Below are 121,896 nucleotides of genomic sequence, written 5' to 3' on the forward strand. Positions count from 1 at the left end.
TAAGGGATAACCTCTTCTTGCCATATAATCCGGAAAATTTCAGTCAGCTTTTGTACCCCCTGCCTTCTAAAATCTCATCTGGAACAAAATCAGCCCCAGGTACCTTGTCACAAAAGGAGTCTAATGATAATCAAAATCTTTCTTCAGTTGGAAATTCAGCTAAGAAGGGATTGACTTAAACCTGACATATGTGGCCAATGGCTTCAGCATTGATAAATGATGATCTATTAAGAAGTGTTCAGCCCATCTTCTGGGATCATGTTCTTATCACTAATCAATTTGGCTCTATTAGCACCGAGTAGGTAAGATGTAGCATTGGTCTTTGACTTATAAATAGCCTTCAGGGTGTCATAAAAGCACTTTGGATTGCTATTGTCAACAAAAAAAAAAAAAAAGAATTTCATTTGCCTTTTTAGTGAGCCAAGAATACTGTGACCTTCTCTAAAATTTCACATGTGCTTTACTTTTTATGATGTTAAACATAACCTTCTTAAAATTGGATGAATTATCCTTCTGGTAAACCCTGTGAAGTTCTCATTTGTTGTTTAGTAACTTCTGAATTTCCCCACCATTTTTTTTAAATAAATCTTTATGTTTGCAAGAGTTCTAATGATATCCAGATGAATAAATGCAGCACTCTACACCAAATTTCTGAACAGAAATTTCTGTTTCACTGTTGCTAACCATGTGTTGGTTCAACTTTCCCTTCAAATTAGCAATGAACTGTTCCTACTCAGAGAAGTGCTCAAATCTGTTGACATTAAGTCTTCCGATAGTCATAATTCTTTGGGAACCCAGATTTTACTGACTGCAAATATTTAGCTTGGAGAGGATGCCTTTGATCATTCCAGTACTCTGTATCACATATCATCTTTGTCACTTTCATATTCTATCTCTTCTCTGTACAATGAAATAGTCTATTAAATGACAACGTTTTCTGTGAGAGTGGATCCCACAAAATTTTATTGCCTTTGGGCAGATGGAAGACAATATTAGTGAGGAGATCATGAGATGCACAAGTCTTAAGTAGCAAACAACCATTGCTGTTGCTGATAGCAATTCCATTCTTGCAAAGGTCTGCCTGCCTTATTGGTAGACTGTGACTAAGAGCACTAACAAGGCTAACCCATAAAGAATTATTGATCCTCTTCTCTCACTCCAGTGGGAGACATCCATCTAATTCAATACACCCTTCTATATAGAAAAGGGGGAGAAGAGAACAAGCATATCTATAGTGCCTACTGTGTGCCATGCACTTTACAAAAATTATTTCATTTGATCCTGGGAAATAAGTGTTTTTATTATCCCCACTTTACAATTAATGAAACTAAGGCAGACAGAGATTAAGTGTTCAGGGTCACACAGCTAATTAATATTTTCAAATGGATTTGAACTCAGGTCTCCCAGTACTTCATCCATTGTACTACCAGCTGTCTCCAGGAAGAGAAAGCTTGGAGACAAAGGAGAGTTTCACCTCCCTGAACCCAGTATTGTTAGTGAGTGTCCTTCCTTATACAATGGCTAAGCAAATCTCTTCTCATTAAATGTCGAATAGTCTAAAAGTATCTTATTTAGTTCTGATAGTGAAGCTGAATTGCCAGATGGATCTGAGTCAGGTCTAGCTATAATAATATCCTCAAAGCGACTCAATCCAAAAAGCAAAAGGCCACATTGTGATTCATTTCGGTGATAAAGCTTTCCTGTAACTTTATCAAGTCTGTGACATCTGGTTGTGATTTCTTAGTCTTTTTCCTCAGAAATGGCAAGTCACAAAACCTGGGATAATAGTCGACTGTCTTGGACATCTCTTCAGCCAATTCAAGGTTCAAAGCCATAATCACATGCAGGTAATAGTAGTAAAGTTTATAGATAAGGAAGCTGAACCTCAGAAAAGATAAAGAGACATATGGGGAATTTGGATCACATTAGTACTCCTTCCATCTGGACAGACCAAGTGAGCAATTGTCACTGTAATTGCCCGGTCACACTGGGGTGATTACTGTCTCCTGAGTATTTTCTGTTCCTACCATTTCTTATCCCATTCTCCTCCATATGGGATTTAACCCTAGATCTAGATGTAATGCAGTGCTTCTCAAAGTGTGGTCAAGAGAATCGTGGGGGTGTCAGAAACCCTTTAAGAAGGTCTACAAATTCAAAATTAGTTTTTATTTCTAATATGGTAAACATCTACAGGTATAACCCACATTAACAAAAATCTTTGGACAGATCCTCAATAATTTTAATAGTATAAAGATACTGAGAACAAAAGTTTAATTAGTCTGGAATACTGAGTAGAGTATTTGGAAGATCTGATTCAAATCCTAATTCACTCAATATTTGTGTGGCTCAAGGCAAGCCATTTAACCTCTCTGGATACTAATTTCCTCATCTGTAAAACAGGGATTATAAAATATTACTCAGTTTCATGAAGATTAAGTAAGATAGCATCCAGAAAGCATTTTGCAAACTTTAAAAGTTAATTAATACTATCATTATAGTTACTTTTAGTATTATACAAATTCATATTTTACCCATATTAGCCAGAAAACATCATCCCTTTGTAATCTAGCATTGTCCATCTCTCCATCCCATGCCATAATCTGAGAACAACATTCTGGGTCCATCTATCTGAGACCAAATCACACCATTTTTCTCCTTTCAAGATCATTTTCAACCTTACTTATTTAATTTTAGTCAAGAAACTCAGCTGAAAATTGATGTCCAAAAACAAAGAATCTGTGTCTTCTCTTTCTGAGTCCAATTTAGAAATAAGAACCATGATTCACTTCACCATGAGTAAAAGTATTTCTGTTAAATAAGATATTTTCTAATAAGATTATAGTTTTATGCCTTGAAGTAGTGCTCATCCCCAAGTATGTTTCTACCCATATTCTGTGTCAGCATTATTGATTGTATCCTACTATGTGCAAGGTAGTGTGGTCCCATTCCAATTTAAGGCACAAAAGATAGTAGAGACATGGGACTAGCCTTCAGTGACCTTAGAACCTGGTTCTCAGCTCCCAGTTTTTGCACAGTTCCCCTTTATGTCCTTCATACTTCCTACTATACCTGAAGAAGAACTCAGACCTTGTTCAACACCTAGTAAATAACTGAGATATAAATAAAAGTACGTATAAAAGTACCTGACAAGTGGTAGATTTTGACACAATAATGCAAGAAATAACCCAAGAAAATTATCCTGGAGTGATAGAACAAGAGAGGAAAGTAGAAATAGAAAAAAATCCACCCAGCACCACTTCAAAGAGATCCTTTGTGGAAAACACATGACAAATTTCAAAACTCCCAGATCAAAAAGAAAATTTAAAAAGAAACAAAACAAAAAAATTCAAATATGCTGGAGCTACAAATAGCATTGTATAGGACTCATCAGCAGCCATATTAATAGACCACTGGTCCTGAAATCATATTTACTGGCAATCAAAAAAAAAACTGGGTCTGCAGCCAAAAATATCATATCTAGCAAAATTATCCATAATATTGGATGAAAAAAATTGACTAATCAACTTACTTGCAGGTTTTCAGGACTTTCAACCAAACCCAAACTCAATAGAATGTTTAACATACAAGAGCCACTATCCAAGATTAATTTCAAGGAACTTAACATGGACATATTGTTTATGTTTTTTACATGGAAATGTGGTACCATGTGTTTAAGATTGACATCAATCATTATTGAGTACCTCAAAAAAAATTGGGGCAGAGTTAAGTATGATCTAATTTTAAAAAGCAAAATCATCTAAGAAAAGGTAAAAATAGTAATTGTTATAAAAATGAGATGCAGAGGAAGAATAAATATTGAGGCATTACAGAGAGGAGGAGAGCTAATAGTTCTGAAAAACTTACTCACATTGAGAATGGGTTAAATCGGCAAATATATATATATACACACACCTACACTATATATATTCCATGAAGGCAACACTACATATATACCTACAAAAATCTATAAGGAAATAAAAGGGGGAAGAATAGGAGAAGGGGGAAGCAAAGGTTGGGGAAGAAGACAAGGAGGTTAAGTAACAGCAACACAAGTTAAGAAACAGAATTAAAGCAAAAGAGTTAGCAGGGATAGGAAAGAAGAGATATATACAAACTAAAACAAGGATCAAAAATAGAATTTTGTAGGAAAAAAAAATATGGTAACTATTGATCTTAGACAAAGTCAAACTTATATATTTAATCAAGAGAGAAATCTACATTATATGCCCACCATACTAAACCACTTTTAGATGCATGTTTACATATGGGTAAATGCATGTGGATAGATATGTGTTTGAATATATGTAGATAGATATGCATGTAGCTCTATGTATGTGTGTAAATAGATATATGAATATGTGTGTGGGTCTGTGGGTGGTTGTGAATGTATATGTGCACATATATATATGTATGTGTGTGGAATGTGTATATGTTACGTGTGTATATCTATATATAAATATAACTTTGCTTAGCTATAACCTGCTTGGGGTTGGTGGGGGAGGTGAAAAGGAAAAAAGAATAAAGTAAAAAAATCACACAGCAGAGAACAGAAGAACAACCTACAAAGAAGCAAAGATAGACAATCATGAATATAATTTTTTCTACTATATATAGTCTTTCTTGAAATGGAAATTTATTATTGTTATATATTTTGAATGCTCCCTGATGTTTTGCTGGGCATATGACAATGTTCTGTTTTGTTTTATTTTTATTTTATTTTTTCCATCTTTCTTTGTTCTACTGTTTTTTTTCTTATTTAACAAAATAAATAGAATTTTTAAAAATTTAATGCAAAATGAGAAAGAAAAAAATACCATTGTCATGTACCATAAGACAGGATGCAATATAAAATAATATAAATTTCTATTTCAAGAAAACCTACATTATAAATATTAAACATTGTTTTCAAAGCTACCCAGCTTTATTTTGCTTCCTTGTTGGTTTTCTTTTGTTCTCTGCTGTGTACTTTTAATTTTATTTTTCCCTCTCATGCTATTTACTTTATCTCTTATAAATGGTCTTTAATGTTTACTTTATATTTCTCCTGGATGTTATATATCGAATTTTCCTTTAAGTTCTGGGTTTTTTTGGTCACCAAAATCTCAAGGTCTTTGAATTCCACTAAATTTTTTTCCATTCGGGATTATGTATAATTTCACTGCATAAGTTACCCTTGTTTGTAAACCCCGGCCCTTTTGTTCTACAAAATATAGTATTCTAAGACCCTTTCAACATAGTGGTAGCTGGAACTCATGTAATCTTTACTGGAGTTCCATAATAGCTAAATTGTTTTTTTTCTTGTTGTTTCCAATATTTTCTTCTTAACATGGGTACTTTGAAACTTGAGTATGATATTGCTGTTGGGATTTCTTTTAGGTGCTGTACAAGGCATTTTTTCTATTTCTATTTGCCTTATTATTTTAGAACTTCAGGGCAACTTTCCTTGGTAATTTCTTGTATTCTTATGTCAGGATTCTTTTTAAATCATATTTTTCAGGTAGTCTGACTATTCTTATATTATTTCTCCTTGATCTGTTTTCTAGATCCATTGATTTCCTAATGAGATGTTTCACTTTCTTTTCTACATTTTCATTCTTTTTATTTTGTTTTGTGATTTTTTGGCTTCTTAGAATATCATTCATTTCCCCTTGTTCAATTCTAGTTTTCAAGGAATTATTTTCTTCCTTTAAGTTTTTGATTTTCCATTTCCAGTTTTAATAATTTTCTTCATTTTTTGGATGAACTTTTCTACCCTAATTTTTCCTTGATCACTCTTATTTGATTTTTAAATTCCTTTTTATGTTCTTCCAAAAACTCTTTTTTGTGCCGGGGACTATTTGACATTTGTCTTTGAAAAAGAAGTGGCTTTTTAAGTTCCATTATCTTCCTCTGAACATGAACCCCAGATCTTCTCTATTCCCATAGTAACTGCCTATGATATAATCTAAGGTCTAAGGCCTTCATTCTAGAGATGGGAAAATGGAAGTTCAGCTATTTCACAGTCTTGTGCTTGGTTATTGTCCTTTGTCCTTGTAGAGGACCTCAATGACATCCCTATATTAGAGTCGAGGTAGAGTGTGGCTGATCAGACCAGTAGGAGCTTGGAACACTCTGTTGGACACAAAGAGTCCCTGTGAACATGTCGGAGGGCTTCTCTAACTTTGTGCATCTCGGGTTTCTTCTGGGCTATTCAATTCTTCTTTGCTCTCAGACCACAGCCTCTTCTCTGATTAGGGCAGGCCTTGCTGGGTGATCCTGTGCCATGGTCTCCCATATCATACAATCAATTGCTTTCCTCATCAGCTTATAACCAGTTGCCATATTGTAGTGTTCTTCTTTTCTAAAATATAATCGTTCTCTGTGAGCAGGTTTCTTGGGGGCAGCCTTAGGTGCAGGTCAGTTCAATAATCACCTCAAACACAGCCAGCTGTTAAAGATCCAAATCTTTTATTGTCTCTTCCAAAATAGCCCAGTTAGCTTTCCTTGGTTCTGAGAGCTTTTGTTGCTAGTCCTTTGCCTCTGCCAGCTTCAGCCTCCAGCTCTCTCTGAATCCTGGCTCTGAATCTTTCCAACTGAATTCTGGCTCTCAATCTCCTCTAGTGGGCTCCTCCTTTTATATGCTCTTTTAGAGGTGTGAACTCAAAGGTTGACTCCTCCTTTGAGAGTGGGATTGTGGGAGCTGTGACTTGTGAATCTCCTGGACTTGTGAATCTTGTAGAACTCCAATGAGCACTAAACACATTAGTAAGCTAGAAAACTTGTTGAGTACCATGCTAAATTAGATAACTGACTTAACACTTTGTAAGAATCCTAACACTATACCTTGCCTATCAAAAGTATAACTTTATTTAAATTTTAACCAAATAATTTTTTAAATACTCCTGATTTTCTCTTAATATGTTGTGAAAGACAGCAGGAGACAGCAATTCTGGCCACATCCTTCTCAGCCTCTTCAGCCTCGGTCTCCTACCTCCCACCTTGGACAAAGGAAGATTCCAAAGGCTCATTTCTCACCAATTCCTCTACAATGTCATCATCATGCTCCTATGTGGGGGTGCCATCTGTTTCTCCCTCTCCATCTCTCTTAGCCCCACCTTTTGGGTATTGTCTTTCCTAATTGGATTGTAAGCTCCTTGAAGGTAAGAACTGTCTCTCTCTTATTTGTATCTACAAACACAATGTGTACCTCAAACAGTGTCTGTTATACAGTGGGCACAAAATTAATGTGTATGGTAGAGTATGGTGTGGTATAATATGGTATGCTCAGCTAGATTGTATACATTTTCCTATTAGCATCATTCCTAACTTGGTCCCCAGCTGATAGCAATGTCCGATTAGGGAGCCAAGAATATACTGGCCAAAATGAGGAAAGCAGATTCAAGGAGTAGAAGAGAAGCTATGTTGCATTGAAGGGGAACATCATAAGGACTTCAAAAAAAAGATTTCCAAGAGCTGTAAGTAATCTTTTTGCAGGGGTGTGTGCTGGTGCTCATATTTCCAAGAGCCAATTGTGAAATTTCAGTGAGAGCATTTATAGTTCTGAAATCAGCAGATGCTAAAATCAGGGCTTGATCCATTATTTTATTGATTGTCAGGACTTAAGAAAGTAATAGATAAAATGTTAATGATGCAAATTAAATTTTAAAAAATTTAAAATTTCACAAATACTTTATTTAGCCACTTGTTAAACATTTACCATCATACCCCTGCCTCTGACAGGCGTAACCCCAAGTGCTTGATCTTACTTTCCTGTTGTAAAGAGAGTCACTGGCTATTTTGTATCAGTTGTTCTTATTGTAGAATGTCAGTAAATATCTATTTTTAAGAGCTAGTTGTCTTGACTGATAAATTATATCAATTAATAATCACTATTAGAAACACACGGTGGGGACTTGTGAGCTACAGTGCTAGAAAGACAACTTTACTCCCTCAGAGCTAACTGGAGAACTCCAAGGAGATATAGCAGCCATCCTCTGGGAACCTGCCTCATCAGTGTGAGGCTGAGTCTGGATAGGAGTTTTTCACTCTCCAGTTCTGTGCTTCACAAACTCAGAAAACATTTGGCCTCTGAGTCTCCCGTGATACTTGATGCTCATCCCTTTGTGGGGTGTCTGGCAAATCCCTAGGAATAGAACCATAGAATCTTTTTTTTCCTGAGGCAATTGGGGCTAAGTGACTTGTCTAGAGTCACATAGCTAGGAAATGTTCTCCTTACTTCAGGGCTGGTGCTCAGGACCATAGAATCTTGAACTAGAAGAGAGCTTAAAGTCTCCTAGTCCAAGCTTCTCATTGCATGAGGAAATCAAGGCCCACAGAGATGAAGCCACTTGAACCAGATCACACAGAACCAGGATTCAAATCCAGGCAGATCTGCAGGTTTTACTCCAGAACATGTCGCCTCCTTCCTGACCTGATGGTGATTCTTGAGCCCTCGGCAACCTCTCAGGCTAGTCTGAACTGGAGCCCCTCTTCCCTCCTCTCCTTCCCCCAATCTCCATTCACTGACCAGCTAAATTTGTGCTGCCCTTGACACTGAGAAGTGAAGGATCGTAAAGACTAGACTGGCCAAAGGATGTTCGAGTGTGGCCTAATACAGATTTTAAAAAAGGTAACAGACAACCATTTCCTATAACAGCCTAGAAAACATTCAGTTATGATTATGTTTGAAAAATCAACAATCTAACATATTGGTATTGGGGGAAGGTTGATTTGTTTTTCTGCTTAAAATGTGATCCCACAGTACATTTGATTTCTACTCCCCTCCCTCTCCCAAAAAAAGAAATTTGATGTCATCATGTTCATCAACCAGGAAGACTTTTCAATTTCCTGATTAAATTTTCTTCTTGATCAACCATGAGTCTCAGGGAAGTTCCCCTCCACTTCCCAAGAACTAAAGCTGAATCATGGATCATAGCTGTATTTGGCATTCTATGTCCTTCCAGGTCATCAGCTATAAGAAAACTTCTCGTTCTGTGCACATTTGGAATTTCTTGTTAACATAGATATGTAGTTCTCTCATGAGCCAAATAATTGAAAGTTGATTGAACTGCATATTTTTGAAATCCTCCAGCGATCTGCTTTCTCTTTTAATTATCACAAGTCCCTCAATTTTGGGCTGGGGAGGTAGCTAGCAGCTTTCTTATCTCAGTGTTTTCAGGTGAGGAAATTAAAGAAGAGGAAAGTCAGTAATGACTTAACAAAGCTCTGCCAGCAAATCGGTGGATGCTTAAATTCAGATTTTAAATCTTCTTTAAACTGATCTGGTTTCTTCCTGATTCATATTGATGTTTAAAAAAAAGCTTCTATTTTGAAGGGCTTAAAAATTCATTACATCAATTATAAGCCTTATTATTTAAAATAGTAGAGTTTGCTGCTTTTTGTGGAGGCAGCACTGTCACAGTAAAATGAGAAGTGGCTTTGGGGACAGAGGACCTGGGGCCAAATCTCAGATCAGTTCCCGAATACTTGGGCAACCTTGGCCAAGCCACGTCCTTCCGCTGGCTTCAGTTTCTCTGTCTCTAAAATGAGAAGGTTAGACAAGATAACCTCTAAATCCTATAACCCAGCAGGATGAATATCTGCCTTCTAGTCTTCCCCTCAGATCCATCCTACACCTAAATGCCAAAGCCAAAGCTCACTGGGTCATTCCCTTGTTCAAGAGCCTCCCTTTTGCCTTTAGGAAAAAAGGAAAACTCTTCCACTTGGAAGTCCAGCCTGATATGGCTTCAGACTACCTTTTCAAGCTATTCACCTGACTTTATACACTCTGCTGTCCAGCCAAACTGACCTTCTGGCTGTCCCCCAGATTCATCATTCTTGCTTCTGTCTTTATGTCTTGCACAGTCTGTCCTGCAGGGCTGTAACACACTCCCTGTTCACCTCCACCTTGCTGTAGAAATCTGAGCTTCCTTCAGGTATCAGCTCACGTTTACTGTTTCTTCTCGGGAGTGATGTTCTCTTTTTTGTCATCAAATAATTTTGTAAATATTTATCTGTTGACATGAAGCAGTTCCCTCAGTAGAATGTAAGCTCTTAAAGGGCAGGGAATTTTTTTTTATTTTTTTGATCTCTGTAGTCCTAGCATCTAGTATTGTTCTTACACATGTTGAACACAATAAATACTTGTTGGATTCGATGAGTTGAGATTGATAGGATGGAACAAGATGAGACTGGATGGGAGAGTTCATGGCTTGTGGGAGACAATATGCTTTTCTGGATCGTAACAAAATATCTAAATCAGAAGACTTTTAAAAACTGTGATCTGTAGCGATTATGGGGATTTGGAATCATGGTTCTTCTTCACTTATTTTTATTTTCTATGATCTCATCAGGGAGAATTCCTCTTATCTTTGTATTCTTTTGAAATCTAAAAATAGGAATTATAGTAACTTCACCTTAGGGAAGAGACCCAGATTTCAGGTTGGTCTCCTCTGATTGCAGGAAAACTTTAAATATTTATTTTTTTCTTCTTCCCTTCCTTTCTTCTTTTTTCCTTCCTTCCTTAATCCTTTCTCTGTTCCTTTTCCTTTCTCTCTGCCTGTCTCTGTCTCTGCCTCTCAGTTTCTCTTTTTTGCTTTAATAGTTCAGATTATATCATTAAAAAAAATTATCATCTATTTTTAACTATTTCTTTTTTTTTTAGCTTTGAATTGCAAATTCTCTTTCCCTCCTACTTTGTTCCAAACCCACTCAGAAGACAAGCAAATGATATCAATTATGCATGTAAAATCATGCAAAATATATTTCCATATTAGTCATATTTCAAAAAATAAAAGCAAGAAAAATAAAGAAAAGTGAGGAAACTATCCTTCACTTTACACTTAGAGTTCATCAGTTGTCTTTCTGGAGGTAGATAGCTTTTTTCACCATAATTCTTTGAAACTGTCTTGGATAATTGTATTGATCAGAGTAGCCAAGTCCTTTACAATTGATCATCATTACAATATTATTGTTACCATGCACAATGATCTCCCAGTTTTTACTTCATTTTGTATTAATTTATGTAAGTCTCCCTATGTTTTTCTGAAACCATCCTGCTCACCATTTCTTATAACATAACACTACTCCATCACACTCATATTCCACAACCTACTCAGCTACTCCCCAACTTAAGGACAGATTTTTGATGTCTAATTTTAAACTAGATTACTTTTAGAATTTTTTCTTATTGTGGTGTTTGGGATGTTTGATAGAGAGATGACTGCTTTCTATTCATCCCTCCAGAGCTAGAGAAAAAATGTTCTAGCTACATTATGTGGTCCGGGTCCAAAGTTGTGGACAGCAGCATCCTTTTCCTACAAGTCATGTGTACAGCTGGAAAGCAATAGTAAGCTCAAGACTCTCCAACACTGTTTTGTTTGATGAGTTCCCATCTGGCTTCTTCTGGACTCCCAACAGGAAAGACTTTGATTAATGCCATCTCTCAATTCTTCTCCTCCTCCTCCCACAAATCTCTTCCATCTGTCAAATAGGGGAATGGGACAAGATGGTCTTGAAGGTCTCTCCCGTGTATTTGTCCCCATGAAGGCTACTGGGGATGTCCCATAAAGAAAATAAAATGGCAGCAGGAGAACTTCACAGACTCTCACTCCAGCCTTGACACTGGCTACAAGACTCAAACTCATCTCTTAAAAACACCCCAGAACAGGCATCTTAGAAGTATCCTTAAGCACAAACAAAATCTGCTTTTCTGGGTCAGACCTCAGGTTTCTCTGACTTATATTTATTTTGTGTAAACCTGCACATGGACATGTTGCTATCCCCATGAAAATGTAAGCTCCCTGAAAACAAAGATTTTCATTTCTGTGTTTGGATCACCAGCATTAAGTTCAGTGTCTTGCATACAGGAGGCACTTAATAAATACTTATGGATTTGCTTGTTAGCTGATTGATTGTCCAGTTTATTGATATTGCCTGGAACATAATAAGTGCTTTATAAATGCTTGCTCTGGACTTTTAGGAACTATTAGTTTCAGTCCTTTTCAGTAGGGCTTGAGCAGCATGTGGAAATAACCTTAAGCTGCATTTTAACAGTATCTCCAAGAACTCACTGAGCATTTCTATCCATGATTAGTGACCACCAACAGCTATTGCCACCAACTTCCTGGCAGAAAGAACTGTTTCTCTCTCTACAAAAGTGCCCATCTGTGCCCCTTTAATTTCACAAAAGAAATGAATCCTGCTGAAGGAGGATAAAGAGCCTTAGAAATCACTAAATTCAACCCTGACACTTTGAGGAAAACTCAGCCTTGTCACATATGAGAAAAAATAACAAAGTCAAATGGCCTGCCCCTGATCACAGAGGGAGAAAGGGACAGAAAACAGATGTGAACACTGACTCTTGGATCCAAAATCCAGTGGCTTTTTTTACTACTATGCTGCCTTGCATTCCTGCAGTGCAAAGAGAAGTCTAAAATAATTGTTCTTCTCATTATGAATTCATAAAATTTCAGAAATGGAAAAGAAGACCTTGGAGATTCTTCAGTCCATATTCCTCATTTGAGAAAGGAGGGAAATACAATATGATGATGATTATCTCAAGTTATAAAGTAATATTTTTCTGGTTTACAAACTGTTTCCTTTACAACAATACTAAAAACTAAAAAAAAAAATCTGGATTTTTTTTTTGGCTGCTTTTTTAATGGAGGAAAAGACCCTGTGATTTAATTAGTGTGGAAAAGTCTTAGGATTAAGAACCCCTACCATTGGGAAATACGTGACAAAATAGATAAAATACAACAGAATATAGATAGTATTCACATAAAGTCTTAACCCTACCATTGGGAAATACGTGACAAAATAGATAAAATACAATAGGATATAGATAATATTCACATAAAGTCTTCTCGGTCAATATGTGGCCTGCCCCAGGGATTCATAAGTGTGGTTTAGTGGCCCCTATTTTGGTTTGAGTTTGACAATCCTTTCTCTAAGCAACTCTAAGAAAGAAAAAGTGCCAGCTTACATTGACAGAAAGTCTTCTCATTTAGTTCTATTTACCAGAAGAAATTTAATATCAAATAGAAAAAGTAATCACTAAAATGCTATTTAAAGATGTTTCAAGCAACTTTAAGGCTTGAAAAAGTATGTTTCCCACAGTTTGTTTTGCTTTGTTTCCTATTTCCTCCCTTCCTCTTCTTCCTCCACCTCCCATCTAAACCCAAAATGTGAGAGAGAAAGAAAAGGCCAGAAACAAGCTCTTTGATTCTTTGCAGTCAATCTAAATTTTTATTTTTTATTAAAGCTTTTTATTTACAAAACATATGCATGGGTAATTTTTCAACATTGATCCTTGCAAAACCTTCTGTTCCAAATTTTCCCCCTTTCCTCCCCCACTCCCTCCCCTAGATGGCAAATAGTCCAATACATGTTAAATATGTTAAAAGTATCTATTAAATCCAATATATGTATACATCTTTATACAGTTAGCTTGCTGCACAAGAAAAATTGGATCAAGAAGGAAGAAAAAGAAAAACTGAGAAAGAAAACAAAATGCAAGCCAAGTACCAATGGAGAGAGTGAAAATGTTATGTTATGGTCCACACATTTCCCACAACCCTCCCTCTGGGTGCAGATGGCTCTCTTCATCACAAGATTATTGGAACTGATCTGAATTACCTCATTGTTGAAAAGAGCCACGTCCATAAGAATTGATCATTGTACAGTCTTGTTGTTGCCATGTATGATGATCTCCTGGTCCTGCTCATTTCACTCAGCATCAGTTCATGTAAGTCTCTCCAGGTCTCTCTGAAATCCTCCTGCTGGTTGTTTCTTACAGAACAATAATATTCTATAATATTCATATGCCATAACTTATTCTTCCATTCTACAACTGATGGGCATCCACTCAGTTTCCAATTTCTTGCCACTACAAAGAGGGCTGCCACAAACATTCTTGCACATACAGGTCCCTTTCCCTTCTTTAAAATCTCTTTGGGATATAAGCCCAGTAGAAACAGAATGGCACAATTTTTTTTTATTTAATAGCCTTTTATTTACAGGTTATATGTATGGGTAACTTTACAGCATTAACAATTGCCAAACCTCTTGTTCCAATTTTTCACCTCTTACCCCCCACCCCCTCCCCCAGATGGCAGGATGACCAGTAGATGTTAAATATATTAAAATATAAATTAGATACACAATAAGTATACATGACCAAACCATTATTTTGCTGTACAAAAAGAATCGGACTCTGAAATATTGTACAATTAGCCTGTGAAGGAAATCAAAAATGCAGGTGGGCATAAATATAGGGATTGGGAATTCAATGTAATGGTTTTTAGTCATCTCCCAGAGTTCTTTCTCTGGGCGTAGCTGGGTCAGTTCATTACTGCTCCATTGGAAATGATTTGGTTGATCTCATTGCTGAGGATGGCCAGGTCTATCAGAACTGGTCATCATATAGCATTGTTGTTGAAGTATATAATGATCTCCTGGTCCTGCTCATTTCACTCAGCATCAGTTCATGTAAGTCTCTCCAGGTCTCTCTGAAATCATCCTGTTGGTCATTTCTTACAGAACAATAATATTCCATAATAGAATGGCACAATTTGATAACTTTTTGAGCATAATTCCAAAATGCTCTCCTCATTCACAACTCCACCAACAATACATCAGTGTCCCAGTTTTCCCACATCCTTTCCAACATTCGTCATTATCTTTTTCCTGTCATCTTAGCCAATCAGAGGCATGTAGTGGTATCTCAGAGTTGTCTCTGGTGAATAGTGATTTAGAGCAGCTTTTCATGTGGGTAGTAATGGTTTTAATTTCTTCATCCAAAAACTGTCTGTTCAAATCCTTTGACAATTTATCAACTGGAAAGTGGCTTAAATTCTTATAAAACTGAATCAATTCTCCATATATTTTAGAAATGAGACTTTTATCAGAACCCTTAAAAGTAAAAATGTTTTACCAGTTTATTGCTTCACTTCTAATCTTATTTGTATTAGTTTTGCTGGTACAAAAACTTTTAAACTTATTATAATCAAAATTATCTATTTGGTGCTCAATTATGAGTTCCAGTTCTTCTTTGGACACAAATTCCGTCCTTCTCCACAGATCTGAGAGGTATTTTCTTCTAATTTGCTTATAATATCACTCTATGTCTAAATTATGAACCCATTTTGACCTTAACTTGGTATGTGGTGTTAGGTGGGGGTCAATGCCTAGTTTCTGCCATACTAGTTTACAATTTTTCCAGCAGCGGAAGAGGTTAGGTTCGCAGGACAAAATAGTCAGTAACTATAGCAATCTAATGTTTGACAAACCCACTGATCACCTGTTCTATTTCTTAGCCAGTATCCAATGGTTTTGATGATCACTGCTTTATAATATAGTTTTAGGTCTGGCACAGCTAGGCCACCTTCCCAATCTAAATATTTAAAGGAAATATATTGTTGTTTGATTGCATTTTGGTTTTTTTCTCATTTTTTAAAATTTGGTTTTTCTACTGCAGCAAGATAATTATATAAATACATGTATACATATATTGGATTTAACAAAATATTTCAACATGTTTAACATATATTGAATTACTTGTCATCTAAGGCAGGGGGTGGGGGAAGGAGGGAAATTTGGAACACAAGGTTTTGCAAGGGTCAGTGTTGAAAAACTATCCATACGTAAGTTTTGTAAATAAAAAGTTTTAATAAAAATAAAATAAAATAAATTTAAATTTAAATTAAAAAAGAAATATATGGCAGAGGAAAGCAAATATGGTTGACAAACACAATGGTATGACATGTTCCTTTAGTCTTAAAGCCCAGAATAGCTGAGGCTATCAAAAAATAATAAAAAGATAATTTAAAAAAGCAACATGGAGGAAAAGAGAACCTGGAAGAAAAAATGCATAGGGTAGAAACAAAAATGCAAAGAGAGAGAATGAGGGCAAAACTACTCCTGTTTTACGTCTGTCTACTCTTTCAAGGGATTTCACCTTTCTATTGTGATGAAAACAGTAAAAATGGCCAATGGGAGAGCAAAGGCTAAGAGGAAAGCATGTGATGAGTCTGGATCACCAAGTACAGATGAACTATATCCCAGGGTAGTTATTGAACTGGCTGATGAGACTGATGATCGTGTAGTGAACTCTGAAAAACAGTCACAGACATCAGAGAAGAGTGACCAGGACGGACCAGGACAGAGAGCCCGACAAGGCAACCAGCATTTATGAATTGCACACTGTGTGCCCCATGGGGCTAAGATCTGGGGACACAAAAGAAGACCCAAAAATACACATTCCCTGTTTTCAGGGAGTTCACACTTACATGAGGATTAGTTAGAAAAAACTGGAAATATTTAACCTGGATAAAAGTATGAGCCTGGGGGGAAGATAGTAGTGGTCTTGGAATATTCAGTGAACAGTTGGGCAGTGTAGTGATTTAAATACTGGATGGAGTCAGGAAGACCCGAATTCAAATCCTGTCCCTAACATTTAACTAGTTTTGTGAGCCATATCATCTCCATCAGCCTCTATTTCCTCTTCTCTAAAATGGACATAATAATTATTAACTGATTTAACAAGATTATGGTTGTGAGATAGCCCAAAAAACTAACTCCTTGAGAACTTTAGCACACTATGTAAATGAGAATGGGCTGCTAGGGGCACCATAGTGCGCAGAATACTTGGCCTAGAGTCAAGTTGACTCATCTCCCAGAATTCAAATCCTGCCTCAGACACTTAGTAGCTGCGTGATCCTGGGCAACTCACTTAAACTAATTTGCCTCAGTTTCCCCATGTGTAAAATGAGCTGGAAAAAGAAATGGCAAAACACTCTAGTATCTCTGCCAAGAAAATCCCATATGGGGCCACAGAGAGTCAGACATGACTGAAAAATGAAGAACAACATAAATGCAAACATTATTGATTATTATTAGAAATAGAGATCAGATTCGTTCTCATTCCCAGAAAATATGACAACCCATAGGGAGAAATGCAGTTTTCAGATGGAAAAAAGTAAAATCTTCCTAATAATTAGAATGGTCCAGAAGTAGAAAAGACTTCCTTGGGAGATAGTGAACTCCTTTCAGTCGAGGTCTTCAAAAAAAGAAGGGATTTTCCTTGGGGAAGAAGTCAGAAAGGTGACTCTCAGGTGAACACAGGTTAGATGGATGTAGTGACCTGAGGACCCTCTGAACTCAAGGGCTCTGTCATAGTAAAGCGGTATTGCCAGTCCATCGTTGATATATGCACAAAAACCATGTCAAGCTATAAAGAATTCAATAGTATAAGTAATTCCACAGCATAAGATTTCCTGAAGAATGAACTCATTTTCATGTCAAATTGTTAAAAGAAGTTTTGCATTCAAGACATCATTCATTATTGTGGAGCCACATCTGAACAGAACATCTTAATGCTTGAGTCATTAGACAAAAAATATTTTCTAACTGAACTTTTAATTAGGCTCCACTGTTTGGCATAATCTTATTTATTTTCCTTTATTTTCTGGGGTGAGTATATGTGTAAGAAATATGCAATTTTTTAATAAGTCAAATGTCTTTTTCACTTTTTATGCCTGTTTAATTACATATATACATTTCTGAAAGGGTTAAAACAGCAGGATCAATAAATGACAGCAAAATATAGGGGTGAGCAGTGACCGGGAAATTTAAAAATGCAAGTTATAGTCCCAGCTCTACTGCTTATGAGGTGTCTGGTCTTGGATAAATCATTTAGGCAAACCCTCGTGTTTATATCTATAAAATGGGCCCAAGTAATGCCTGCTTTGCTTCTCTCATAAGACTGTTTTGATGAGGAAATAAGAATGTGTTTTATTTTATAACAATTAGTGTTTGTTGCATATCTGTAAGCTCAATGAGGGCAGGAATAAGACCTCAAAACTTAGTATCTTCTCTCAGCACTTAGGGTAGTATTTTTGTGTACATTTAAGTTTCTTGAACTAAACATATATAAAAGTACTTTAGGAACTTCAAACTGCTAAACACATATGAGGATAAACATATATCAGACAAGACTTTTTTTCATATTTTTTCACTTAAATACAGTAGGTATTTATTTTGAAACTTTTAACTTCATCTGAAACCTGCCATCCGAAGGTCAGCCCTGTTCCTCTTCTTTTTAGCCCCTGCACAGCATGGAGGACTTGGATGGTTTTCTCATCTTTGGGCTAATAGCACACAGCGGGACTCACAGTCTTGCTTGGTTTCAAACTGGTTTTGGTTGCCACCACAGCCACCAAACCAGAACTGCTGGCAGGTGTGCTGGTCCTGATGGTAGTACCACTTCAAGACATAGTCATGACACATCCCGGCATCCTTAGTCATGGAACAAGGGTCTGGGATAAATTAATAAATACTAATTAATGAATGAGTAGATAGACAGATACACAGATATACAGATACATGGATAGATGGATAAATAGATCAGTAGATAAATAGATACACACATACTTAGATACACAGATAGATGATTGGATGGATGGATGGCTAAACAGACAGATAAAAAATAGCAAATGTTGACAGATCTATGACAATCTCTGTAAATAGTCATGTTTCACTTGACTGTCTCAGTCACCCTTTTCCTTTCATCAATCTAATCCCAGATTTTTCTGACCATCTGATAACTTCAGGGACATACATATTTATACCCTTTGTTGATATAGCCAGTCAGAGAGAGAGAGAGAGAGAGAGAGAGAGAGAGAGAGAGAGAGAGAGAGAAGGAGGAGGAGGAAGAAGGGAGGGAAAGAAAGAAGGAAAGAGAGAAAGAGAGAGAGAAAGAGGGAATGAGAGAGGGAGGGAGAAAGGGGGAAAGGAGGGAGGAAGGGAGAGAGACAGAGAGATAGAGGGAAGGAGGGAGAAAGTAACTTTAACAGTAGATCCTGGATAGCATTAAGCAGGGTTCAAATCACAGCAAATCATCTCCTATGTTCAAACATATCCAAAACATTACTAACAGTGGTTTTTACCTCCTTCATGTTACAGCTAAAAGCCTACCATCAATTAGCAGCCTTCCTAATCCCCCTTAATTCCAGCACCTTTGCTCTGTTTAGCAAAGTTTATCCTGTCCACGGCTGATTTGTGTGTGCTGGTCTGGACATTATCTTTGCTCCTGGAGGACAAGAACTGCCTTTTGCCTTTCTTTACATTCCCAATACCTCGCACATGATAAACTCTTAACAAATGTTCACTGGCTGATTGAGCCTAATTGGAGTCTTACCACAATGGAGATTGAGAACTCCATTGTGTTCACTTTCTACCTTGGACTGCTAGGTGGTGCAGTGGAGAGAGCACTGGCCTTGGACTCAGGAAGCCTCATTTCTGGGAGTTTAAAACCAGATTTAGATACTTTTTAGCTCTGTGACAAGTCACTTCACCTTATCTGCCTTTGTCTCCTAATTTGAGTTAGAGAAGAAATGGCAAACTTATCAAGAAAGCCCCAAATGGGATCACGCAGAGCTGGACACGGCTGAACAACAATTTCCAGACTAAAGTCTAATATGTGGGCCCAACATGTACTTGAGGTCAAAGGGCCTGGGATCAGTCCAGCGATGTCTCTGGGTTGGGTGACCTGAAGCAAGACATTTCTCTGTTTCTTCTTCTGTAAAATGAGGTTGTGCTGGTCTTCTCTGATTCTCTTTCATCTCCAAGTCCTATAATCCTCTGAACTCAAGAACTGCTCTCCCCACCTACCCTTCCAAATCCAAAGTGCACACAATGGCCACTAATAATAGTGATGATGATGGTAATTTTCCTTTGATCCCTTCACAGTTTAACTCCAGCATCATCTCCATGGGAACCTTTCTCATTGACATCCCCAGCCTCCATCCCAAGAATTAGGGCTTTGTCCCTTTTTATCTTCTAGAACAGAGCCTTCCACACAAGTTAATTAATCAAAAGCTAAAGTAAGCTTTTGTGTATTTTCCTTAAAAGACATTCACTACCTGCAACACAGACATGATGCCCCTGGGAGTTTGAAATTACGAGTGTGAATTGTAATGCTAAATGTAAATGTCAAGCATCATCTTTCAATAGATAAAAATAACCAATCCCATATGGTAAAAACTAAAATGAGTTGTGGGGTTTTATTTGCAGGGATTTGTTTTTGTTTTTGCTTTTGTTTTTACCAAGGTCAGTGGTCTCAGCTTCAGTTTCTTTGGTCTTTTGCAGGGCTTCCATTAGATTTTTTTCAGGTCTATAATGATATTCAATGTTATCTCTGTCAGTTTGGGTGATTTGGGAAATTTTTCTCCTCATCTCTACAGAAGGGTCTTTTGTCTTAAGTGCCTTCCAGCCTCTTCCAGAGTCCGACTCATTGAATCTGAACCTGATAAAGTTCAAAGAATCTTTGTTAAGTGCAAAATTCCAAAAGGAGTCTTACATTTTATTACCTAGAAGCTTTCACGAGCAAGGAATTCTTACGCTCTCAAGTCAATCCAACTTTTATTTAAGCACTTACTGTGTGCTGTGCAGTATACTAGTCTCTAGAGGTTCTTAACTTGGGGTCCACAAACCATTCTGTAGTCAGATTTTCAGGTCTGTGAACTTGGGTGAGAAAAAAGATAATTTCTTTATTTTCATTCATTTCCAGTTGAAATTTAGCATTTCTTTCAATGATTTAAATCATTATTCTGAGAAGCAAGTGGTCTCTACCTTCACCAGCCTGCCAAGAGTGGGGGGGTGAGGTACGGCACAAAAAAGGTTGAAAACCCCTACTACAGGGACACACAAACCAGAGGCCAATAATCCCTGTCCTCAAGGAGCTTACTTTCTACTGCCTATAAATACATAATAAAGTGATTTACAAGGACATCTGAACAGGGAGAGAACATGAGAAAGAAGGAGGAATTAAATCAGGAAATGCTTCCAAGGGAGGAAATAGAGGTTTGGGGGAGCCAGAAATGAGGCCAGAGGGACAGCTTGTCCAATGGTGCAGGGAAAACATGAAGGGGAATAATAAGCCTGGAAAGGCAGACTGGAACTGGGTTGGGAAAAGACTGTAATTCTGAAGAGAGCAGGGGACGAGGAAGCTTAGCCAGGGGCCCCCAGGAGCTGCCGAGGCTGTGCGGGAACCCAGGTGAGAGATGCTCCAGGGCTGACCAAGCAGAGCCCTGTCAGAGGACTGGCGAGTCCGGCCCGGCCTACCTCTTGGTCAAGGAGGCCTTTCTCCGGTTGTCCCCTCGATGGAGTCTCTCACAGTCTTCTAGAAGTGAGGGAGGTGGGTACTGGTTTACCTCACCTGCAGAAAAAGAAAGGGAAGAAGCACTGGTTCCCTGTTCTCACAATACTCCTCTGACTCCTACATCATGCTTCTGAGGTTAACCGGAAGACTTTTTTTAGGACTCATCTCCAAGGGAGCTTTCTCAGTGTGAGGATGTTCCCAAGCTTGGGGTAAAACGTGGCTGAGGTGCCCGGCTGTTCATGTCAGGCCAGCATCCCTGAAAGCAGGAGGGCTGGGACTGCCCAAAGGAGGCTGCAAGGATGAGCTCCCCCAAGGAGAAAGCGTGCCCCCTCCTCCCTCCTGGGGCCGGCTGGCTGAGGTGGGCTGCTACCCGGAGCCTCCAGTGGCGGGAAGCAGACTGAGGAAGGAAGAGGGGGGAGAGCAGAAGTCGAGACACTCTCCAGATACTGTCTAAAGAGCTCCCCAAATAGCTTGCTGTCATCTCGGCCTCCCGCCTGGCACTCGCCCCCGCAGCCAATCCACTGACAAGCCTTGTGATTTCTACCTTCACAACGTCCTCTACATGTCTCCCTTCTCCCCACTAACACGGGGAGCTCGGCTCCCTCACCCCAGCCCTCCCCTCAGCTGCTAAGGGTCACCAAAGGAACCTCAGTCATCATAAACTGCAGCATTGAAGATCTGTAGCCAGGCAGTTCACAGGCAGCTCTTGAGCTGCAAGTTACAGACAGCTGCTAATCTTCAGTTCCCAAGGCTTCAGTGGCATTTGGGCCAAAATAAACACTCAGATAAACAACAGGCCGGCCCAGCCCAGTAAGTGATAAAATATGCTAGTGTGGCCGCTGCTTCCAAAGCAGCCGGATCCAGGCAGCCACTCCCCCCCAGTCCCTCTGGTTCGGCTGCTCCCCAGGGCCCCCTCCCAGTCCCTCCAGCTGGTGCTCCCCAGGGCCCCCTCCCAGTCTCTTCAGCTGGTGCTCCCCAGGGCCTCCTCCTAGTCCCTCCGGCTCAGCTGCTCCCCAGGGCCCCCTCCCAGTCCCTCCAGCTGGTGCTCCCCAGAGGAGCTGCCCACCAGGGCCGGCCTGCAGCCACCCCCCCAACCCACTCACTTTTCAGAAGGCTCAGGAAGGCTCGGAGGAAGCGCTGGGCGTAATCCATTCCCAGAGGAGAGACATCGGGCAGGTGCAGCAGGTGCTGCTCCGGGGGGGAGCTGGCCAACAGGGCCGATTCTTCCAGGTCGGCTCCGGCGCCCAAGGCCACAACAAAGAGGATGAAGCCTTCACACTTGGCCTCCAGAGAGACCCTGCGGAGTTTCTCCCTGTCCCCGGGACTGGTCTTGCTGCCCACTATCACCAAGAGGACCCGGTTCTTCCTGGGCAGGGGAGCCACCTCGAGGATGTTCTCAATAGTCCACTCCAGGGCATGACCCAGATAAGGAGGCCCTCTGAGCTGGTGGACAGCCTCCCGCAGGTGCCTCTGCATCTGCCCTGGGTGGCTGTACGTGAGCAAATCAAACTCCGTCTGGACGGGGGGCTCGTCCTCGTAAGGGGAGAAGCCTGGGACCCCCTGCTGCACCAGGGCGGCCCTGGCCCCAGCAGGTGAGAGCCTGGGGTGTGGAGCGATGACCAAGTCATTCAGCAAGGAGTCCACCAGGCTTCGGGCTGCCCTGAAGGCCTCATGGGTGACCCCGGGGGAGCCGTCCAGCACATAGGCTATGTCCATGTCCACTTCGATGAGACCGGGGCTGGTCACCTCACACTCCTTGTCAGCTTTGCACCAATCTAAGGGGGAAGCACAGAGTAAGAGTGAGAGCACCCTCCCAAGGCAGCACTAAAACCTTCTGTGGGAGCATCGATTCAGAGCCCAAGGGAACCTTTGGCAGCCCAAGAGTCTCACCCAAAGTCCCAAAATTTGAACTCAGGCCCTCTTGGAGGGGACCTCTGACAGTCTCAAAGAGAGCTTTCCCTTTTTTTTCTTAAATCAGGTTGCCAGTAGCTGTCCTGCTTCAGGGTTCACGCTCAGGGACCCCTAAGCTCCTAAAGTTTGCAGCTAGGATGATTATTAACAACCAGTATTTGTACAGAGCTTTAAGATTTGGAAAGCACTTTATAAGTGTTCTTTGATTTGATTCTTATAACAATGCTGAAAGATAGCAGCTATTATTATCCCCATTTTACAGATGAGGAAACTGAGGCAAACAAGGTTAGGTCCTTTCCCAGGATCTTCCTAAGTTTCTAAACTTAGATTTTTCCTGACTCTAGGTTAAGGGCTCTATTTATTGCACCACCCAGCTCTTAGAACAAGTCCCTAGGCTGCAGGTTAGGAGCCCATCCTGCTCCAAATCGATGATCCTACAAATCAGCTTTATAGGAAATCATCCAGGGCTGGAAGAAAGAAAGATAATACATCAGCTCTGCTGGCTTACCGTAGCAAAGAGTGCAGGAGGCCACAAGCTCTACATTCTCATCATTCTTCTTTTCCCACACATACAGCTTTGTATTATCCATCTAATGTAAAACACACACACAGGCAAGATTCTTGTTAGCATTAACTAATTTTAATAGCGTCCTCAAGACAGCTCTCAATTTGTCCCTTCCTCTACATTCAAATGGTCTTCACCATTGTCCATAATTATTTAACTAAATATTCACAATTAGGGCTTATCATTGAATTTAATCGAAGAGTTGGTCATATTTCAATATATCGGAAAAATTTACAAAGTGGATAGAGTGTTGGATGGACCCAAGTTCAAATTCAGCCTTTGATATATACTAATTCCATGCCATGAAGAAGCCACAGAGTGGGATTTACCAAGTTATTCCCTGGAGATAAAAAGAGACATCACATATTGCCCTTCCTATTAAGCAACTTACAATTTAGTGTGATATATGGTACTCAACATTTAGAAAAAATACTTTTCTATAAGGTGATTTTCTCTGGGTGACTATCCCTCTCCTGGTATAAATAGCAACCTTCCATGACTTCTCTCTTGGCCATATCTTTCCATCAAAGTTCTCTCTAATGTATTATCATCTTCATTTATTTCTTGATTCGATACAGTATTTTCCAATATGGTTATCATCTGTTCCCACGTCATTCTTTCAGCATCTCAAGAGTCATGGCCTGAGACTTTTGTTTCCCCCACAGCCGTTCTTTTCCAGTTACACATGTTTTCCATGGTACCTTTGATGTTATTTTTATCAAAATATTGGTCAATATTGGTAGCATGCTATTTCCTTGTTCTTACCCCTCTGTGGTGTCTTTCCATTGTCCTTTGTCCACTATATCTGTGGTCATCTGGGCTTTATGGCCAAGATGTCAAAGAGATACATTTTTGTAGAAGGAAAAAGTTCAGGATCCCTGAAAGCATCTCCCCACATGTAAGCCAGCCCCACTTCTTCCTCCTCCTGTTCAATTCCCTGATGAGCATATTTTCCATGTGCAATGACTGCCCAAGATATTTTTATGGACTCATTCAAAGAACTACTTATCCAACTGCATCTCAGAGTATGGACGTTCTACAATTTTATGCTCTTTTAGATTGACCCCTCTCACTTTGCTAGAAATGCTTTGCAGCATTTTGGGAAACAGTGAAATTAATACAACAGCCTCTTAAAAGAAGAACACTGGGAGAACCTCTCCATCATTCTTCAAGGAGTGAATCAACACTGATAAATAACCTGAAGTCTTCTGTTTGATTTTTTGCTTGCGGCCATATTTAGTAGATCACTGAACAGAGTTATTTCAATCAGCCAACATTAGATTGTAAGCTCCTTAGGACAAGAAGTGCCTTTTGCCTTTCTTTGTGCCATTTACTTAAGGCCTGGTACATAGAAGGCATTTAATAAATGCTTTTTGGCTGAGTGATAATTATTTATTAAGCATTATTTAATGTCAGCAAGCCAGATACTGGAGATACAAATGTCAAAAATGGAAACAAAATCCCCCCTCAAAAGGAGCTTATTATATACTAAGGGAAAACCACTGTACCAAGTACATATTGCAATATATTTGTACTAAAGATAAAGAGAATAAATGTGAATGAAAACAAAGTAGTTAGATAAAAGGCACTATCCTTCAGAAGAAGAATACTAACATTTAGAGGGATAAGGAAGTTTCCTGAGTAAAATGGTGCTTGAGTTGTGTCTTCAGGGAAGAGAGAGATTCTACAAAGTAGAGTAAAGGAGGGAATGTTCCCAGCATGGGGGACAGTGGGTACAAAGGCATAAGATGAAAGGTGATGAACAAAGAGAAAGTCACTTCGGCTAGATCACAGAGTACATGAAAAGGAGGAATATGAAATAAAATGAAAAAAATGGGTTGGGACCAGAACATGTAAGGCATTAAGAACTAACCAGAGGAGTTTATGTTGTATCCTAGAAGCAATAGAAATTTATTAGGTAGTTGTAAGTCAACAAACATTGATTAAGTGCTAACTATGTGCCAGACACTGTGCTAAACCCTGGGAACACACACAAAAAATGTTGAAAACATGATCTCTGACCTCAAAGATTCACATTCTGATGAAGGAGACAACTTGCAAATAAACCATGTACAGTACAGAAAAGGTATATACAGTGTGAATGAAGGGGGTCTTGAAGGGAAGGCACTTGATGGGGGCACTAAAGTGAGGAGGAGGACCAGCTAAAGCCTCTTATAGAAAGTGGAATTTCAGCTAATTTTTGAAGAAGGCAACAACCAGGGCAAAGGTACAGGCAGGAGATAGAGTAACATGCACAAGAAAGGCCAGGATCACTGGACAGTAGAGTAGGTAGAGGGGCATAGAGTGCAAAGAGACTGGAAAAGTAGGAAGAAAGAAGGTACTTATGTTCTAAAGAGAGCATTTTATCATTCTCTAGGAAGGAATGGGGAGCCAGTGGAGATGCTCAGATTTGTATCGCCGTGGCAACTGGATGAAGGATGGAGCGCAGTGGGGAAGGACTGGGGCACTGAAGTAGTCTAAGCAGATTCCATGTGGACTAGAGAGAGGAGGACGTGGAAGAAAAATCTTGTGGAGGTAAAATGGCAGGATTTGGGGAGGGGAGAGTGGTAAATACAAGTAAGTAGCCAAGGACAGTACAGATGTTATAAGCCTAGGTGCCTGGGAAGATGGTGTTATCCCTGATAGTAACAGGAAAATCGAAAAGAGTTTGGAGGGAAAGATAAAGATAATGAGCTTTATTTTGTAATTTGAGTTTGAGATGGCTATAAAACCTTCATTTTGAAATATCCCAAAGGCAGGTGGTGATAGCAGGGACTGGAAGTCAGGACAGAGACTAGGATTAGATGGATGGAAGGAGCAAAGTCAAATATGCACTCATGGAAAATCACTTTGACTTGAGGCAAAAGGACCATTTAGCAGTCTGTTGCAATAGTCAAGAGGTAATGAAAGTCTGACACAATATGGTGGATTGTAGAGAAAAAAGGTCATATGAGAGAGACATTGTAGAGGTAGAAATGGCAAGATTTGGCTACTGATTTTTTATGGGTTGCTGTTGTTCAGTTTTGTGTGACTCTCTGTGACCCCTTTTGGAGTTTTCTTGGGAAAGATACAGGAATGGCTTCTCATTTTCCTCTCCAGCTCATTTTACAGCTGGGGAAACTGAGGCAAACAAGACTTGCCCAGGGTCATGCAGCTAATAAATGTCTGAAGCTAGATTTGAACTCAGGAAGATGAGTCTTCCTCACTTCAGTCTCAGCACTCCATCCATTGTACCACCTAGCTCCCCATTTGTAGGAAAAATAAGATGAAAAGGTAAGAATGATGATACCAAGGCTCTACAACCAGAAAGACTGGAGAATGGTGTCAATCTTTAATAGAAAGAGGGAATTGTGCTGAAGGGGAATAACAAGTTCTATTTTTGACATGGAGATAGCTCTAAAACATTCGATTGGAAATGTCCAATAGATAATTAGCAAGATGAGCTTGGAACTCATGCCATATGCTTAGCATTAAATATACCACTCTGCTCAGCATTCTTGCCAAATTAAGATCTGGAAAGAGCAAAAACCAGAACAACTAATCGTGTGTCCTCAGAAGAGTCTCAGAAAGCTGATAACTAGAAACCACACTCTCAGCAACAGGAAGCATCTAGCTACTTCTTCATCCCATGCTACTTCACGGGGCCATATTAGGACAGCTATTCGGCTGGTTCTGACAATAACTTAATGGACTGAGATATAATCTAGACCTTCGGAGGAGAATTCAGATTACTCCTGATATCTTCTAGTTTAGAAAGTTATTTTCCTAATCAAAAAGAGGCAGCTCATTGGCTATTCTATTCTTATTGTGAGTTACAACTAACAGGAAGAAGGCCAAAAGAATGTCCTATTCAACTTGTCGTAATGGGGATGATATAGCAAGTGACTGTTTCTGTCTCCCAATAAGAGTATTGGAAAATGGATAAACCAATAGGGTATACAGTTATAATGTTTGTTGTTGTTCAGCCATTTTTAGTCCTTTAGTCCTAGTCTTCGTGACTCCATTTGGGGTTTTATTGGCAGAGATAGTGAAATGGTTTGCCATTTTCTTCTCCACAGTTATAATATAGTAATGAGGTAAAATGAAGATCCAACCCAAATAAATAATGCCAGTATATCTCAAAGTACGCAATAGGGGTGATCCTATAAGTTGAATATAATTTGAATTCTTTACATTTACATAACACTTTATGGTTTCTCAAAGCACTTTCACATGCGTGAAATAGTAACTGTATTCTCTATTACTCAAGTATTAATATAATAATTATGAACATATTATGATATTAGTTATATCCATTATCATATAGACTACTAGTAATAATACGTATTAATACTAATAAGAAGGAAAGTGAAGAGGAAGGAGAAAAGGGAGGGGAAGAAGCAGCTAGTTGGTATTTGTACAGCCCTTTAATATTTATAAAGTATTTTACAACAATTATCTTTTTTCCTTTCTCACAATAATCTCTTCAAGAAAACTATAACATATATCATTCCTACTTTACAAATGAGAAAATTGAGATTTAGAATAACTTTAAGCTAAATAACTTTCCCAGAATCACACATCCACTAAAAGAAGCCAAGAGGAGAAGTCAAACTTCCAACTTTTGGGATAGCACTTTGTTACATTTTTTAAATAAAGGAAAATTCAAGTTTAAGTGAACTGTGGAGGAGAGAGTCCTTTTTGCAAAATGATTCATGTTTTTAAAATGCAGGGAATCACTCAATGTCACTGCTCAGCAAAAGTTTAGTTTTCTGTATTTCTCTTCCTTTCATTATTTTTTTTGTAGGAGGCAGCAAAGGAAGGTCCCTGGATTATAGTAGTTCCAAAGGTGTTCCAAGGTTCTAGCTTTCATGACTTTTTGGAAGAAAAGTCGCCTGGGAGTCCAACCCAGGCTTCCCTGCCATGAACAAATTATACAACATCAGATTTTAGCCTCCTCATCTATGAGATGATCCCCCAAATCTCTTCGAACTTTAAAATCCTATGAATCTATGAACTCAGATTTAATTTTTACTATATTTCATATTTTCTTTCAACTAGAGTCTCACTTAAAAAAAAGACACACTTCAAAACTTCCATGGATCTCATGATCATCTGTTTTTGGTAATTATAAGTATTTATACTTCAGTAATTTTAGTAATTTAACTGTTGATAGAGACTTTAAGTAAAATCTCCTATTTGCTCCTGCCAAGTATCAGGACACGAAGTTCCTGGAACTGTTCATTCTCTACCAGTGGGGTTCACGTCAGTCTCCAAGAGATATCACTGGGGAATGTAGTGAATGCTGTCCTGAGTCACTCTGCTTGGCCTTTCTTGCTTTTCCTTGTCAGCTCTGAAGTATACAAAAAATTCAATAATACTTCAAAAGTATTGGTATCCAATCCTCAGTCAACTGCTTTGGAATCATCTTAATTTGCTTTGTTCCTTGACATGGCCATCTGGTTACCCCTTTTTTCCCCAAAAGAAATCTGGATGCTTTCCCTCTCTTTGTGGTCTTGTGGAGCATGGATCATTTTCATAAACTTGCAGAAATGGAGAACGGAGAGCCAAAGGAATTGTTTTGACAAGAGATTGGAGAACATATCTAGCATGGTCCTTCAGCTAGCCTGGATGGGCTTCTCTGGGCACAGAGTTAGAACCACATTAAAGGTCCTTGCAGGCCCAGAGGGTTAAAGTTACTAACCTGGAGTCATACAGTGAGTGTCTGAGGCAAGATTTGAACACAAGAGTTCCTGACCCTAACCATTGTGCCACTTAAAAAGGTGAGGGCACTTGTATATTTCTGGTGTCTTCCACAGCAGAGAGAAACAGTGATGACATGGGGCCTTGAAATGGAAATCATGTAATCTGATCAGGATGACTAAAGGCTCCTAATCACTCAACCCCAACACATTTGGCCATTTCCTCACTTTTGTACCCAATATCATAGAACATAATAGTTAGGAGGGACTTCAGAGGTCTTTTAATTCCAAGCTGTCAAACTTGCAGCCAGGTAAAAGTCCCCTGGCCATCCAGGAAATGTTTTACAAAATAAATAAAAATACAAAGTAGATCATGCAAATCTGTGGTTTGCTAAATCAAGATGCCATCCATAAATCCATTGGTCTGGACCAAAATGTCCCTGAACAGGAATCTTCTCTCCTCTGCCACGCCAACAGGTGGTCATCTGCCATCATGGAAGGAGCCATTACTTCCCAAAGGGGAACAAAGGGAAGTTCTCTTGGGAAGTTTCTTCATTTCATTAAGCTGAAATCTGCCTCGGTTTCATTTCCAGCTAGTTGTGATCTCTGACAGCAAACAATTTTCTGAACATACTCAAGTCTGTCTAGTTGGGAAGAGAGCTGCATATGGAGATGGATCCATGCGGGATAATGGGGATGATATCTCTGTTGAGGGTCCAGTCAGCATGCAACATCTGTCTGGTGCCGGGGACAGTCTTGCACGTGTTAGCCCCTTCATTAATATCTGTTTGTTGGGTGGTCATGTAGGGGGATGAAGAAAGAACAGATGGAAAGCCCAAGATGGTATCCAAGGAACGTTGAAAGACCCAGAGGAAGGTTCTAGGCATGCCAGGGTGATCCTTGTATTTGCAGAAAGATTATGAATGAGAATAAGGGAAAAGATGTAGGTGTGTGGGAAAAGAATGGAAAATGTTTGGGGGAGATGGGTCACAATCTACACTCCTGGAGGGGCTATCCATGGAGATGAGATTGGATATCCATTCAAATATTAAAATATACTAATACCTTGGTGGATGTCCTTCATTCTCAAAGAAAACCAAATGCCTCCCTATATCACAGTCAAGTTACCATGTGTCTGACTGTGTCAGATCAATTTGAGTTGGGAATGCTTATATTTAATCCATCCTTTAGGGTGGATTCTCCAACTCTGGGCATTCTGTGTTTCTTCTGAGCTAATCCAATTCTGCTTTTCCCACAGAGCAGAGCATCTTCTCTGATGAGGACGTGCCAGGCTGGGTAGTCCTGTACTAGTGTCTCCCATGTTGCACAATCAATTCTAAAGTTCTTAAGAAAGCCCTTCTATTGCTTTTTCTGACTGCATTGTAAGTGCTTGCCAAGTGTGAATTCTCCCTAAAATTGTCTTTTTGGCAGGTTTACATTTTGCAGTCCAACATGTGGCCAGTCTAATGGAGCTGTGACCTCCGCAGGAGAGATGGAATGTTTGGCAGTACTAATACCAAATAGCTACTGGTGAGCTCTGCCTGGATAACTGTACTCCTGACCTGGTGCTCCCTCCTTGCTTATTAAATTATTTGAGAATCTCTGGGCCTGAAATGGTTCATGGGTGTTCAGATAGGGTGACTCGAATGTTCCCTGCTTCTTCTACTACCTACCTGTGTAAGCTTTAGCAATCACTGAAGTCTGTGGGCTTCTGTGTTCTCACCTGCCAAATATAGAAGCTGAGCTGAACTTGAAATTTTGGGGAAGGAAAGAGAGCCTTCCCTGTACTCTCAACAGATGCCCTTGCCTATCCTGCCTATGCTAAGCATATGACTGCCTTCTTTAGGATAATCTCTTGATTATCATACTACCCAATTACCATAATGACCTAATCCATGTTTTGAGCTTTTTATGCATTAATTACTTCTATCTCTGTGGTAAGGTATGCTTTTTGAATGTATTTTTAAAAATTTAAATAAAAGGTTTTTATTTTCAAAATATATACAAAAGACAGTTTTCAACATTTACCCTTGCAAAACCTTGTGTCCAAATTTTTTCTCCCTCCCTTTGCCCACCCCCTTCCCTAGACAGCAAATAATCCAAAATATGTTAAATATATGCAATTCTTCGATAATATTTCCATAAATATCACGCTGTGCAAAAAAATCAAATCAAAAAGGAAAAAAATGAGAAATAAAAAAAGCAAGCAAACAACAACAAAAGAGGTGAAAATGCTATGTTGTGATCCATACTCCATTCCCACTGTCCTCTCTCTGGGTGCAGATGGTTCTCTCCATCACAGAATCACTGGAACTGGTTTGAATCATCTCATTGTTGAAGAGAGCCACATCCATCAGAACTGATCATCGTATAGTCTTCTTGTTGCTGTGTACAATGATCTCCTGGTCTGCTCATTTCACTCAGCATCAATCCATGTAAGTCTCTCCAAGCCTCTCTGTATTCATCTTGCTGGTCATTTCTTACAGAACAATAATATTCCATAATGGAATTCTATTCCATTCATATCCCATAACTTATTCAGCCATTCTCCAATTGATAGAAATCCACTCAGCTTCCAGTTGCTGCCATAAACATTTTTGCACATGTAGGTCCCTTTCCCTCCTTTATGATCTTCTTGGGATACAAAACTAATAGAGACACTGTTGGATCAAAGGGTATGCACAGTTTTATAGCCCTTTGGGCATAGTTCCAAATTGCTCTCCAGAATGGTTGGATCAGTTCACAGTTCCACCAACAATGTATCAGTGTCCCAGTTTTCCTACATGCCCTCCAACATTTGACATTATCTTTTCCTGTCATCTTAGCCAATCTGACTGGTGTGTGGTGATATCTCAGAGTTGTCTTAATTTGCATTTCTCTAATCAATAGTGATTTGGAATATTTTTTCATATGACTAAAAATGGTTTTAATTTCTCTATCTGAAAATTGTCTGTTCATATCTTTTCAGTCTGGTAAGATATGCTTAACAATCCCTCATTTTATTACTATAACTTTTATAAATGAGTAGTTCATAGATATAGAAACCCAGAGTTTAAGTTGTCATGAAAAATTTACTAATTGCCCTCTATATGCAAGGCACTAAACTAAGATTTTAAAATTGACACATGAAAATACTTTGCTTTCTGAATTCAGGAGCCGTGCATTTAGTTAAAATTTATGCCATATCTATGTTTTCTTTCACAACATGACTATTATAGAAATGTTTTGTATGACCACACATATATAACCAATATAAAATTGTTTGCCTCTTCAAGGAAGGTTGGGGGGAGGAAAGCAGGAAAGGAGAAAATTTGGAAGTTTTAAAAAAGAATGTTAAAAATTGTTTTTTACATGTAAATAAGGGAAAATGAAATACTAATGCTTCATTTTACTTTATAGGAAAATGTGCTTGCATTTTATAGGAAAAGTGGACCATCCAAACCTGAAAGTATGCATATTACAATAGCCCTGAAATCATCAGCCCACTGTTTTCTTCTTATAAAATAACTTGAGCATTTTTTTCTCTTTCATTTCAGAACACAAAACAAGCTGAATAGTTTTATCAAGAAAAATTTGCCTAAAACTTTGAAATAGGTATTTGAAGGCTACAGAGTATAGGGGTGTGTGTGGGGAGGAATAAGTGACTGAAAACATCAACATACATTTCAAATCCAGCTTGAAAGACAGTCAATAAGCATTTATTAAGCTCCTACTATGTACCAGGAACTCAACTAAACCCTGGTGCATTTATGAAGCAACATGATGTAGTTAAAGCAGAATATGTTAAAAGAATGCAGAAGACCCATTCTTTTAATGGTCTTCTACACTTTCCACATCCCCTCCAACATTTATCATTATCTTTTTGTATCATCTTAGTCAATCTGAGAGGTGTATAATGTCTCAGAGTTGTCTTAATTTGCATTTCTCTGATAAATACTGATTTTCAAGCATTTTTTCATGTGACTAGAAATAGGCAAACCATTTTTAAAAAATGTAAATCACATGTGAGGAAGACTTTAAAATATTAGAAACTTTTAGCACTGAATACTAGTTTCATTATTAAATAGTAGAGAGAGAGGGTGAAGGAGGGATATATATCTATATATACATATATGTGTGTATATCTATATCTGTGTGACATACACACGTAGATATAGATATACACACACATATAGATACACACACACATATATATGTATGTATATATATATATATATAGAGAGAGAGAGAGAGAGAGAGAAAGAAACAGGGGGAACAAAGAAAGGGATAGAAAGAAAGAGAAATAGGGATAATAATCCTGATCCAAACAAAACAAAAGCAAGATATGTGTGAGTCCCGACTTCATTAATTTCTCAGCAGTGTTGACCTTGGTTAAGGTAATTCTAACGGCACCTTAGTTTTCTTGTCTGTAAAACAGACTTAATGACTTCTGAGGCTCCCTCCCACTCTCACATCCTGTCATTTGGGGGAGAGGCTGGCTTCTTTAGATGGAGCTTTTTTAATGCAAAATCATCAGTGTTCTTTTTTGCCAGAGGATACATAAGGTTATGATTTTAAATAAAAACAACACAATAATAATCCTGGAGAAGGAAGAGGAAAACTCACTACATGTCAGCAAGCACTTCTGGGCAAAGCCAATAGGAAGAGAAATAACTTGGTTTTTACCTATTCCTGACCAGGATTAGTTCAGGTCCTGGAGATAGACAAACAAACACACACACACACACACACACACACACACACACACACATACACACACACACACATCCCAACAGGACTTCATGACTGATCCTATGTGACTATCCAAGCTCACTGGAAATACTGGACATTATCTTTGTCCCTCTGCCTCCCCAAGCCATTGCACAGATATTATTAGGGGCATTCACATGCTTTTAGTTAGCAAGAATCATTGCTTTTTTATTAACCAATAAAGTTTTTAAAATATGTTCATTCTTTAAGACGATGATGAAAGCAATGAAGATGATTACATAATAATAACTCACATTTATTCGAGTCAAAGGACCAGTTTTAAACCCTGCATCCATTTGCTATAACTTACGGAATCCTGAAATAAGTCATCCTTTCCTCTTGGGTTTTGGTCTTCGTCATCTGTAAAACTAGGGGTTTGGCACAATGATCTCTACAATTCCCTATGACACTAAATTCTCAAAGTATTCAATCAATAGGATCCTATGCTCTCAAGGGTAGGGATTGTGACTTTGCTTTGCTTTTAAGGACAAACCCCACTCTTTTAGGAAAATTATAGTAGGCTTTATTTCATTCACTATTCTACAGCCACACCCTCACAAGCTGGCTTGCTAGTATACCCTTTCTTCAACACTCATTCATCTCCATCTTATGAACCACGATCAGATCAACTCCATCAATGCTCCTGGTTGGGGTCTCTCACCAGACCTCTCTTCCTCACTAGCGATCTTTCACCTTAGAACAACTGGTCCTGAGCTTTCTTGAATTGGGGGAAAACTTATTTACTGAGATTCCTATTTCAGGAAAGCTCAATCATGTTTCATTTGCCCACTCTCTGCACTTCAGGAGATTCCACTTTCTCTCTCTCTCAGAAAGATATAGTTTCTGTCACAACCTCTTTGGATTAGATCTATTCTTGTTTGTGCTTTGCTTGATCAGGATTGTTATCCCTATTTCTCTTTCTCTCTGTCTCTATCTCCCCACTCTGTCTCTCTGTCTGTCTCTGTCTCTATGCCTCTTTATATATATATATATATATATGTATATTTATATATATATATATATATATATATATACATGTGTATAACCCTCCTCCCCCCTCATTCTCTCTACTATTTAATAATGAGACTAGTTTTCATTGTTAAAAGTTTCTAATATTTTAAAGTCTTGCTTGCATGTGATTTATATTTTTTAACGGTTTACCCATTTTTGGTCTTATAAAAAAATGCTCTAAATCACTACTGATTAGAGAAATGCAAATTAAGACAACTCTGAGACATTACACACCTTTCAGATTAACTAACATAATGATAAATGTTGAAGGGGATGTGGGAAAACTGGGACATTAATATATTGTTGGTGGAGCATCCTGGAGAGCAATTTGGAACTATATCCAAATGGCTATCAAATGGTGCATACTCTTTGATTCATCAGTGTTTCTACTGGGCTTATGTTCCAAAGAGATCTTAAAGGAGGGAAAGGGACTTGTATGTGCCAAAATATTTGTGGCAGTCCTTTTTGTAGTGGCAAGAAACTGGACACTGAGTGGATGCTCATCAGTTGGGGAATGGCTGAATGAGTTATGATATGAATGTTATGGAATTTTATTGTTCTGTAAGAAACGATCAGCAGGATTATTTCAGAGAAAACCTGGAGAGACGTACATGAACTAATGCTGAGTGAAATGAGCAGAACCAGGAGATCATTATTCACAGAAACAAGAAGATTATATGGGGATCAATTCTGATGGTCGTGGCTCTTTTCAATAGTGAGATGATTCTCGCCAGTTCTAATGATCTTGTGATGGAGAGAGCCATCTGCTTCGAGAGAGAGGACTGTGGGAACTGAGTATGGATCATAACATAATATTTTCACTTTTTTGTTGTTTGCTTGCATTTTATTTTCTTATTTTTTCCTTTTTTATCTGATTTTTCTTGTGCAGCAGATAGTTATGGATATAAAGAAGAATTGCACATATTTAACATATTGGATTACTTGTCATCTAGGGAAAGGGTTTTTTTTGGCAGGGTGAATGTTGAAAACTATCTTTGCATGTATTTTGAAAATGTAAAGCTATTAAAATTTTTTAAAATTTTTTTTATTTAATAGCCTTTTATTTACAGGATATATGCATGGGTAACTTTACAGCATTAACAATTGCCAAACCTCTTGTTCCAATTTTTCACCTCTTACCCCCCCACCCCCTCCCTTAGATGGCAGGATGACCAGTAGATGTTAAATATATTAAAATATAAATTAGATACACAATAATTATACATGACCAAAACGTTATTTTGCTGTACAAAAAGAATCAGACTCTGAAATATTGTACAATTAGCTTGTGAAGGAAATCAAAAATGCAGGTGTGCATAAATATAGGGATTGGGAATTCAATGTAATGGTTTTTAATTTTTTTAATTTTAAAGTTAATATACATTATGAACAAGAAAAATAAAACAATTTTTAAAAGGGTTTGCCATATAAAGATAGGATTATTTTAACTGTAACTTGTGCTTTTGTTTTGAGAGAGGAGAAATCTGTGGAACACTGATTAAAATTAACTGTCTGGCAGTCAACTGGTAATCAACAGATTGCCTGGGAGCTCAGAGAATTTTATGAATCCTATTTGCAATCTGTATTTTAAGATAGTTAGATTTTTTTGTTTGGTTGTTTTGTTTTTAAGCTTTGCAGAGAAAGGAGACCATTTAGAACTGGGACCTTCAAGGGAGACTAAAATTCTCTTGAGTTAATTCATCACCTCTAATCATACAAATGCTCTACCCCAGGAAACTTGAGTTTTTCCTTCACTTTCAGAAAAAAAGAGAGGGGATGATGAGGAATAGAGAGCTCAAGAAAAGGTCCTAGCTAAGCCAGCCATTGTGACCTCTGCTGAGCAACATCAGGCAAACCAATGATCATCTTAACTCAATATTCTGTCTTGGGCAGTATGAGGAATTTCATAGGAGAATATATTTTACTCTGGAAGTAAATCTCAAAGAGTCATTTATTCCCACTTAGATTTTTAAATTTTTTAACCTGAGCTCATCTGCATGAAAGACAAGCTTTGGGCTGCTCTGGATGAGATATTTAAAAGGACACTAATAATTGGTTTATTGGTTCAAGCTCAAAACCCAAGCAGAGGATTTACTAACCATAGCCAAATTGGAAAGGAAAAGTAGGCTCCATGTTATAAACATTAATGATATTACTATTGGAGGAAAGAGCATATACTCTTCCTAGTAGATCTCTGTGAGGGCCAAATCCGTGGTCAAGAATGCTAAACAAATCACAGAAGGAGACCAGGTTCAAGCTACCATATTGGGTTGATCAGCATGAAAAATAAAATAAGAATCAAGAGAAACCATTCAAATTGTCAGAATCTCTTCCCAGAAAAGTCCAGGAATTGAGAAAAAGAGATTTAGGAGAAATAAGACATTTCAGACTTCTGACTTGAGCTAAAAAGGGGTTAGACTAGCACATGAGATGAAGAGGGGAGCCCTCTGGGGGAGCTCCCTTGGTCTCCTTCCTCTGATCTTTGCTCATAGGCTAATCTCTGGGAGTCCAGCTTCTTTCTTCTCAGGGTCCTTCTAAGAAAAGACTAGCCTCAAAAGGATAAGCTTTGCTAATGCACAAGACACTTCCTTAAAGCACATCCCCAGTCCTGGTTCTGCTTCAGCATCCTGTTCACAATCTATCTCCTTGCCACAAGGACCTACACCTCTTATTTGCTGAATCAATGAAATCTCTCCCTCCCTCCAAAATATCCCAACAACAACAAAACTCTAACTTTTGAGAAACAAAATAAAAGGAAAGCTAAGTTACAGCAGACTCTGTCCATCAGAACACTTGCAGAGGGCCCGTGGACAGGGTAAGGGTCTGTGGAAGCTCCAGTATTTTATCAAAGACCCCATCTTTATTGCCTGCTAACTCCTTGGACAGCTGTGAATACAGCAAGTTTGCACATGAGTCACTCACCATCACAAGGGACACAGGGAGAGAGAGGTAAGTCTGAATTCATTAAGAGAACATCTGGAAGGGAAGGTTACCTCCTCTTTGGCGGAACACATTATCCCCAAATGTTTCCCTCTGGGTGACCCCGCTGTGCATTTAAAACCAGAATTAGGAACAGTGGGTCCTCAGTCTGAAGAGGGAATTCTCACATGCTGAAGGGACTGAAGCCCAGGGATGGGAAGCCAAGTTAAATAGGTATAAGGGCCAGAGGTGGGATCTGAATCCCAATCCTCTCTCTGGAGTCATTGTTTATGGTATACATGCTGCCCTATTGTAGGTGTTTGTGCACTGCCGAGTCCTTCCCTAAAACAGTGTCAGGAACATAGTAGGTGCCAAATAAATGCTTATTGAAGAGCTGATATGTACTAACCCAAAGCTCCTCTCCTCTTTTGAAATGACCCCAAAACAATTCCACTAAATTAAGAAGCCATCACACCTGCCAGTGACCCTACTGGAGTAAGGCCATGAGTGATGGCCCAAAGTTTCTTTCCTTCTTACAAGCTTAAATATTGCTCAATCTCTGGTCCCCAAAATCTTCCCCTCATCCCCATAGCATGAAAATCACCAGATCCCCAGAGAAGAGCCCTACCAAAGCCCACCAGCTCTGGGTTGGGAGGGTGCCCTATCCCCATTTTCTTCCCTGACTGCCCTTCCCACTATAAGAGCATTCCCTCTATAAAAGGCTTGTTGTATTGCCTTGCTGTACATTCCAAGTTTCTTGCTCTAAGCCCTGGCTTTCCCAACCTTCCTAAGTGGGCATCAAGTCCCCTTCTGCCCCCCACTCCCGGCAACCCCCCAGACCCAGCTCACCGACAAGGCCTGCCGTAAGAGGGGATCATCACCGAAGGCGATCACAGCAGGAATGATGTCCAAGGCTCTGAACTCCAGCATGGCCGTGCTGATGGAAGCAGCATCAGAGGACGGGCCCGCCACCAGAAAGATGGCGACCTTCCTCATGAGGATGCCCCGGCGAATGCGTTTGAAGACATTTCTGGCCACAAATCTCAGGGCAGCGCCAAGGTCCCGCTGTCCCGCCGACTGTTCCAAAGGTATGTTCCTGATGGCTTGGAGGAGTGAGTTCTTGTTCTGAAAGTCCGAGAAGCGGACCAAGTAATGCATTTTGGTACCGTATGAGACAACGGCCACCCGGGCATTGGTTGGACAGTTGTTTTGGCTGATGCTCATCCGTCTTAACAGTAACAGCAAAATGTCCCTCATCCTCTCAAATGCTGACTCTGTGACACCTTCAGACATGTCCAGAGCAAAGACCACCTCAGTTGGGAACGCTGGACATTTGGCATCATCTTGAAAAGAAGAATAACAAAAAACTAAGACTTTAGTGACAACTCAGAAAATCCCATGTTTTTAAGCAAGAAAAAAAGACACAAAGTTACTTACCTGATGAACAAGCTGGAAAGGAAAGGAAGAAAAAAAAGAAAAAATGGCATAACTGGTTTTTGACAATAAGCATCTCTTTAATTTTTCATACTTTTAATAGGAATCCCAAGAAGCTTTCCTTCACAGCCACAAAATCTAACTTCTTACAGATTTAGACATGAACTATACAAGGCAGATAGCCCTCAGAAAGGAGGAACTCGTACTAGAACTTTTTTGAACAATAGTGGAATGGAAAGCTACAAGGCAAAGAAGAAGGCCAGGGCATGTAAACTAGACTTGATTATATGTCACAGACAAAGCTAACTACCCTTGGTTCTAGGGATAAATAGGTTTTTAGCAGAATAAAAATATCCTGGAATAAAATCTCGTCCCCATTCCAATCCCCAACAGCTGCTGAATAGAAAATCCCAAAGCCCAGATTTAATCATTCCATTTCCCTGCTCAAGAAGTTTTAGTGGCTCATCATTGTCTCCATGACTGAGGCTGTCTCAGAGTGATAGGACCCTCCACTCAAGCAGGAGATCTTCCCAGAGAGGACAGGGAATGGTTGGGTTACTCACGGCAGTTTTTCCGTGCAAAGTCAACAATGTCACAAGTCTGTTTGAGGAAAAGGAGCAAAAGAAAGTTACAAAAGCAGGAAAATGTGTGATTTAGAAATGTTTAACAGAATTTAGAGATATTTCATAAGTCAACACTCAGGTTTTTTTTTCTTGTAGGAAATCCCAAGGCTCTGTAGGGATGGGAATGGGGATGTGAAACTGTGGTTTCTTTGGGACAGAGAATTCCTGAGTGAGGAAATGCCCTCTACCAGTGCAGGGTACTGCCATTTCTAGCAGTGTCAAACTCAAATAGAAATGGATCCCTGCAGGACAGAAATTGGCTTGGAAAACCACAAACTAACATTAGTTATGTTGTAGTATATTTTTGTTTGTTCTGTTAACTCTTCCCCAATGGAATTTAAATCTAGTTGTATGATCCTGGGCAAATCACTCCACCCTGCTTGCCTCAGTTTCTTCATCTGTAAAATGAGGTAGAGCAGGAAATGGCAAAGCCCTCCAGGATCTTTGTCAAGAAAACTCCAAACAGGGTCACAAAGATTCAGGCATGATTGAACAGAAGCATCATCTAGGATGGACCCAAACCATATATTTCCTTCTCCCCAAAACAGCCACTGATCTATACTTAGTTTTTTAGGAACAAAGTTATCATATGCATCAAGGAACCTATGATCTTTTTAATAGTGGGATATCTCACAAGGAGGGAAGCTAAGGAATCTTTCTGAGAGACAAGCTGATCTATAATGAATAAAAGCAAACAGCTTTCACTGAACCAGACACTCATTGGAGGAAATGAAATTCAGAACTGAGATCATCACTCACCGTCATGTCTGTCAATCCCTTTGATCCCTTGGTGCCCTAAAAAGAAGAGAACCCAGGGTTTAGAAGGCTGGATTTCACATGGCACTGTAAGCTTTACTCCTCCTCTCCCCGCCTGAGCATCTTGCCTCTGTTTGGTATATGCTAAGGCATATGCCTTCTGTCTGCTGTGAGAGAATCTGAGTTCTTCAAAGGTAGAATCAGGATTAAAGTAGACTCCATCCCTTCACCAACCCCCATGCTCAACTCTGACACTATCTTGGTATCTTTGAGACCTAATAGGTCAGTGCTTGGAAGTTGTAAAAGGGAATAAGAAGCATGCTCTTGAAAGTTTTTTTTCATATAACAGGCTTTCTATATTCAGTATTTTTATATCAACTCACTATCTAAATGAAATGTTACCATTGGTCCAGGTGGCCCTGGATCTCCTGGTGATCCATGTAGCCCAGGTAAGCCAGAATTTCCCTAAAGAAAATCAAACCAAAGTCAAAAGCTTTCTTCCTTGATACCATCTTTATTATTTTTTCAGATACCATTTCTCCTGTTCCCAATACTGAAAGCCCCACCATATCCTTGCAAACCTGGATTAATAAACTTGGCATAAAGTCCAAGAGTTGTATTACAGAAAAGGAATCCTGTGAATCAGCCCCTAGTGTGTGGAGAATGGGAAATGGAACAAGGTTTGCCTTTCAATAGAAACATCCAGACTTCTTTGAAGCATATCTAAAAAAAGATGGCTTTCAAGTGTGAAATGCACTTGCAAAGAAGGGTTATAACCATCAAAAAGGGATTTCCTCCAAGCTAAAGGAATCTCTTTGCAGAGCCTGAGAGAAAAGCCCCAAAGTGACACTTGAGTCAGGTGTACAGGTAGAATGCCCTGGCCAGAGCACGCCTGGAATATCATGTCTGACTCTGGGGACCACATTTCAGAAGGACATGGAGCAGCTAGAGCATAGCTGGAGAAGGTCATCCAAGATGGTAAGGAGACTCAGAACCAGGCCACTTGGAGAAGATGGGATGGCTGTCTTCCAGGATCTAAAAGGCTGTCATGAGGAAGGATTAGGTTTGTCCTCCCTGGCTCCAGAGGACAGAAATGGGGAAGAAGGGGGAAGTAGAGAAACAACAGGGTTCATATAAAATAGAATTGTCCCCAAATGGAACAGATTGCTGAGGAGCTCGTGTACTTTCTTCACTAGTCTTTTTTTAAAGGAGATTGGGCGAAGGCTTATTGGGAACGTTCCTGCTGCGTTGAGTTGGGCCTGACTTCCCACAATCCCACCTGGTGTATTCTAAGCACCCCCCACACTGTATCTTTCAGGCACTTCAGCATTACCCAAGATCTGTGATCTTTGTCAGTGAGGAGACTAGCTCCAACAACTCTGCTTGGGACTCCTTGGAACCCTCATAAAGAGTGGACAGTTTCTAGCCTTTCTGTGGTCCAAAAAAGTCTTCAATTTTTGTTGAACCTCTTAGAAATTATCTCGCTTTACCTTTCAATGAAGAATAGTATAGGAATAAACTCAAACTTGTCCACTTTGGCAAGACCCACTGAAGCTTACCCTCCATTGATATGGCCTTTTGAGAGACCAAAGTCACCCACATGCCAAGACAAGGCACCAGAGTAAGATTTCAGTGAGCCTAAAGCCTAGGGTCTTTAATGTGAAATTTAAATACAAGTTAACCCCTATAAAAGGCATTGAAGGAAGGATTTGGCAGGGAGTGAGACAGAAAAACCACAGCTGGTCAATCTCAAGTTGTACCACTTAGATGGCTATCTTTCTGTAAGGTCAGCATGACAGAAAACATCTTAGCAGAAAGAAAAGACAAAGAATTTCAGGGCAAGATGGTCTGTTCTGAGGCCTTCTCTTCTACCCTTTCTGATATGGTCCTAATAAGTATCCAATTTTTTTTTTAAAAAAAGTCCCCAAATTTATTGTTAAGTGATTTTGCCTGGGGAAAAGCTGTGTGCTCAGAGAAGAAGGTTGAGGGAAGATTTAAAAAAGGGAAATGTTAGAGGATTTCTTGAAAACCTTCCAACTCCAAAGACCAGGGTGCCTCCTAAAGAATCCTGTACATGGTCTCTGTGTACACGCACCAAATCCTCTATGACTTACCCTTTTCCCTGGAAAACCCTTTGATCCTTGGTTTCCTGGTTGACCTTTATCACCATCTTCCCCCTTTAGAGATTTAAATCAGATTCTTAAGAAAAAAGGAAGTTGAAATAACCATCAAAAAATGAATAGCATTTCCCACAAGTCAGCTGACTTACTTGTACACCAGGATATCCAGGGAAGCCAGGGTCACCCTAGTATGAAGAACAACAGAAAATCTGACTTGATACATTTTAAATTAAGCCTTTGTTATGAGTTATGTTTCAATGGAAAAGGTAAAATAGCTTTTAATTGTGAATAAAGAGACAGAGAACCACTGCCAGGAAAAACAACTACAGAGAGCTTTCCTGTCTCCCACCACACTTAAGGGACCATATTTCATTTTTACAGATCAAGATAAAATAATTTCCAAATGATTTTTACAAAATTTCCCTCCTTCAGCCTGATGTCTATCCAGGGTTTTTTCATTAGGAATTTTTTTTCAGATACTTCAGGCCTGACCCAACAGTAAGCAAGGACAAGTCAAATACTATCTTTGGAAGCATAAGGGAGAGCTACAGCTGTTGACCCGAAGCATTGCGTGGTATCTAGAAAAATTCAGGGGAATCTATTGGCCAATGACCCCAGAGTTTGTTAAATGAATGAGGTTGGAGTCAGGAGTGTGTAAGCTCCTTTCCAGCTCTCAATTTATCAGTCTAGGGAGTCTCCATAAATAACTCATTGACTTGAATTCTAACCAGGATACCGCACTCAACTAGCTCTCCACTGGAAGACCAGTTAGACTTCCAAGATGGTAGAAAGAAGGAGTTAAATGGTTCATGTTCTAGATAAAGCATTATTATTGGTAAAAACTCTTCAATTTTCTTGGTCTCAGTTGCTTCATCTGTAAAGTGAATGATCTAGACGAATGATCCCTACGGCCGTGCATCCAGCTCTGGCTATGTAAGTACAGAAGACCAAAGAACTTTAAGTAAAAGCAATAAAGCACACCCTTTGTCTTTTCTATTACAAACTTTTTTGGGAAAAAAAGAAATTTAGAAGCTAAACTTTAAGAGAAAATAACATTAGTTTTAATCCATCAGTTTGTTATGCATAGAATGTGCATAATTTGTGCAAAATGTCCAGCACTAAATTGGATCACACTTGCCTTCAAGGAAGAGATAGTCTCTGATTCAGAGTAAATGAATCATTTGAATTTACCTTAGCTCCTTTTCTTCCTGGATGGCCATATCCATCATTGCCATCCAAACCCTAAGAAAACAAAAGCATAAAGAGAAGGGTTGATTAATAAGGTCACTCTAACACCTGAATCTTTCTTGGTTTCATGATACAACAGTATAGTTGGGGAAGTCAGATATCTAATAACTAGATTCAGACTAGGCAATTAAGGTATTCTTTGGGTTAAAAAAATTATTATTTAGGAGTCAAAGCGTCTGGACCCTGGAATCATATAAGAAGATTCAAATGGTGTCCTCAAACAAAAGCTCTGCTTTTCCATATGACAAAATAAAAAGAAAACTTAATGATTTAGGATTATAGATCCATTTGGGGAAGAGACATAATCCCTTTATCTAACAAATGAAAACAATGAGAAGAGAAGTAACTTGCCCACCTTCACACAATTATCCACAGAAAAATTTTAATTCAATTCTTACTGATTCAAAGTCCAGTACTCTACCTTTGATGCCATCTAACTTGCAAGAAGGCAGGAAGGTACGTGGCTCACTGTCTAGAGCCTACAGGCAAGAAGAGCTGAGTTCAGATCTGGTCTCAGACACTTGCTAGTTATATGACACTAGGCAATTCTCTGAGCCTGTTTGCCTTAATCCACTGGAGAAGAAAATGGTAAATCACTCCAGTATCTTTGCCAACAAATCCCATACGGAATCACAAAGAGTTGGACATGACTGGATTTCTACACAGAAGCTTACAAGTCATTTAGTTTAAACTTCATGCCAAGATGGAGAAAAAGGAAAAACTGGGGAAAGGTGATATGGCCACACATTCTGTATCTTTCCTGAACACAAGCTGTAGGATGAAAGAGAGGAAATTATAGCCAAGTTTTAGCTAGAGAACCAGAAACAAAGAGGGAACTAAAAAACAAGAGAGAGACCCAGGAGGTGCTGTACCCTTTTTGTGCTAGACCAAGAAAGCTAAAGCTGATGAGAACGAGGTCCAAAAACGAGGTGCTAAATCTTCTGAGTATGAGATGTGCAATGAGCAGCCACTAGGATCACCATCCCCTAGGTTTAAATTATGTATTTTGGAGAATTTCACCTATAGAATCCTGGGAAGTAACCATTTCAATTGAGTGGGTAAATGTGCACATGAACAGGAATGAGAACTTGGAGAGGATAATTGTACTTTAAGTAGAAGGATTTTAGTGAAATGGAAAAAAGGAAGGCAATTCCCAATGTTTTAATCTTCTCATTGTGATTTGACCCTCAAGGTTAGCCATGACAGATTAGTGACTCATCTTTTAATGTCATTTACTGAAGAAGAGATTAAGAATGCCCAAAGGAGAAACAGAAACAACTAACAAATGAGAAATGTGTTTATCTATGAGTTGGTCCAAGATTCCAGAACAGAAAAACGAGACTCACAGACTGCCCTCTTGGTCCTTGCGGTCCCACCACTCCATTTTCTCCGACATAACCAAGCTCCCCCTTTGGGATAAATTAAACATGAAATTAATTTTATCTTGTAGTCCAACCTTGCAATTTGGTATACTTCATCTTGCCAATGGCCACGCTTCACACTCACACACACACACACACACACACACACAGGGAGGTGCAGGGAACCTCTAAAATTAGTTAGGCTGGGCCTCAGATGAGAGACATATCATTGGGCTCTTCTGCGTCTTCCCAGATCTGCAGAATCTGCTAGATCTTCTCTGCTAACATAATGGACTTTTAGAACCTGGGGTCAGCTGTGTACGATAATCAGTCATAAAGAATAAATGGAGTAGAACTTTAATGGAGTGCTAGTTACTATATTTCATATATATACATGTATGTATGTTTATACATACGTATCAATTATATACTCAAGCATATCAATCAATAGATGGAACATTTATATCCATCTGTATTTATGTAGGCAAGCATATTATGCATGTATACATGGGTGTATGTATTATATGTACATGAATATCTTAATACATGTGCATATTTTATTAAAGCTCAAAGCTTCATTTCTGGGACATCCTGTATATCTATATATTTATATGTATGTTTATGCTATATATATGCATATGTATAGATACATAAATATACATGTGTATATACAGTTGCAGAGCAGTGTTTGATCTACATTAATAGAAAGAAATTCCTCATTTTAAATTCCCTATACTGACAAAATCACAGGTATAAAAAAGGCATGATTATACATAGAGAGAAATTTGGTATATAGTATAGTTTGAAAAATCTAGCTCCTGTCAATGGTCATAAATGCAGAATTTCTGATATCTTCAGTGTGAATGCTGACATTGAACATTTCGGCCCCTATTCATCCCTTACCCTCCTCTGGCATTTGAAACCCTCTCCCTTGGGGTAACTCTCCTTCAGGAGTTACCCTCAGGGAGCTAAGCTGGGTATTCCCTAGGCCCAACACTCAATTCCATCTTCCATATCCCTGCTTAGAATGTTCTCCCTCTTCAACTCTTTGAACCTGTCCTGAGAGCAGGGGCCAAATTAATGATTTTCTTTTTTAACTCCCTGTACTAGCCGAGTGCCTGGCACGTAACAGGTATTTAATAAATGCTTGTGGACTTGACTTGATTGACAATTCTCTTGTGCAATCTCTTTCAAGGGAATTTTCCTGTTTTCTCCAGTTAACAGAGCCCCTTCCTTAAAAGGCTGTACACTCTGGGTATCTTATACATACTTCAGTGGGCCCATGTTGTATCCTCCATTTGAATGTAAGTTTCCGTTGTATTTTTATCTGTGTGTCCCCAGTGACTATCACAGTGCCTGACAAATAGAAGGTGCTTAATAAATGCTTGGGGAGTGATGGATCAGTACAAATGCACTCGTCCGTTTGCATCCGTGTGGCGTAAGACCGTCAGTTCCTCTGCTGTGGTACAGAAAGGGTGGGGACAGTCTTGTTAACTGGCCCTGTTTGGGGCCCTCTGTGCAGTAGGCAAGACTAGAATCGATCAAGGAAACATAACACAAACCGCTTTGCTAATTAACAAATTGGGAAGACTCCGGCTGATGCTCACCTTCACTCCTCTGGGCCCAGTGCCTCCTTTAGGACCAACCGGGCCTTGCAGCCCTGGCTTCCCCTGAAACAGACGGATCGTGTAAGAGCACATGAAACCAGAGCTGTGACCAATCTCCTAACCGACCAAGGACACTCTCCTGGAAATATGGGGAAAATATTCGATTCAATTCTCCCCATGGATGGCATGTGTTTCTTGCTGTCATCTTTCTAGAACTGGCCCAGCTGTTACCTGAGACATTGTCAAGACTGGTTATTTTAATTGTCTATTCAATTCTCTCAAAACCTATGCTATTCCATTGCTTGCCTTCTTGTGGTTGGGGAAGGGGAGGAAAGGAAAGAAAGAATTTTCAAAAATGATTGTTAAAAATAAATAATAAATGCATTTTTTTGAAAACAAACAAAAAGGTCCATTGTTCACTAAAACCTGGGTTACAGGACAGACAAGGACTATTCTATTGTGGAGATTTTCTGTATCCATCCAGTCTTTGACATACATTTTACAGTCTAAAGAAGCTGGAGGCATATAAGAATTATGAGGAATCTCTCACATAAAAGAGCTTAAGACAGAAAGGATAGGAATGTTTCCTTTACAAACCTACCTGTCCTCCTGGTGAGCCCTGTTGTCCAGCCATTCCTGGGAATCCTTGTTCACCTCTTGGACCCTGAGCCAAAAATGAATAAGAGATGATGCTAATTTTGCCAAAAGTGAACAGCAAGAAATGAGAGCAAACAGGAGAAAGGGAAGTTATAGGTCCAAATGATGCTTAGTCAGGTAAGTTCCTGTGTATAATATCATTTTTCTAGTTTAATAAATGCTTATTGGATTGGCTTAAAAGTATAAACACAGAACAAAACCAAGCCAGGATTTGTGAACCTTCTGAATTTATTTGTCCTCTACTCGTTTCCAGGGCCTAGTCTTTTTATTGGTCATCATGAAAAATTCAATCTAATTTTTCTTAAACACTGAGGGAAGAAACTCATTCGAAGAAACACCATACATCTCCTTACATGTCAAGGACAAAGGCTGAGAAGCTGTGTTTGCAAAAGGTTGAGACTCTTATGTTCACAATGTCAACAAGATGAATATCCATTTCTGCTGTCCAGACTAGCCCCAAAATGCAGTGCATTTAGAGTCACTCATTTTCTCCCTAACCTCCTCTTCCTTATTGATTTTCAATGCTTTATTTTTTCATGGAGCTACTGTGAACCCCTTTCTGGTCTCAGCCTCATTGATTTTGGCAAGCAGACTACTGAGTGAAATATTGGAAGCTTTCTCCCTAAATTGAGCTGCACAGCTACATCTCAACAGGAAAAGTACAAGTATGGAGAGGCTTTATTGATTTCTCTTTGAATCATCATCAGAAGCATGGTTACCAACTCAAAAAACCCTGTAATATAAAGAGGCAGGAAAAGAGGAGAGTTCAGGTGGGAGAGAGGGTGCTAGAAAGTTACTGCACTGATAAATTTCTTCTTCTCTCTGTGTGTTTTGAGATTGTTTTTATATGACTTTCATTTCCAAGTATCTGCCTCTCTCTCCCTCTCCAAAGAATCATCCCTTGAAATAAAGAATAAGAAAAGAAAAGGAGAGCACAGTTTAATAAAACTAATGAACATATATAAAACTATTTCCCCAAAGCTCTAGTTTCTTCCTCCTGAGTCAGGGTATTTATTCCCATGATAAAGTAAACATGATCTGTAATCAAATATTCTCTAGTTCACACATGTGACATATTTCTCTTGCTGATAATCATTTGATCTGAAAATTTCAGTAAAAGAACTGATGAGATCATAAAATGCAGTCAGAAAGGACTTTAATGACTGAGAGTTCTTAATCTTTTAGGTTTTCTTTGATATAGTCTCCTAAGATGCAGTTAGAAAGGACTTTAGTGACTGAGAGTTCTTAATCTTTTAGGTGTTCCTTTGGCATAGTCTGGTGGAGGCTATAGACTGTATTCTCTGAATGTTTTTAAATATGTAAAATAAATACATAGAATTACAAAGAAAACCACTTATGTTGAAATACAGTTATCAAAAAAAAAATTTTAAGTTCATAGATCCATCTCCCCAGGTTAACAATCCCTGAAGTAATCCAACAATCTTATTTTATAATGAGATTTGTTCAAAGTCACACAGGATGAAAGAAGCAGGCCATGGGATTATACAATTTTGAAATCTAGAAACTGATCCAACACAATACTGAAATTTACTTACAGAATCTTTCCTTTCATTTAAAAATATTTGAAATCAATTAACAGTCACAATATTTGGTATTTGAAAAAGAGGTAGGCAGTTAAAAGCATTCATTCAGAGCTTCCTCGATTTCCAATTTAGGTTCTTCTGTTTACAGGAGACAAAGGGAGGCAGCATGGTACAATTAAGAGCTGGACTTTGATCCCATGACCAGGACCTCTCAGGACCTCAGTTTCCATATTAAATGTAAATACTAGGCCCTGATCTTGGGTCACTATGAAGTACAAATCAGATGATACCAGCAGAGAAAGCTACTTGCAAATCCTAAATCCCTGTGTAGACGCTAGCTAAACTACCTGAAAAGTTACATAATTCAGCTCCCTCTGGTCTTCCACAAAATGGAAACAACTTGCTTGCCTCATTTTCCCCAGCAAATTGATGGGAAATTCTGGAGATCTTTCATGGGAGATGGGCAGATAGATACGATGCTGTTGTTCAGTTGTTCTGTTGTGTTCGCCCCTGTGGACCACAGCCCACCAACACCATCCCTGGGGTTTTCTTGGCAGAGACTGGAGGAGTTTGCCATTTCCTTCCCTCATGGATTAAGGCAAACCAAGGTGAAATGACTTGTCCAGAGTCACCCAGCAAACGAGTGTCTGAGGCCAAAGGTAAATTCGGGTCTTCCTAACTCCAGACTCAGCTCCTATCCAGGAACTAGCTGCCTCGGGACACAGACAGACCCACCCAGGATACTTACATACATACATACATATAGGACCCTGAACACTGGAGACCACATTTATCTCTCTCTTTTTATAGACATCTAATCTGTTGCGAAGCCTTATCAATTCTAAGTTGGCAACATCTCTCACATGCATTCTGCTCCCTCCCAGGATGCTGTCGCCACCCTGTGAAAGACTTCATCATCCCACACTTGGCCTGCTGGGTTTTTCTCTGTCTCAAATCTCCCCCCGCTCCAGTCATCCACCACTCTGTTGTCAAACTGATCGTCCTACAGAGCAGATCTGTCCTTGCCCCCCATACACACTCAACACAAACTCTGTAACAACTCCATAATCAAATCAAAATTCTGTTTGAATTTCTAGTTTATCCTTGACAGCCTGGCCCTTTCCTACTTTCATATTCTTTTTACACTCCTCTTGAAGTATTCTGCAACTTCCTTGCTGTGTCTCCCCCACAACACTCCATCTCCAGACTCCTGGAATTTTCATTGGCTGCCTCCATGCCTAATTCTTCTCTTTGTGGTTGCCCCGGCTTCCTTTTAGGTCTCAGCTAAAATCACACCTTTGCAAAGAAGCCCTTCCTGATCAAGGTCTTCCTGAATGTTAGTGCCTTTCCTGTGAGATTATCTTTTACATATTATATATCACACATACACATGAATACATGACTCATATGTATAACATATACGTGTGTGTGTGGTTTTTACATAGATGTTTGCATATTGTCCCCTTCCTTAATATAGGAAGCACCGTGAGGGCAAGGATATCTGTCTTTCTTTGTATTTCCAGGGCTTAACAAGGTGCCTGGCATATAGGCACTTTAATATATGCTTGTTGTCTTGACTTTATAGATGGCTTTTTGGTAAATTCTAAGAAGAAATGCTGAAAAATATGCTGCCCCTTCCCCTTTCCAGGAGGCATCAATAAAAAGGATTCCCAAGGTCAATTTTATTTAGACTTAAAAGAGAGAATGATTTATTGCCTTCTAAAACAAATTTTCAAAGAATAATAGAAGAGAGCAAAAACAAAAATAAAGCAAAATCAAAACTATCATCACTGAAGGTAAGTTAGCCTATGTTGGACTAACCTCCAAGCCTGGACGTCCAGGAACTCCACTGTAGCCACGTATACCAGTTTCTCCAGGCACACCCTGCCAAGATGAACAGAAAGCAGAAACAGATGTCAGGCTGCTAAAGATGGGAGCAAGAAAAAATATACATCTCTTTAGTGAACTGTTATATTCAGCTTTTTAAAAAGTGTTCAGTGCTATGCTCAAAAAGTTATCAAACTGTACATATCCTTTGATCCAGCAGTGCTACTACTGGGCTTATATCCCAAAGAGATACTAAAGAAGGGAAAGGGACCTGTATTGCCAAAATGTTAGTGTCAGCCGGATTTGTAGTGGCTAGAAACTGGAAAATGAATGGATGTCCATCAATTGGAGATGGTTGGGTAAAGTGTGGTATTTGAATGTTATGGAATATTATTGTTCTGTAAGAAATGACCAGCAGAATGAATACAGAGAGGCTTGGAGACTTAATGAACTGGTGCTGAGTGAAATGAGCAGAATCAGGAGATCATTATACACCTCAACAACGATACTGTATGAGGATGTATTCTGATGGAAGTGGATTTCTTCGACAAAGAAAAGCTCTAATTCAATTCCAATTGATCAATGATGGACAGAAGCAGCTACACCCAGAGAAAGAACACTGGGAAATGAATGTAAACTGCTTGCATTTTGTTCTCCTTCTCAGGTTATTTTTTTCTTCTGACTCCAACTCTTCTTGTGCAAAAGAGCATTGTATGGTTCTGTACACATATATTGTATCTAGGATATACTATAACATATTTGACATGTATAGCACTGTCTGCCATCTTGGGGAGGAGGTGGAGGGAGGGAAGGGAAAAGTCGGAACACAAGTGAATGCAAGGGATAATGTCATAAAATATTACCCATGCATATGTTGTCAATAAAAAAATATGAATTAAAAAAATAAAAAATTAAAAAGTGTTCAGTGTATAAGATCAGTATGTTGGTTTGTTCCAACTATTCTTTTTAGTGGACACCGTGATTTTTTATCAAATACATTTAAAAATTCATATATCCCAGGAGATGCAAGATACTATGTGATCTATAAAAGTGGTCAGTCTCATGGATGATGTTCTCAAAGCAAACAAGTGAGTTTCCCTGGAACTTATTGTTATTCCAATGGGGCCACAGCTTCCAAAACAAATCTTTCCCTCCTACACAGTATTCTTGGACTCCAGAAAAAATGAGAAATACAGCTGGTTGGGTTCATTCTTTGCTAGAAAGGATAAAATTCAAAGGATTGGAGAAAACAGAAATCAGAAGGAGGAAGAGGAGGAAAGAGGAAGAGGAGGAGGAGGAGGAGGAGTATAGGGGACTTTCCATCTGGTGTTCTGGAAAAACACTAAATTAAACTCTTTCTGCTCCCCAGTCTCAGTATCTTTCCTTCAGGGAGGAAAGAGGAAAATCTCTGTAGATAACACTGATACCATTGTCATTAAGTCATATGAAAACCACGTAGTCAATGAATTAGAACTCTGCTACTTCTCCTTCATTGGGCTCATTTATGGCTAACTTTCAAGAACAGCCAGAAGAATGAGAATTCACCTAACAGAATCTCTCAAAGATGATAATAATAGCTAATGTTCTATAGCACTTTAAGTTTGCAAAGCATTTTACAAATATTCTCTATTTTCCATCCCCTCAACAAACCAATAATTTAGGTGCTGTTAGTATCTACACTTTACAAATGAACAAACTGAAGATGAGAGAAATCCAGGAACCTGCCCACAGACACAGCCATATCAATGTCCAAGGCAGAATCTGAACAGGTCTTCCTGACTCCAATTCAAGCAGTCTTTGCACTGGACCATTTAATTGTTCTCAACATGGGACACCTAATGTGACCTCAATGGCTCTCTTAAGCAAAACCTATAGTAGTAAACAAAAAAAAAAAAAAGAAACCCAAACAAACAGCACTTTGACATTCATCACACATGAATTTGTTATGTCAGTGTGTGTCATATCCAGGCTTCCAACAGAACTCTAATTCCATCTGTGGGGCATTCCCTCCAATGATGAGAATAGCCACATGCCCAAGTGTAAGGGGACAGTGAAGAAGATAGAATTAGAGGTAGAAGAGAACTCAGAGGGCATCTATTCCATCCCTTATTCTATAGATGAGGAAACAAGGACAGAGATAAATGAAGTGGTTTCCCCAAGAGCTAACAGACAGGGCGGAGTCAGGATTTGAATCCAGGTTCAGATGAAACCACATCCTTTATATATTCCATGGCACCATGATGCTATTCCTGTCTATCCTGTGCGACTTTATGCCCTCCAAGAAGTTTGACACAATGAATTAGGAAACTTATATGTTAAATATATGTTATATGTTAAAATATCAACAAACAACAACAACAAAAACAGGAGCTCTCTATTTTCTCTTACCTGCTACAGTTCAAGGGGAAAGTAAATAGACCAGCATTTATTAAGCAGTTCCTATGTGCCAGGCGTTGTGCTGAGTGCTCTACAACTATATTATCTCAAATGGTTTTCACAACAACCCTGGGAGGTAGGTGCTATTATTATCCCCATTTTAAAGATGAGGAAATTGAGGCAGACGCATTATGTGACTTGCCCAGGGGTGAATAGCTAGTTGTCTGAGACTAACTTTGTCTTTAGAAGTTCTCAGGAGTTGGCTGCTCTCCCACCTCATATTTGAAATGTGCAGAATCAGAGGCTGGAACAGATGACAGAATCCCATCCCAGAACCAGGACCCTGGACAGCACTCCAACCAAGAGAGTTCTAACACAATGCCATCTCAAGGAATAATTGACATTTAAAGCTCTACTATCAGGAAGGCTAGCTCTGGGATTGACATGATGAACCTCCCCAGGATTATACCTCTTCTCTTTGCCCCATCTTAGGCTAGCAGACTCATTTACTGGTAAACATTCATCCCCCTGTATATGTGAAACAGCCATGACCACTCCCCTCTACCCTTCTTACTAAAGGTCTTCCTGTCTCTCACCTGCCCTATGTGTGCCTCAACCTCTCTAAGCAGACTTATCTGTTCAGGACTTGATGGACAGAAGACCCAGAAATACTGCATAAATAAGGAGAGGAAAATATGTGTAATTTCCAGAATAAAGATCTACAGACCTCTGCAACTTTAAAATAACCAAAATATGGCTCAGCAACAAGAGAGATAATCCTAGGGTCTCCCAACATTTGTCTAGTGGGTATCCTGTTGAATAGAACACCATATTCTGACTGGAACAGAATTTATTATGCTTAAGCTGAAGTAAAAAAAAAAAAGCAGGGTAGCAATTCTGATCTCAGATAAAGCAAAACTAAAAATAGATCTTATTAAAAGAGATAAGGAAGGAAAGTACATCTTGATAAAAGGAACTGTAAATAATGAAATAGTAACAATACTAAATGTGTATGCACCAAATGGTAGAGCAGGCAAATTCCTGGAGAAGATTTTAAGCCAGTTACAGGAAGAAATAGACAGCAAAACTATTCTAGTGGGGGACCTTAACCTTTCCCTCTCAGAATCAGACAAATCTAACCACAAAATAAACAAGAAAGAAACTAGGGAGGTTAATAGGATCCTAGAAAACCTAGATATGCTAGACTTCTGGAGAAAATTGAATAGAGACAGAAAGGAATATACCTTTTTCTTGGAAGTACATGGCACCTATACAAAAGTTGACCATGTATTAGGGCATAAAAATCTCAAAATCAAATGCAGAAAGGCAGAATTAGTAAATGTTTCCTTTTCAGACCATGATGCAATAAAAATTATATTCAATAAAAAGCCAGGGAAAGATAGAGAACATCATATTCTAAAAAAATATCCTAAAGGAGGAAACCTTTTAATTGTTCAGAGCAGCCCAGTTTCTCCAAAGCTAAGGTCAGCAAGCTTTCAGTTTCCTTTCTGCTCTGCTAATGAAAAAAAAAAAAACTAAAATACAATGATTCAAAACAATTCCAAAGGGGGTAGCTTATCTGCTTTATTTTCAACTTATTCCCTTTCCTTTGTATCCAATAAGCCTGATATCTATTGCCACCTGTGCTCAGAGGTAAAAAGGTCCAACCTCAGACCACCCCCATACAGAAAATCCAGGAGAGCACTTGGCTGGATTCTGGGAATATATCCTGAGCATTCCAGGGGTATGGAGAAGGGTAAATGCCAAGGGTAATTACTCAAACATTAAAACAAGTATTTACTATGTGCCAGGGACAATGTTAAGTGCTAGGGATACAAATAAAAAGCAGGAAGTCCAAGTCTCAAGTAGTTTACATTCTATCAGGAGAGATAGTGTGCATATTCCTAGAGTCTTTTTTAATTTCAATTTTTAATGACTTCAAAGATGTAAGTTCTATAACTTTTTTAAAACATAATTTGAAAGTTTTAAGTATTTAAATGTCTCCCATACTTGATTAGTTTTGTACATTTTAAGTGACAAAGTTTTCATTTTCATTTTAACAACATAGAGTATTTTGTCACCTTATGCATTGCATGTGCGAGTTTCTGGATGACCCCTTCTTGGTCCAGAGGATTGGTGGAGGAGGTTCTCTTGCATGGCCTCCTCGGTTCCCTGATCTAGCTCTATTAGATGTTTTCTTGTGGGATCATGTCAAAATTGTCATTAAACTCTCATTTCTTAATGATTTTAAGGCTAGGACTTCAAATGTAATGCTTTCAGTCTCTGAGCAGCAACTAGTGAAAGATTTTATTTAAAAAAAAAATCTACAGGACAGTGGTTATATTGAATTCTATAATAAGAAACATAAAATATTTTAAAGTTTCAATAATTTTTTAAATTTTTTCTAGAAATTTTTATAAGTTCACAAGTTTGAAATGTTTTATGAGTTGCTTATAAATTTATCTGTTATAATTTTGTAGAATTTACACTACTGAAGTTACTAAAGCTTAAAACTACATTAAAACTTTGAGGATACTTTATGTGAATATACAAACCATATAGAAAATGAATGCAGGGCAACTACAGTAGAAAGAGTGCTGGCCCTGAAGTCAGGAAAATCTGGCCTTAGACACTTCTTAGCTGTGTGACTCTGGGCAAATCACTTAATCCTGCCTGCCTCAGTTACCTCACCTCTAAAATGAACTGGAGAAGGAAATGGCCAACTACTCCAGTATCTCTGCCAAGAAAACTCCAAAATGAAGTCATGAAGGATCTGACATGATTGAAATAACTGAATAACAAAAACAATTCTATGGATGCCCATCAATTGGAGAATGGTTGAGTAAATTGTGGCATATGAATGTTATGGAATATTATTGTTCTGTAAGACATGACCAGCAGGATGAATACAGAGAGGATTGGCAAGACTTACATGAACTGATGCTGAGTAAAATGAGCAGAACCAGGAGATCATTATATACGTCAACAATGATACTGTATGAGGATGTATTCTGATGGAAGTGGATTTCTTTGACAAAGAGAAGATCTAACTCTTTTTCAATTGATCAAGGATGGACAGAAGCAGCTACACCCAAAGAAAGAACACTAAGAAATGAATGTAAACTGCTTGTATTTTTGTTTTTCTCCCGGGTTATTTATGCCTTCTCAATCCAATTCTCCCTGAGCAACAAGAGAACTGTTCAGTTCTGCACACATATATTGTATCTAAAATATACTGTAACCTCTTTAACATGTATAGAACTGCTTGCCATCTGGGGGGGGGGTGGAGGGAGGGAGGGGAAAAATCGGAACAAAAGTAAGTGCAAGGGATAATGTTGTAAAAAATTACCCTGGCATGGGTTCTGTCAATAAAAAGTTATTTAAAAAGAAATTTCAAAGTGTTACGATCACTTTGCGGAGAATAACTCTAGGACCCAATATGCATGCACTCCCAGGGTTGGTAGCACTAATGGGGTGAATCAGCCTCTCCATTTCCCCAGGATTCCCTCTCTCCATGTTCCCCATCCTGAAGAGTTTCATCTGAAGACCCGAAGCGCCCCTTCTCCTTGGCCAGCAATTTGGAATCAGACTAGACAGACACCCACTGTTACTGGAAGTCATTCCCACTGATGCACAGTTAATCTCAGCTTCCATAAGAACAGATAGACGCTTCATCCTTTACTTTGACATGCTCTCCAGCCTCTGTAATTCAGACTCTACTCTTAAACAATCCATCACAAACTTCCTGAGAGTTAACTCTCCAGCACACCCGCCCCATCATTCCGTCAGCATTAGGAGAATTTCTGGAAATTCTCTTCTAGCCCAGGAAAGAATTCATGACTGTCAGTAACAAGGTTTTCTCTTGAATTCAGTGCATAACCGGTCACCTCTTCAAGTCAGTGCCATAGATTCATTGCATTAACAGAGTTATTGGGGATCTCAGAGCTCAATCTAATCCAAGTCCCACACAAATCATGACACTCATAAATGCCTCTACTTGAATACCTTAGTTAACAGGAAACTCATTATCTCCTGTGACAACCTCTTCCATTTTAGACAGCTCTAATAATTTGGGCGTTTTCTTCTCTATGGAATCTCCTTTAACATTTATTTGTTGCTCCTAATTGTAGCCAGTTCCTTACCCCCTTGATCATTCTCATTAGTCAAGAGGCATCGGGGTATAGAGAAGAGAGAAATGGCCTTGGAACCAGAAGAGTGAGTCCAACCTCTGACAAACACTGCTGGTGGGACCTGAGACAAGTCACTTAATCTCTTGGCCCTCTAGCAAAGTGGGTGCCACTGGGTGCCCTCACCCAGGAATTCTCTAAGTTTAAGCTCTAAAATCTACCCCTATTTAAGATCTTAGAACTAAGTGACCCTTATTCAAAGATATTGAGTTTCTTTTAAAGGCATTGAGGGATGCCATAAAGCACAAAGCGCTGGGCCTAGAGTCTGAAAGAGCTGAGTTCAAATGTACCCTCAGACACTTACTAGTTATAAATACTGGGCAAGTCACCCAATCTGTGTCTGCCTCTGTTTCCTTAATTGTAAAACATGGATAATAATAGCACCTATCTCTCAAGGCTGGTGTGAGAACCAGGTTGAGATGATATTTGTAAAGCACTTATCATAGTATCTGACACATAGCAGAAGCTTAATAAATGAAAACTCTAAACGTATAGTAAGAGCTTAATAAATGAAAAACTCTTAAAAACTCCTTCATAAAAACTCTAGATACACAATAGGAGCTTAATAAATGAAAAATTCTAGAAAATTTCTTTATAAATAAAAAACTCCAGACACATAGTAGGAACTTAATAAATTAAAAATTCTACAAAATGCCTTCATAAACAAAACAATCAAAGGAAAAAAATATAAAGTTCCCCATGCCTATAGAAAATGTCCCCCCCAAAATCCAAAACTTCCCAATCATCTTTATGAAACTGAACAGAAGGTCAAATCATGTCTATAAAAAATATAACCATTTCTATGGACCGGAGGGTCAAATGATCACAAATGAGAGAACAACATAAATATCTCTGTTCTGAAAAGCACCAACCTGTACTCCAGGTAGACCCTTTCTACCTCTTGGGCCCTGAGGAAAAATAAAAAAGAACAATTTCAGTTAGGTAGAAGGTTGATGGGAGATTTTTTTTAAACTGAGTCCCAGAGAAAACAGTGTCAAGCTCAGGTTATACTTACGTTAGAACCTCGGTCTCCAGGCACGCCTCCCTGAGCATGTTGCCCCGGTTTTCCCTGAAAAATAAGAGGAGTTTGAATTTATTCACATTTTCTTGTTAGTTCTCTCCAATCAAATAACAGCCAAAAGCAGTATTTCTAAATTACAGGGTACTCCAGACGTCCTGCAGGAGGAGCACAGAATCTGGAGCCTCAGTACGTGTGTGCACACATTGGCTTTGCCTCCGACTACCTCTGTAACTTCACACGATTCACTTGAACTCTCTAGTCCTCAGTTTCTCCATGGAGAATATAAGAATATTGAACTGATGGCTTCTCCAAACTCCATCTAAATGTAAATCTATTGTGATCTTTCCTTCAAGGCTTGGTTCCACTAAAAGCTTTATTAATCACAATGGGCATGCACCTTTCCATCAGTCATGTTGAGAAGCTAAGACCTCTCCAGTCCCCAGATTCTAAATCTGTAAAATAAGGAAATTAAGCCTGAAGGGAGGTGTGAGGGGAGACAGGAAAGGTGGCAAGAGTGCTGCACTCAGCATCTGAAACACCTGGGCTTATAAATCCACCCCTAGCACTCACTGGCCTGGTGTCTATGGGAACTTAATCTCCAATATCTCACTAGATGCTCATCGTTACCCTGGGAAGGTAGGTGCTATTATTGTCTCCATTTCACAGTGAAGTAAACTGAGTCAAGCAGAATACATGACTTGCCAGGATCCCAATAGACGTCTAAAGTCGCATTTGAATTCAGGTCTTCTTCCCACCTCCCTAGCCAGTGCTTTGTCCTCTGCACCTATAGCTGCTTCTAAAGATCCACCCTAGTGCCATTTCCTACAGAAAATCTTTCCTGAGCTCCCTATTTGCTGGTGCTCATTTCTTTCTCAGATTGTGCTGCTTTCCTGTTTATATGCTGTACCTCCTCTTCTCCCCCACCATCCAACATCAAAGGGAAGTCCCTGGAGAGCAAACAAGATTCATTTCTGTCTTCTCTCCCCAGGACCCGTGTCCAGCACATGGTGGGGAACGAATGGGTGCTTGGTGGATGGACGGGATTGAACTGGATCTGCAGCTCCCAGGTTTTGGGGTAGAATGGCCTGAAGCATGTAAAGTGCTGCCCAAGCCCTGAAGTTCTACAGAAATGTGAACAGCTGCTGCTGATGCTCTTTGAGGTCTCCGCTGCCTCTGCCTTTCAATATTGGCCCTTTACCTCCTACACGCTTCTTGCTGGCATCGCCTACTCCCCATGTGGGACAGAGGGCAGAGTACTCCTTTAGTCTGAGCAGCTCACAGGGGGCTCTGCGAGCACTGAGTCATCAATAAACTTGCTGACAAGGATGGCAACCGCTTTCTCCAACTCCTCATTTACAGATAAAGTGACTTGGTTAGGATCACAACAACCTGTGAGCTTCAGACCAAGCTTCTGATTGTAAGCCCAGCAAATTTCCCACTAACTCATAATTGTCATTTTAGTCAATGGTAGTCTCCAAGTCATCCTTTAAAATCTCATCTTTTGGTACTAGGCCTATGGGGGGAACTAAGAATACATAAACAACTAAAAGGCTCCATAGGGCACAGAGAGTTGGGCCTGGAGTCTATAAACCTTTCTTTCTGAGGAAGAAACTTCCTAGCCGTGTGATCCTGGGCAAGTCACTTAATCCTGTTTACCTCAGTGTCCTCAACTGTTAAATGACGTGGAGAAAAAAATAGCAAATCATTCTACTATCTTCACTAAGAAAACCCCAAATGGGAGCACAAAGAGTAGGATATAATTGTTATTTTATAACTGAACAACAAGAGTATATACAACTCTTTTTAAAGAAATTTCATTCTCTAAGTTATCATTTAAATTCTAGCATCTTGGCACTAGATTTATAGAGAACTAAGAGCATTGATTTTAAAACATTAGTAATTGACAGGTTAATATGCTTTTGTTTTCTTATGGAAATGCCCTATTAAATTATGAGTATATAATTTAGCACCAAAAGAAGAAAGGGATCTAAGAAAGAAGGGAAAAGGCATTTGAAAATGTTCTGACACTACCCATAAAGGAAAGCAAATCCTTTTCTAGCACGAGGGATCTTTTGTTTAAATACAATTCCCCTAAATTAAAGAATTTCAGAACAGGGAGGAAGCTTAGTCATCATTTCTCATCCAGCTTTCTCATTTTACAAGTACAGAAGTTACACCCTGGGAAAGTGTAGTGACTTGGCCACAGAGACACCCAGTGTTGGGGCCAGAATGAGGAGCCAAGACCCTGGGTCTAGCATCCTCTTGACTACATTACAGTGTCTCAAGATAAGAAAAAAAATAATAATAGTAGAAGTAACTAGCTCCTATAAAGTGCTTTTAAGGTTTGGAAAGCACATAATTAGGAAGAACAATTCATTAAAATCATTTTTTCCATACTGATTCTCTTGCCCATTGTAAAGCAGTCCACCTTGCATGGCCCTCCAGTAGTGTTTGAGCTCCATATTTCAAGTATGTTCTGTATTACTTTAGCCAGAGGCAAAGAATGCTAATTTTTCTCTCTGTTAAAGCCAGGTAACATGTCATAGATCTCAAACAAAGAACAGAAATAAGGAAAACTAGAGGGAAAATATAAAGGCTTTCCAAACCTTAAAAGCCCCTATATACAGGTGTTAATTACTACCATTATTACCACTGTAAGATTTCAAATGCTGTTGGACTCTTAATTTTGACACCTTGGGACAAGGCCTGGTTGCCCGGCCCTAGCTGTGAGTTTGACAAAAAAAATCCTTACTCTCTATTCATGGCAACAGAATTCCCTATGCCCCAGTGCCCCAGAGATACAGGATTAGACTTTACCTGGCGACCTGGTTTTCCTTTTTCTCCCTGAGGACCCCAAACATTGCTATCAGTTCCAGGATCTCCCTAAAAAAACAAAACTTTTGTTACTATAAGTGAAAGGGGAAAAAAAGCATCCATCAATGTGCGAGCATTCATTAAGCCCAAACCCAAATCACCCAAAGTTATCAGGCTGGATTTGGACACAGATAAGGAATGTGAATTCTGAAGAAATACATTTCATTTCCCTTAAAAGCCCTGATTACCCAAAAGAAGAATTTCACTTTCAAAGGTCAGTTTTGATGCAAGTCAATAGAAAGCTAAATAACTGCTAACATTCTTGGATCCCAGCCCCTAGCCAACAGAAGTCCTGGAGCCAAAATTATACAAAAGAATCAACCATCCTTACAGGATCTCCTCTCAGACCAGGACTTCCTGGGTCACCAGATGCTCCAGGAGGGCCCCTCAAGCCCTAGAAACACAAAGAGAGAATAAGAAATCAGGCACTCAGTTTTATTTGATCACCTTTATGTTATGTAGATGGTAAATGGGAGTTAAGGAAAAAAGCAGGCCCAGCCCTGATGTGTTAAAATAAATATTGACACCAAAATGAGAAGAAAATGGTTCCAAGTTCAAAGATACTCTTAATCAAAAATTGATAGGAAGCAACAGCTACAGTTAGCAAATGCCCATGAGAAGGAGAAAAACACATTTTTTAATTCATCCCTACTATTAACAAGTGTCTGTGATATGAAGTAAACCATTCCTCAAGCAGACTGCTGCATCCCTAAAACACATGACCCCATGAGAATATCTCCTCTAATCTCCCCATGTCTGAACAGGACTAGTCAGGAAAATCTTCCATCAGTCCCTCTCTTGGGTTCTTAGATTAAGCTGTGGCTTCAGTTCTGGTCAATTAGAGAACTGGCAAACCATAATTAACTGCTGAGATTGCAAAATCCCTTTGTGTCACTAGTTCCTTGACTTTCTCAATCCCCATGCCCTCCATCTCCTCTCTATTTCAGTCACCCACTAGAGAATCCTATCTTAGAATTCAATATTATTACTTGAAATAAGTTCACTTTCAAGACCTGGAACTCTAAAATTCCTCTTTCTGATTACAGCCTCTTATTCTTCCCTATCTCCTGCTTTATTACTCATCCCAAACCTGTTCTTTGACCTTCTTGTGACCCCCTAGAAGTCCCTTAATCTTCCAGTCTATCAACCCTAATTTGAGCTTGCTTTCCGTCATATCTCTACCTCACCTAATGATCAGACATTTTAATGTCTCCTCTTTTCCATCTTTAAATCTCTTGCCTCCTTCCATAATTTTCATATTGCTAACCCTCAGCAATTTCTGTTACCTAGTATAGCCAAGTGCAACCAGAGGAAATAATGAAATTGTGTTGACCAACTCATATTCTATGACCATTTTAATCCCAATTAGGATTGGGATTAAATTGCTGCATAGAAACAATTTGACTCTGTTCCTATCAACTCAATACAGATCATCAAAATGAGCTGCTTCAAACCTTTTTGTCTCTCCTCCAGCCTTCAATATTATTCTATCTCTGCTCACTCTTAAGGGTTCACCTCACCCATATTTTATTGAGAAAATTGTAGCATGTTTATTGCAAGTAAACTCCCTCAAACCCTATCCTATATTCCTCTAAACTGATTGCTATATTTACCTGTTCTCTCCTTTTTCTTTCAGGCTCAGAGGACATAAGGTAGTCCTTCTTTCCTATACCCTTGATCCTTCTGTATCAACAATAACTTTGGTTCATCAATAATATCTCATATATTTTCAATATTCTTGCTTCCCTACTCCTCGGTCAAGAAATTATTTTCAGTTTTCCCTTGTCTTATAAAACCTTTCCCTTGACCCTATCACTGCCTCAAGCTGTTTTCCATCCCTAAACTATTTTTCATTGCCAGATTTCTAAAAAGATTAACATATATATTCCATGTCTCTACATCAACTAAAACAGTGATCATATTATATAAATATATACACTTATATAGTGTGTGTGCTGCACACATACATATATATATATGTTTATATGTGTGTTTACATAGGAATAAATATTTGTATGCACATATAGATATGTTTGGAGGACAGATAGATGGCATAGTAGATAGAGAGCAGGCCTATAATCAGGAAGCCTTGTCTTCACAAGTTCAAATTCAGATTCAACATTACTAGCTGTGTGACCCTGTGTAGTCACTTCACTCTGTTTCCCTCAGTTTCCTCACCCATAAAATGAGTTAGAGAAGGAAATGGCAAGCTACTCCAATATCTTTACCAAGAAAACCCAAACAGGTTCACAAAGAGTTGGATATGACTGAAAATGACTTAACAACAGCAGCAATATATATATATATATATTTATTTATTTAATTATATACATGTACTACTATGTTATGTTATAAAACATATAAATCTGTTATAAAGTAATTCTATATTATAAATACATAGACTATAAAATAATTTGTTATGAATACATACATTTGTTATATATATGATTGAATGTATATTATAAAACACACAGAATTATAAAATTTAAGAAGATGAGCAAAAAACAAAATACTATTTGATCTTAGGGTCAACTCGGTGGATCATATGGAGAAATGGTGAGAGCCATAGTGAGAGCGGTGCTTTGGGAAGTGTACTTTTCCAGCTGAGCGGAAGATGAATGTGAGAGAAGAGATATTTGAAACAGTGACACCCATCAGGCTGTTTCAATACTCCACACAAGAAGTGATAAAGGCCTGAACTTGGGTGATATCTTGGTGTGAATAGGAAGGGGACGGATGGGAGAGTTATGGCAACATAACTGACAAGTACATGTAATATTAGGGAAAATGCAAAGTTAGATACTATACTAGGAATTTGAGAACCTGGGTCATTCATGCCCGACTCTTCATGACCCCATTTGGGATTTTCTTGACAAAGATACTGGAGCAGTTTGCCATTGCCTTCTCTAGTCCATCTGATAGATGAGGAAACTGAAGTAGGCAGTGAGTGACTTGCCAGGCTGCCCAGCTAGTAAGTGCCTGAGGTTGGATGTGATGAGCACTAAGGCACTATGGTGTCCCCTAGCTGCCCTGAGCCTTACTCTATCCCACTCAAAATGGAAAAGGAAGGCTGCCCCCAAGCAAAGGCCTGCCCTCTGAAAGTAGTTGCCAAGCCACGAGGTGATCTGGAGGCTGGGGATGCCTCAGCCAAGGGAGAAAGAGGGGCTGGAGAAGGATGAGGATAAGCATGGGGAGGATAAGCCAGATTGTGCATTACAGGGGTAGAAAACCATCCATCTTCCCCCTCCAGGTCACACACACCTGGGGTCAATCCTTTTCTTCTAGGTACCTGGCCCTGGGGGCCCCAGTCCTGACTGTGGAGTCTGTTCACTAATCCCCATTTCTGCCTTTGTATATCCAACACCCATCACAGGGTCTGGCACTGAATAGGAGCTGGATAAACGCTTGCTGATTGGCTGATCAATCTATCTTCAGCACTTTACTGAAACTGCTCCTTCTAAGGTCATTTGTGGCCTTCCACTGCATACAATGACTCTTATCCCATCTTCCCCTCTTCAGTCCTCCCTGAATCATGACATCATAAGCCACATTCTTCTTCCTGTTTTTCTCTCCGTTGACTTCCATGGCATTTCATACCCACAGTTCTCTTTTTACATCTTTAATCATTCCTTTTTTCAACCACTGAAAGGCAGCTATTCACTGTAGCCCTGTTTTAGCCCTCTCTTCTCTCTGTACCTTTTCTTAGTAATTTTATCTATTCACATAATTTCAATTACCATCCCTTTGCATAGGACCACCACATTTATATCTCAATGGCACACCACCTCCGTGTTCCCATGTTATATTTCAGACTATCTATTGGGTAACTAAACCTGGATATTAACAATTCAATTAAATCATTTAACAAAAACTTATTGAGTATCTGTTATATTACAGGCTGTGGGAAAACAAAGATAGATACCATGTTAATTCAACAAGATTATAATCTAATGGAAGAAGGACAAGTAAACTCTATGAGAAAAATGTAGAGGAGAGTTCTGGTCAGAAAGACACAAAAAATTTAAAAAGGAAGAGATGATTTTCATAGGAGAGAAAAGAGAAGAGTAAAGAAAGCTTCATGGAGTAAGTAGCTTATGAACTGAACATTGACATAAGAAAGTAATAGGAATATCAAAAGCTCCAGGAAAAAGGATTCATTATGGACATTAGGATGACACAAGCAAAGACACAGAGATGGGAGAAGACAGTAGGAAAACTGTGGACAGAAAATAGTCTACTTGGTCTGGGAAATAAAATATATGGAGTGAAGGGATATAATATCAAGCTGAATGTGTGCAATTGGAATCAGATAAGAGAATCTCAAATGTTAGGATCAGGACTTAATACTTTTCTTGGTAGGCAACAAGAATGGAGGAGGTTTTTGAATGACCAGCCCTGTTGGGAGAGAAGTAGTCAGCACCATGGGCAGCAGTATTATGGAAGCTGAGAATACCAACTGGCTATATTTTAATACTTAAGCAGTAGAAAGCATCAAACCAATCCATCAGATTAGAGGCTTTGGTGAAAGCAGAGGAGGCAGAATGACTGGGGAGCAGATGTTCTCAACCCTGGAAGATTTAAACTTCCTGTTTAGGCAACTTTCCAAAAATGAGAGTAAGAATCAGGTGAACCTCCAGAATATGAGAAACCCATGAGGGAATTAATGAATGAATGAACAAAAATCTATTAGCTGCTCACTATATGTTAAAAACTGACTATATAAGTAGAAAAGCAAGATTTTCCTGCTCCCAAGAAGCGCACATTCTAATAGGAAAAAACATATGGGAAGAACAGTCTAGTTTAGTGTGCTTTTACTTATCATATAAATACTTAAAATTTATTATAGTGTGAAAATTTTAGAATCTAAATAATTAAGTTTTCCATATCTACTTATATTTCACAGACTAAACTCCTCCTAAAGCTTTCCTTTACAGAGGGTTCACAACCTTCCTGATCACTCCATTTCCCATCAACTGCTGTGCTTTGTTTTGGCTCCTCAGAACAATGTGGTCTTCTTCCTGCTTTTCCCCATGACCCTGGATTTTTTACTTCCTTTTATGTCTTGTGTTCCCCCATTAGATTTAAGCTCCTTAAGGGCAGGAACTGTCTCTTCTTACTATTTGTATCCCTAGCATTTAGCACTGTGCCTGGCCTGTGCATTGTGCTGAATAAATATATACTGAATTGAAGTGAATGGGTATAAATGTGTGTTAGCAAGAATGTATGAAGACTTATGCCAAAAGTCCCTTAAAATATGCAGGCAACTCAGGAAACTTCAAAAGAGAAATTAAGCAATATTTTTTTCTGCAGTAATAAAGCTCAAATATGACAAGTATGTTACTTAAATCCTCAGGTTTCAAAACTGTTTAATTAATTTATACACTATAAACTTAGTGAAGATTATCTTTATGCAACTAGATCAGTTGTGCTAAGTTTTCCAAAGAGAAACTTACCTAATTTAACTCAAGACTGTAACACAGAAGGTAACAGAATGGGGAGACTGTGTGTGCACAAGGCAGGGTGCTCATAAGGACCTCTTCCCTTGGTTTCTAGTGTTTATGGCAATGCTGTTACCATATGGCAAGGAAAGAATTGAATAAGAAACCCTTGCAGACACAGCCTTGGATGCATTTCTGATGGACACAGATTTGTAGATTCTGCTCTATTAACCTAAGGATATGATTTTTAAAACCTGATGTGAAATAGAACTTGCCCTTCTCTAAGATTTGGTAGCATCAGTTCAGAGATACAGAACAAATCCAAACCTGTAGGAGGTGACTACCATCACGTAAGTACTCACATCATGGTAGCTCCACTGCCACCAGTTAACAGTCCTACACTTGCTAGAACACATTATAACATCAGGTAAGGGCCTCTCCTTGTCTGGTGTGAATTAACCTTTTATGATAGAAATCTCATATGTTTATAATATGTAAGGTTCAAATTGCCTTTGTGGAAAGGAGGTTGGAAAGGACCTCCTTCAAACAGGTGATTCTTTGGAAGTTCTCTTAGGGTGCTCTCAATAGATAAGGTAGAATTCCTACTGGTCTAGAGGTACTCTGACCATGAGTACTAGGCAATTAAGATGCTAGATCTGTGCCATGAAGATGCTAGTTGGCAACTTGTAGGCAAGAGTTGTCAGTCAACAGTTAGGCGAGGCTGGAAGCACCAAATGGCTCAAAAAAGAAATTAAGTGATTATTTGGGTTGGCTTTCTCACACCCAGAGATTTAGCCACCTTGGTTGATATGACCACAAATCTAAATGACCATATGAATGGCAGGAAGAAAGAGTGAGATCAGGGGCAAAAAAAAAATATTGGATGTCAGCAAAAGCAGCAGAATTCTGAACTCATGCAGCTGAAAGTCAGTTATAGACTATGGCTCCCAACTAAGTAAAGATACCAGGTTTACTATAACCTGTGATTCTAATGTGGTTCTCACAGCCACAGAAGCACTTCTGAAGTCAGGCTGGAGACTATATGAGAAGTTCCTGACAAGAGACCAGTCAGAAACTTCAATATTCAGAGGTGTCCATTCTAGGGTCACCAGGGACAATGTTTCCAATGCCAGGGACCTGGTCACCTTGCCTAGAGATATGATTAAAAAGCACATATGATTAAAAGCACTGGCAAAGAAATTAAATTCTAGAGGAATGACAAAGTCTTCTCTCAAGATTATACTGGAAGGAATGTTTTCCTGAAACCAGAGGGAATGACAAGGGTTATAATGTCTTCACTGAATCTGGGGTCTCAGATACTATATCACCCACAGTATGGTGGTGAAGAGGTAATGTGCTACTCCCTATTAATAGCATTCTGGATCAAATGGTTATAACAGAAGGGAAATCTTTGAAAGAAGAATTAATTTGTCAGAGAAAATCCCACTGATATGTCAAAGGGATCAAGCAAGCCAGATAAATTTTGGGTGGCCCAAATAGGACTTAGGTGATCTTCTGGCTTTGTGTCTCTTTTCTGGAGTACCAATCATCTGGGAATCAATTAAAGGGATGGGAGACAGAGAGAGAGAAAGAGAGAGAATGCATGTATGTGTGTATTCCAATGCCAGGGACCTGGTCACCTTGCCTAGAGATATGATTAAAAAGCACATATGATTAAAAGCACTGGCAAAGAAATTAAATTCTAGAGGAATGACAAAGTCTTCTCTCAAGATTATACTGAGATTATATTGAGATAATCAAGATTATATTGTCTGTCTGGAGACAGACAAAGACCTGGAGAGAGAAGGCCTCTCCAATCCCACAGTGGGGTCAATGATCTCAATTGCAGTTAAAGAACATAAGTTAGAAAATGACAAGGTACAGGAGAAAGATTACAGTATCCTAAGAAATTCAAAGAAGGTTCAGGCTCTAAAGTATTCTTCTACCTCTAATTACAAAATAAATTACAAAAAAATAGAGTTTTCCTCTGCATATTTGCAGAGATCTGGCTTACAACATGCTAGTTGGGAAAAAAAAGGTTAATAATGTCTCCATTTGTAAAGTTATATTATGATGCTTTATAGCATGACATTAATTCTGGGTTCTCAAAGGCTGGGCCGGCAAAGAGTAAGCTTGAATAGATTCTGTCAAGCTGGAAATGCTCCAAATGTGAATCCACTAAGGTACTGTAAGTCAGTCAACTGAGGACCACTCACATGAAGTTTAGAAGGGGCCAATCACTAGTATAGTTAATGAATTCTGGGGGCAGAACAACTCTTGAAAACTATCTGCTTCCTTCAAAAAGAAAGTATCTATAATTTAATTACAGATCCATGAGCACAAAACCACTGAGATAATATGAAGAAATATAGATAAATAACTAGACAAAGGCATTCTGTCAGCAGTTCTTAATCTGGAATCTGTGAACTTTTTTTGATAACTGTATTCCAATATAAATGGATTCCTTTGCAATCTTATGTGTTTATGTATGTATATAGATTAAATTTTTTAAAAAAGATCTATAAGCTTTCCAGATTGCCAAAGAGCTAAGAACCCTTGTTCTTTTTAATAGGGGAGCCGAGGAGGCAAAATAGGCTAGACAGTATGTATGATTCATATATATATTACATATGTAAACTTTATAGATTCTCAGACACATTGCATACATATACATTAATATATACATATATAGACAAGTGTACATGCACACATGAATATGATCTTACCTTTGACTTCATTGGCAGAGGGACTTCCCAAAATGGAAATTCCCTCTACTCGTTCAGATTGATAGCAATCTGTAAAGTACATTCTTGGAGTGTTGCCTGGAGAGCAGGTAAGTATGGCTGGCCACATATCTACGATGTGTCAGAGACTGAATTGTTGTTAAGGCTTTCTTGCAGAGTAGGGGTATGATATGATGATAACCAGAGGATTAAGTGGTTTTTCTGAAGTCACTCAATTCATCATCTTTAGAGCCAGAAGCATCCCAGCTTCTTCCTCAGTGCCATCAAGGTCTTTAATTGAGCCCTGCCTCAGATCTAAAGTTATACCACTCATATTCTCTACCACCAAACAGAACTTGTCACACTTAGCACAAGTTCACCACCTGAGAGCAAAGTTATATCACACTTTACCTGAATTCCAGCATTTCCTTTTTCTCCAGAGATTCCAGAACTGCCAGGTTCACCCTATATTTCAGGGGGAAAGAAAAGGAAAGACAGGAAAAGAAAAATAAAGGCATGGGACTACTCTTATTCCATAAATTATATTAGTGAGTCTTTTCCATTCCTTCAATGATTGGATATATTCTTGTACCTCTTCTCCAGTAAACGCATCCAATCCATTGTCACCCCGGTTGCCCTGTGGTAAAGAGAAACCAGTCAGGATGTCAGCACAACTGTACCAAAATAAAACCAAGCACATTCTAAAAAGACCTTTTTGAGAGGAGAATGGGATTCTGGTAATGAAAAACTTTTTCTTGATTCATAAAGTAGAACTAAATCCTCTGGACTTTTCAAAATTTGATAGAGCTTTGTTTAGCCATCTTATGCAAACCAATGCTTTTAAGAGGAAATACTGTCAAAGTTAAGAAAAGAAGAAAATAGCAATGTTTTATTCTTAAATCATGACCAAAGGCATAGGAGCAGCCAATAGTGTGGAGATTTCAGGGAAATGTTTTTAAAAATGGTCAAATAGTAATGATTTGCTCTTAGGCAGTTGTCACAACAATAAATTTCACAAAATAACCAATAACACTCAACTGATTGTTTGAATACCAAGGGCTCTCTTCTTCTGCCAAATGATTTCTTTTTACTACTTTTCTCCCCAATCCTATGTGCTAATCTTCCTAAATCATGCTTAGGAAATCAGCTGCTGAATAGGAGTTGGAGAATTAACAATCACCAAGAGAGAGCTTTGATGTGCACAAAAGAGTATGTCTTTTCTTTTCTCTTCCCCAGAATTTAGAAAAGGACATAAAATCCTCAGGAAGTGATGTGCTGTGTCTTGGAGGCAGACAAGGTGGCCAAAAAACACAGAGATATTGGAATAAAAGACTAGACAGTGAAATGAACCAAATGAGAGTCTATAGCAGGCTAATGGTGTTTACCCAGCAACCCAGATCTCCTATAAGTGGTCCCTATCTCCTTACTAGCAGACCAGTGTGGGCACTCATAATTAATATGGGCAAAAATGCCCATTTTCCAGAACACATAAAGACACAGTAATTAGTGCTGGTCTCTCATCAAGAAAACTTTCACTCTTGTTTATTCATTATTGTGGTCTCTCTCTACCAGTAGGACAAATTTTACATTAACTTTTGGTTACATCAATTGTTCAGTGGTCTTGCTTTTAGATCTCTAAGGCGATTTCTAATACCAGGGATCATAGTTTTGAACCAGTAGGAGCAATAGTAATAGTAATATAAGAAGAATGAGATGACAATGATAACGACAATGTTTATCTAACTCTGGACATAAAAATTGTTCATACAAATTTAAGGACAATAATTTCAATGGATGTCAATATGCAGAATATAAAATCTGTAAACTACATGGAAAGAAACATTTTCAAAATACAGTTATCTGGTAGAATTTTTAATGGGGTATATGTTGAGACATATATCATTCCTGTCCTGTCTACTAATGGATTTGTCCCAATAAAACTTTCAGCGAGTTTACAGAAGATGAACTTTCATTTCAATATTGTTATGTAATTACCTTTTCTCATTCAAAGATCATTTTCTTATTTGTCCAAAAGTCTAAAACCATTAAGTATACAAGAGCGAAACAAGAATAGCAACTTGTCCCTGGATTCCTACTTAGGCAACAATAACAACTCCCATTTAGCCCTAAAAAGTTTGCACATTTCCTCACAACCCCCCTACAAGGGAGGAGCTTCAGATTATTGATCTCAGCATGGTTGAAGTTAAATAAGGAGGGAAAATATTGGTATAGGATAAGTATTCGACAGATTCCACCACTGTCTTCCTTCTTCTGACTTGGTCAGTGCATTGAGGACATCCTTTCTCTGCACATTTTTCCTGTACAATATGATAAAGTCCCACAGCACAAGGGAGCTGTTAACTTCTATTTTAAAAAGTCTTCAGAGAAACTTTGGGCATTTTCTGTTTTCAATAGGCTTAGCTTAGATAGCTAAGACAAAATGGCCCTAGTGGATAAAAAGTTGACCTTGGAGAGAGGAAATCCTCTCAAGTTTCTACTCTGAGACTTCCCAACTCAGTAGTTTTGTTCTGAACAAATCTCTAAGACTATAAATTGCAGAGGAGGTACTCACCTGCATTGGTAGATGGAGTTCCCTGACTTAGGACTCCCCTATACTAAAGAAATCACAGGTCAACATCCTATCACCTATGTGAGGATTTAGATCCTTTTGGTTGTACTCTTACTGACACTTCAGCTTTCCTGATAAATGTCCCTTCTATCAATATATCATCATCAAACTCCACAGACATTTACTGTGTTCTATATTCTAGGTTGGAAACACATACATAGTTAAATCAATGTATTTGTTGCTCACATGCTGAAGTAGAGATTTTTAGACCATGGCTAATGAACTATACAGTTATAAAATCACAGAATGCTTGTATGTTCTACTTACTGTTAATCAACTCTCACAGCCTGTGGTAAATTCAGGCTTCCTACCCAATTTCGACCTCTGGATTAGCAGGTAAGCATGGCTACTCCCAGACTTGGCAACATCTACCCCACTACCTGGATCCAACAATTGACTCTCTCAAAGCCAATCCCTATCTTATCCTTCACCCCACTGCTCTGAACCTTAGAAAAGCCTTAAGTTCAAACCCCCCACTGGAATTAAATCATCATGGGGATGATTAAATCAAAACTGGAAACATTCAAATTATATCATATGCCATTTCCTTGGAAAATGTATACATAGTTCACTAAATATTCATTTATTAGACCTGAATGCTGGACCTGCAACATCAGTAAAACTTTCTTTTGTTTTTCCATGAATTGTGTAATCTTTCTTTATTGAAGCAAAGCAAAAGAGACAAGGTTTCCTATCGCATTTACTCAACAGAAAATTAATGTCCAATTTAGGAGAAAATAAACTACTCACCTTTTCTCCTATAAACCCTCTTGATCCCTGAATTTTGGAGAGAAAAAAAATTGTTAAAACAAGATCTAGAAAAAGCTATACCAAGTTCATTAAACCATTTGCATTATTTATAATAAAGATAAATATGACATCAAAGTTTAGAACTTCTCCCCCAGAGAAATTGACATGCTAGAGATATTTGACCATTGACTACTGAGAAGAGAAGCTTTATTGCCGATACACAGCAAGATGAGACAGGAAGATGTCATAAAGTCGATAGCTTGACTTCTCTAGGTAAGAAGGCATATTAGCTAAGGATTTCAACTAAAAAGGCCTTTTCTTAGATAGTGTAGTTGGGGGTAGGGGGGAACCAGAGAAATCTACAGGTAACATTGGTGACCCTCCTAACACGCCACCCATACTGATACTGACTGTCTGACTCAATTTAGTAGACACCCCAAAAGACTTATAAAAGAATTTTAGCTAAGAGCCAGCACTCTTAAGTCATGTCCTGAACACTTCAGAAGTTAGAAGACATTTCTAGAACTGTAGAAAGTGCAAAATGAGATCAGGAAAATAATTCATGCTTCCTCCTCGTGGGCAGTGCTCACCTTAAGCCCTCTTACACCAGGGCATCCTCCATCACCACGAGGTCCTGGCAAGCCAGTGAAGCCTCGTTCTCCCTGTGGAATAAAAATACTTCAGGCTCTTCCTGCACAGCCGGGCAAGTCAATCATTCTTCTCCCATGACACTGAACATCTCTGGTTGGCTGTCCCCAGTGCCCAGAAAGGTCTTCTTCATCCCCACCTTCACATATCGGCTAACATCCTACCCTCTGCAAGCAGTCTTTTGGGATCCCCCTTCATGCTGATGTTTTTCTTCTAAGTCCCCTCCAGTCATCAAGTCTCCAACTTATTTGTGAGCTCCTCAAAGGCAAAGACTAGTATGTTCTTGTTTGGGGTTTTTCCCTTCCTTTGTATTCCCAGTACTTAGCATAGTGGGTAGCATATGGTAGAGCTTAATAGATGCAAGTTGATTGACAGGAGGGAAAAATTAAGAAATTAAGGATGGTTAGAGCTGTAAATGAATTTACAAATCTTCTCATACAGCCATCTTAATGAGGAAACTGAGACCCAAGGAGGCAGGACTAGAATCCAGGTGTCTTGTTTCTTAATCAAGTACTTTTTACAACTATACCATCCTATCTCCTATCGCTAAGCTAAGTGATTCATTTCATTAATTTTGCCAAGATGACAAGACATGAAAAGGTTAGTCCATTTACTTCAGCATTCTTAATTATCCCACCAGAAGGAAAGAGTTAGGTTCATTACTAGGGAACTAATCAGGAAGCAGAGAAGGAAGGAAGGAAGGAAGAAGGGAAGGAAGGAAGGAAGGAAGGAAGGAAGGGAGGGAGGGAGAAAGGAAGGAAGGAAGGAAGGGAGAGAGGAAGGGAGGGAAGAAAAGGGAGAAGGGAGGAAAAAAGAAAGGAAAGAAGGAAAAGAGGGAGGAAGGAAGAATGAAAAGAAAGAAGGGAAGGAGGGAGGAATGGAAAAAAGAAACAAAGAAAAAAGTAGAAAAACTTAGTAGCAAGTTGTACATAACAGACTTTCAGTTCTATAGGCAATCATTTTTACTGTACTGTTATGGAAACGTTTATTTTATTCCATACATTTTTTAAAAGAATATGAAGGGCTTTTTCTAGATGGAGACAGACCAGCCCCAAGTAAGCAAAAGAGGCCTAACAATCGTCATCATCCAAAAATGGAATGGGCTGCCACAGGAGGAAGTAAGTTTCCTTTCCTGGATGGTTTTTAAGCAAAGGATGAATGACTAATTCGGAAGTATTCTCTCCCATTCTGCTCAGATACTAATAAGACTACAAAGATTCTATGGCTCCTTACCACTGTGAGAGTATATATAATTCTAGGAATATTATTTTATGATTCTCTTCAAAGTTTTTAAGCCATCATTCTCTAATAAAGGTTCCACCTTCACATTATCATCTAGGCTTATTATGAAAGACCACACCAAAATAACCCCAGTCTTACTTCTTGAAACTCTCATTAGTCTACCTGATTAAAAACTTAAAAGGAATGTATATAATTTATATTTATTTTAATCAACAAAATGAAATTCTTTGAAAAGTATAGTTAAGAACACCATTGGAATGACCTTGATTCAGTATGGTAAACAGCCATTGGATCATTTTCAACACTGTTCTTCAGTATCAAATTAAGATTTATTACTTACAGGTCCACCTTCATCACCAGGATAGCCAGGCATGCCATTAAGACCTGTCTCTCCCTGAAAACAAAATAGACTTTAATTCTTAAAATAAAATTCATTTAGCACTGTTCCTCAACTCTGTTGTTAATTCAAACTGATGAAATTGTGGCTAGTTTCCTGAAATGATATAATAAATACACTTTCCTAGATTAGAATTGATCAGAGAAACTTGAATGTTTCTTTCAGTGTTTAGACACAAACTTAAATCTATTCCTATCTTTTCTAAGCTTGCATAATTATTGTATCATTGTAAGACTATTCCTCAGTTTGTTAGGAGTAACGGATTAAAGATAAATTCTATCCTGAAGAGAGATGCCATTTTAATAATTGTAATAATGATGATGCATCATAAACTAACTTTTTTTCATCCAAGGTAATGAGAAGTTGTTGGTTTTTCCTGTATATCTCAGATGTTAAGTTTCATTTGCCCTTTGCCCTTTCTGTTATGTGACTTTATCCCCCTTCATATATACCACTGAAATGAACAACTTTGAAATGCTAGCTTGTAGTCAGAGGGACCTTCAAAATGACCAACATTTTTGTTATAAACATGTAAATGAAAAGAATCCCTCCAAATTAAATTGAATGCTATGTAATGATAATGAACAGTCTTGGTCCTGAAGAAGAGATGAAAAAATATACCTCTCTCCCTTTTTGTAGAAGTGAAGGACTAAGGGAATGGGATATTTCATATATATCATGAGACTTAATGTGTATGTTGGGTTATTTTTGCTCAATAGTTCTTTTTTTCTTATAAAAAAAAGTTTTGTTACATGGGATGGCTCTGGTAATAAGTGAGGTTTTGGGGGGGAAATGAAGTAAAGATATCAGTTAAAACTATTTTGAAAAAAATGTTTAAATCAAGTTAAAATGACTCATGACCAATCTTCTACTCCTGACAACCATGACAATAACTGATCACTGAGTCCTACTTAACAGAGGTCAGATATGGATAAGTTCATTGCACTTCCTGGACTTGTCTCTTCGCCTTTGTTTAAATGTCTGTGGCCAGCAAGAAAACATTTTTAGTAATTCCCAGGCTTGATTTTCTAATCTTGAGATGCTGATTATAGATAACTAAATGAGAAAATGTAGTTCTAAAACAAATAAAAGTTAAATCTTAGATTTTGATACTGATCTAGGTTTACATAGCTGCCATAATAATTAAACCCATTCATTATGGAAACCAGATGGCAGTACTGAAGCCAGTTCAGGTGAAACTTAATGGTGTTGGACAAGGGAATTTCTTATCACTAAATCATAGAAATAACCAAAGGGAGAGTAGAAAATTTGTAAATTAGCAGACTTAGCAGAGACATACTGGGTTATCTCAATCTAGTGATATAAAAAATTGCCAGTGTATAATATTAGTTAGACATGTGGGATAAGAGAAACATTTTGTGGCTAAGTGAAAACTTTACAACTGTTGTTAGATTCTTGGGGCTGGAGCTATGTCTTAGTAATCCTTACAACCTTGGTAGCATAAGCCTTGTAATGGGTAACCACTAAATGATAACAAAAGTGGTTGTTTTTTTCGATAAAAAAAATGTGAGCCTGTATGTCAAAATCAAGTCAGCTGAGTGGTAGAAAGAACTGAGTGACTCTTTAATAGTTCTCACTGGGGGACATGTGGCTACCAAATTTATTACAAGTCTGCCCTGGACTCCATGTGGGCCGTCATGTCCATTTCTGCCCCACCCCTGGAGTCACCTTTGACCAAACCTGGCCTTATACTCACTTCCAGATTCCACTGGACTCTCTGGATTATCTCTAGGGGTTTCTGGGAGAGGAAGGAGAACAATCCATTCCCAGCTTTCTTTATGTGCATTTTTACCTGTTAAAGTGTAAGCTCCTGGAGGTATTATCTTGCTTACCTTAATTTGAATCCTCTGCACTTAGCACATAAAAGAGTTTAATAAATATTTGTCAGATTAAATTTGAATTGAAAATTCAACCCTCCTTTTGCAAAGGAAGAAACTAAATCCAAAAAACTGAATATCCAATGATGCCAATGTCAGCTGTCTAAATTCATTGGCTGCCCACTGGACCATATAACCTCCTGTTGACAAGAGACAAATTGTAACTGGAGCAGAATTTATGTTGTCACCTCAATGCCCCCAACAATTTAAAGTTAAGCCCTGGTCCTATTTTCTATTTCAATAACCAGACCAAAGTCTGTAAGAAATGCTTCTTGTAGGTGGAAGACATTGATAAAGTCTCTTACCTTCCTTCCATGGCCCCCTCGTTCTCCTGAAATACCAGCTCTCCCCAAAAATTTGCAATTGACCTTACAGCATTCTCTTTCTACAACTGTGTCCTAGAAAATAAAATCCACAAAAAAAGAAAAATATATTTTAATTTTGACATTTGGTATGAAGTTTTAAAAGAAAAAAACTTAAGATCCATTTTTTAACAAAATTAATGGGTTCGAGAGCAATTTGGAATTTTGCTCAAGAAGTTATCAAACTGTGCATACCCTTTGATCCAGCAAAGGCTGGATCTGCTTCTACTGGGCTTATATCCCAAAGAGATCTCAAAGGAGGCAAAGGGAGCTGTATGTGCAAAAATGTTTGGCAGCCCTCTTTGTAGTGGCCAGAAACTGGAAACTGAGTGGATGCCCATCAATTGAAGAATGGCTGAATAAATTATGGTATATGAATGTTCCATAAGAAATGACCAGAAGTATGACTTCAGAGAGGCCTGGAGAGACTTACATGAACTGATGCTGAGTGAAATGAGCAGAACCAGATCATTGTACATGGCAACAACAAGATTATATGATAATCAATTATGATGGAAGTGGTTCTCTTCATCAATGAGATGAACCAAATCAATTCCAATTGTTCAGTGATGAAGAGAGCCATCTACACCCAGAGAGAGAACTGTGGGAACAGAGTATGGACCACAACACAGCATTCTCACTCTCTGTTACTTGCTTGCATTTTGTTTTCTCAGTTTTTCTTTTTCTTTCTTTCTTGATCTGATTTTTCTTGTGCAACAAGATAACTGTCTAAATATGTATACATATACTGGATCTAACGTGTATTTCAATATATTTAACATGTATTGGACTACCTGCCAGCTAAGGGAGGGAGTGGGGAAGAAGGAGGGGAAAATTTGGAACAAAAGGTTATGCAAGGGTCAATGTTGGAAAAAATTACCCTTGCATATATCTTGTAAATAAAAAGCTTTAATAAAAAAATTAATGGGTTCCAATGTGGGAGGATGTGAATGTCAAAAACAACTTACAAGTTGTCTCAGCAAAAGGCTTGGAAGAGCTTGCATTGTGATACTCAGAGGTTGTTTATAACCAAATCCTCGGCCAAATTCAATATCCTGAAGTTCTTCTAACTTCTGCCCACTTTGCAAGCCAACTAATAGAAGTGCATGAAGACCTTCCAAGGAAAAACATTAAAATAATTTTTTTTTACAATGGGGGCTTTTAACAGGCATTCTTCATCCCGCCCATCTTATTCAGTAACTTTTATTTGCTTGTCGGTGCATCAGCTTCAAACAGCTCTATGGGAGGCTTTAAAACCAATAGAAACAGGATGAGGCAGTCTGGAAATCAGAAAGTAGATAATGTCTACAATGAAAGGGAAAGTGACAGACCCACATTTATGTTGTGTTATGAGGCTTGTAGAGCATTTGACAAACAGTATCTCACTGGAGCTCTACAATAGCCTGCAGGGGTACAGGTCTTTTTAGTCCCATTTTCCAGATGAGGAAACAAACTCAGAGAGGTTTGGTGGCCTTCCCATTGCCACAAAGCTGGTAAGCAGCAAAGGTTGCATTTAAATCACAGTCTTCCTGACCCCTAACACCAGCTCTCTATCCATTACAAGACACTGTATGATGCCATGGTATTAACATTGGACCATCATTCTTGTCTCACCATACCTTTAAGACGAAGGAACGTTGAAGTTTCTTTTAGTCTTTCCAAATCGTAATCTAATCCATCTGTAAATACTAAGAGAACCTGTTATTAAAAAAAAAAAAAAGCACTGAGCAGATGCATCTGTCAAAAATGTGATGTACAAATATCAAAGGTCCATCATCCCTCTTAACCACCTTTATGAACTTGGAAATCACTTTATAGGTTTGGGATGGAGATTATCTCTTCATCTACGATACCTCCACTCCAACCCCCCACCATGTTTTGGCTCAGGCCAATTGGTCTGGGGTGTTATGTTCCCTCACTTGGAAAATGGCTGAACAAATCATGGTATATTCATTTAATGGAACATAATTGTGCTACAAGAAATGAAGAGATGGTTTCAGAGAGATTTGGATGAGCTGATAAAGAATGAAGTGAGCAGAACCAGAAGAACAATCCAAACCACAACCTCAGCACTGTACCAACAAACAATTCTGAATGACTCCTAGGCAATGAAATGATCATCCATGATTCCAGAGGACTGAAGAGCAATGCCCCCGAGAAATGATGGCCAAGATGCAGAATGAGAAATGTATTTGTGGACAAAGCTAATGTGGAGATTGCACTTAATTTTTTACTTAATTAACTATGATTATGCAATACAATAATTTTCTATTTTTTTCTTTTCTTCTTTTGCATTCTGCTTAAAAAGATAAATACTTGACAATGGGAAAAAATATTTTTTTAAAAAAAGACTACATGGTACTAGTTCTTTTATTTGCTTTGCTGTGGGACAGCCTAAACAAGGGCTGCCCAGATGAATAGGGGTCGATGGGAATCGTTAGAGGGAATGTCTATATTGATGAGATCAAAGACATCACACTGGAGTATTGGAAGTGGCTAAAAACAACCCAGTATATCGACTTGGTAAATGCACATGATAACCTGGGAGATAGGAGCCCTCCCTAAAGTACAACATCCCTTCTAAAGTCACTCAACCTATACTTAGGAGGAATTTGTGACAAATCCAGACAAAAAGGAATCTCCTTATTAGTTCTTATTCTAGAATATGTGAGGTCAGAATATGAACATGAAATTTCCAACAATGAAGAAAATTGGAAATCAGCATTTTTATTTTTATATTGGACCTGTGATTTCATTGCTGTAGGGAATGGCCAATTAGGACCCCCCCCCTATCTTCAGTGGAGATAGGTCCTCCTATTCTTCAAGTTATTGTGAAGTTACCTAAGTAAACTAAGGTTACCAGGTCAGAATGTGTCAGGTTTTTCTGATTCACAGGCCAGCCTTCTGTCCACTCCACTAGGCTGCTTTAAAAAAGCATTAAATATGGGAACTTCACTGCCTAAAAACGAAGGTGTGCTTGGGAATACTGTGAGAGCAAAAGTATATTTGCATGGTCGGCGGTTGGGTTCCAAATGCAGCCCCTACCTTCACTTTAGCAGAAGTCAAGCTGAGAGCCTTCTCCCCAAGGGACTGCACAAAAGCCACATTCATAGAGTTGCTCATCAGCTCATGCTGGTCAAAGAACTTCCTGATGATCCCTTCACTGTACTTCTCAAATCCCGAGTCGAACTGGGACTGGCCATCGGGGGTGGGCACATGGTAGCGCAGCCTGATGTTGAGCGGGGCGAGGGCCCCACAGCTGACATTGGCCAGCCCGGTCAGCCTTTGCATCACGTCCGGCAGCAGGTGCTGCAGCCGCTGCTGCACCTGACGGGCCGAAGTGGAAGTGTCGAGTCCCACTGAGATGTCTACAGTGCATTCTGTGAGGGGGGAAGACCAGCAACAAGCAAGTGTAAGGACTTCACCCTGTATGGAGTTTCCCTGGCCTATCAGACCCAGCCAGGACTCAGGCCCGTAAGGACTTCACCCTGTGTGGAGCTTGCCTGGCCTATCAGACCCAGCTGGGACTCAGGCCTGAACTGTAGGGGGTCTGACAGACCCCATCAGAGCTCATTCATGGTTCCCTGTGCCCCAAAGGGCTGATTCTGGGCAGGGGCCTAAGAAATGCTTACTGACCAGCCACTGGTGGCAGACCACCATCTGAGGAAGACAGCACATCAGGAGAGCTTCTGCAGAAGCTAGTGATTAAAAAAAAGTCTGATGGAGTACATCTTAACTGCATTTACCATTTTTACCATTGATGTATTATCAATCATTACCATTGTTACATTAAGCCAACATCAGTGAGAAAAGTAATTTAAACAGAAAAAATAAAATAGTCACCTGCTGGTCCCTGGACGCTCTGCCTTTTCTACTTTAAACTTGCACAACAAACATTTAAGTGCCTCCTCCACTCTGGGCAGATGTATGGAGGGCCAGCCTATCACTGACCTTGTGTGGAAGGAGCCACTGGGGAAGCAGACGGGGGCACAATGGAATTCACCAGGAAGCCAAGATCCAGTGATAGAGGAGCCATCCCCAGACACATCCACCAGCAGCAGCAGCTAATGGAGCAGAAGCCTCAACAAAAAGGGCCCTCCTGGCCTGAGGAATGGCCAACTGGGGCAGAATACCTCTATCACAGCCTCCCCTCCAAAAACAGTGCACAAGCTGGTGACCTCCTGATGTAGGAAAGCCCTAGAGAGGCAATCCCACCACCACCACTGAGTAGCCTTAATCACTGAATGGATGTGTTCAAACTGAGACTTGTTAATGATCCTAGCTTAAAAAGGCCCAAGTCTCAACTGTATCTCCAGTAGTCCTGATCTCTATCTGACCACTGGACCCAGATGGCCCTGGAGGGGAAAGGGAGGTGGGGGACCTTGCCCAGCCTCCATCACTTAAGTCCAATTCACTTGCAGGTCATGGCAGCACCTCCCTGAGGTCATGATCCTTTTCGAGAATGAAGGACAAACAAGTCCTTACTCTATTTCGTGGCCTTGGAGAGATGTCTGGGGCATTCAGAGCCACAAATATGAATAAGAGGCAATGCTAGATCCTGGACATCCTTGGCTTGAGGTCTTGTTATATCATCCAACAAAACAGACCAAGGGAAAACTTGTAAAAAAAATTGTAAAATGACCATCAGAGACAGAGAAATATATTTCTGGAAAAGCTGATCTTTCACTAGGACAAATGGGCAGGTTTATGAACTGGTGGGGTTCTATGAGCCTCAGAGTATCTCTTAGCCATAGCTGAGCCATTTCTTAGAAATAACTTTGATGATTCCTTGCTCTGTCACCTCCTACCTGGCTCCAATAGGAGTCAGATCATGCAAAGAAAAGTCAGGATTCAGAAGTGTTCCAGTTCTCTGGCCCCAAGAGGGAATCACACTAAAAAAGCCTCAGTTATTCACTTCTGACCCAGAAAAGAAAGATCACAGACACAAGAGAAAATTAAACAATGATACTTTTGGAGAAAATAAGTGGAGTACTGTTAATACAAAAATGGAGATGATGATGATGATGAATGTGGGAAATTTGAGTCTGTTCTCATTTTTGTTTAGTGTTCTCATGAACATGAGAAAGGTCAAAAAAAAAAACATCAAGTATTCAAGAGCAGCTGAGATCCAGCCATGTTTATTGCATAGTCTGTGACAGCTAGTCATTTATCTTTTAGAGACGTTTAATCATCACTCATGTCTATGAATTCAGAGCATATACTTCCCCCTCTCTTTGATAACATACTTTTTTAAAAGTTTCTGTTCTTTACTCAAAATTCACAGGGAGGCTCCCGAGATCCTGTAATAGATGACCTGTACATATAACCATGAAACACTGTAATGGGCTGATGTTTGAGTTGATGCACTGAGGTCCCAAGTACGTGAGGCTAAATAGTAATTGGGCTATACTCTATTAATATACATGATTGGATAAAGAATGGCCCCTGCCCATTCTCCGTGCAAGTCCTGATGTGTTGTATAGGAAATGACGATTTTGGTGGGTGGAGGCAGAGGGAGAAAGGAAGAGAAGCTGAGAGATTGGGCCTGGGTTCCATACTCCAAGCTGCTGGTCGTGTGGCTGCTGGTCTAGCTAGCTTCTTGACTCAGCTGCACACATTGCTATTGCTACTTCCCTTCCACCTCTGATCTTTCTTCACTGAGAATAAAGACTGACGATTTTCCCCTAACCTGAATTCCTGACTCCTGCTGATTTAAAATACGCGATCGTCACAAAATACTTGTATTCTTCCAAGTCATTCCGTATATATCTTGTTTGTACACAGCTGTTTGCAGATTACTTTCACTATCTTTAGGTCAGGAGTTCACTGGGAGCAAGGACAGCTTTTGCCTTTTTTGTATTCTCACTGTCTTACACATAGTAGACATTTAATAACTGCCTTTTGACACAACTTGCTGTATGGTTGTGTTTAAATACATTTTATTTATTACTTATATATCATATATAATAAATATATTAAATACAAATATATAAATATATTTTCCAAAAAATTCATTTTTTGTTGAATTTATTATATGACCTTTTTATTCTAGCCTATTATTTAGTTCTGGTCACAACTTTCTAACATATCAGGTTTAGAAACAGACCTTATTCAAGTACTTATTACTTCATTATTAACTATGGGTCCTTGGACAAGTGACTTTAGCTCTGAACCTGAGTTTTCTTATTTGTAAAATGGGGATGAACCTGCTGCTATAATTGATATGAAGAGCATTAAAATAGCCACCGCTGGCTCTTTTGTTAGCAATATGTTATCTGAATTTGGGGTAGCTGAAACAAAGGCATTTATTCATATGTGTATAATGAAGAGTTGGAAGGAACTATAAAAATCATGCAATTAATAATTTCTTGAAACAATCACCAATTAATCACAGCTGACTACACTAAATTGGAAATTTTGCTTTGAATTTTAAATGGATTAGTTCATTTGACCCTTTCCAACAGGTTTGTGAAGTAGACACTACTAATATTATTGTCTCCATTTTATAGCTCAGGAAACTGAGAGGTGACAGGCTTTGCCCAAGGTCACAGAATCATAAGTATCAGAAACAAGATTCCAATCAAAGTTTTACACTGGGTCCCTATTGCTCTTCCAATATATTACATGGCCTCTATAAACAATGAAGAAGTCAGTCTGTGTTTTCAAGTCCCTGGTAGTGCTGTGTCTTTTACATTTGAAAAGAAGATATTGCACTTGTGTCTCTCAATTATTTCACAGTGTTCTAACGACACAGCATGCCAACCTTGGAAAATTTTGGCTTCACATTAAAAGAAGTCACTACATTCCACCAATTTCTGATCTAGCTGAACTTAATTTAATATGGGACCTAATGATAAACCTGGGGAAATAGCTTAGACCTACAGAAGCTATACATCAATTGGTACCAAGAAACTAGATTTCTGAGAATATTTGCTTCCCAAGATCCTTTGAAAATAATTTCACTGAAGCAATAATTATGTTTCATGCTAAAAAGTGTCCTGGGAAGATTTCCTACTGTGTTAATATAAGGCCTTAAACATGATTTTTTTCTTATAAAGTAAGTATACTTTGTAATGGCTAGATTGATATAAACACACTTTATAAATGGCTGGATTGATGTATGATAGTCACATTAATTATAAAGATTTATGTGCTTTTTAAAATCAGATAAATCTTCTAATTTGTATGTTAGTCAGTGGAACCTCCCCAGTTTCTAAGATCCAGAGAAAATATGGAGTCTAAAAGAAAAGAAAATCCTCAAGTTTTTATCATAAAATGGATTTTTAGGCTTTGTCTTTGTAGGCAATGCAAACTGGTGAATTTGATAGATGCTGACAACCTAACTATGATTCTTTGAGATTGGGCTTCCTTTATTTTTTGGACTCCATTAACTTAATCATGATTATCTTTTGATTTTGCCTTAGGAATATAGAATATTAATACTTTATATAATTAACTAAGTCCTTCTTTTTATTTATTTGTTTATTTTTTTAACCTCAATCTTGTTTACCTTTCTAGGCCTCTGTTTTCCTTATCTATAAAGTACATTGGACTAGATTGCCTCCAAGATCCTTTTCAGCTCTAAATCTAGATGCCTATGAACCTAAAGTACTGGTTAAAAGCTGCTAATCAAAAGAAGACTAGTTTGAACTATTGCAGAAAAAAGAAAGCAGAAAATGAGTCCATAGTTTCATTAATATAGCTCTGCTAGATCAGGGTTCTACATGAAGTTTTTTTTTTTTTTTCTCATACCATCCTGTAATTTCACTGGTATAGAAAATGCATAATATAGAAAATCTCTCCACCAGATCTATTGGCAGCTCCTCTGAAACTTGTAGTCTCAATTCATGGTCAGATAGCTAGAACCTGGCAGACGAAAGAGCTGAATCTTCCTAACTCATTGACAAGATCCCAGAGGTGAATATAGAAACAGACCCCCTATTTATTGAATTTCCATCTAACCCTCATCTACTTCCTTGCCTTTCTTTAGGTAATGAGTCTCTCTGAGATTATGTCTACTCCATTCAACAAGTACCTCTGTCTTTTGTCTGGAATCATCATGGAAATGTGAATTATAAACAGCACACATATAATAGTTACTCACCAGGATTAATAATGTCGCTGGGTGCACAGAGCTCACTGACAACCTTCCTCTCGATAAAGCCCAGTTGTCCAAAGTTCTCCACCAAAAAGACCCTCTTCCCGTCACCAGCAATGGCCTGAAGTTCAAAGAGATTGATGACTCCAATACCGATGGCAAAAATGTTGATTTTTTCATTTCTCAAGTCATTTGCTGCTTCCACGACTGAATCATTGGACATCCCATCGGTAATGACTACTAGGCTCTGTAATACATTGAGGTTCTTCCGGCTCCCATTGGCAGGTTCAAAAAAACTCTTGACAAACTTCAGTCCTTTGCCAGTGTATGTTTTACTTCTCAGCTGGGTAATCTTGTCGATGTGTTCACTGATTTCGGCACCAGAGTAGAAAGCATTGAGGTAGAATTCTTTCTTAGGATCAGTGCTATACTGAGCGACCCCAATGCGCACCTTATCCTTGCCAATGGTGAAACTGCTCACTATTTGCTTCATAAAGGTCTTCATAGCAGTGAAGTTCCGGGGATGGATGCTCAAGGATCCATCAATCAGGAACACGAGGTCTATCTGCTGATGGCCACAAACTGGAAATAGAAAAAAAAAAATCAATTAAATTACAAGTGGGGAAAGTGAGATCATTATCCAAGTCTTTCTCCCTTGATGTTTTTACTCTTATCCCCAACCCTAGCCTAGTGATTCATTCAAATGAACAAAAATACACATTTATGTCTTTAAAGTCATATTCCTTTAATTATTAATTAGTTTGTAGACAAGTTAAAACTGAGTGCACTGTGAAAAATGTAGCACAGAGCCAAGGAGGCGAGGGATAGAGATAAGAGTAATTTCAAATGATACACAGAACTCACAGGTCTCTATCAATGCAAAGTGGCACCTTTTCTACAATTTAGAATCTGAGAGAACTACCTGGACACCCTGAGAGGTTAAGTCCCTTATCCAGGGTCACACAGTCAGTAGATGTTAAAGGCAGGACCTGAACCCCTCTTCCTGGATCTGAGCCCGGCTCTCTGATTCATTATACCACAGCTGCTTCTGAATGAGACAACTTACCAGCATAAATATAGAAGTGCCTCCAAGCTTCAGATCAGCTAAATCACCCAGACCTGTCCCAAACCTCCAATTCTCATAGAGAACAATTTAGGTAAATGCATAAGCTGATTTACCATCCTAACTGTTTAGAAAAGCACTGGGTTTGGAGGCAGAAGAACCAAGAGCAAATTCTGGCTCTGCTCACAGCACAATCTTTAGTAAAGACTTTGGTTTCCAGCTTTGCCACATGGCAATGAGGGGGCCCCTAGCATCTTGCCCTGTAACCCTATGTTCTAATTCAGATGTTTATGTTATTGTATGCTGCCAAGCATCATGTAGCTCCTAGAGGCAGCAGCAAGAGGTGTGTAAGGGATGTGTATGTAAATATGAGTGTGTGAATGTGAGAGTATATTATGAATGGGGGACTAAAAACTATGGTCCTGCCCCTATCCCTAATCTCTAGAAAGCTGGATGGACTCAGTGAAGACCCTAAGGGGCCTGACAGAATCAAAGAAGAATCAAAATAGGATAAAAGTTAGAACAACAAGAATGACGGCATCTCTAAATGAAGTGAACAGAACCAGGAGAACATTGTAACAGTAACAGCAAGAGTGTATGATGATCAACTTTGACAGACTTTGCTCTTCTCGGAAATATAATGATCTAGTTCCAAAACACTCATCATAAAATAAATCATCATAAAATACAATCCATATTCAGAGAAAGAACTATGGAGTCTCAATGCAGACCAAAGCAAAATATTTTTCTTTTTTTGTTTTTTCTTTCTCATGATTTTTCCCTTTTGTTTTGATTCTTCTTTCACAACATCACATATGTTTGATGTGATTGTAAATATATAACCTCTATCAGATTGCTTGCCATCTTGAGGAAGGGAAAGGGAAGAGGAGAAAATGGAAATCAAAAAGTAAATGTTGAAAACTATCTTTACATATAAATGGAAAAAAATGAAATACTACTAAGTGGGGGGGAAGACAAAAAAGAATGATAGCATCCTTTCTAAATTAGAAATTGGCCGGGTATCATTAAAGCACATCAGGAAATGTAATTTAATCAAGCTGAATCATCTAATAAATAAACACAAAAATCAGATCCAATGGAAAAAGCTATTGGAGAAGAATTGTGTATTTGAAAAAAAATAGGCTCACTAATTTTTTTTGGTTGTACAAACACTGAACAAAGTGTGTGCCCATCAAGTGGAGATTGGCTAAAAATAATAGTGGTGTATGAATGCAAAGTAATATTTTGTATAGTTAGAAATGGCAAAGATGAAGAATTCAGAGAATGAGAAGACTCAAATAACTGATTCAGGACAATAAAAATCTAGAATCATGGAAAAATGTATCCAATGATATAAGCAACAGCACTATTAAAGGATAGATGAACTCAAAGCAATTAAAATCAACCAATCTTAATGAAAGCTATTTCCTTCTCCTTTGGAGAAAGCAAGCACCAATACTGGGAGAAGGTTGTACATGCTTTTGATTCAAATGCTTCATCCAACTATTTTCTTAATTACGTTGTTATTATAAGAGTAGGTTCAAAGAGGGAAAGTGATAGTTAATTTGGCAATTCTTAGAATTAAAAAAACCCCATCACCAATAAATCATTTTTTGAGGAAAAAAAGGTTCACTTACTTGGTTTTGATTCATTACATATGACATGAGTCACTTTTTCATGCAAATCATAAAGTTCATCATAACTCTGCACCACAAATGATCTATCTAGATATCTTGTGATAGTGTGAAGTTCTGGTCTCTTGACACTTTTTATTCCAAAGGCAAAGACATTAATATCAGCTTCTTTCAGAGCCTCTGTTGAGTCTTGTAAAAACGCTCTTTCTTTAGGCTCAGTTGGCCTGTTGGTAATGAGCACCAAGATTTGGGTGATACCCATGGATGGGCGACCTCCATGCATCTCGGCAAACATTTCCTTCGCAAACTTTAAAGCCGTGGCTGTGTGGGCTTTTCCCACCTTGGGTTTCAGGTGTAAAATGGCTTCCCTGATCTGAGCTTTGGTAATGTAGGTATCCAGTGAAAAAAGTACTTCTGAATTATCACTATAGGAAATTGCTCCAAATCTCACATTGTTCTTTCCAACCAGTGAGTTGTTGACAATGGCTTCCATGAGTCTGTGAATGGCCATGAGCTCTTGGTCAGAGGTGCTACTAGATGCATGCACCACAAATAGGATATCTGCAACTTCTGTCTTTTTGCAAGCTGTGAGAAAGAAAAGGAGAAAAGTCTCACACATTCACTCATTCACTAAGTAGGTGCCTACCTTGCACAGTCATGCTTGAGCTTCTGTAAACTTTCAGAAAGAAGACAAGTGAGTGCGGGATCCTAGTTTAGGAGTTAATTCTGCCCAACCACATTGTCTTTGCACTGAAGGGCCTGATGAAATCTAATACTTAAAGACATTTATATATGTCTTAATATATATATATGCTAGGAAGACATATACATGTTGGTTCCAATCCTGATTCACTCCTGACTTATTTTTTTAAATAAAAGTAACCAAGGATGAAAAGTCTGGAAAATCCAAAAAATATTCATTAAGTACCTACTATATGCCAATGGAACCAATTATCAAACATTTAATAAGTACCTACTGTGTTCTCATGTGTACAAAAAGAGAATAGATGCTTAATAGTATTAATAGTATATGCACTGGAACACAGTAGGTACTTAATAAATACTTGTTGCCTCATTTATTGACTGAATGCAAGAAATTATAGTAGGTGATGAGATCTTTAAAATAAGAACCCTTGCTCTCAAGGAATTTACATTCCATTGAGGGGGGTATAGTACACAAATAACTAAATACAATGTACAGAAGAAGTCAAAAAAAATTTCAGGGTCAATAGGAAAAGAGCACTATTGCTTGAGGAAATCAAGAAAAACCTCAGGTAGAAGATGGTAACTAAGCTGAGCCTTCAGGAGAACTGGGAATTCCAAGAGGAGGTGAGGAGGGATATTTCTACTCAATCTCTTCCAATATGTGAAGAAGGTAACTATGTGGAAATGGGGTGATGTAGTACCTAAACACACAGGAGCTCAGTGCAAAGTGTCCCCTCCACCCACTATCTCCCACCTCTCTGGCACAGAACTAAAGAGAACTTTTCAATCTAATTAAACCCAGTAGATAGCCTCTACATGTTTCATGTGTGAATTTTAAAATAGACAAATCAAACAGAGGTTTGCTGTTACTCACCCTCCTCTATATTGCAGAGTCTAAAAATTATCTCCTTTTCCAAGAAAAGGAAGGAATCGAAATTTTCCTCATAATACACCTTGTCCTGGGCACCTGTGACCTCCAACAGCTGAGAATTGTCGGCCTTATGTGCTCCAATGGCAAAGATCTTGATTCCTTTATCTCTGAGGGCCTTGGCTGGTGTTTTTACAGCATCCTTGGATTCCCCATCAATGATCAGGATTAAATACTGGGGTACATTAGGTCTTCCTCCCTTTGGCCTATCAAAGTAGAAAGAAGCGAAGGAAAGGGCACTCCCCAGTAGGGTATCTTCTTTCATTTGTACCATATCAGAAATGGCTCCAAGAATGTCTGTCTTAGAGAAGTAAGTGTCAAGTTGGAACTCCTCCTGGGGGACTGAACTGAACTGCAAGAGCCCAACGTGTACTTTGTCAGGGCCGATATCCGACTGGTTCACCATCTGCCTCACGAATTCCTTCATCTTCTCAAAGTCTCTAGAGCGGACCCTCTCAGAGCCATCGACCAAGAAAAGAATGTCTGCTTTCATATCCTTACACACTAAGAAAATGTAGAAGGAAAAAAAAGGAACATTTCATGTCTGAATTTAGTGGAACTCGCCCCCTTTCCCATCTCCCACTCTCTAAATCCCTTCTCCAAAACATGCACATCCAGCAATGTGGCAGCTTAGGTGGAAAATGTACCAACTCTTCTGAAAATGAAAATCCACTATGACTGAGAAGGCACAGTCCAACCATTTCTCAAGCCAATAAGCCATTGTGTGGCTATGTCTGAGTGGACACAAGACAAGACCATGAAATGTGCTCTTCTTGATGACCCATGGGGCACCTTAATTCTCTGTTCCATGACGACCTGACTAACTTATTCTCCCCAGCTGTAAGCCAGATTGAAGATGGGAGTGTAAATGTCCCCCCTGTTGTGGATGATGAGTGAGAGTTGATTTGGGACCTTCATCTTCCTTACCCTCTGAGAAGCAGATGTCCCGGATGACTTCTTCCTGAATATGCTTTAAAGAACCAAAGTCATTCACAAAAAACATCCTATTTTCCGAGCCAGAAATCTCCACCAGCTCCTTGGTGATAGCAAATTTCACACCAATAGCATAGATGGTAATGTTTTCCTGCCTCAGTTCCTCTGCAGCCTGGGCCACTGGGTCCTGGGACTTCCCATCAGTTATGACGATGAGAAATCGAGGGACTCCATCCCTGACGACCCTTGAAAAAAGTTGTTTCATGAATCTCAGGGCATCTCCCGTGTGGGTGCCACCTTCCATCTGCTCGATGTTTCCAATGGCCCTCTTCAGCTGGGCCACGCTGGTGTGCTGGCTGATGTTAAACTCGGTCTGGGAATAGTCTGAGTACTGGACCACCCCAAACCGCACTTGGTCTGCACCCACATGGAACATGCTTATCAGCTCATTCATGAATGTTTTCATCTCCTTGAAGTCTTCAGGGACTATGCTGCCTGATCCGTCAATGAGGAAATAGAAATCGGCTTCCTCCGTGTTTACACAGCCTGGTCAGTGAGAACACAGAGACAGGTAAAAATACTCCCTGCAGAGAGGGTTAAAAGGCACAGCCTAGGAAAGAAAAAGTCCACAGACCGAGTTCCAGACATTGGGCTCGATGCTGGAGATACAAGGACAGAAATGAAACAATTCCTGTTCTCAAGAAATGTATGTTCCGCGTCTATCTAAGACTTTCCACATAGAAGGTGATGATGAAGAGGCAGGCTGGATCAGGCCAGAGACCTGACTCCAATATTAACCAGCCACGTGGCCATGGGTGATCATTCTCTGAGCACTTATCTATAAAATGGCAAAACTGATTAAAGCTGGAAAGGATCTCAGGGATGATCGTCACCTTACAGAAGGCCCCAAGAGGTTTAGTACCTTCCCCTGCACCACATGGCATCCTAACAGGATAGGAGGATTCTCATTCTTTGTCCCTTGCAGGAGGACCCTGAGAAAAGACCTCTGTAAATGCTAAAGCATAAGTGACCCTGACAGTGATAATGATACTCTTATGAGCCACGCCTTTCTGCAGACTCAACAAGCCAGGGCAGGTCCCTTCACAACTGGCACAGCCCTCGTGAGAATAGGGACCTCCTGTTTTAAGTGAGGTCCCCTATGAGTGAGCATTGTCTAGAAGGAGCAAGAAGCCAGCAGTACTTGCACAGAGCATCACACCCATCCCTTATGGCCAGGCAGTACAGAGAATTCCAGCCTGTGTTCCACACACCGCTTTTTCTATGATTCTAACCTCTTCCCTTACATGTGCCCACTTCTAATTTCTCTATGAACCTCCCTAGGGTCTATTACCAAGTCCTAGATGGCTTGTGATCTGCATTCTGGGAAGGAGCAGCAGAAGCTCCCAAGTGCTAAGGCAATCACAGATCCTTCAGGCACATACATGTAGAAGCAAAGTATGTCCTTCACAAAACTAAGAAGTGCAAGGTTCAAAATCTTCTTTGAAGGAGAGGCTGTACATACAGGAAAAGCCATTGTTCAAGGGTCGAAGGACCTTGGTACAAAGCTCAGTTCTGCTACTTACTGTAGAAATGTGACCAAGTCACCCTTACCTCCATGGGGCTCAGTCTTCTCATCTGTAAGATTAGGGCATGGACTGAGTGGCCTTTGAAGTCCCTTAAAACTCTCAACCTATGACACTATAAGGATTATATGAGATACTTGGAACAGAAAAGAGGAGTGTAAAAGGAGGAAAGAAGAAAGAGAGAGGAAAGGAAGGGGAAAAGGGAAGAAGGTAGGAAGGAAGGAAAAGAGGAAGGAAGGAAGAGGGAGAAGAAGAATAGGGGAATGCTTCTTACCTTCTTTCAGGGTACGAGTCATCACTGGAACTGAAAAGGTTTTTTGCACGATCTCTGTGCACAAACGTTTCTTTATCTTGTCTCTAACCATTGAGAGCTGCAGGAATGATTCCAGGTAGATAGCATATTTCCGATGTGGATAGGAGGCTATTTTGTCCAGGTCACCGTTTTCTGAAGCTTTTTGGGTGCCCACCGCAAAGAGTGTGACCCCAGAGCGCCGGAGGAGAGAAGCTGGCCTGTCCACCTCATCCTTGGAAGAGCCTCCTGTGATGACCACAGCAAATTGCTGAACTCCTTGTCTAGACCGGCTACCCTTCTGCTGAGTGAACACAGTGTTCCTGAGGAAGTCCAGAGCAGCTCCCGTCTTGGTCTGGCCACCTACGAATGGCAACTTGTTCAAGTGGCTCAAGATTTCTGATTGGCTCAGGAACGTATCCAGGCCAAACTCAAGCCTCGGCTCCTCACTGTAAAGTACCAGACCAACTCTGACCTTGTCAGGGCCAATATTTAGAGAGTGGATGGTTCTCCCCAGGAACTGTATGGCCAGCTCAAAATTCTCCAACCCGATTCCACTTGACGCCTCAACAAGGAACACAATGTCAGCCACAGAAGCACTCGTACACACTACAAGCAAAAATCCAGAAACAATAAGTCACAATTCTAATGACTGCTACACTTTCTATACGATGATTTAGAACACATCGCACAAATCTAATGGTTTAAAATTCAGGTCTAATTTTTTGCTCCTTTTAAGGCAAGAAAGGTAACTATAGGTGATACACAACCAATGTGTAGGTTTTAAAATGTTCAACCCTGAACCATACCCACACCACTCATCCAGAGTCTGAATATCTGGAAAATCAATTTTATATGACTTTCTAGTTTCGTTTTGACTTCATTTCTTGAGTAAAATCTACTGTCAATGTCTATAAGTTCTTCTTTCAAAATGTCCCTTAGGTCCACCTCTTCCTCTTATTCCAGGTCTTTATCACTTCATATCTATGTTATTATTGATATTTTGCTTCCAGGACCTCAACCCAAAAGACCCACCTATTTCTGAGTATGAGAGCTACATAATGGAAGCAGATAGCAGAACGGAGACCAACATATGTTTATAAGACAAACACACATAAACACATACACACAGAGTTAAAAGACTAAGCTGAAGCAGAATCTACTATATGTCACCTAAGGTTTAAAATGTAAGAGTAATGATCATGATTTCAGACAAGATAAAAGCAAAAACAGATGTAATCACAAGTGATAAACAAGAAAAGCACATTTTGTTAACAGATACCAGAGACAATGAATTAATATCAGCACTAAACATATATGTACCGAATGATATAACATCTAAATTCTTAAAGAAAAAGAAAAAGTTAAATGAGTTATAAGGAGAAATAGAGATTAAAATTATAATGTTAGGGACCTCAATTTACCTCTCTCAGACCTAGATTAATCTAACCAAAAAATAAACAAAAAAGAAATTAAGGACCTGAATAAATTTTAGAAAAGATAGATATGATTGATCTCTGGAGAACAATGAATGGAAACAGAAAGGAATCTATGTCTCAGTTATGCACAAAAATTGACCTTATATTAGTGAACTAAAAACCTCACAAACAAATGGAGGGGAAATAGAAATATTAAGTATACCTTTCATGAACCAAAATACAATAAAATTATATTAAATAAAGGACTTTTGAAGCAAAAATTAAAAACTAAGTGGAACTAAATAACTTACTTCTAAACAATGGGTAGATCAAGGAATAACTCGCAGAAATAATAAATAATCTTATTTAAAGATAATGACATCAATGAAACAATATGACAATTTCTGGGATGCAACCAAAGCAAAACTTAGTGTAAAATTTATATTTCTAAACAGTTTTATCAATAAAAGAGAAAAAGAGTAGATCAATATATTGGGCATATAACTTTTTAAAAGATAGGAAAACAATAAATTAAAAACTTTAAATTAAACATAAAAACAGAAAACCTAAAAATAAAAGGAAAGATTAATAAAATTGAAAGCAAAAACAAATTTAATTATTAAATAAAATAAGAAGTTTTAAAAAAATAGATAAGCTATTTGTTAATTTGATTTTTAAAACAAAGAAAAAAAATTTCCAATATCAAAAGTGAAAATGGCTAATTAATTCACAATCAGGAAAAAAATTAGTTATTAGGAGCTATATTCCTGTTTTATATGTAAATAAAACTGATCCTAAATAAAGGGATAAATATTTACAAAAATGTAAATTGCCCAGAATAATAGAACATCAAATAGAGTATATATATATATATATATATATATATATATATATATAAAACACTATAATAGAAAAAATAAATGAAACAAGCCATAAATGCATTCTCCATGGGAAAGAAAAATAAACAGGACTAGCTAAATCTACAAATTAATTCTCCCAAACATTTAAAGAACAATCTAATGCCACATAAACTGTTTGGAAAAAATGGCATAAGTAATTTCTGTCTATGACACAAATATAGACTGGATAGCTAAACCAGAATAGTCAAAATAGAAAAAGAAAACTATAAGACCAATTCACCAATAGTAAACACTGATGCAAAATTTTTAAATAAAAAACATCAAAGCATTTGATAAACTCCAACACCCATTCCTATTAAAAACATGAGAGAGTATAGGAATAAATGGACTTTTCCTTAAAATAATCAGTAGCATCTATTTAAAACCATCAGCAAGCATCATATGTTATGGGGGAAAAAATCAGCAAAGAGACTACAAAAACATATCACAAAGATCATATACTATAATGAGACTGAATATATCAATAGATGCAAAAAAAAAACCTTTTGATGAGATACAATACTCATTTATGTATAAAAAACAACAACACTGGAAAGCACAGGAATCCATGATGCTTTTCTTAAAATGAAAATTACTAACAATTATAGAAAGGCAGACTTAAACAATTCTGAGATACCACCTGATGTCCATCAGATTGTCAAAACTGACTGCCCAAAAAATGACAAATACTGAAGGAACTGTGAGAAAATAGATACTAAACTATTGGTGGAGCTATGAACTAGTCCAGTTATTTTGGGAAGTCATTTGGAACTAAGCCAAAAGTTATTAAACTGTGCATGTCTTTTGATCCAGAGTCTATTTCCCAAAAAGATCAAAAAAAGAGGAAAAGGACTCATACATACAAAAATATTTTAAACATTTTTTTTAGTAGTAAAGGAGAAATCAAATGGTGTCCATTATGAATTCTCTTCTTAAAACTTAAATGAATTAAATTTAAATGAATTGAAATGGATAATTAAAATTAAATAAATAATTATCCCCCCAATTTGTCTTTTTTATTCACAGAGATTTTTTCATTTCTCGATACAATAGAAAATGTACTCAGATCCTACTCCCAATTATCAGAAACTTCATTGCCTAAGAAAGAAGTGACATAGAAAATATAAAGATTTTCTGTCAGTATATTCCCATCCCATTGGAAATTAGGACACCATTTTCACCCCTTCTCACCTCAAGGTTAGATGGACTAAGCCTCTGCCATCTTGAAATTAAATCCCTCTTTGACACTAAGTGTCAGAAAAGATCTTCACAACTATAGCCAACACAGAATATCCCAAACTTCTTCATGTGTGATTCAAAAGTGTGGTCCTGCCCTCCTTCCCAGAGAATGTATGACTCAAGGTATCATGGCATTGGTTTTGCTAAAAGCAAGGCAGCTCCATCTTAAAAATAATATGATAATAAGTAAAAGTAATAATAAAAAGACATCTCTTAGCTTTCCTACTATCAGCTCTTTGACCCTATGTTACCTTGAGGTGACGTAAACTTCTCCTTTTACCCCAAAGAACCACCGTACCTGCCAAGGCTTCTTCATCCATCTCAGGACTGAAGTGCAACCGGCCAGAGCTTTCCAACACCTGGCTGACATCCTGGTGAAGCTCCTTGAGCCCATCTTGTCCCTCAATCTCAAAGAGAAGGGAAGGAGTAGCCATGACCTCCAATTCTTTTCTATCAAAGTTCTGTATACCAACTGCCATGATCTTTACTCCCTTCGCCTTAAGCTTCTGAGTGGCTTCCAAGACCAAGTCTTCAGACTGCCCAGATGTGATGACCACTGCATACTGAGGGATGCCCTGGAGAAAGCGGCTCCCTGCCTTCTCCTGGAAAAAAGTCTCCTGTATGAACTGAAGGGCATTCCCTGTCCTCCTGGCACCTCCTCGGAGTAGGAAATTCTGCTGGATGTGGGTGATCATCTCATCTGGCTTCTGGTAGGTGTTGAACAAAAACTCAACATGACCTTGGTGACCATACTGGGCCAGCCCAATCTGATACTTGTCGCGCCCAATCTCTAGCATGTCGATGACTCTGAAAATAAAACTTTTCATACGATGGAAACTGGCTGGGGACGTGCCCTCTGAGGTATCCACAAGGAAGACCACATCAGCATAGGATTTGGTGAATGCTAGAGGGGGAGGTAAAAGAGGGAAAAAAACACATAATAAACATTAAAGATATTTTTCACAGTAACTAAAGACAAGGATTATTTTTCCTGAATCATTCAAATGGAAGAAGAGAGGCTTGAGCATTGGAAACTATTCTTGCCCTGTACCTCAGTTTCCTTATTTGGAAAATGGAGTCAATAATGCTGGTACAACCAGTCCTATAGGGGCCTAGGAGGAAAGCATTTTGTAAACCTCAACTATCTAGGGAGATAGGAGCTACTAGGACTTGGTCAAACCTATATGTGAATTAAAATTTCCTCTTTCGTGTATACCAGATCCTGCTTCCTCATTGAATCCGTCCTGATGTTTCCAACTCTCCTAATCTTTTTCTTCTCTAGCTGCCTTGCGGTTACATTTGCCATTGATGCTACACTTTATGATAGATGATCTTGTTCTTTCATTTTTTTCACCTTCATATCTTAGCTCTTCATGTGGATTGTAAGCGTCTTGTGGGCAAAGGCCATGTTATATTTCTTTGGGGTACCTTCACAGCAGAACTGTAATAAAGGATGTCACCAAAGAAATATATGATAGATAAACTAGACTGAGTAGTTACATGGTGAGAGAAAAGAATAGACAAAGGGCAGTCTTCTAGTGCTGTTGGTATATTTATAATGCGAGAAAATTCAAGAAGCCTTCAGCACAGTTGTGTGCTCCCTGTAGCTTACTTATGGGAAGACATGAAAAAGAGTAGCACAGAATATCCAAGCATTAGTGGACCACAATCCGTATTACAGCTGATATTCCTAGAGCATCCGAGTGTTCCCCAGAGCACTTGGGGCAGCGTGGAACACAAGAGATGGTATAAGAGAGAGCAGGGAGCCCAAACCTTAGCATTAAAATATACCTGGTCTTAACACTGATAGTTGCTTAACTTCTCCAAAGTATTAAAACAATAAGAGACCTCAGTTTCCTCACCTGTTAAATGGGCATCACAGTACTTGACCTACCTAGCGCATAGAGTTGTTGTGAGAAAAGTGTTTTTCAAACCTTATTCATTTTGATGATGGGAGAAATATGAGGCACCTAGAGGGCACTCAATAATACCTTGTTGACTGACTTGATTCCATCCAGCAAAGGCTTATCAAATGCCTGCTATGTGCATGGTACTGTTTTAATAATTAATATTAATTAACTAATATAAATAATAAATTGTGTTATATTTATTATATTTTAAATATTTATTAAATGATAATAAGATCCACTTACAAATCAATCAAGAATCATTCGTTAAGTGACAACAATTATGTGTCAGGCACGGTGTTAGGCACTGGGGATACAAAATCAAAAATAAAACAGTCCCACCCTCAAGCAGCTTACATTCCATCATAGCTATAGAGCAGAAAGGGGACCTCAGAGACCATCCAGTTTAACCCTTTCATTTTATAGATGAGAAACTGAGTCCCTAAGAGGGGAGGTTACTTGGGATAGTCACTTGTGACTATATCAGCTCCCCTCCTCAGAGGGGAGTCATTATTTATAATGTTCTGATTCAATGTTTCTGTAACAAGCAAGTAGTTTCATGGACAACCATAACCAACTCTAAGATCCCAATAAAAGGCTTTATTTACACAGCCCATGGGTGAATTCAGAATTCAAACAGCTGACTGACATGGGTTTCTCATTCTCACTCCTAAGCTAACAATCACATTTCAAAATGAGGCAGGATAAAATAAGAACTCCATTCTACAAGATGTGATGCACCCGAGAGCCAGCACCTACACTATTCCCAAAGCCATATAGAGACATCGATAAAGCTGTAAGGTTTGCAAAATACTTTATATGCATTGCTTCATTGGATTCTCACAATGACCTTGAGAGGAAGATATTTTATTAGTCCCATTTTACAGATGAGGAAAGAAAGGCATGGAGAGCATCATCTTAGATATCTAGCTGAATAGAACCTCAAAGGCTTCTTAATACAGCCCTCTATGTCACAGATGAGCACAGTAAGTCAAGCAACTTCTCCTCTCTCACAGAGAGAGTAATGATCAGAGACATACTCTGAACTTGGTCCTTTTATTCTTGACTCTTGATTCAGCATTAGTTCCCCTGGAGCACATATGTGGCTGGCTAAGGTCACATAGACAGAAGGAAGAAGAGAAAGAGGAGAAGGAGAAAGAGATAAGGTAGAGGAAGCGGAAGAGGAGGAGGAGGAAGAGAAAGAGAAGGAGGAAGAAAGGGAAGAGAAAGAGGAGAAGAAGCAGAAAAAGAAAAGAAGGAACAAGAGGAGGAAAGGGAAGAGGAGAAAAGATAGGAAAGCAAAGGAGAGATATGGATAACTAGCTGGATAGACAGACAGATGATAGAGAGGTAGATTTAGATGGATGAATAGATAGACAATATTGTCCTAAAAGTCTTAGTGTAATTTTAAGCTTTAGTAACATATGCACATATATAGATATATACAAAACATTTTTTCCCATCCTTGAGTTCAGGAACTCTTTAATTTTTTATCTTTACAGAGCCTAGGCAGCTAGGTGGTACCACAGTGCCCAGAATACCAGGCCTGAAGTCAAGAATCCAACCTGACACTTACTAACTGTGTGACTCTGAAGCTTTAGTTACTGAACCTCTCTCAACCTGTATACTCATCTATAAAATAAGGAGACTGAGTTCTAAGGTCCCTTCTGCCTCTAAATCTATGATCCTAACTGATGCAAAGTGAAATGAATAAGATCAGAAGAACATTGTATACGGTAACCAGCAATACTGTAAGATGATCAACTGTAAATGATTTAACTATTCTCAGCAATACAATAATCCAAGACAATTCTGAAAGATTTATGATGAAAGGTATTGTCTCTCTCCAGAGAAAGAATAGTAGAACTTGAATGTAGATAAAATATACTTTTTCTTTATTTTTCTTATATGGAAATGTGTTTTGCATGACTACACATAAACAATTTATGTTGAATTGCTTGCCTTCTCAATGGAGGGGAAGGGAGGAAAAGAATTTGGAACTCAAAATTTGAAAAAAGAAGAATGTAAATATTGTTTTACATGTAAAATTGGAACTTTTTACATTTTTAAGTTTTAAATTAAAATTTTAAAATTTGGGGAAAAAATTACAATTATATAAAAAATAAATAAATAAAACTATCATTCTAAGTAAACTGATTATCACTCATATAGATCACAGAGTGATAGAAAGTTGAAAAGTGGGAAGAATGAAGGGCTAGATATCAGTTTGTGAAAAAAGAGCAAGACAGGGCCAGAGAAAGAGATAGAGAGAAAGAGAGATATTGAGGAAGCTGGAGGTTCCCAAAGATAAATATCATCTATTTCATCTCTTACCTGGATCAGGCCTAGTGAATGGGGGAAATGATTACCTTGCATCTGGTTCTCAACTGCTGAGCACAGGGTAGGAAGAATGTTGCTAGAGAGACCCTCGAGGATGTTGAAGTCTTCTGTGCTAAAAAGGAACTTCTCTAAGGGCTTGCTAGCTATTGTCTCCAGCTCCTGGACATCCTGGACATTGATTCCCACCACATAGATGGACACGCCTCCTTCCTTCAACCTGGTGGCCGCCTGGGCCACCTCATCATTGGACTCCCCGTCCGTCACCAGGATCAGTACCTGAGGGACGTTGTCCTTGGCCCGGCTGCCTGCTGATTCAGTGAAATAGGTTGTCCTGAGAAAGTCCAAGGCACTCCCGGTTCGGGTCCCTCCAGTTCGGTAAGGGAGATTTAAAATCTGCTCCAGCACATCACTCTTCAGAGGGAACTGATTGAGCAGAAACGCCTGGTAGATGTTATCATTGAACTGGGCCAAGCCAACCCGAACCTGGTCCCTGCCGATCTCAAGGCCTGAAACCAGTGAGTAAAGGAAGCTCTTCACTTTCTGGAAATTGTCCGGGCCTATACTCGTGGAGCTGTCCACCAAGAAGACCAGGTCAGCTACGGCTGCTTTTCTGCAGGCTGAGATTGGGGAGAAGGGGAAGGGGAATGAAATAACACAAAGTGAACACTCTCAGACCTGACATTTCAGTGGCTGCATGATTCTGAACTGGCTTAATTTCTGCCTCAGTTTCTATATCTGTAAAAAATAAGGGGGTGAATTAGATTTTCTCAAAGTAATAAATCTCATACGTGAATGAATTCAGTTCTAGGCTGAGGACTCAGTGTACAGTAAAAGTGATCTGGATCAACTTACCATTCAGCCTCATCTCACACCCTTCACATTATGACCTGGCCAAAGTGGACTGTGTTCCATTCCCCCCTCCATTCTCCCCTTGCCTTCTCCCAGCCTAGAGGCAGCTGAGTGGCAAGTGCACAGAGTGTTAAACCTGGAGTCAGGAGGAACTGAATTCAAATCCAGCCTCAGACACTTAGTAGTTGTGTGATTCTTACTTAACCCCTGTTTGGTTTGCTCATCTGTAAAGTGGAGCTAAAAATAGCACTTACCGGCCAGAGCAGTGGTGAGGAGTAAATGAGATATTTGTAAAACACTTAGCACAGTACCTGGCACAAGTAAGCATTTAATAAATGCTTATTCCCACTCTACCAGGGGTCCTCAAAGTACGGCCCACGGGCCAGATGTGGCAGCTGAGGACGATTATCCCCCTCACCCAGGGCTATGAAGTTTCTTTATTGAAAGGCCCACAAAACAAAGGTTTTGTTTTTACTATAATCCGGCCCTCCCACAGTCTGAAGGACAGGGAACTGGCCCCCTATTTAAAAAGTTTGAGAACCCCTGCTACCCCAGGGCTGTCGTTTATGCCAGCTTCAGGATCTATAGTGAATTTCTGTTGCTGTCTCTCCAGTCCTTCAAGACCAGCTCAGACACTGCCTCCTCCATGAAGCCCTCCTCATCTCCTCCCACCCACAGCCCCATTTAACGATCTCTACCTCATCACACTTCTTACAGATGTAACTCTGAATGGTCTGCCACTTCCTTCTCCAGCTTATCTCACAGATGAGGAAGCCGAGGCAGACAGGGTGCCTTGGCCAGAGTCACCCAGCTACTAAGTGTCTGAGGCTGGATTGGAACTCGGGAAGATGAGTCCTCCTCTGTCCAAGCCCAGGGTTCTATCTACTGCCCATCTAGTTGTGACACTCTCCGGAGCACAGAAATCCCTTTGCCTTAAAGCACAGTTACTTGTGTGCTTGTCCTTTTTCTCCTATAAGCTTAAGAGCAATTATTAAATGCTGCGGGAAGGATTTGAGCTTGGGTCTCGGTGACTTCAAGCCTATATTCTATCAGCGGGGCAGCCTCGCCGCCTAAGGCTATTTCGCAGACTCGCTGGTGAGTCTTGTGCAGGGGATCCCAGAAGGTCCGAGCAGCCTCAGCCCGAAGGAGAGCCCCGACCGCGCTCCCAAAAGCACCCGTGCCTCCTCAGGCCCTGCCCAAGTGCTTTTACACAAACGCAGGCGCTCTCTCAAGGGTACCGAATGCCCGCCCAATGAGTTATGGGTCCTCCGAATAAGCTAATGGAGAGAAAGCCCTGCGGAAACCTAAGAGCACTGGCTGAGGGTCCCTATTTGGGAAAAGGGAAGCAGAAAGAAGGCGACATCCAAGGGCTACCTGGAGAGACCTGGGCGCCGCGCTGAGTCGCCTCCACGATTGTGGCGCAGAGGGCCAGCAACACGTTTTGGGAAAGGTCCCCTAGGGCAGAACCCCCCGCGGCTTCGAAGAGAAACTTGTGCTGGGGATCACTGGCGATCCCCCGGAGCTCGGAGAAATCGGCCCCCGGGAGGCCGACGGCGAACAGCAGCACGCCCGCCTTCCTGGCCGCCCTGGCCGGCCCCTGGACGTCATCCCGTGCCGGCGCCCCCGTGACCAGCACGGCCAGCTGCGGGACCCCCGGGCGCGCCCGGCTGCCGGCCTCTTCCCGAAAGTGACTCTCTAGCACGAAGCGCAAGGCCCGGCCGGTGTGGGGAGCGCCGTCCCGGAACGTCAAGGCCCGGATGCGGCCCAGGAGCTCTTCCTTGCGCTGGGAGGTGCCGAGGGCAAACTCCGTGCTGGGCGAGGGGCCGGACTGCACCAGGCCTACTCTGATTCTGTCTTTGCCCACGTCGAGGCCGCGGACCAGCGCGGACAGGAAGTCCTGGACTTCTCGGGATTTTTCTGGGCCTCCGCTGGAATCCACCAGGAACACCACGTCGGCCACTGTGGCCTCCTGACAGACTAGAAAGGAGAGGCCCGGACTTTAAAGGAAGCCAGGCAGAAGGGGAACAAATGGATGCAACGCCAAGATGGACCGGCCCGTCTCCATCCCTCCCCTGCCCCCGCCGGTCAATCCTTGGCTCTCTACCTTCCCACACCGCCCTCCTGCTTGCTCTGGGCCAGCCAGCTACAGAACTCCAGGAGGGGTGACAAGAGAAACAGAGAGACAAATCAGAATAACGCGGAGCAGGCAAGCTCAGGCCATCACACCCATGGGGAAACTGAGCCCGGGGGAGTTCCATGAGCTGCCCAAGGTCACGCGGATTAGGATTTGAGCCCCAGTTTTATTCCGGTGGCTTTTCTTTCTCCTGTATGAGGCAGCCTCCTGAAACTCTTGCCCAGTCCTTCAAATTGTGGGCACTATTTGTACAGGGTCAGGAGCTATAAAATTATCACCTGAGATAGACAAAATGGGCAGGGAACTAAAGAGAAGACACAATTCAAGGATTCCCATCTCTACTTCACTAACATAGATTACCAGGCTTCAGTGAATTAATAGATGGTCTTCAAAAGTTAGTGTCACCCATGTTTACTCTATATTGGATCACTTGCTATCTAGGGGAGGTGGAAGGGGGAGAAGGAGAGAGAAAAATTGGGAACACAAGGTTTTGAAAGGGTGAACGTTGAAAACTATCTCTGCATATATTCTGAAAAATAAAAAGCTATTATTTTAATAAGTGGATTTCAAAAGATTCCTTTAAAAAGTCTTCATTTGTCTCTCAAAAAAGCATGAGTGTCACCAAAAGTTTTATCTCTCTGTGGCCAGCCTCAGGTGGCCTTTCTGAACTAATGTAGATTAAGTCCTCAGAAAACACACATCCATTCCTCTATACTTGACAACTTTCCCCCTGAAAAGACTTTTGATAGGTGGAAAACAAGAAAAAACTTTTGGCCAGGTATATTATTCTACTGGATCCAAATGATAAAAATTCAAAATAAAAACACTAATAAAAGTCAATTCAATCCAATTCAATATTTATTGAATGAACTGAATCAGAATTAATTAAAATTAAAGTCATTATCCTAAAAACTGTCCCTTATATACCACTTTGGGGCAGCTAGATGATGCAGTGAGACAAGTACCAAGGTTAGAGTCAGGAGGACTCCTCTTTCTGAGTTCAAATCTGGCCTCAGAAACTAACTAGATTGCGACCCTAGGCAAGGCACTTCACCCTGTTTGCCTCATTTCCTCATCTGTAAAATGAGCTGGAGAAGGAAATGGCCAACCAGTTCCAGTATCTTTGCCAAGAAAACCTCAAATTGAGTCACAGAGAGCTGGATGGGACAGCAACAAAAGTGAAAAAGCAGATCACTTTGCAAATAAATGATACCTTATTTGAATTTCTAACAACTTTCCAGGTGTGATTCTCCGCATTTGACAGAAAAGACTTCTGAGAGATAGTAAATGCCTTGCACATCGTCACACAGCTTGGGATTCCCACCCAGGCCTCTCCTAACTTTGTATGAAAGTCCTTGGGTTCCCATACTATATTGCCTCTCATTCATCAGAACCTCATCTGAAGCTTGTTTCATGCCCTCTACACTCTGGCCCACTTGCTGTTATTGATACTTAACACTCCTCTATGTCTGTTCCCAGGCTGTCTACCATGCCCCTGAATGTTCTTAGTCTTCACTCTTATTTTGTAGGAATACCTGATGCCCTTCAATGCACAGGTGAAGAGTGACCTCCTAGAATAAGCCTTTCCAAATCCCTTCAGTTGTTACTCTTTGCCATCCTAATCCTAAAATAATTTTTAATGAATTTACCAAAACACATATTGTTCCCCTTTGTAGAAAGTAAAATCCTTGAAGTTATGGATTGTTCCAATTTTGTCTTTGTGTTCATGGAGTCTAGGAAGAGTGCCTGGAACTTAGAATTTACAGTGGTTAAACTGTATTGAATGAGAGAGAGAGAGAGAGAGAGAGAGAGAGAGAGAGAGAGAGAGAGAGAGAGAGAGAGAGAGATAGAGAGAATGAGAATCTGAGAGACAGGGGATTCCAAGTCATCTCTACCAGTACCTTTCATCTTAATGATAAAAGATCATAAATCTAGCCCAACCCAATAAACACTATTTAAGTGCCTACTATGTGCCAGGCGCCATGCTTAGTGCTGGGGTATGAATAATAAAAAGATGTAGAACTAGACAGTGCTCTATATAGTTCACAGGATAGCTAACCCCAAACCTTCATTTCACAGAAGAGAAACGAAGGCTCCTCTCACGGGTCTGAATCCCACCTCTGATTTCTCAGGAAAGGAAAAGTAACTCAGTTGGAATCTGGGTCCTCTGGTTCCAAAACCAGGGTCATTTCCACCGAAGAGACAAAGAAAATAAGTGAGTCACCCAGCCAAGAACAGATGTGTCGGGGTTTTCTGGCTCCCATACCAGATTCCCTCTAACCTATCACACTAACAGATACATGGAATTACTTAACATTAAATAGTCCTATTAAGAGCAGCCTAAACATTAAGGGTTATGAGGAAAAGAGAACGTGGAGAAGAATGTAAGATTTACATAAAGAGGAGGAAAAGTTTCTATTTGTATTAGTTAACATAGGAAACCCGTGATTCAAGGAAACTATTTCCCGCAAGAAACCACAGATTTTAGGATCAGTTCACAAAGCCAAATTTCTTCATGAGAAAAGAGAAAATGGAAAATGGAATTGGATTAGTGATTACAATTTTACCTTCTTTCTGCCTGGAGGAAGGAACACACCAGCCTGGTGATTAGGGAGAATTCCAAGCATAGTGGCCACCTAGAGTTCTCATTTTTAAAATAAAATGAAATACAGACTACCAAATCCTTCCTTAGCTCTTATTCTCAGTTATCAGGGAAAATTCCTTGGTCGTAGATAGAAAACTTGTTTGACAAATATTAATTAGTTCAATCTTGCACAAGGATTTAGGAAACATCAAGAGATATATTGTGTCTTTAGACATCATTTCTTTCTCTACTCTATCCAATAGCTAACCCTCTTTTTAATTTACTTTGCCATATTTTTAAATTATTAAAAGTCTATTACTGCCAAAGCTCCCATTCATTGTCATGTTAGAGATGAATGCAAAATTCAGATAGCTTTAAGTTAGCTAGGACAGAGCTTATTTTTTCCCAACAAAAACTCATTACTGTATTCAAATACATAAACCTCTGTGAGGTATCCATGAAAAACTACAGTTGAGCAGACAATCTTTTCTTAATTAGCTTTTTATCTTACAAAAGCTTTTGTTAAAATAAAAATGAAAAAATTGGAAAAGTATCACCAGCTATAGATAAAGCCATTAATTTTATCAAGAATCATAGAGCTACTGCTCCTATCTGGGTAGTTCTGCCAAACAAAATAAAACAAAATGTATATTAATATATCTTCAAAATATTTTTTCTGTGCTGATTAAAATCGTCAAATGCATTTGTTGATTTCTGCCTTAATAATTATCAGGTGGTTTGTTTTTTTTTAATGAAATCACATATCCACAGTTCAGGTGAGGAATAGCTATAGAGCTGAGAGGAATGCAGGGCAGAAAAAAAGAGTATGAGCTTTGGAATCTGAAAATCTTCATTTGGAACCCAGCTCTTCTGATTAGAGCTGTGATCCTGAGTCTTGTTCTGCCTCTCTTTGGGCCTTGGTTTTCCCATTTGTAAACGGTGTTGAGCCCCAATATTTTCTAATATCCCTGTGAGATGCAGATAGATGAGCCTACCTTTCAAATTACTTTTTTCATATTTTTTTATTTGCTGATTCTTCTGCCACCTTTTTAGCTTTTCACTAAAACTATGCTACATTACTAATGTAATTATCATCTATAAACAAAACCAAAAGACATATATTACCATTTCTCTGTGGCTTGACTGGGCAGAAGGTAGCTGCCAAGAAAATGACCCAAAGCAAAGGTGGCGACACATCCATGCCAGCACTGGGACTAGAAAAAAAAAGAAACTAGGATTAAGACGTCTTCTAATAAAATAGCAAAACCTTCAATCAAGCATTATTACTTTGAGAGGGCTAAGAACAAGTGGCCTGCAAGTCGAACACGGAAAGGATTTTTAAATATCCAAAAAGGCCTTTTATAATTCAAATCTCTCCCAAGAAATCATCATAAACAGAATAATGAGTTTAAGAGGTGGGAATCCAGTATCACAGACTGAAATGAGTGGACAGAAAATAAATATTTCAAGAGAATTGTTCCTGTATAAAATCAGAATTCAGCAACTAGATAAACATTTGTATACACTTGTAAATATATTTAACTATGTCAGGAAGACATCTGTCTTGACTCAGCCCGAAAATATTTTCTGTGGTCTTTCTCTCTGAAGCATCTAGATCTGGGGTTCTTAAACTTTTTCCATCCACAACCCCTTTTTGCTCAAGAAATTTTTGTGTGATCCCAAATAATGTACAAATCAAACATTTACTGATAATAAATCATAATTTCATGACCTCCACATTCAGTTATAAAACCTCATATGGGGTTGTGACCCACAGTCTAAGGAAGTAGGATCTACATAAAAGAGGGAAAAGGATTCATTCACAAGTGCAAAAATGTTTGTAGCATCACTTTTGGTAGTGGCAAGAAACTTGAAACTGAGTGCATGCCCATATCAGTTGGGGAATGGCTGAATAAGTTATAGTATATGAATGTTATGGAATATTATCATCCTATTGCTCATATCATCCTATGAGCAAACTGATTTCAAAAAAGCCTGGGTTTACATGACCTGGTGCTGGGTGAAGTGAGTGAACCAAAAGAACACTGTACCCAGTAACAATAAGATTATGTGATGATCAATTATGATAGGTTTAGCTCTTCTCAGAAATCCACTGATCCAAGACAATTCCAAAAGACTTGGGATGGAAAATATCATCTGCATCCAGAGAGAAAACTACAAAGACTGAATGTGGATTGATGAATACAATTTTCAGTTTTTTCTTGTTTGCTTTTTTCTTTCTCACAGTTTTTTCCTTATGTTCTGATTTTTCTTTCAAACATGACTAATATGGAAATTAGTTTAAAATGAGTGTAGATGTATAACCTATATTAGATTATTTGCTGTCTTGGGGAGGGGAAAGACTTAAGAGAGGATTGAATAAAAAATTTGGAATTAAAACTCTTACAAAGATGAATGTTGAAAACTATCTTTACATGAATCTGGAAAAATAAAATACTATTAATACTTTTTAAAAAGAAGTTATCTATAATTTGGAACTCAATATTTATTTTTTAAATGTTTATGTTAAATTTAAAATGTTAATGTTAAAAATTATCTTTACATGTGATAGGAAAAAAGAAAAGCCTATTAAAAAAGAAAAATAAAGAAAAGGAGGAGGAGAAGGAGAAAGAAAGAAATAAGGAGGAGGAAAAGGAGGAGAAGAAGAGGAGGAGGAGAAGGAGGAGGAATAAGGAGGAAAAGGAGAAGAAAAAGGAGGAGAACAACAACAAGAAAGAAGGAAAAGAAGGAGGAGGAGAAGGAGAAGAAGAAAAAGAAGAAGCAAGAATCTAAATGTTAAATTTGCTTCATGACCCTTGAATCTGTCTCCAAAGAAATTCAAGAAAAGTAATAATTTTTCATGTACATCTCCATTTCTAGAATACACATAACACAAAGAGCAGAATGTATGGAAAAGAAACTCTTTTAATAGACTCCACCTCCATAATGACTCTATTGCCTCCATTCTTTTCTGTGTACAAAAAATAGCCACCATCCTAATTCAGGTTCCATCATTCTTCTTGCCTTACTATTGCAAAAGCTTCCTCCTTGGTTCCTAGCTTCTAGAAATCTCTGGTCTCCAATCTCTCCTCCATACAACTGCCAAAATAATTTTCCTACTACTCAGATGTTGTGTTGTTATTTCCCTGGGCAAAAATACGTAATGCTCTTCGTGGCCTACAGAATAAAATATAAATGCCTTAGTTTGACCTTAAAGCCTTCCCCACAGTTTGCCTTTTCACCTTTCTTTAGAAAGGCTACCATTGAAGCCTTTCCTGAACCCCTCTGGTTCAGGTTCAAGTTTGGAATGACATGAAGCATCCTTATACCATCCAGGAATTAACAAAAGGAAGTTTAATTATCCAAAACATGGAGAGGAATATTCAGGAAGGACACAGTCTTGATTCAATTGAGTGTTGCTTCCTGGTCTCTGCATTGGCCACTTCACTCTGATAGTCAGAAGCTTGAGGGAAGTGCTACTCTCATCTTCTGTCCATGTTTTTTGGTACTCAGGCCACTTGGAAGCTACTTTGGTCCATGCCTTCATCCCCTAAGACAATAAGGTCTTGAGGCTATAACTTCAATTACTTTTAAGAGGAAAAAACACTAGCCAACTGGCAGTATTTCTCTTTCTATGTCTCTCCACTCACCTTGTGTCACTTTGTATACTCATCTGTATACATGTAGCCTACCAAAATGTAAGCTTGAGGGCAGGACGAAATTTTCATGTTTTACTTTGTATCAACAATTCTTAGCACAATATCTGACAGATGATCATCGCTTAATAAATGTTAACTGATTATTTGATTGAATGACATGGATAGGGAATATTTCTTTCTTTTTTTCCTAACTGATCGCTCTCTCAAATATCTTCAATACTATACCAATCCCCTCAACATTCATGGCCATCCTTACTGAGATTCTTACTAACAAGTCTTACTCTCTGATCATATTGTACCTCCAGACTCCAACCTCTGCTTCCCACCTAGTACTCCAGTGCCTCTCCTGGAGCCCTGGGCTCCATATGTAGCACAGATCCAGATTTCTTTCTGAACATCTTCATTTCAAAATTGCCTGCTTATTCTTCCTAATCCCAAACCCCTTCCACTTCTAGCTTTGCAAACAATAATCAAACTATCATTTCTATTCCAGGAAATAATGAATCAATCAATTGCCCTGTGGCTCAATTCACCAATCTTGATTTTCCAGACAAAACATTTCCTTCACCCTCTTTCCCCAAACATGCTATTTTAGTAAGCTTTTGGAGGGCAGGGACTGTCTTGATTTTTGTATATGTAATCATACCACTTAGCACAATGCCTGGGGTATATTATAAGTGCTTTTTCATTTCTTCATTCATTCTTCCTGGAGGAACCCTCAAGGAAGTACTGCCCAGCCAGAAATTTCACCAACTTTCTCCAAGAATCCACTTCTCTTGACAGAGAAAGGCTGTGAAAGGTCTTTCTATGGAAGAAATATAAGTTCCATGCTCCAAATTATTCTATCAAACATATCTTCCTAAAGAGAAAATTGCTTTAAAAAAAATCCAGGTAACCATTATTTTAATTATAATACATTAATATTAAAAATTATTGGGCTAGCTAGGTCAGGGAGAAAATAAGCTAGAATAGATCTATTTCTCCATTATCTTCATTATTAGAATTACCATTATTGTCACTATTATTCATGGAAATGAGGAATTAGAAGAGTACAAGCCAATAATTACTATTTTCAGTGAAGTTCAAATAAATCACAGCAACCGTTAAGGAAAGCTTCTGCAAAAGCCAACAGCTTTTTATAATCGCGGAGCAGCTGTGTGTGTTTAATAGCCACGAGGCAAAAAATAACTGTGCATTCAGCACTTAGTAGCAGTAATAGTCTACACCAAATATACTCTGCACTGATAGCTACATATCTGGCATTAATTCTCTTGGCTTTAGCTGTTGAAGCAGTTTTATACTTGACTCTATAAGAGTGAGAATGAAGACAAGAGCAACTTTAGGTAAAAACAGATTCACAAGGGGGATCCGGGCCCCTAATACTTAACTGGAATTTCTCCAAGAGTCTTAAGAACCAGGAATTTTTTAAAGTATTTCTCAGCCGGTGGAGCAGTAATCCATGGGCTGGGGTGAGAGGGACTGCTGTGGTCTACTAATCCAAAAAGGAGTTGAAGGACAATGAAATTTATCCCTTTGCCTCTCTTGACTTTACTTCCCTCAAGTGGAAAATAAGAGAATTACACCAACCGTTTTCTAAAATCCCTTTCAATTCTAAATCAATGACCCTATAAACTCTGACCCTAAAGAGAATCCTTTCAGCATCCCCATCACACAGCCATTTAGCCTCTGCTTGATAAACTCCAGGGAAGCAGAACTGCCCACGAGGACAAACTTTTCTATCTCTAGACAATTTTAAATTTTAGGATTTTTTTTTCCTAACATTGAGTCAAAAGTTTTGATGTCATAACTTCCACCCAGAGTTTCTGGCAACACTATTTCAAGGTAAGACTTTTTCCTACACATCAACCCCTTAATCAAATGCCTTGCCTAATAGTAATTTTTTAAATGGAGGGTAAGGTTTTAGAATGGATCTTCTAGTGGGTATGGAACACATACAAAATATGAACTCTTAGAACTTGCTAAGCATTTTAGAAATGTTTTGCTGATGTACCTTTTTTAAAGTAATATGAGAGGAGAGGAAAGGGATAGAAATTTTCCTCATCTTAAACTATAAACAACCTTGACCTTGGTTGATTAAAGTTAAATTTCAAATCCCCATATAAATTAGAAAAGCACTGTACTGGTAGTCAGGAAAAATTGGGGTCCAATTCCAGTTCTCCATTAACAAGCTCTTTTAACTTTGGGAAATTAATTTACTTCTCCTAGCCTTGGTTTTCCCATCTGCAAAATAATAGGATTGAATTCAATGATCTCCAAGATCATTTCTAGTTCTAAAATTCTTATACAAATTACTACACTCTATACATAATCCTCTCGTCTACCCAAAGCTGTATGTAGCGTGCAGCAACTGGGGTTTCGCCTAGGACACGGATATTTAGGAAGTGCAAAAGTTTAACATATGCATTCCTTCAGCAGGAAAGCTGACACAAAGACGTCACTGGTGCTCTTTAACCCAGGCACATTTCTTGTTCCTTGTCCGAGATGCCAAAATCACTCAGTTTTCATCTCTGACTCCCACATTTATACCAAAGCTGAGCCAATTTCATTTGAACCTCCTGTCCCTTGGCCCCTCCTTGTTCCCCCAACAACGTCTCCCTTCCCAGTTTCGTTGCCTCCATAGCTAGCCTTAACTACACTGTGAGCCACTTAACTGATCACCTAGTCCCCGTTTCTCCTTCCTTACTAACCTCTGTCTCTTAAGTTCCTTACCATCTCTAGACTAAAGACTAACTTAAAGATTGCCATAAACATAAACACAGATCTTTTGTCCTTTGTTCAGTTAACCAGCCGTGACCTCTGGGAATGGTTTGGGACTGCTGACCACCTGACTCAGTTTCCTCTGGATAGTCTCTCCTGCTTCAGGTTCCAAGTCACTACCTTCTGCGGGTTCTCCCCCTACTTAATTGTTCCTTCTCTGAATAATCTTCCTCTTACTTTCCCATTAGGGTTAATGTACCTCCATGACCTTCTCACCTTTTTCTCTTCTCTCTCCAAAGTTTTTCTCCTTTGGCCACCTCGGGTCCTCTTATAGCTTCAGTTGTTATTTCTACAGAAACACACAGAGTTCTGCAGAACTCTAAAGTTACATCATGAGTTCAGGGCCCATGTCTCAAAAAGTCTACAGGGGATCTTCACCTACATATACCCAAGCAGTTATCAAGCCCTGTAATTTCCACCCTTGCCATATCTCTCCCATTCATTACCCCCCGCCCATTCCCATTGTATCCACTGTATCAGAGACCCTAGTGTTACCCACTTAAGCTACTACAGTAACACATTCATTTCTACTCTGTCCCCACTCTAATCTGTCCTGAACACTGAATCGTCTTCCTTACGCATAAACCTTATTAAGTCACAGATCTGCTGAAAGCCTTGCCCCCAATTACTAAGTAAGGCTCATTCTCCTCAGTCAAGCTTTTAACTCCCTCCCGAGTTTGGTGTCATCCTCTTTTTCCAACCTAGTTCTAGCATTTTCCTCCAAGAATCTCTGGGTAAAATAAATCAGTCCCCTTGCTCCACCTAAGTCCAATTCCTGCCTTGTGCCATGTCTTTGTTTAAGAATTAACCTTTTACCCCATTTTCCTGTTAAGTCCCTATCCATAATTTAAAATTGAGTTCCACAGTTCCTTTCTTGAAGACATCCCTGATCCTCCCTCTTCCTACATTCAGTTGCTTTGTTTATATTTCATAAAAATTTTTATTCTAGTTTTGACAGTTGGTGGGATAGGTAGCAGTTAAGTAGGTCAGTGAATAGAGCACTGAGATTACAGTCTGGAGGACTCCTCTTCCTGAGTTCAAATCCAGCCTTAGACACTTACTAGTTGTGTGACCCTGAGCAAGTCACTTCACCCTGTTTGCCTCAGTTTCCTCATTTGTAAAATGAGTTGAAGAAAGAAATGACAGATCATTACAGACAGCAGGGTTCACAGGGCCATGACTGAACATGACTGAACAACAACAACAGACTGGGAATCTGGAACCATGAGTTTGATTTCTTCTCTGCCCCTAACTTGCTCTGCGACCTCACCAAATCACTTAAATATGAGTCTCAGTTTCATCTATTAAATGGCTGTAATGACTACTCAGCTAGGTTCTCGTGAAGGCCAAATGAGATGACATATTTAAAGCCCATTGTAGAGAACAAAACATGATATAAATGTCAGCCATTGTCATTTGTGTGTCTCAGATCCTCCTATTAAGCTGTATGTTCCATGAGGGCAGGGATCATATTTTATGTAGACTCTGTTATCACCACTCTAATCTGCCCTGAATGGGATGGAACGGGGAAAATAATGAAGCTGCTAAGTTCAGAGATGGACATCTCCACAGTAAACTCATCAGTTAGGGCCTGGTATTTTTTTCATCTCCATTTTGTCACTTCTTTATAAAGATGGAATGATGATTTATAGGGCTTGAACCCAGGAACTGTCAAGTCTGACCTCATCTGATTCACTACCAAAAGTTCTCAAGAAAACCAGACAATACATAAGTCTTAGTCATACTCATTGCCCTTTTTTCCTGGGTAACCACTCCTCACCATTAAGCCATAATTTATCCAGTGTTTAAAGACTGTGTGGGAGTCTCAAACCAGAGACATGCAGCTTCCCTTTATTTCACCCAAGAACAGGAACTAATAGCCTCTGTCTGTTTTCTTTTTTTGCATTTCCAAGTCAGGGATAATTATCAACCTAGTAATTGGTCAATCTGATAAAACCATTCAGAAACTTAGGATCTGGAGATCCAGTGCTCTAAGTTTCTCCTCCCAGCTTCATACCCATTTATATTCACTTAATAGTAGACATCTTATCTCCAAATCTGCCATTTCCAGTTTCCCAAAACCTAGAACCCCAAAACAGCCAGGTCATGGAGGAGCTAAGCCACCCAACGATTAAAAAGCCTTCTGGCATGGGATTAAGAAGTACATATAGTATGGGCACCAGTCTATTGTTATTATTTTCACAAAAGGACTGGCAGCCACATTTTTTGGTTCTCAAACCCCTTGGTTTTCAACAAAACTTTCTATACTTAATTTTTCAATATGAAAGAAAATAAATTCCAGAGATCACCATGCATACATATTTAAGAAATAAAATAATATAGATCAGTTTTTCATTTAAAAATTATTTCATGACTTTTTCTACTTTGGGAATATTTTAATAAGATTATATAGTCATTTACTAAATATTCCCAGTACCCTATTATCAGGTTTCTTGTATATGTATTCCAGAATGAGAATTCCTGCATTATCTCATTTGAGCCTCAAAACAAACCCATCATATAGTTGTTAATTTTATCCCTAATTTTTAAATGAGGAAACATATAAGAAATTTCCCAGAGTCATAGAATTATCAAACATTTAAGGTGGAATTCAAATCCGGGACTTCCTAGCTCCATAAATACTCTGGATACAGAGAAGAGAATATTATTGGGAAATATTAAGTTTGAATAAATATAGCATCAGCATAAATGAAACCTTCAAAATCTTAGGGCAAAAAATTCATTGTATATATGCTCATTTCTTGTAATATCATGGAGTGGGGACCCCTTTTTTTTACAGTCCATATGGTCTCATTCAGACTAAGAAGTGAATTGTCTGGGTTCGTCCATACCTCAAATCTTCATCAAGAACATCATTCTTTTAAACACTGGCTTCTTGGCTCTCATAAAAAGCAACCTTAGTGTATAAACATCTGATCATCAAGATTTAAGATAGTTCTGTAACACAAACAGCTAAGGAATAATAATTTGTTTTTCTCCACATATAACATTATAGACCACACCAAGTGTTTAACAGAAAGAGCTAAACTTCAGTTTGTTTCTCACGAGCTTTCTCCTGTGTGATCTGCAAATGTGTTGCCTCTATGTACATAGATCACTAAAAATATAGAAATATTTCAGAGAAGTAGAAGTAAATATTTTTAGGAAAATTAACCAGCTTTAGTCATATATACAAACAATAAGGATTGGTAGAGAAGCCCTCTACAAGAACTTGTCAAATATCAGCGCCTCTAAGCAGGCGTTCTTCAGTTTTTTAGAATGAATCTCCCCATCTCACCCAGGCTGAAAGTAGAGGGGCTACTCATAAGACTGATCCAAATATGGATCAATATAGGGGCTTTGACCTGCTCTGTTTCTTGTCATCCTTCCCTAGGCAACCTGGTGGCCCCTGGAACCTATATTAGTGCCAGACTAAATGCAGATACCTTTTCAGCTTAGCCCACTTTAGCTGAGAACTCCTGAGCTCAAGACATCCAATAGTTTCATCTTCCCTGGTCCCGGGGATTAGAAGTGGGTGCCCAGCTTTTAGAATCTTTTATATTATGAACCCCTTTGACCCTCTGGTAAAAACTATGGGCCCCTTCTCAAAATAATATTTTTAAATGCATATATTTTAATTTAAGGATTACAAAATCTTAAGGCAAAAGATTCATTGCAGATATGCTCATTTCTTTACAAAAGATTACAAAAGAACCTAATTATTTCGGAATAAAGATATAATTTTTCTATCCAAATTCACAGATTGTCCCAAAATCTATCCATTGACTTCCATTAGAATCACATACTTCAAGTTAAGAATCCTAACCTTAGGAAAGATTTGTTTGATTACAAAAATTGAGAATGCTCGCAAGGATGATGATAGAGCAGCTGGAGGCCCTAATTAAAATCTTGCTACTCAATGAGCTTTTTCCTGAGTTTAATTGGTAGCTGGTCTAACATAAGGACATACATACATTAAAACTATCCAAATGGTGCATTTTTTGTGTGGTTCATTTATTACTCCTATGTTTCAGGGATTTGGTCCAACCAGTGAGACAGAAAGTAGCAAATGGTTCATTTTTTAAAAGTGCAATAGTTTTTGGAAATAGATCAACTTGGACTACCTCCTCAATAGGACAGAAGTTCATGATTTCCAGGACACCTAGGTAACATGTCACTGCCTACTTCTTAAGCCCCCAATTAACGAAAAGGACCTTAGGAGTTAAGCAAATAAATGACAAATTGCTTGGAGGTTAATCCAATCCTGATTTCAACCAATCTCTTGTAGTTCTCTGCAAGAGATCCCTATGATAATTCCCCCCACCCCCCAAGGCAATTGGGGTTAAGTGACTTGCCCAGGGTCACACAGCCAGGATGTGCTAAGTGTCTGAGATCACATTTGAACTCAGGTCCTCCTGATTTCAGGGATGGTGCTCTATCCACTGCACCACCTAGCTACCCCCTTATTATAACTTTTTAAGCCACTGATTGAACTCTTTGAAGCATTGATTGTACTCTTGTTGACACTCGCAAAGTTGCTATTTTTGTTTTATGTATTATTTTCATAGCAAATCAAACCTAGAATCAAAAGTATTAACTCTGATTATCACCATTTCTCAGGAAATTTTAAGGATAAGGGTTGGACTTGCAATTTCATTGGTTTAGTAGACTTCCAGGCAAAGAAACTCCATCAACCAATGCAAATTAGTATTTTTCCTTTAATTGAGAGTACTGGTGTTTTAGCACTTAGCCTCGGGCATGGGAGGTGAGAAGATGTGCCCTGGTCACACAGGCAATAGTAGGTATCAAAATGGGACTTGAACCTGGGCCTTCCTTTGAGATCCATTTTCCATCTGAGTTGCTGGGGCAGGTGAAAGATGAAATCTCCTTTATTCTCTTGATTTCCTCAATGTCTCCAAGAGAATTTTAACCAATGCAAAATACTTGCCACAGGAAGGAGGCCAAAGGAACCTAGAAACTTCCCTATTTGGCACACAGTCAATCTTGGCAAGTGAAGAGACACAGCAACCTAAGACAATTCTGATTTTACAAATGTTTATTCAAAAAACATAAAGGAGGATGATAGAAAACTACCCTTTACAAAACAAGAAAGTTGTGGGAAAAAATAAGCCTGTATGGATCTTCGTGTGAAATCTTGTTAAAATTAAAATAATTCTAAAATAATTAAAATAAATTAAAATAACAAAATAACATTCTTATGATTCACTTAAGTGGCACAAGGGATATAGACTGCCACATGTGGAATCAGGAAGCCTTGTGTTCATGAATTCAAATTCAGCCTTGAACACTCACCAGCTGTGTGACTCTAGGCAAATCACTGCACCCTATTTGTCTCAGTTTCCTCATCTGTAAAATGAACTGGAGAAGGAAATGGCAAACTACTCCAATATCTCTGCCAAGAAAATCCCAAATGGGTCATAAAAAGTTGGACATGAAACCACAGAAGAACAAGAACAAAAAGCAGATGATTCTTCTCTTAAAATGTCTTGGAATATAAATAATATTATATTATCATATAAGGCATGTGCAAGCCCACCATGGAGGAGCCTTCTCACTGATGGAAGGTCAGTGGCTAATGAAATCTTTTGCCCAACATGGTGTCCACACTGTATGTGGTTGGAATTATGCTCAGAAATAATCTTCACACAGTGGAAGTGGCTCCACATACTAAGCAGAGTTTTCAGGGCAGATACCATTAAACACAGAATTCTGGGCTAGAACTGTGGATCATCCAATCTAAACTTCTCTTTTTACTGTTTGGGAAACTGAGGCCTCCAGATATTAATCCTAAAGCCAAAGTCACACAGCAACAAGCATCAGAGCTAGGATCTGAGCCCAGATTCTCTGACTGAAGAATCAGGCCTCTTTCTACTAACTTTTTCCTTGAATCATTCAGGCTTGACACTAAAGCAAGCAATCAACTAAATGAAGAAAAAAAGATCACACCTTTTAGATGAGACACATACAGAGCCACACTTCTGACCACGTGTCCCATGCCTTACTTTATGGTATTGTCTTTGACGTGGCACAGTCTCAATATAAAAATAACTATACTTGGCCAATACAGTCTTCCCCAGATGACTTCCTTTCTAGTAGAATTTCTTTGCTAACAGGACACATCAGCCATATCATGTTATCATATAAAGTCATAAAAACGAGAAAGATGACATACTTTGCCAAGAGTTGAAAGAATCCTGCAATCCAAATATTTCCCTTATCTCAAATATCATGATCTCTAAATTCCTTTATTCTTCCCAAAACTGGGAAAAGACACTCTGTTCTCATGGTCAAAAGCTTTGAATATCCTATCCAATGAATAAAAGGAATTTGGGAATCAGGGGATTCCCACAAGGCAATATTTATTTTGAAGATTTAAGATAATGAAATGGGAATCATGTTTGTTTATTTTTCTGTAAGTTTTGATGGCCAAAAATCTAAAAAAAATTAAAACAGAATTACTTGATAAGACTGGAAACGAAGACTCACAAAAATAAAGTCATTTAACTTTGTAACTGGCAGAGACAGGATTCACACCCAAGTCTCCTAACTAAATACATCCTGTTTTAACATCTTCATGCTTCCTTCTAAGACATCAAAAAAAAAAAATCTTAAAATTTAGCTTAATCTTTCATTGCTATAAATGTGTATGGGGAAGCAGAGAAGAGAATACAATCTCAACTCTGACCTTTTCCCAATCCTGGATGCTCTAAAACTTCTTTACCACAAAAATGCAATTAGATAATATATTAGTGAGAAAGGAAACCCAGAACTCTTATGGAATGTTTGCGGATAATATTTCCTGTGTGCATTTTTAAACAATTAACAGAGCTCCTGGATACAAAGCATGTATTACATTTAATCCCTAATTAAGTAATGCTGGAACTCTCATTTATCAACTAAAATCTTCCCTTGGATGCTATAACCTTCTGCAACCCTCCAAAAACGGCTCATTTACTCTTTATTTTGAGCCCCCCCAAAATGGCTCTAAAAAAGCTTTCATGACCTTTCCTGGAATTCAGGGGTTATCTGATGATTCTCCCTCCAACCTCTATTGGTATCTTCACACTAACAATGAGCTAAGAATGGGAAATGAAAGTAAGGGAAATGAAAAGTCCAGATCATTCCAGGAAGATTTTAATTGTCTTTTACTGAGGGACATTTTAGCCAGGGGGGCTCCTCTACTTCCCAAGTCAAATGGAAATTGCTTCTCTTCCTATAAAGTACACAAACCAAACCTCAGGAATAGTGAGTGTCCCACAGTCTTTCCCCAATCTCTTCACTGTCTGTGTGTTTGATGGCACTAAGTAAAGGATAATTACCTTTTCTCTCCTTGCTGATTAAAAGACAAAAACAAAAGTAAAACAGTAACAACAACAAAACCCACCTCAATGAAATCCAAACAAGAACTCTACATAGCTGATTCTTGAAGAGTTTTATAAAAATAAGGATCTTATTTCTTCCATTAAAATGTCACGGTATTTGACGGAAGTAAGGAAACAAGTCAAACATTAGGAAAAACTCCAATGACATCTAGCCTGACATTCTTCTCTTGTCCCTAAATTGTTATTGGGACAATTGGGCAGAGAGAGAAAATAAATAATTGTTCATTGAAAAAATAAAAGTTAAAAAAGAAGGAAACAAGAAGGTACTTTAAAAAAATATTTTAAGATTTGCAATTCCTCCCTCATGTTTGGTCTTCTGTATTACAATCTCATTATTCGTGAAATCTTTAAAGTTTTTTCATATAAAATGTTACTTTTCTCATAAAAGTCTTCAGTTTTTCTCCCCAAAGCCAACAGTGCTTTATAGCTATAAAAATAATAATAATAATCATAGTTCATGATCTATGAAGCTAAATCAGCAAAGAACAGGTTACCAGTCATTCCACCCTCTCCCCGATTATTCTATCCTGTTCCCCATGTGAGAGTTTTCAAGACATCAAACTTCCTTATGCAGTCTCTTCATTTCAGGCTCCCGTACACTCGAAGAGGCTTTCATGTGGAAAGGAAGAAAAATGAAATTGTCATGGGAACATTCAAAGCAAAGAACCCGGCATTGGTCATTTTTTAAAATCTCAAAAGAAGAAATGGTTTTCTCTTACCTGGCAACACTTTTCTGTTTGGTCCCTTTAATTCCACCTCTAATTCTTCATAGGGAAGGAGGGAAAAGAAACTCACTGGAGTAAAAGAAGGCACAGAGGGAAAAACCCAGCTAACTCCTCCATATATTTAAGTTTCTCCTGGGAGAACAGGAAGGAGTGGGTAACAGGAGGAGCAATGGGTATGGTTAAAGTACTCGGATGCATTGTTTGTGTTCAAAATGCTTTTGCTATTAAAAACTAAAAACGGTGTGACAGAAACAGATAGGGCTCACGTTATACTTAAGCAAGACCTGGTTTCAAATCCTATCTCTGATATTTAATAGCTAACATAAATTATTAACTAGTCTGAGAGTCAACAAGCATTTTTTTTAAAACCACTTCTAATTTTCTTTATTTTATTTATTTTTTACTTAGGCAATTGGGGTTAAGTGAGCTGCCCAGCTAGAAAGTATTGTCTGAGGTCTTATTTGAACTCAGGTTCTCCTGACTTCAGGTCTAGTGGTACTCTATCTACTGCACCTTCTAGCTGCCCTCAACAAGCATTTATTAAGCATTTTAAGTGCTGTTTCGGTTTCTGAGCTTCAGTTTCTACTATAAAATTAAGACAATAAAATCTGTGGGACTTACATGCAACAGAGATAGTTCGATCAAACAAGATAATACATGCAAAGCCCTCTTCAAACCTAAGAAAGTACCATTATTAATATGGGGGTACCTCAGTGGTACCATACTGCACAGTCATCAAGACTCCTCTTCCTGAGTTCAAATGGAACCTGACACTTAACCAGCTGGATGACCCTGGGCAAGTCATTTAACTCTATTTGCCTCAGTTCCTGTAAAATCAGTTAAATGGAGAGTTTCACACTCCCTCTTCCTTCTGCTGTGGCTGCTGTTGGGGCTGCAAAAGCACCAGAGCCATGGTCATGCAATACCCCATGGCTGTGGGCCTTAATAAGAACCATAAAATTACCAAAAATATTTCCAAGTCAGGGCACTACCACTTGACCAAACACACCAGTTTGTGAGACATGATCAAG

General features: G+C 39.0%; 1 protein-coding gene across 1 annotated transcript; it reads right to left on the reverse strand.

Moving 5' to 3' along the window:
- Window positions 1-16,990: 16,990 nt before the first annotated feature.
- Window positions 16,991-121,012, reverse strand: LOC111721183 (collagen alpha-4(VI) chain-like). The gene is made up of 40 exons (XM_031940226.1): window positions 120,860-121,012; window positions 107,426-107,514; window positions 102,957-103,559; window positions 100,763-101,350; window positions 96,785-97,390; window positions 92,916-93,539; window positions 91,053-91,604; window positions 90,072-90,629; window positions 88,496-89,077; window positions 85,802-86,377; window positions 80,743-81,077; window positions 79,317-79,395; window positions 78,666-78,811; window positions 77,641-77,733; window positions 75,381-75,434; window positions 73,741-73,812; window positions 73,151-73,177; window positions 70,364-70,408; window positions 70,183-70,236; window positions 61,942-62,004; window positions 61,554-61,619; window positions 58,731-58,784; window positions 58,588-58,623; window positions 51,147-51,209; window positions 47,726-47,788; window positions 47,125-47,187; window positions 45,503-45,565; window positions 44,100-44,150; window positions 43,058-43,093; window positions 42,903-42,965; window positions 41,191-41,253; window positions 40,792-40,827; window positions 39,973-40,009; window positions 39,413-39,424; window positions 38,825-39,318; window positions 23,559-23,640; window positions 22,243-22,914; window positions 21,103-21,196; window positions 20,085-20,284; window positions 16,991-18,296 (listed from the first exon to the last, which is right to left on the reverse strand). Exons 2-40 carry the CDS (start codon window positions 107,499-107,501, stop codon window positions 18,118-18,120), a joined length of 8,160 nt encoding a protein of 2,719 aa, XP_031796086.1. The 5' UTR covers window positions 107,502-107,514; window positions 120,860-121,012; the 3' UTR covers window positions 16,991-18,117.
- Window positions 121,013-121,896: the final 884 nt, after the last annotated feature.

This window comes from Sarcophilus harrisii, chromosome 5, assembly GCF_902635505.1.
Source record: "Sarcophilus harrisii chromosome 5, mSarHar1.11, whole genome shotgun sequence".
Classification (NCBI taxonomy): Eukaryota; Metazoa; Chordata; class Mammalia; order Dasyuromorphia; family Dasyuridae; genus Sarcophilus; species Sarcophilus harrisii.

Bases quoted from the DNA above. Each gene is read 5' to 3' on its own strand.
- LOC111721183 (XM_031940226.1), bottom strand. From the start codon at position 107,501: ATGGATGTGTCGCCACCTTTGCTTTGGGTCATTTTCTTGGCAGCTACC. The intron at 97,391-100,762 runs GTAATCATTTCC...CTCCCCCTCTAG, and splicing joins AGTTGAGAACCAGATGCAAG to CATTCACCAAATCCTATGCT. The intron at 81,078-85,801 runs GTGAGTAACTAT...CCCCCCTCACAG, and splicing joins CAGCGACATTATTAATCCTG to AATGCACTGTAGACATCTCA.